We start from the raw sequence: 139228 nt of genomic DNA on the forward strand, positions 1-139228 counted from the left end.
TTGGAGCTGAGACAGTCCTGAGCAGGATGGACAGCTATCCCCCTTTTTGAGTTAGTCCATATTCTGTTACTGATGTGTATACAGTGTGGGTCAATTTAGCTCATGCTTCTGGAGCTCCAAGGTCAAAGATCATTTGAGCGGTAGATTATGGATAAAATAAAAGGTGTGAGTGTACATCCGTGTTTATAAAGCTTGTCTAACCGTAATCACTTCTTTAAACACTACATTCCCTTAACCTCTCAAATGGAGGTTACACTTCAACACTTAGAGTCCTGGGGTGTCACTCAAACCTTACGGTCTACCCCGATATTCACTTCTTATCCTTTCAGTTTAAATTCTACCTAAATTTTATTTTGTTTATTTTTCAAGCCCTTTTCTCGATACACTGAAAGATCAGTAGCATCTGGCGAGAGGAAACCCACAAAGGGGCAGCTTCTGATTCAAGGGTGACCTGGGAGCAAGAGCTGTCCCACAGCCATGCTTCCGCTGTCGAGCAGGGACAGTGGGCTCCCAGGCGCACTGTTGAGTTGTGATTGCTCTTGTCGCCATTTTCCTTATTTCCGACCTGCTTGCTGCCTGCAGAAAACCACTGTCCGCCCTGGGATTCCAGAAGCCTGGAGGAAGCGGATTGTCAGTGGGCATAGCATGAACTATCTTTGTATTTTAAGACATTTAAAAACATTTGTACTCCTCAGTTCCACCCCACTCCTGTGTGTGTGTAGACATATGTGTGTGGGTGGATTGCATGTATGTGGAGGCCAGAAGTCAACCTTGGGTGTCATTCTTTGGGATACTGTCCACCTTGTTTCTTTGAGAAAGGGTCTCTTATTAGCCTGGAATCCACCAATTCTACCAGACAGGCTGGCTAGTCAGCTCTGGAGACCCACCTGTCTCCCCAGTGCTGAGATTATGCACTAGCACACCTGGCTGCCTCCTCCTCTCCCTCTCCTCCTCCCCCTCTTCCTTTTCCTCCTCCTCTTTTTCTTAGCAGAGCCAATCTCAAGTTCAAATCGAGCGCTTTATCAACTGAGCTGTCTCTCCAGCTCTCATTAATGACATCATCGTTTCCTATCGGTTCCAGAGGGAGGACTTTCTGGCACTCAAGCCTCAGTGGATAATTTAGGACTTGTTTTGCTACATTGGGATTGAACGCAGGTTCCTGTGTATGCTGGACGTGTGCTTTGCTACTAACCCACAGCCCCAGATAGGCAAATTTTTAAATGTACACTTCTGGCCTTTATCTCCTCTGCGTTTGCCCATTAGAGTTGTGCCATTCAGACACATTCCCTGGAGTTGTTACTTAGCATGCTTGATCTGACACGCTCACCTTCCTGCACTCTTCCAAACCCAGCCCACTCTCAGAATCCATGTTCCTGGCAGATGTAATTCCACTTACTGCTTCTTTGGCTTTAGATCCCATGTCAGTTCCTTGGCGAGGCCTTCCTAAGCATGCCATCTCGCAAGACCCACTCAGTGTCTTTGCTTGGTGGATGGAAAGAATTGGCATCTTAATTTTGCATTGTCTTCCACTTCCACTGGGGGAACACATTTCATGAGGGCTAGAACTTCGCTTTGCTCTTCAGCAGTTAGCACAACCTTTAGCGCACAGTAGGTCCTTAGTAGGTAAATGTGGGTTTAATGACTAGATTATGAAACCCGCAAGGAGATCCCTATGAGGTTCACACACAGTCAGGTGTTTGGTCGATACTCATAAAAAGCATCTGGGTTTGGGGAGAGAGAGCTTTTGCCACTAATTCTATCTAATCCATCCCAAACATGATCACTGAATGAATACTTTTCCCAAACATTCATTTTTTTTTTCATTTTTGTTGCCTGATTAAAGTGTGACCTAGTGAACTCCTGGCCTCTGCGTGCTGACTTTGCATATCCTGATGTTCTCTGTATTCAGAACCTCTTAGATGTGGTCTTTCTGCTGGTCTGACGTCACCTCTTGTTCTCCTCCCATAAGACCCCCGTGTGCCCCATGGGAAGCTGAGAGAGGTTTTGAGACACAATCTGCTCTCTGTGCTGCTGCGGTCAGGCCTACCAACTCTCACTCTTCTCAGACTACCTTGTGCTTTCTCCTTGAAAAGCTAGGGTCCTATTCTGCCTTCCCCCTTGAGCTCCTAGAAGCCACCCATTCCCTTGCCAGCACATTGTGCTCCGTCCTTTCTGTGAATCTTAGCTGCCCGCATGGCTCCAGCTGCAGAGCTTGGCACTAGAACACACATTCGTTCCTACAGTGCTCTCATTGTCTGTTTCTTGTTATTTTGCCTCCTTTCCGCATATAGGACCGGACCTTTGTACTTTTCATGGTGTGAACCTATAGCAGGGGCCCAGCCAGTATTAATTGCATTGATTTCAAAGCCAGGGCTGGAACAGACTGCAAACTGACCTGTTAGACCCTCTTGGGAGGTTATTTTAGGCTTAGTGGCCTGTCCTTGGCTTACAGCCTTGGGATTGAAATTGCCCAAGAGCTGGCAGTTTGCCTTGGCTCCCTCAACTCTGGCCTCCTCACCTTTCACTTCCACCCCCAGCTTACTGTCCAGCGTCCAGTTCTCTGGATCGCTCTGGGGCGCCCTTCCAGCCTGCCTACAAGACACTGAACTCCAGTTCCTCGTGGTTTGAGTCAAACAGAGCCACCAGCGGCTAGAGCAGGCAGGCTGTTCTGGGACCACCACTCTGCTCAGGATCCCCTGGCCTCTGCTGTCAGCAGAGTTTGAATGGCAATAGGAGACTTTACAAGTCTGATTCAGGTCAGAAAACTTCCCTAAGCTTAAGCGGGAGTTAGGTGTAAGAGTATGGGATCTGGGTTGAGCAGACTTGGGCTCATTCAAGTCCCGCCTTTTCTGCTCACTGAAGTCTGACCTTGGACAAGTGACTGAGCTTCACTGACTTCTGTTTTCTTGTCTACAAAGTGAGAGTGAAGATAATGCCTATTAAGTGGAGTGTGGTGAGGGTTGAAAGAGCTGGAGGGCTTGCTCTAAGAAGCAATCTGTGCACTATTACTATCTAGCCATCTTGTCTCCTGAGGCAGGTTTGCAGGTCCCACAGCCCCATATCCAAGCCCAGCATACTTTCACTTCTTGGGTGACACTTAGGTAGCTTCCAGAGACATTTGTTGAAGCCATTCATATATCCAACACTGCCTTATGCATAGTTACAGGAAACAAGAGACAGACTGCTCTAGCTCTCCAGAAGTTCACAGTCCAGCAGAGGACAAGGACGTGCGCCCAAGTCCTGCGATGCACTGGACAGCACGATGCAGCAGTGCGTGTCAGGGAGACAAACAAATGGAGAATAGATTCCTTCAGTAATCAAAGAAGGCATAGGATGAGCGATCTCTGAGCAGCTTAGGTTGTCAAAGGCTGGACAGGCACTCATCCGGTGATGCTGGAGGGAGGGGGTAGAATTTGAGGCTGGGGGACACATGAAAGGGGGAAGGGTGGGGAAGTCTGGTGTAGTCAATGATCAGTCAAGAGCAGTTAGGCAAGAGTAGCTACGGCATAGAGAAAGGGCTTTGGAAATTCCAGGAACTGAGACAGAAATCGTGGGCAATACCAGATAAAGAACAGGTCATGCACAGAGTTACCTATGTGAGCCATGTGTCACACACAGGAAACGTGAGGTACTCTTAGCTCAGAAACACCATTTCCTTGGCTTCTGTGCTACATGTTCCCTGCTTTTCTCCAAGCCTGTAGCTCAAGGTTCCTTTCCATCCATTGTATCATCATTGTCAGAATCTCTCAGGGCTCAGTCTGGAGCCTCTCTTGATGATTGATTATGTTTATTTTGTGTGCATGGTTATTTTATCTGCTTTTGTGCCTCTGTACCATGTGCATACATGCCCACAGAGGCCAGTAGAAGGTTTCAGCCCCTGCCTGGAACCAGAGTCACAGATGGCTGTGAAGTACCAAGTGGGTGCTGGGAACCAAACCTGGGTTCTCTGCAAGAGCATTAAGTACTTGTAACTAGTGAAATGTCTCTCAAAATCAGATTGTTACATAGGACAACTGGTTTCAGGAAAAGGAAGTCACCCAGATGGACCAGATTTGTCAGGATTTGTCCCTCGGTGGGACCTGGTCTTCCTGAAGAAGAGAATCAAAGGCCAAGAGGATTCCAAGTGACACAGCGTCTCACTTCTAGCTCCCGAGATGGAGGGGCAGTATGGACCCAGCTAGCAGCTAGTAAGAAACTGGTTGTCTGTCTGTAGCCACATGAGCACAGCAGAGTTCATTCCAGAGGAGACTCAGCACAGCCCCTGGTGTCATCTCTGTGAGACCTGAGCTGCTATGGCCAGACTTGTGTCCCACAGGAGGGGGAGCCTTAAACACGTCAGATTTTGAAACTGCTGGGTCTGTGGCCATTTGCTGCGTGACAACAGAACAGAATCCAGGCAGAAAGATAGAGGAATAATCAATTCCAAGCCTGATGGAGACTGACCAGGAAAATGATCGGATGGCGAGAGCCTGGCTCACACTGGTCACTGACCAGGAAAAAGATCAGACGGAGAGCGCCTGGCTCACACTGGTCACTGACCAGGAAAAAGATCAGACGGAGAGCGCCTGGCTCACACTGGTCAAGTACTTCCTTGCGCCTAACACTCATTCTCTTGCATGTACTTCCTGTAGCTCCATCTTGGGGGATGTAGACATAGCTGCAATTCAATGTGAATTTGATTGGTTCACATCCATCCCCCAACCAGGTTGCCTATTGTTAGACTTAAGTCCACAAAATCTTTTCTTTTTCTTTCTTTCTTTTTTCTTTTTAAGGCAGTGTCTCCTGTAGCTCAGACTGGTCTTGAATTCTTTGCGTAGCTGAGGATGACTGCAAACTCCTGATTCCCTGGCTTTCACCTCCCAAATGCTGGGGTTGTATGTGTATTCTAGAATCCAGAAAAACTACATGCTAACCAGGCATTTAGTCATAATTTATTATGTCCCAAAGCAAGTCACTTTGACTTCTCTCTAAAAACACTTTTGCCCACACTTTCTTCCTTCTTCCCCAAATGACCACACTCTTTTCTTTCTTATTATGTGATGAATTCTTAGAATCTGACAGGAGCTGCTTCATCTCCTCGCCCTGAAATCAGTTACACCAGGATCCAAGTATCTACCCTTCTCTCGCTGACATGAAGGAAGTCTCTACACTGTATAACTCAGTCCTCTTTCTCCATTTTCTTTGTCCATTTTCTTGAGGTTTTGGAGTCCATGAATGAGTTAGGATGTTTTGGGCCAAAGTTAGGAAAACCCAATTAAATTGGGTTAGATGGTAAGAAAAATATATTAACTATGGATTCTAGGATTGTCTACTATAATAGTGTGACCATCTCAAGACTTTAGGCCCTTTCCTGTGTTCGTACCATCAGCTTACCACAGCCTAGCTCTCAACACCCCAACACAGAGCAATAATTTCAAACATCACACTCAAGATGACAATGTCCAATAAAAGAAGAGAGATTGTTCTATATCAGTAAGGAAGCCCTTCCTTGCTGTGGGACAATACTCTTGTACACTGAAAAGATTTGTCACTTGTATTGGTTTAATAAAACACTAACTGGCCAGTATCCAGGCAGGAAGTACAGATGGGGCAACCAGAATAGGAGAATTCTGGGAAGAAGAAAGGCAGAGATGCAGTCACCAGTCAGATGCAAAGGAAATAAGATGAGAATGCCTCACTGAGAAAAGGTACCAATCCAAGTGGCTAAACATAGACAAGAATTAGGGGTTAATTTTAGTTGTAAGAGCTAGTTAGTAATAAGCCTGAGCTAATAAGTCAAAGTTTATAATTAATATAAGCCTCTGTGTATTTCTTTGCAGCTTAATGGCTGAGGGACAGGGTGGGACAGAAACTTCTGTCTACACTTCCTACATGGGCTAAAAGTTGGAAGATGAGGCTCTCACACTGAGTATCAATAAACCAGGCTAAAAATCAAAATGGCTTTTACCTCACCTCTCCTATGGCTACACACTTGTTATTTTCTCCCTATTAGAATATTATGTCTTTGCATTAGCACATAGACACTCTAATAAAATCATCTGTGTGGCTAGGACATAGCCGAGGGCATGTGTTTGTGTGCTTATCACAAATGAAGCTCTGGACCTGATCTCTAGCACTGAAAAACAAGGAATAAACATATACATCTCTCAAAATCCAAACCCCTTATTTCCCAATCTTGTTTTTTCCCCCTGTCAATCATTGGCTATCAACCACGTAAGTATATTAGGATCACTGGGGTGCTTTGTTAAAGCTATTTTTAAAATTCTAAATGCTGTGCATGTGTCTGTGTTTGGGTATGTGCACACGAGCAAGATGCCTGAAGGGACCAGAAGAAGGTGTGGATCCCTTGAGCTAAAGTTACAAGTGGTTGTGAACCGCCTCTGCCCAGCATAGGTGCGGAGGGGGGGGGGGCTGAGCTCAGGGCCTCTGCAGGAGCTGTGTGAGCTCTTCTCTGCCAAACGTCTCTGTCTTCCTCCTCCTCCTTTCCCTTTAGACCCCTTCCTCTCACTCTATCGTTTCTGAGGAGTTTCTAAAACCCCTGAAGCTGGACCCAGACCCTTAAATCAGAAACATCTCTGGGAAGAGAATCTCTGACATCAGCAGCTTTTAAACCTTGGCTGGTGGTTTTAGCATGTGGCAAGGCTGGAAGGCCCTGCCCTTCGCATTGGAAAAATCCGGGGTTGTTTCATTTTCTCCCCCTTCCTTCTGTATTCTTGCCCTAGGGTAGTGGTTTTCAGCCCTGTCTTCCTTCATAAGCAGTCATCATCCCAGCTTTCCCCAGAGGAGCTGACTGAATATCTGGGTGATTTTAGCGTCATCCCAGCACCGTGAACCAATGCTAGGCTACTTCTTATTCCTCGCTCAGTGTTCGATATAGAAGTGTCTTCAGCCACAGCTGCTCCACTTCTGTGATGTCCAGTAAGGTCACCACTAGCTACCTGTGGCTATCAAACACTTGGAACGTGGCCAAATTAATTAGTTTTACTTATTTTGGTTTATATTAGGTAACCCCAAATACACGTGTAGTAACTGCTGGATGGGCAAACACTGTTCTATAAGCTAATAGGTACCTGTTGTGTTTCGGCTTTCTAACAGGCATTGTTGTGGTCTGCACGTGAAATGTCCCATGCAGGCTCATGTGCTTTAACACACCCTCAGATGGAGGAGGAGGACATCTGAGGGTGAAGGTTTTATAGTCTGCACCTGCTTGTCTGCTGTCTATTTCCTGACAGTGGAGGCTGTGTGGCTAGCTGCCTCATGCGCCTGCTGCCACGCCTTCCTCACCAGGATGGACAGCAGGTCTTCAATTCTAAGCCAGCCAGACCTGTTCAAGTTGTTTCTGTGCGGTATTTTCCTAATAACAGCAGAGAGGAAAGCAACCCAAGTGTATTTAGCTGAATACACAGCAGATGGGATTCTTTTTTCATAATTTATCTTATTTTTTATTATTTTATTTTTAATTAAAATAAAATGGCATTATTTAACCCCACCCCTCCTTCTCCTAGCCCCTTCCACGACTTCCTTGCTCCTTCTCAAATTCATGGCTGCTTTCTCTTTAATTATTATTGTTACATAGATAAATGAACACATATGTTAATAGAACCTGCTGGGTTGGCTTAGGGTTACTTGTGGGTACATGTTTTTATGGTTGACCACTTGGCAGTAGATAATCAATTATCTACCACAGTTATCCCTGGGGAAGATTTACTTCTCCCTCTCTTTACAGCCGTTATTGCCTGTAGCTGTTCCCTCATCCACACTGTGCATCAGTGGGGGTTTTCATTGTTTAGATCTCAGACAGCCACATTGTTGAGATTTCATGAGTGTAGCTTCCCTGCCCTTTCTAGAAGACACAATCTCCTAGCCGACTTCTTGGTTTTTTGGTTCTTACGCTCTTCCCACTCCCTGCTCTGCCTTAGGTATGGGAATTGTGTTGTCAATGTATCAGGTGGGACATGGAACCCCACTGTTCTCTGCATTCTGACCAGCTGGGGTGCTCTGTCATGGCCTCTGCTGTCAAGAAGAAGCTTCTCTGATGAAGGTCGAGAGCTCTACTTACCCGTGAGCGTAAGGATGAGTTATTTAGACTGCAGTTAGGAACTATACTGGCTTAGGAAAGTGGCCATAGTGGGTTCGCTAAGATCCGTGACCCCACTACCAGTGTGTCATTAGCTAGGTTTCCAGTACCGGGTGTGGTTTTCCTACTGTTAGTGGACTTTAAGTCCAATCGGACAGTTGTTGGTTACTGTCAAGATGTGTGCTTGTTGTGCCCTTAGGTCTTACATTACTGGTCATTGTTGTGCCCTTAGGTCTTACATTACTGGTCATTGTCGTGCCCTTAGGTCTTGCATTACTGGTCATTGTTGTGCCCTTAGGTCTTACATTACTGGTCATTGTTGTGCCCTTAGGTCTTACATTACTGGTCATTGTTGTGCTTCAGAGGCATCAGAGCCAGGTAGAATTGTTGATTGTTTTCCTCCCTTGGCACAGTGTCTTCTGATACTATGAAAGCTCATTCTCAGGGAGAGACTGTAGCCTCAGGTTCTGTTTGATTCCTCCAAGTCCTGTCACCGAAGGGCATGGTGCCTTCAGCAATAAGGACTTACCTTCGACCTCTGGGAGGCAGCCAAGAGTGATGACAGTAGCCCATATTAGTTTGGGAGCCGTTTAGACGCCCCTGACCAACAGCTTAGCAAGTTCTCAAGCCTGATGTTAGGGTTTTGGTGAGTCTATGGCTCACGCTTGGATGGGAGGGCATTATCTCCCCAGACACTGTAATTTCTGATTTTTTCCCCTTTGGAATGTGTTTTACTCATGCTCGTGCTGGGAGACAACCCGATTTTACACTCAACTGCTGGAAGCCAGACACGGGAGTCATCCCTTAGTCCCTCTTTCCTCACCTTGTCTCCAGCAGGTCCTGTCAAACTTGCTTCAAAGGAGGACTTTGGCTCTATTCCCTTTCCTCCCTGTCCTATGCTTGCAGTCTAGGTCAGTCAGCCACCACGGCCACACAGGTGGTCAGAGCTAGAGGCCATTGATCCCCAGTACATGCTTACTGAGATCTGGGTATATATTAACACATCAGCATTCATTCCCACAAAAATCTCTGCGAGAAGGGAAAACCAAGGAGCGAAAGGCTTAATCAAGGTGTCTGGACTATAGAGCTAGTAAGCCACCGAAGTGGACTTTAGACCAACTGATCCCAGTTCCATACTCTTCACGATTCTGTGCCCTGTGTTTCTGGCAGTTCATGAGGAACCCTGTCAGTGGCTCTTTAGCCTGAGTGCTATTAAAATCCCCCAAGAGCTTTACAAAATATCAGCACTTCCGTTCCGTACCAGACAAGTCATGCCTTGTGGTGTAAGGTAGAAGCATCAGAAAATCTGAAAATGTTCCCAGGATGCCTCCTGCCCACTCAAGAACCATTCCTCGATGTCCGTGTGACCTGCCCTGACTGCCTCTCTGACCTTTGCTTGCTCTGTTTCTGTCCCTCTTCCTACCCCAGAAGAACCCAAGCTCTTTCCTGCTACAGGACTTTTGGGCTGGTTCTTTTCCTGCCTGGAACAACTCCTTCTGGTGTTGTCTGATCCGTGAGTATTAATTTGGACCTCCTAACCCCTAATGGGATTAAGAGTCCTTCCTTCCCAGGTAAGTAAAGATAGAAAACAAGAGTAAAGTTGGGCCAGAGAGATAGTTCAGAGGTTAAGGGCACTGGACACCCTTCCAGGGACCTGAGTTCCATTCCCAGTACTGCCATGGAGGCTTACAACCTCCCATAACTTCAGTTCCAGGGATCCGGTGCCCTCTTCTGGCCTCCGCAGGCACTGGAAACACAAGTCATGCATAGAACTATATATGCAAGCAAAAAAAATGCACAAAAGAAGTTGGGTGCATGTGTGTAATTTAAACATATGTATAAGGAGAACCCTCCAGCATTCTAATTTTTTAAAAAGGTATCAGCTTATTGTCTGTTTTAAAATAATGAAAAGAAAAAATTTCAAATGGGATGCTCTCTCCCCCCCCGCCCCCTTTTTGTACCTAACTAAAATATGTGTTTAGCTGGTCCAGGGAATCCAACCCCAAGCTTGCCCCCTCTCATCCTCATCCTTCCTGAGGTGGCACCTCTCTCCCCTGAGAACTCCTGCTGTCTTGTGACACCACTTCTGTTTATAGTATTGAAACCTGTAAAGGGTAGTTTGGTTTCCAGTTTACTGTCCATTATTTGTGTTCTTGGCGGGGGTGGTGTGGTCCTCGTTTATTTTCTTTTTTTTTTTCTTGCTGATTTTTTTTTATTAATTAATTAATTTAATTATTAAAGATTTCTGCCTCTTCCCCGCCACCACCTCCCATTCCCTCCCCCTCCCCCAATCAAGTCTTCTTTCCTCCTCAGCCCAAAGAGCAAGCAGGTTTCTCTGCCCTGTGGGAGGTCCAAGGACCACCCACCTCCATCCAGGTCCAAACTACCTGGGCTCCCACAAAGCCATTACATGCAATAGGATCAAGAACCCATTGCCATTGTTCTTCAGTTCTCAGTAGTCCTCATTGTCCATTATGTTCAGCGAGACCGGTTTTGTCCCCCTGAATATTAACCTTCATCAGGCGATGAAAGAAGACAGAGACAGAGACCAACATTGGAGCACTGGACTGAAGTCTCACGATCCAAAGGAGGAGCAGAAGGAGAGTGAGCACGAGCAAGGAACTCAGGACGGCGAGGGGTGCACCCACACACTGAGGCAATGGGGATGATCTATCGGGAACTCACCAAGGCCAGCTGGCCGGGGACTGAAAAAGCATGGGACAAAACCGGCCTCGTTTATTTTCTTGGATGCCAGGTTCTTTCCATCTAGGTAAAGTCTGGGTCAATGTAAGGATTCAAGAAGTATTCACTAGAACACCAAGTAATGAATGCAGGCTCTTGCAAAACCGTAGCAGACAGGAGGTTTATCTCTAGGCAGATTGGCCAGCTTGGATCATATGTCCTTCACTGTCACCTTGACTGGACTTAGGGGGAGCACTCTGGGTGTTCCTGACTAAAGAAGAGAAAGTGCGCTAAGCACCAGCATTCCTCTCTTCTTTCCCGATCTTCCCAGACACATCTGTGCCCTCATTGACTCCATTCCATGAGCTGTGAGCCAAGACAAGTCTTCCCTTCTAGAAATTGCTTTTGTCAGGGAATTTTTGTCAACGGTGTCAAGAAAAGTAACTACTGGAGATTATTCTGCAAGAGGCTGTCCCCTTGAGCTGTGAAGAAAGAGGTCCCCAGCTGCCAAGAAGAAAAGTGGCAGGGAGCTGCAAATGTTGCATGGATTCTGGAGGGTCACAGAAGCTAATGCTTACTTTTAGGTTGTCACTCCCCTCCCCACGCATTTTCAGTAAAGTTTATTTAGCCTGAAAACTGAGTGTCTTGTTCTCTGGGGAATGGAGAAAGGACTCTGGCTCCTGCTTTGCTTGGGAGCTGAAGAGGCTGTGGTCAGTGTGGAGAAAAGGTTGTAGGAAAATTAGCAGAGCTTCAGGGACAACTAGGATGAGCTTGTGTGTGAATGAGCATCTAGCTCGTGTGTGAGCATCTAGCTTGTGTGTGAATGAGCATCTAGCTTGTGTGTGAATGAGCATCTAGCTCGTGTGTGAGCATCTAGCTTGTGTGTGAACATCTAGCTTGTGAATGAGCATCTAGCTTGTGTGTGAGCATCTAGCTTGTGTGTGAATGAGCATCTAGCTTGTGTGTGAGCATCTAGCTCGTGTGTGAGCATCTAGCTTGTGTGTGAACATCTAGCTTTGTGTGTGAGCATCTAGCTCGTGTGTGAGCATCTAGCTTGTGTGTGAGCATCTAGCTCGTGTGTGAGCAACTAGCTTGTGTGTGAACATCTAGCTTTGTGTGTGAGTATCTAGCTTTGTGTGTGAGCATCTAGCTTTGTGTGTGAGCATCTAGCTTTGTATGTGAGCATCTAGCTTGTGTGTGAGCATCTAACTTGTGTGTGAACATCTAGCTTTGTATGTGAGCATCCAGCTTTGTGTGTGATCATCTAGCTCGTGTGTAAGCATCTAGCTCGTGTGTGATCATTTAGCTCGTGTGTGAGCATCTAGCTTGTGTGTGAGCATCTAACTCGTGTGTGAGCATCTAGCTTTGCGTGTGAGCATCTAGCTTTGGGATTCTCAGGTTCACTGTTTCTGGGACGGCAGAAGTCAGAGGCTCTTGGACAGTGGAGGAAGTTAGTCACCTCACTTACAAAATTAAACTATTGGGTAATGACATGTGCAATGCCTGTGACCTGTGGGGTAGCAGTCTTTCTCTGAACAGTGACTGTGCCTGGCTGGCTTACCACTGTCTCTCTGGGTGCCTGGCACTGGGTGGGTGCTCAATAAATATTTGCTGAGTGATGAATGGTTCTGGATGTTTTCGTGTTTCTGGGTTAAAAGTCAGAAGGGTCTGCTGACAGGCAGTGGCCTGGAAGAAAAGTTCAGGTCTTGGAGATCGCGGACTCATTGAGTAAAGCAACTGTGTGTGCTTGGATGAACTGGAAGGATGATGCTCTAGGAACCTAGAATGTCATTAAGCTAGCACCCTGCCAAAGACCCACACAGAGAGCCTTGAAACACAGTGGACTGGACATGCAGAGGGGCTGTGGAGGACAGAGGCATTCTCTTAAGATGCCCGTTAATCTCTGGGGTGCTATGCCCAGCATAATGGGCTTAAATAAAACATCCTGGACCCCATTTTCTTGGGTATTGGACTTGGCTTGGCACTCACTGGTCAGGGACAGAGAGGGCCTCATGCTTCTGGAGTACATATTACAGTTGGTACCCTAGAGATGGGCAGCAGCTGACAAACCTGCTTACCATGGTTCCTGATTCTTTGGCGGGCAGACATAGAATACTCAAATCATTAATATAAGTGCTTGCCTCCTGAGCACCTATGTCCATTGGTCCATTGTACCTTCCTCCTCTACAGGTCCACCTGTGCCCTCTTTTCCTTCAGACCTGTTCCCCCTCACCCTGCAGGTCCACCTGTTCCCCCTCACCCTGCAGGTCCACCTGTGCCCCCTCACCCTGCAGGTCCACCTGTGCCCCCTCACCCTGCAGGTCCACCTGTGCCCCCTCACCCTGCAGGTCCACCTGTGCCCCCTCACCCTGCAGGTCCACCTGTGCCCCCTCACCCTGCAGGTCCACCTGTGCCCCCTCACCCTGCAGGTCCACCTGTGCCCCTCACCCTGCAGGTCCACCTGTGCCCCCTCACCCTGCAGGTCCACCTGTGCCCCCTCACCCTGCAGGTCCACCTGTTCCCCCTCACCCTGCAGGTCCACCTGTGCCCCTCACCCTGCAGGTCCAGCTGTGCCCCCTCACCCTGCAGGTCCACTTGTGCCCCTTCACCCTGCAGGTCCAGCTGTGCCCCCTCACCCTGCAGGTCCACATCTTTCCTCACTGCCAGGGTCCCCAATGCTGGTCTTCAGTGATTCAACCCTAGAACCCTATCCTGACCCCAGAAATATTTTAGTTTTTCGTGTTCCAGCAGCACCACTCTGAGTTCTGCTCTTCCTCTCTTGTGCCCTAGTGATATCTGCTGGACTATGAAGCTGGCATTTGACTCAAGGTCGAAACATCTGGAACTCCACTGGCAAAGGGTCAGCCCAGCCAGAACTTTCTCAGATTCCAATTCATTTACAAAATAATAGAAAATTTTTTTGAGATTCTAGTATAATCACACCATTTAACCTTCCCTTTCCTTTCTTCTAACCATCCCATGTACCTCACCCTAACTCTCTTAAAATTCATAACCTTTTTCTTTAATTGTTATGTTTATATATTTAGTTTCACACACACACACACACACACACAAGCATATGTTACTAAAAACATAAACACAACCTGCCAAGTTCACATACTACTTGCATGCATATTTTTAGGGCTGATCACTTGGAATTGGATAACCAATTAGTGTTTTCTTTCCTGGAAAAGACGTTTCTCCTGCTCTGAGCATTCCTTGGTTACCTGTAGTTCTTTCTCTAGGGTTGGGGCCCCACGAGTTTTCTGTGTCCACATTTGCATGCGTATGGGTGTTATCCTCATTCAGGTCATAGTTAGGCAGTCATGTTGGTGAGACTTCATGGGTATAACATCTGACATTTATAGGAGACATAATCTTGCAGCAAAGTCCCTATTTCTTTGACACCTACCCTCTTTCTGTCAGTTCTTCCATAAAGATCCCCAAGTCTTAGACAGAGGGAAATGGTTTCTTTTTTAACAGGAACAGGCAAAGGTGACATTGACTGCTGGCTGCTCTTCCAGAGGTCCTGAGTTCAATTCCCAGCAACTACATGGTGAATCACAACCATCTAAAATGAGATCTGGTGCCCTCCTCTGGCAAGTAGGCATACATGCAGACAGAACACTGTATACATAATAAATAATTTTTAAAAATCTTAACAGGAATTCTGAGTGGGACATGGTGGGTGTGTAAATTCATGCTTTATATTCCCTTTAAGTAACATTTTATTATTTTCATTCTTAAGAATATGTAGTAATTTTGTTTGTCTGAACACCTGCTAGTTGAAACATTAAAGCTGGCTACTTGGGGGACACATTGATCTTGAGAGGTGTACCTATCAGTCTTGAGGCTGACTTAGAAAAGTTAAAGGTTGAGCAATGGTAAGTACATGAATTTGAGATGTTTACAAAAGGGCTCACAAACAGAGCAGAACTGGCTTCTGACTGATCTGTGTGGGAAACTCTGCTGTCAGAGGTGAGAAGAACTGATAGAAACTATCAGAAAAGCTACCACAGATCCAGAAATCAGAGCTGAGTCTTGGGTTAGGATTTTGTCAAGCTCACAGGAAGTAGAGATGGCTGTGAAGGATGAATCTGGCCTAAATGTGGTTGCAGATGGCAGGGTTAGGGAGCTGCGTGGCATAGGCACTGAAAGGTGACTCCCGGGTGACACTGTGTGACTCTCGGGTGACCACTGTGATGTTGCTGGCTGGGACCTTTGTGGACTTGAACCTGGAGATGATGGAGTAAACTCAGGACAAAGTCCACACCAAATCCAACTCACTAATGGTGTGTTAGCCAAAACCAACACGATGACACGGGGAAGAGGCAAAGGTCTGTGCTTGCGTGTGCATCTGGGATCGTGTGTTTTAGGAACAGGGCATGCTCAAGATGGTGCAACCTGCCTTGATAGCATTTGACTTGAAACAGACAGAGTTGTTAATGTGCCTATCAGTACACCGTTGGTTCAGCAACTCCAGTGGGAAAAGCCTCCTGTAGCTGGCTACATCACTGGGGTGGTCTCCAGGACAAAGCCAGGCCAGCACACTCTCTTCTGCTGCTGAACACAAGGGAAACACTCCACTCAGCAAGCCACCCTTCGTCCAGGAGCCTGAGCCCCTTCCTGTGGGGGAATTTTATTCCATGGGTTATTTCTTTTCTTCTTCCTTCCTTCCTTCCTTCCTTCCTTCCTTCCTTCCTTCCTTCCTTCCTTCCTTCCTTCCTTCCCTCCCTCCCTCCCCCTCCCTCCCCCTCCCTCCCTCCCCCTCCCTCCCTCTCCCTCCCTCCCTCCCTCCCTCCCTCCCTCCCTCCCTCCCTCCCTCCTTCCTTCCTTCCTTCCTTCCTTCCTTCCTTCCATTCTTTCTTCTTTGGGCATGGTCTTACTCTGTAACCCACTAGCCTCAAAATCACCATGTAGCCCAGACTAGCCTCAAACTCACTGCAACCCCAACCCTGCCCGCTCAGCCTTCTAAATGTTGGAATTACAGGCATTAGTCACCATACCCGACTTCCCATGTTCTGTTTCCATCTAGGCTATTCTTGGATGCAGGCTTAGTTTCCTCCTGTAGTCAGTGCCTATCTTCAAGGAGAGATTGCTGAACAAACATCTGAGGTGAAATTTCAGCTGTCCGAGGAGAGAGTTCTGATGTATAATGGAGTTACCAGCTTCTCTCAGACTGAGGGGCTTTCTGGGCTATGGAACATTTAGAGCGTCACTCACACTAGGAGCCTCAGAACCCTGAAAATTCTCCCCCCACCAGGGTTTTCCTTTGGAGAGATCTCATGGGTGATTCTCTCTGACTGTAATTCACTGGGGTCTCACTGTCCATGTTGCAGGGGTTCCTGGTGGGCAAATGTGTTATAGGTCCAGCAAACTGAGCCCACTCCCCACAGCCATTCCTCTTCCCAGTTTCTCTGAGATATTACCACCCACAAATTAGCCTTTGTGACATTTCTTTCAGGTGGTGCCATCCGTGGGCAGGAGAAAGCCAGCTGAGGGAGCCGTGAAGAGCAAGTCAGTAGGCAGCACTCCTCCCCCTAGGCCTCTGCTTCAGATCCTGCCTCCAGGTTCCTCCTTAGACTCCTGTCCTGACTTCCCTCCTTCCCTCTGAAGACGGACTGTGGTCTGAAAGTGTAAGATGAAGTAAGTCCTTTCCTCCCCACATGACTCTCTGTCATTGATGTGGGATTCCCCCTCTGTATGCTGTGAATACCATTGGTTAATAAAGAAGCTGCTTTGGGCCTATTGACAAGGGCAGAACTTAGGTAGGCGGGGGAGACTAAAGGAGGTGAAGTCAGAGAGAAGCCATATAGCCCTGCTGGAGCCAGATGGAACTTTATCCGGTAAGCCACAGCCACGTGGCATCACACAGATGACTAGAAATGGGTTAAAGTGTAAGAGCTAGCCGATAAGTTAGAGCTAATAGGCCAAGCAGTGTTTTAAGTAATACAGTTTCTGTGTGTTTATTTTGGGGCCGAGCGGCCAGGAACAGACAAGCTGCCTCCTCCAACAGGTCATGATGTTTATCGCAGCAATAGAAACCATATTAGGACACCACCTGTCCTGGTTGGTGCAGCCACAAGGCTGTGAAAGTTGTCAGGTCACCACGTGGGGCAAGGGGTCCCTGCCCCTAGTGGGAGGGACCATCTTGCCTATTCCTTTATGTGAACTGCAAATAAACATTTGTCAGGTTAAGATGCTGCGACCTTGTGGGTAACTCACTGCTTTAGCATGTTATGGTCTCGCTCCTTGATGTTGGGCAAACTGGAGGAGGACGGCAGTGCCTCCCTCAGGGTCCAGCCTCACAGGATGTGGCAATGACCACACGAGGCACTGGGCTTACAATGGCCTGCTACACAGCTTGAACCTAGGACCTTCATTACCACCGGGGCACACTCTTGGCCATGTTCTGTTCTGTCACCCTGGGAAGATGTACAGCTGTTTCTTCCTGAAGTCCTTGATTGAAAGAACAGATAAAATCTGTAATGCTGAAAGCATACATGTGCACCCCAGAAGCTGGTGGGATGGGCTTCTCCCTACTGTTATCTCAGCTATTGATCTCATACCTGATATGGCTCAGTCTGTAGTTGACACCCAGACGCAGAGGAAACAAGATGAGAATCCTCACGCAGAGGAAACAAGATGAGAATCCTCACTGATAAAGGTACCAAGCCATGTGGCTAACATAGACAAGAATTATGGGTTACTGTAAGGTATAAGAATTAGTTAATAAGAATCCTGAACTACTAGGCCAACAAGTTTATAATTAATGTAGACCTCTGTGTGTTTCTTTGGAACTGAATGACTGTGGGACCAAGCAGGACAGAAGCCTCTGTCAACACCCCACCAGTTAACAGGACCTCAGAAGCAGTCACTAAAGTTATTAAAACAAATAAATCTAAAGAATAAAACCAGGCAGAGTCTCGCAACCCTGGGAATGTGGAGGCCCCAGGAAAAGAGAGGTCTCCTCTGCTGCCTCAGACATGCTGGTGGAAGGGAGTTCAGCCTCAGATCTTATTACATCAGCTTCTGTTCAGTCTTTCTCTTTTGATTCTGTCTGTATGATCCCTTCAAAACCATAAATCCAAACAATTGTCGCATTCACACTTGCTCCTCTGTCTTTCATGTCTTTAATTATTCCCACCCCTGACTCTGCTCTTTGCCTAGTCCTGTCCTGGAAGGCCAAATCTAAGGCCCTCCCTTCAGCCCTATTCCCAGGGTGTGGGGGAATTGTCTGTATTCTGTCAATCATGTTTTAAATAAACACTGATTGGCCAGGCAGAAAGTATAGGCAGGAAAACCAGACAGGAAGTAGAAATGATGCAATGAGAACATCCTCCCACTCCTGCCCAGACTCCAAAGAAGCAAGATGTGAGCTGCCCTGCTGAGAAAGGTACCAAACCATGTGACTAGCATAGATAAGAACAATGGGTTAATATAAGCTACAAGAGCTAATAAGTAGCCTGAGCTAATGGGCCAATCAGTTTTTATAACTTATAGAGATCTCTGTGTGATTTTCTTTGGGGCTTGCTGGCTATGGGGTACTGGGTGGGAAAGAAACCCCAATAAGCAGGCCCCATTTGTGTTACACCAGGGGGCCCTCTGTGGTGGCCTCTCTGGCCTCTGGTTCAGTCCAGTCTGGAAAAAATCTTGGATCATGCAAAGCAATTCTGGGGTGAAGGAGAACAGTCCTTGCCAGTCTCTCTTGGCGGGTGGGTCAGGTGGGAGTGTTTGTTTTGCTTCCTGCAATGACTGCAGGCCAGAGTACAACATCTGGAGGATGTATAGTCCTGGCCTGTTTCTCTTTATGTCATGAGGTCTGTGGGGTGACTTCCTCACAGTTCCCACTACAGAAGAGGAAGAAGGCTTCTGTGTGTATATCACAGTGTCTGATATTACCCAACTGGTGAGTGGCCACCCTGGTGGGACATGAACCCTACCTTCTTACCTCTTCCTCTCTCCTATCTTCTATCTCTCTACCCCGAGGTTTTAAGCTAGAGTCCTAAGTAATCAGTCCTGAGAGCAGAGCTTCTTGGAGTTGAGGGAGCTTCAGTATTTTCTGCCCTTAGCTGTATCTCACCATTCTCTAAAGAGCTCTTAAAACTTTGATAGTTCCAGGGGCTACAAGGATGACTCATAGTTCTTGCAGAGGGCTCAGCTTCATTCTCAGTGCCCATGTTGGGCAGCTCATACCTGCCTGTAACTCCAGCTCTGGGGGATCTGACACCTTCTTCTAGATACCCCTCAGATACCTGTGTTCATACATGAACACATCCCCTCACATGCCTATACATAACAAAATAAAAATACATCTTAAAAAAAACAAAAACATTGCTCACCTTCAAACTGTTGAATCTGGGAGTGAAGCCTAGTTGGCTTGTGTGTGAGCTTCAGTTCTTCCAGTAACTCTAATCGAGTAGCTTCAATGAGACCCAGCAGAAATCCAACTCCTTTAGTGGCATGATTAAACTAGCCCATAGAGAGGCTTGGTCAAGGCCTCTTCCTGTGCTGGTGATTGAACCAGGGTCCTTGTGCAAGCTAAGCACACGCTCTACCACTGCCCTGTTGTGTGATATTTGTACACTGTGTGATGATGTATTGTTTTGATTGGTGTAATAAAAATCAGAACAGCCAATAACTAGGTAGGAGAGATAGGTGGGACTTCCAGGCTGGGAAGAAAAAGGCTGGATCACCAGTCAGACACAGAGGAAGCAGGATGGGCAGTGCAGAGTAAAAGTAATCAAGCTGTTTAAAATAATGCAGATGAAAATATATGGGTTAATTTAAGTTTTAGGAACTAGTTAGGAACAAGCTAAACTAAGGCAGAACATTCATAATTAATAAGAAGTCTCTGTGTTGCCATTTGTGAGCTGGTGGTCCAAATAGAATTGTGTCTACATATAGTGCCCAATGTGGGGCTGGAATATCCAAACATAGGGTCTGAGAAAGCTCTTGCTGTCTCTCAGGTGGCTCACTCTATGTGAGTGGAGTCAACCACCAGTACCATGAGCTAAACTGAGCCATGTGGTGGTTGACATGGCAGGTTAATATTTGCCTCATGTGATCAGAGAATGTTGCAGATACTTAGTAAAGCAGGTCAAGACACAGAAAACCTCTAAACAGGTATAGTATGCTTAAAAAGTGCTTAGATGCTAAACAAAGAAAAGAAAACGAGTATAGACAGTCATAAAAAATAGTTTAAGATGAATAAAGTCTTTAAAGAAAGAACAAAGTAATAATGTAAAAAAACAAGCCACATACAGATGGGAAATACAGAGGGCATCTGATCTCGCATGGTGCTTGTTGATGTTGAATTTTTTAAATGCCAATGTACAAAAAGCAGCAGTTGATGAGAGACATCAGATTATGGAAACTGCTAAATTGTACCAACCTATATATTTTAAGAATGTCTTAATTTCAAAATTAAAGTCAGATAATATGTTGTGTTGGTAGAGAGATCATGCCTTTGTTTCTACAGGAAACAAAAAGTTATGGTTCTCTTCAGAATTATTGAAGATCAAATTTGACTGGGGAGACTTCCTGAGGATCTTGGCTGAAGACATGAGGGGAGAAAAGCCAATTAAGACTATAGGGCAGGTGACATGTATGCTGATCCCTCTGGGATCATACTCTGAGACTGTATGAGACACAATATGTCTTGTTGACTACAGAATCCTCATGACTTATTATTACATGCCATTCTTTCATATGACATGGATGGAGATTTACATTACAGTTTAGTTATACACTCTAAATGGACTTACAAAGTTGACAGATGCCTTTTACCTGCTCAAACATAAACCAGAGAATCATCTTTAGCTGACTAAACACTACCATACTTGTGTTGATGCAGATATATATGTTACCTTTAAAAGTTTTTGTGTTTTTGGAGAAATGGGACCAGACACCAATAAAGACAAGTACCCCAGGTGATCAAGTTTCCTCAAAATTCTGCATCCAGAACAACTTCAAATCTACTAGTGGAAATGGTCCAGCTCTACAGGCTCTCTAGCCAAGACTTCAGATAAGTCCTACACTTTCCCATCACACAGAGACTAAACAAAAAATAATACAGCTAGCTCTCCCAGGACTTGACCATTATCCCAATTTTTCTCAGGGTCCTCTAAAGATGCCAGAGACCCGCACAACAGGAAGCAGTCTATAGAACATGACACCCATATTCCCAAGAGGTAGGGTGGATGATGTTTGTCATTTGGTGGGTTATAAATGTGGGTCATTATTTAGGGGGCTTGGTTACAAGTTGTTATTGGTCATGGTCAGGGAAAAAGCTGAGCAAAGGAGTTAGATTCAGAGATCTCTTTCTGAAGAAACAAAGGATGGATATAGTATAGAAATGATGGGATAAAAGGGTGGATTGTTGAGTCCACTTTTGAACTAAAGAAGAACTACTAGTCTCAAATATTTTACATTAGTATAGATATTTATATATAGTGATATAAATTTAAGGTTATTTTTTTGTTATACTGTATATATGTTTCTACTGTAGTTTAAGGAATTGTATTTGTGCAGCTCATTTAACAATGTAATGTAAACTTCTAGTCCTTGAAAGCTATTATTATAAACTATTATAAACTAAGATAATTAAGAAATTCAGGTCAGTAGTTAGTCATCTATAACAATCAATCAAATAAACAAATCATGTTGGGTGTGTTTTCAAGATCAAACAAATATATTTTAAATATATAGATTGTCTTCAAACACTTCAATGATCTACAGATATGGCATTTAAAATGTTTTTAAAATGTAAGACTTTTCATGACAGTGAGACACATCTGCTCCTGACAGTACCAATTTATTTCAAAAAAAGGATGATGAGCATCAAAGACCCTCCATATGGGGTTTGCTTTCCATGTGACAAAGCTAGGCCTTTTAGACAAGAAACTACCATTGCTTTGACTGCTGACAGTATGTTGTCCAAATTGGACAGGCACGACACAAAAGAAGGTGACTGCCAAACTTTTCCAAGACAAGACAGGGAGTCTGTCAACTCTTTCTGCTTCAGAAAAAGTCTCTCAGATATTCTAGACCTGTAGGCTGAAGATGGATGCCTCAATGTTGCAGAAGAACTTTGAGTGACTGTCCAGGCAGCCAGATATCTCTGCCACTTCTATAGTTTTGGAAGTTTCTTGTTCTGCACTTCCTGTTTATTCAGGTAATATTATATCCTCGGGTCTTTGATGGGGTTAAAGACTAGATAGTTATAGTTACAGTTTTCCTAATAAGCAAATTCAGAAAAGAAACCCATAAAAGAGGTACAAATGTATAGGATTGAGAGACACAAAAGCTTAGTTGTTTATCTAAAATAAGGTTTTGAGGTCTAAAATTATAGGTTTGGGTTGATAATACAAGTTAGGATAAAATAAATTAGGTACAAAACTTTTGACTCACCAAGATAGGCTAGTTTATGGAATATTTTGACTGAATTTGCCAAATACAGAGAAACTGGACATTATAAATGTATGTAGCTTTTACCTGATAATTGTTATTACTGCATATAGTTTTACTGTATTAGGGTTAAACCTTACCATTGTTATTAGGACAAAAAAGGGAGAAATGTAGGATATTTGTTCACTGTGTGAAGATGTATCGCTGTGATTGCTATTAAAAAAAAAAAAAGCTGAATGGCCAATAGTCATTCAGGAGAGATGGGTGGTACTTCCGGGCAGAAGGAGATCTCTGGGAAGAAGAAAGGCAGGGTTGACAGCCAGATGCTGAAGAAGCAGGATGGGCGTTACAGAGTAAAGGTAACAAAGCCAAATTAAAGAACATACATTAAAAGATATGGGTTAGTTTAAGTTATAAGAACTAGATATTAACAAGTCTAAACTAAGGCCGAACTTTCATAATTAGTAATAAGCCTCTGTGTCATTATTTGTGAGCTGGTGGCCCAAAGAAAAATCGATCTACACTGCCGTACAGTCTAGCCCCAAGTTTTGCCATGTTTGAGTAGCGGGGCGGGAGCTAGGGCAAGGGCAAGTCTGTGCACAGACCGTGTGGAGCACAGTCACTGCAGAGAGTGCTGATTACGAGCCAGACAGTGCTGCTCCAGACAGGCCAGGGTACCCTGCTCCTTCCTCCCCAGACCCGGGACATCTACTTCCCATACTCAGCACTAACTGCTAGGCTGACAGTAGGAGCTCAAGCTTGTCTCTAGCAGACGTTCACAGACCATTTAGACTTAAGGCCCCATGGGCGGTTCTGCAGTATGGGGCGTAAATCTTCATATGCCTCTGTCCTATCTCATGCTACACCATCTTGTCCCTTCCCCAGCCACACCAAACTGCCCAAGTGGCTCTGGGCTGCACCTTCAGAAAGGTATCCAGCTCTCCTTCTGGGGCTGGGCAAACTTGGATGCCTTTTTGTTGTTGTTGTTGTTGTTTGATTTGTTTTGTTTCTGTTTTGAGACCTATTTCCCTGGATAGCCCTGGCTGTCCTGGAACTCACTTTGTACACCAGGCTGGCCTTGAATTAATAGAGATCAGCCTGCCTCTTCCTCTCAAGTTCTGGGATTAAAGGTGTGAGCCACCATTCACCTTGGTGTTTGAGATAGGGGTCTTTCACTGAAGCTGGAACTCTCTGATTTAGCTGGCCTGGCTAGCAACCCCTGAGGTTTCACCTCTTTCCTTATTTTCAGTGCTGGGATTACCACCAGTTCATGCTACCAGGTCTGACTTTTTTTTTTTTTTATTTAAGCACGGTTTCTTGGAATCCAACATGGGCCTTCATCTTTATTTATGTGGCAAGCACTTTTCTGACGGTGCCATCTCCTTAGCTCCTAAGGATGATGTTTGAACTACTGGATCTTGACAGGGTCTAGGAAACCCGAAGACCAGAGAATCAACAAGAATGAGGGAGGGTTCTCAGGGCCACCTGGCATGTCTGGGGCCCTTGGTAAGCCTGGTCTACAAGAGCTAGTTCCAGGACAGGCTCCAAAACCACAGAGAAACCCTGTCTCAAAAAACCAAAAAAAAAAAAAAAAAAAAAAAAAAAAAAAGAATGTGGGTGCTTGAACAAACAATAAAGGCTCCAATCACTGTCCACCAGCTGGGACCCCGTGATTGAAAATGGCCTCATTTTTTTGATGTGAGAAGTAAGGCCAGCCAAGTGCTACCCACAGTGCGGTGGAGATGCTGAATGGGTTAATGCAAAGCAAGGCCCTCGGTGGGGGGGGGGGCAGACAGGAAGTATTAATATGGTTGTTTTAGACTGGCATCCTGATTTCAGGCCCAGCTAGCGGTATGCATCAGCCTCAGAGTCCTGTCCTGTTACTGTTGGCTCCTACCAGAGTCTGCCTCTCATCTGTTCTTCACCAAATTACCAAATCTACCCATACACACTCCACCTGCCCTCTCTCTCTGGATAATAGGTGTGCAAGGCCACGCTAGGGTTAGTCACCTTGTAAAGTCTCGGAGTCATTGTTGGAGACCATCCTGCCTCACAGACAAGGAATCAGCTGTGACTCATCACACTGCGGTGGTGCCCAGATTTAGTCACCAGGGACCCTGTGCGCTGACACCCGAGTGTCAGATCCAGGATCGTACCTTTTAGTCCCCTTGTAGTCTTTCCGTCCCTCTCTTCCTTCCCTTGTGATAGCTCATGGAGCAGATTCTAGATGGCCCCTTCCTAGCCGCCTGCATGGTTTGAGCCCAGTAGATGGACAACGGGGGCATTGACCTCCAGGGTCACTGCTATACTCACCAGGGTCATTGCCTAGGGGGCCTGATGGGCAGGCAAATGAGACGACACCCTTGTCAATAGAGCGCCATTTTGGCAATCTGGTGTGGGCGTTTCACAAGAGAGCACCTGCTGCTGCCTGAAATGCAGAACATTCATGGTGACCTCGGGCCTGTCACCATGGCCTCTGAGGAGGCCATGATGAAGACCAGACCTGGGAGACTCGGGAAACTGAATGAATTATTTTGATGTCAACAGGAATCTACTATTCTACCAACCTCAAGCTCCTTCCTATAAGGTTCTGGGTGCTTGGAAAAAAATGAACAAAATGGAAAGGAACCCGTGTCTCCTCAGACACAGTACCCTAGTGGTGGACACAAAACAAATACGACCCATCAGGAACCCACATCTCCTTAGACATAGTATCCTAGTGGTGGACACAAAACAAATACGACCAATCAGGAAATCTGGGGGCTGAGGCTGCAGCTCAGTTAGCAGAATGCTTGCCTAGCATGTGTGAAACCCTGAACTTGATCCTAGCACCATATAAACCAGGAGTGTTCCTACATGTCTGTAATTTCAGCACAAGGAGGTAGAGCAGGAGAACCAAAAGTTAAAGACCATTGCCAGGTACAAATCCAGTTCAAGGTCAGATTAGGTTACACGAGACCTTGAGTAAATTAGGGAGGTGGTCAGAAGTTGACGTCGACAAAAAAAAAATGTTTTAAGAAGAAGAGTTAAAAACCAATGTAGCACAGGGCAAGTGAGGTTGGGAGCAGATGTGGATAGGAGAGTGGTTGTGGTTTTAAATACGGTGGTCAGATGAAGCCTTGGTTAGGATTCTGGATTGGAAGAGAGGCTTGAAAATGAAGGGAGACAGTTTTGTACATGTCCAAGGCACAAGTCTCCCAAACCGCTGGAGCATCTGGGGCAAAGGTTATGTCAGAGGATGACCTGGCATCTCGAGGGGAGGTTGTACCACCGATGTGAAGACAGGGACGGGAGAGAGTAGCAGTGGAGAGTCAGCTTAGGGGAGTTCTGACCACAGATGGCCTCTCAAATGGGCTCTGACCTTGAGAGGTGGGGAGCCTGGCAGGATTCAGCGTAGACCCCAAACCTCCTATGCGTGGCCTTGCCTGTGGGTCAGCCTGGGGCAATGTGGAACAGAGTGGCCCAGCCAAGAGGGCAGTGGGGGAGGGGTTCTGGTTACTTTGGACACTGAGCCAGCAGAACTCATGATTGGCAGTTGCTGGTATAGATGCAAAACAAATCAAAAGAAAAAACCCAACCCAGGATAACTTCACTAGCTTGAGCAGAAGTTCTGACTGCTCAGGCTCTAGGGCAGACAGTTGCTCTGAAGCAGGGACTGCCTGGCAGGGTCAGAGCAAAGGGCAGGCACAAAGGGGGCACTGAGGTGCTCAGGTCACATCCTGGCTGCCCTCTAACTCCAGTCAGACCCTCATGGGACTGTGGGCTCTGGTTTACACAATTAATCTCTGGATAATTCTGATGTCCTGAAGCCTGTGCCAGGTGACCTGAACTTCTGGGGGCACTTTGGAACAGCTGGTGTTCTTGAGGAGTTGGGCTACTCTTTGAGGGCTGCATAAACGTCTTCTAGAACGTTCCTGTGTGGGAAGCCTCTGCAGAGCAGCTGATGTTTGCCTCCTGCGAATCCAAACCTAGGACCTGCCCCAGCTTGCAAAGACTGAGACACCAACTGCTTATTTACCTGGGCTTCTGGGCTCAGAAAGGGAGGGGGGAATTTAAAGAGCCCACTCACAGTGAGGCCCATCCCACTTCCCCTCTTCTGGGATTGGGGCTCCCACGCCCAAGCTTTCCAGCCGACTGAGCTAATTATTATTGAGCTCTTTGTCACATCCTCTGGTGAAGGGGGAATTTTCGGAAGTCTGGACTTGGGGCATGGAAACAGACCAAGTGGTGGAAGTGTGACCCTTCTCTGCCGGAACTGATGGGGTTGCTGTGTGCTCCTGAGGTGCTGATGAAGGAAAGCTGTGTGTACTGACCCCACTGCAGAGTCAAAACCAGACTCCATCAGCATGCTGCTTATCTGTTTCCTAGCTGCAATGTTCCTCTGTTTGAGCTTGAGCAAAATTTGAAGCCTGGGATGGGCCCACAGAATGGTTTACAACTCTCCTGAGCATCTTGGACATATTCCTCGAGTGTAGAGGAAACCTTGGCACCCTGGATGGGGAGTCGCAGAGCCTGCTTATGGCTGGGGATGTAGCTCCGTCAGTGGCAGAGTGCTGGCCCAGTAAGTGAGAAGCCCCGAGTTCCATGCCCAGCATGGCGTCAATTGTGCATGGTGGTGTCCACCTGTAATCCCTGAACTTGGGAGGTGGAGGCAGGAGGATCAGAAAATCAAGGTCATCACTGGCTTTTCAATGACTTGAAGGCCAGCCTAGGTTGTATGAAACACTGTCTTAAAAACAAAAAATTCTCCTTCAAATTGTGACTTTGAGGAAAGAGTGTTGCAAAATAATGTCAGTGTCTTCAGGGTTAGGACAGGGACTATGACCTTCCAGGTTTGCTGAAATGCCCTCTGACCCAACCTGGAAGGGGAAGTGTCCTTGACCAGCTTTTCCTCCTGGTACTGTTTCTGCACCTGTATTAGTTGGGACCCATGAGACCCCACAAAGGAACTGTGTTCCCAGACCCGGTAGGTGCCATATGAAGTCTGTGTTGGCTTTCCCAGCCCAGCTCTGCCTTAGCCTTCTCCCACCTGTGGTCAGGTCTGTTTTCTGGCCCTGCAGGCTGGCATTCCTGCCCAGGAGGGTGGGGCTCAGGAGCAGCTGGGCCAGTGACTCACAGGCAGTTACCTGTCCTGGGGCTCTTTGCCAGCCCTGCTGAGGGAGCTTGAGGTCCTGGATGCAGGCTGCTCTGTTCAACTTCCTTGGGAGAACTCAGATTTGACCACTTCCTGCACTCTTTAAGGACCATTCCTCCCCCTCCCGCCCCCCCCCCCCCTTAAATTCCCCAGGAAGTCGGGATTTTCCACCTTTTCCCTTTCGGATAGGCCTGGTGCTTTCCAGGGTTCTGAATACTGTCCAACCCAGTGACATGCCCAAACCCTGACATAGTCTTAGGGCTGTTATGTGTCCCCAGCCTGGTTTTCTGTCCAGGGTGGGCTGGGACTTAAGAAGAAGCTGACACCTACTAGATTTGGGAAGGTACCAGATCCAGTACCTTCACTGCCCCAGGGACAACCCCCCCACCTCCCCACCTCTAAAGACCTTGCTACTGCTGTTTCCAGAATCTTCCAGTCCTCCAGACACCAAGAGCAGGCAGCCTCTAAGACCAACCCACTTGCCTAGTCCTGTCCTGAGGGTGGGGGGGCAGTGACGTCAGACAGGCGTGGCGGCTGCCAGATTCCTGAGGCCGCCCTGAGTAACTGGGGTTACACCCAGCCAGGGAGTCTCCAGAGGTGAGGCTGTTGTTTAAAACCTTGGAGCCAAGAGAGGGGACCCCCACATTCCCAGGCAGCTCTTCGAGAGGGATCTGGAGAAAGGCGGGGAGCATAGGAGCTCAGGGTGAGGTAGGTTGTCCACCTTACCTGTCCGGTGGGGGAGGACAAGAGGGGCTGTGTGTCCGGGGTCTGAGGCCTGGGTGCTGGGCCCACGCAGAGCTCTTCTTGGGAGCCACCTGAGTACACTCAGGTGAATGTGACTGTTTGAATTGCTTTTCACATCTGATAAGTATCTGGAGACTTAGAAGAAAGCGACTAAAATCCGGGCTTAGCACAAAGGCAAGGTGGGAGGAACCCATCAGGCTCAACTCAGCCTCCTTCTTGGTGGGTTTTCAGCAGGGCAGGAGGGCAGAGTTGTCAGACACTTGAGGCCGCATGCCCCAGCTCGGGCTCTTGACTGCCCTGGGAAAGACTGAGGAGAAGGCCGTGGCAGTGTTGGGATGTAAAGATGGCAGAAAGACCTCCTGGGTCCCCTCTGCCTGCCCACAATCCCATTATCCCTTCTCGGCGGCTTTGGGCAGACCTTGTGTGCTCTTCCAGGCAGAGCCAGAGCGGAGCATGCTGCTGAGGCATGCCTGCCTCCCATGCCGCTTCCAGCTGCCCTCAGCATCCCTGCCCGTAACTGGAGACATTTTGAGCTGCTCTTGGTGCAGAAAAAAGTCTTTTCTCGCTTTTCTTAAAACTGCCAGGCCCACATCTCCCCACAGCACCCCACCTCTCTTCTTAAGATCTCACATCTTCCCATAGCATCCGTGCAGCTGGGTTAGCCTGGAACTGTGGTCACCATAGCTTCAGCCTCCCTGGGGCCCTGTAATACTGGAGACCCTGTCAATTCAGGAAGAGACCTGCCTCATGACCCTCAGCACCTTCAGCTTATCTGCCTTTGTCATATTATAGGTTGACTTGGGTTGCAGCCCTGAGAAAGCCCAAGATCTCTCCCTTGAGGCAGGAATGGAGCCTTGGACCTCACTTTAGCTGTCCCCAGCAATGGACCCTGCCCTCTCTCCTCCTGCACAGTCCCTATGTTCCCACCCATTTTGGAAAAGGAAGCTGAAGCCTGGGATTTCCCCAGGACTCCCTATATGTCGCCGCTGTCCGGGACAGGGGTTTCGGGTTCTTGCCGTTGGCTACAAACTGTTCAGAAGTCTCTGTGAAGATGCAGGATGAAGCCTTGGTGAGGTCAGCAGTCTAGCACTAACCAGGGCTGGGTGAGGGGTGACTAGCCTGGATGCTTTGTTTTGTTCTAGGTGACCTCTCTGGGGACCTGCCCTGGGCCATGATGACAGCACTTCTTCTCCTGTGCTTTGGTAAGCGTCCCTTCCCCTCTTCCAGGCCACCCACAGAGAGAGCTGGCCAATGGTGTGATGCCGCCTGCCACCTACAGGCACTGGGGTTTCAAACCCTCGCCTAATGGGACAAGGGTGGGAGCCTCAGGGAGAAGAGGCTCTCGGCCTTTCTCAGAAGGCTCTCCATGTCTCCTAGCCTCACCCAAGGGTGACATGTGGCTTCCCGAGTGTGCCCCATCACTTACTCCCCATCTTCTCCACCCTCAAGCTGGCTGCAGAGCCACTATGGCTTGAGTCCCCTGTTTTCCAGGGAGTCAGGGCTGCTTGCTTTCAGGTGACGGCTACGTTGGCTGCCTGTGCAGACCGAATAGAAATAACAGGTATTTTCTCAGCATTCCACCAAGGGCTCAGCCAACAGCTGCCTCTGGGATGTGAACTGAGGACACTGGACAGGCAAACAGTTGTCACAGTGTCTACACGGCCCAGGGTCTGTCTCCAGATTGATTCTAAAGCCACATATAAATGGCACGGGTCATAGGTTAGGATTTCTGCTGGTTATCAGTTGATGAAATTCCTCCCCCCTTTTTCCCCCTTTAACTGAAAAAGTAGTTTGACAGTCTCATTCAAACCCAGTCTGGGTTTGGATTTCTTACGTAGCTGAGGATAACTTTGAATGCTTGATCCTGCTGGCTCCTAAATTCTGGGATTATAGGTGTATACCACCACACCTGGTTTATGCGGTCCTGGGGACTGAACCCAGGACTTCATACGGCTAGGCAAACACTCTATTAACTGTTACATTCCACAGCTCCCTCTCCTTTCCAAGTTTGAGTTGTAAGATACAGGATCAGTCCCTCAACCCCCCGAGTCAGGGCTGTAGTCATCACACTGAGGGCACCAGATTTCCTGACGTCAGCTCCACAGAGGGAATACTGGGGTCACCAGCTGGGATCTCATCCTTTGGGTCCACCCCAACATTACCCTGTGGTTTCAGCCTTGCCTGGCCTGCTGTGTGCCCAGCAAGCCTGCTCCCGAGGGGCCTGTTATCCACCCGTCGGGGACTTGCTCATTGGAAGGACTCAGCTGCTCCGAGCCTCGTCTACCTGTGGACTGACCAAGCCGGAGACCTACTGCACCCAGTATGGAGAGGTAAGGCCTCTTTCCAAGGCCTCCAGGACCGGAGGAAAGTGGGATAGAATGGGGTCCCTGAATAAGGTATAGGAGGCCTAGGCTAAGGGCCATGCTCTGGGAGAGGTCAGAGGGGTGTAAGTCTGGATCCCTGCTTCTGAGGAATTTAAAAGTAGAAAGAATTAACAGGGCTTTGCCTAACACACGAGGACCTGTATTAAAGGGTGGCAGCATTAGGAAGGATGAGAACCAGTAGGCAGAAGTAGCATTAAGAGAGTTGAGAACCAGTGAGCAGAAGCAGCATGAGGAGGGTTGAGAACCAGGGGGCAGAAGCAGCATTAGGAAAGTTGGGAACCAATGAGCAGAATCAGCATTAGGAAGGCTGAGACCCAGTGAGCAGAAGTAGCATTGGGAAGGATGAGACCCAGTAAGCAGAAGTTAGCATTAGGAAGGCTGAGAACGAATGAGCAGAAGCAGCATGAGGAGGGTTGAGAACCAGTGGGCAGAAGCAGCATTAGGAAGGTTGGGAACTAGTGAGCAGAAGTAGCATTGGGAGGGTTGAGACTGAATGAACAGAAGAAGCATTAGGAGGGCTGAGAATCAGTGAGCAAAAGTAGCATAGGAAGGCTGAGAACCAATGAACAGAAGTAGCATTAGGAAGGCTGAGAACCAGTGAGCAGAAGTAGCACTGGGAAGGTTGAGACTGAATGAGCAGAAGTAGCTAGTTGAGGGCCTGGCGAGCCAGCAGGCCGCACAAGTCCTTCCGTTCCTCTCTGCTCTTGACTGTGGGTGTCATGTGACTAGCTGCATGAGTTTCTGCCTTGGCATCCCTGAACTGAACTGAACTGAACTGATGAACCTGCAACTGAAGGCCAAATAAGTCCTTTCCTCTCCTACAGTGCTGTTTGGTGGGTATTTTTTTTAATCACAGCAACACAAGTGGAAGCAGGGACGTAGGAATGCATAATAGACTTTGATCTCGTTCACTCCCTCCAGCAATCTTTCTTTTCAATTTTTATTGTTTTAGCATTCCATACAGGTATATACTGCACCTTGAGTGTGTTCCCTGTGGCCCCTTCCTCTACATGACCCCTTTTCTTGGCCCTCCTCTCTCACATTTGCCCCTATTCTTCCTTTAGACAATTTCACTTCTATCATCATTTAGTATATACACAGGAGCCAAAAATGAGAGAAAATATCTGATATTGATCCTTCCAAGACTGGCTTAATTCATTTAATATATTATCTCTATTTGCAGCCATTTCCCCTCATATGATGTAATTTTATTCTTTTATGGTTAGAAGTGCCACAGTTTCCTTATACATCCCTCTGTTGCTGGACACCCAGTCAGTTCCACAACTTAGCCACTGTGAATAGCACTGTAGTAAACTCTGATGGGTAGGTATCTCTGTGATGGATTAGTGTCCTTTGGGCAAATGCCCAGGAGTAGTATGGCTGAGTCGTAAGAAAGATCTACTGTTGGGTTTCTGAGAAGCCTCCATACTGACCTCAGTAGTGCTGGAGAGCAGTGTGCTGGGGTTCTGGGCTGTCCAGATCCTCACCAGCATTATTGTTGGAATTCACTTGTTGAGAACTTCATACAATACATTTTGATCAAATTCTTTACCCTTCAGATCCCACCTCTTTCCCTACCTACCCAACTTCATATTCTTTATCTCCTTAGAAAAACCTAAAACCTAAACAAAAAAGAACAAAAAAAAATTACAAAAACATAGAGTTAAATTTAGGTTGGCCAGTTACTCCCTAGTGTAAGATTTGCCTGGCAGTTTGGTTGATATACCCAATGTCACATTGTTGAAGAAAGCTATTTTTTCCTCTCCCAGCAGCTATCAGTTGCAATAGAGTCTCAGTTAGGGTGGGACTCTGCGCATTTCCCCTTCTCTCCACTGGAACTTTCTCTAGCTCGAATGTATGCAGGTTCGCATACTGTCATAATCTCTGAGAGTTCACAGATGCCTTTTGTATCTAGAAAAACGCCATTTCCTTGAAGCTCTTCATCACCTCTGGCTCTTACAATCTTTCTGCCTCCTCTTCTGCATAGATTCCCGAGTCTGGAGGGGAACAGTGTGGTAGAGGGATCTCATGCAGGGCTAAGCGCTCCAAAGCCCCTTGTTCTCTGCATATGGTTCAGGTATGGGCTCCATGTTAATTACCATCTACTGCAGGAAGAGGTTCTCTGGTAAGGGTGGAGCTATGCACTGATCTGCATATCATCAGGAGTCATTCTACTGCTCTTTCCTTTAGCAGAATAATAGTCTTCCTGTAAGGGTCATGACCTATCTGATCTCAGGTCTTGGCCATGTTAGTGGTGTCATGTATGGGCCCTATCTCATGGAGTGAGCCTCAAATCAAATGACAAAGTGGTTGGTTACTCTCATAATAACATGCCCTATTGCATTGATGGGCATATCTTGCAGTTAGGTCACTCATAATAACTCACAAGGTTTGTAGCTGGATGAGATTGTTATTTTTCTTCTCTGGTAACATGAACCATGCATATCAGTAGAGATGAAGCTCCCAATTGAGTACTGGCTCAATTCCTCCATGTTTGATAGCATGAATATGTGTATCTTCAGCAATTAGGGTCTTACTGTCAGGTTGTGAGGGGCAGCCAGTAGCATTGTTAGTAGCCTGGAACATTTGAGGGAAAGTCTATAGATGCCTTAGGAGGCCAACAACACAAAAACATATAGCTCATTCCTTCACTGAGGGTCTTTTTGGTAGCATATGATGTATAGAAAGGACTCTACATTCTACTACAGAGACACTCACTCATCCATGTTCATTGCTGGTCTATTTATAAGAGTCAGATTGGAAGCAACCTAGATTCCATCGAATGACAAATGGATAATGAAAATGTTCATTTATACAATGAAATATTATTCACCTGTTGAGAAAAATGAAGGCTGAATGAAAATGGATGGAGCTAGAAGCAGTCATCCTGAGTGAGGTAATCAAGACCCAGAAAGAACATTACATGCTATCTCTTATATGTGGATGCTAGCTTTAAGCTTTAAACATGTGTGCTTTGTTTAGATTATCCACAGAGATTAGGTAGGTCATAAGGGACAGAGAAGAGAAGAGAACTCTTCCAAGGAAGGAGAAATAGAATACAATGTTACAAAGAGATAGAGAAGAAACTAGAATATGAGGATTCAATGAGGGGATTTGGAAAAGCCATATGGAAACCGTAGAAGCTTCCTGAAATATATACGTGTAAAAAGGAGTTTAATGAAGTTATATATAATGGAGTAGACAGCACCCCAGCAGATACCTTACATTGTTTGTTTTTTTAGTGACCGCCGTTCTCCCGGGGCAGATGTCATTGGAAGGTGTCTTTGATTTGCATGTCTCTGATGGCTAATGAGACTGAACACCTTTTTGTGTTTATTTGCTATTTATGTCCCAACCTTTGAGAATGGTCTATTTTATCAGCCCAATTATTGATATTATTGTTTGAATTTTTGTTGTCCAGTTGAGTTCTTGATATGTTCTAGTTATTAACCACTGTTGGGTGTATAACTAGCAATGATTTTCTTGTCACATAGTCATTTCTTCTCTGTTCAGGAGCTTTTTAATTTCTTAAGGTTTTATTTCTTGATTGTTGGCCATATTTCTTTAGCAACTGGGGCCCTATTCAGAGAGTCCTTGCTTGTGCCCACACTTTCAAGTGTTTTCCCTTAAGTTCCAGGTCTTGTATCAAAGTCTTTGATTGACATGGAGTTGATTTTTGTTATGGGTGAGAGATGCGGGTCTAGATTCATTCTCACACATGTGGACAGCCAGTTTTCTCAGCTCCATTTGCTAAAGATGCAGTCTCTTTTTGACGAATTTCTCCAAAGTCAGGTGACTGTAGCTGTGTGGGTTTATATCTGCATATTGTGTTCCATTGATCTATGTGTCTGTTTTTGTACTAATGCCATGCTGTTTTTGTTACTGCAGCTCTGTAATATACTTGGGATCAGGAATCATGGCACCTCCAGCACTATTCTTTCTGTATAGGACTGGTTTGGCTCACTGAGGTCTTTTGTATTTCCGTATGAATTTAATGTTGATTTTTCTATTTCCATGACATCAGAGTTTCAATGGGGACCGTGTTGAATCTGTAGGTTGTTTTTGGTAAGACGGTGACTCTCACAGCATTGATTCTTCTGGTCCTTGACCATGAGGGGTCAGTTTAAAGTGTTTGTTATACAGAACTCTTGCTTCCTTGGTTAGGTTTATTGCAAGGTTTTGAAGCAGTTGGCCTTTATAAGGGTTGTGCTATTCTCCCGCAATGCCTCTGAACCTTTCCTTTAGGAGGTTTTGATTTTTTTCCCCTCTTCCCTCAACAAGTTGGGGTCCTTTTTTGGCTCCTTGGGTTTATATGTATTTAAATCTTTGTCTCCTTGTCTCCCAGTTATCTGACTGGCCAGTTTTGATTTTTGGTGTCAAGGACTAAACTTCATACAAGCTAAGCAAACACTCTTCTACTGAGCTGCATCCTTTGCTCTACTTTGACTCTTTGTGTTTGTTTTTTGAGACAAGGTCTCACTGTGTAACTTTGACTATCCTGGAACTGGCTCTGTAGTCCAGACCGGTCTCAACCTCACAGAGATCAGCAGCTTCTGACTCCCCAGTGCTGGGGTTAAAAGTGGGAGCCAGCACCCATAGCTTTACTTTAACTCTTTATACAAGGTTGAGCCTTTCCAAGTTGTCCAGACTGGCCTTGAACATGCAACGCTTTGGTCTCAGCCTCATGAGTACCCAGGGTCCTTAGCCACTTTGGTTCCTTCAAAATGGGTGTGTACAAAAGAGTGACAGGGAGAGACTTGCCAGGAGTGTCTGCAGCCTTTATGGGAAAAGAGATGGGGGTGGGGTGGGGAGTGGGTAATTGTCTTTGACCCTGATGAAGGAGCAAGGGCTTTGTGCATACATCTTACCCATCCTCAGGACCTGAAGGAGGGTGTTTGGAATGCTCTTGCCTCACTGTCCTTCCAGTCCTGACATTCTTGTGGCTGTTTTTAATCGTAGAAGGTACCAGGTGGGGACTTTTGAGATGCCGCGTGAAGATGGATGTGGCATTTGCACGTCACCTGCTTCGCTAGGGGAATCCTACCCAGTCAGGGTGGGTAATAGACTGTTCCTGTGGATCAGACAGCAGGGCTGGGTCAAGCTTTCTAGGCAGTAGAGAGAGCTCCGATGCTCACCCACAGACTCCCCAAATCATGTGCCTCTAAGCCCAGGCCTGATTTCCCGGCAGACGTCTGCCCTCTTCCTGGGACTGACTTGCCTCAGAAGGTGGAGCAGGGAGTGATCAGGATGCCATGGTGGAAGATATCCTCCCACCCAGGCTTTGAGAAGAGCCTCTCTTCCACTTGGCCTGGGTGTTTGGCTTCTCCCTGGCCTGGCCTCTGCCTCTTTCAGCTGCCCCCCAGGAACTGGCCTCCTCTGCTGTTTCTAAGCAGCCTCCTGAGAGCAAAGTGGGGGATGCTTGCAAAAGAGAAGTCTAGACTGTTGCAATCCTGGGAATGGATAAATATTAGCTATTTTCTGCTGTGAAAGCTAAGACGCATTGGCTCATTTCCCTTTTTCTAAGGGAGCAATAAACACAGGAAGGGTTTTGGAGAGTGGAGAATGGAACACCTTGTGGGGAATATAGAGGGGCAGTTCTGCTAACTGCAGGATAACCTTGAGCGAGAACTCTGTCTCACTCTCTCTTCCATGAGCCAGTGTGGGACAGAGTGGTCTGCCGGGTCCCTTCTGGCTTCTACATTCTTGGTAATGAGCTGGGTGCAGACAGCACCATCTTTCCTGTGCCTCCTGCTGTCTGCCTCTTTTCTCTTTTCTCCTTCTCCCTCCTGGGCCTTCTCAAACCTTGTGGTTTTCAATGATGAAGCCACCACACAAACACACACACACACACACACGAACGCACACACATGCGCACACACGCGTGCATTGAATATTCAGAGCCCCCTTCTCAGTCCCATGTTGGGTGCATTCAAGCCCTCCCCTGGGGAATACATTGAAGGTATCATACTAAGAATCTTTTATAAATACGTCATTTAATTGTCACAGCACCTTAAAAAACAGCTCTCATCATTCCCATGAACTATGAGGATGCTTGAACTCCAGATAGGAGCAAGAAAACTCTGTTCCCTGAGTGGTTCTGCGGGGAGGGGTCCTAGGTAGTTAGCTTCTTCTCCCCCTTCCCTGCAGATCTCTGGGGCCAAGGCTTCTCTTCTGTCTATATATGGATGGCAGTGGTGGCCTGCTGAGGTGGCAGGAAGGAAGGTTAGAGGGACTTGTGACCTCAGGCATCTCAGTCTCACTTCATTCTGTCCCTCCCCAGCTGGATGGAGTGGGTGGGAGGGAGTTGCAGGCATGCTGGGACTCCGTCCAGTTCTAAAAATGTCGCTCCCAGCTCCTGGCCTCTTGCTCCTGGCCTCCAGAAACGACTCCTTTGCAAGCCAGTCTTTGCCTGTCTGCACGTTCCTCCCCTCGTCTACCTCTGTGGTTGGCTGAGTCCCATGGGCCTCCAGTGTTGGCTTCTTCGGGTTTCAGCTGCATGTTGCAACGCTTGTAATGGACATTGGACATAGTTATCTTTGTCCGGTGGCACTTCCCCCAACTTTGTCCTTCTGGGTCAGGCTGCCTTCTTGACCCGTTAATAGTCTGCCCTGTGTGGGGGCTACACTCAGAACAGACTGCACTGAAGTTCCTAGTTCTAGCCAGCCTGCTCCATTCCTTCGTCGCTTTAGCTCCTGGGGTCTTCTGGGTAGGCTCATCATATAGATAACGCTTAGTCTCAGGGCCTGCATGGCCATCTCATCCTGACACGCCTTTGCACTACCTCTGAGCCCAGGTGAGAGGGAACGGTGACAGCATCATTTTAAGGGACCATTGTGAGGACTACCGAGCAGAATGTCCACAATGAATATAGAGCCTGCAGAGGTCATGCTCCCTCCAGTCACTTCCCCCTCCCTCCCATGCCCCTTTCCCACTCTCTTCCTCTCTGCCTCCCTCTTTCTTTCCTCCCCATTTCCCTGTTTCCCTCCATTCTTGTCTCCTGGGGACTGTTTCTGCTCACAGATTTCCTGAATATATCTTCCTTGTCAGGTCACTCAATCCCCACCCCCACCACGGAAGTCCAACCATCCTGGTCCCCTGCCTTCTCTACTTCCTAACGTCATGGGGGACTGCTAGAGAAGCCACAGTCAACCAACTCTGACTGGGGTTGTGGCCTTGGTTCTGGCTCTCAGAGTAGAGCTGTGACTTTGGGAAAGGTCTGACTCCTCTCAGGATCTCCATTTCTCTTCTCAGAGATCCCCTGGGTACTGTGTGGTGTTATGGGACCACTGTACAGGGTTGCCTCTGCACAAGGCTTTGCAAGGCCCGTGGTGATTCCTGGATGTTTCCAGCCTTGCTTCTGCTCCCAGCGATGTTGACAACATGTCTGCTCCGTTTCTCAAATGCTGTGCTTACCCCCATTCCCTCCCTTTCTGGGGGAAACTTAACCATTCTGTTGGCTTAATGACAGCTTTGCACAGCACATTCCTGGGCTGATTACCTGTGTAAACCGAACAGCTGCTGTTTAATCTCTTGCAAAGGAGAGAGCGGCAGCCAGTTGTTGGTCCCTTTCTCCTCAGCACGTAAGCCCACAAGAACCCACATGCCCACCTGTGCACACACCAGCCCCTGCCCATCTTTGCCTGGAAATCATCTATTTTATGACTTTCTGAAAGGCTAGTGTGTAAGGCAGAGGTTGTGCATGTGGGTTGTATGCATATGCGTGTGCATATGTGTGTGTATACGCTCACATTGTTAGCCGCTTTTCTGTTACCATGATAAAATACTATAACCAAAAGTAACTCAAGGAAGAAAAGGTTTATTTTAACTTCTGTCCAGAGGAAAAGAGTCCATAATGGCAAGGAAGGCACAGCAGTAGGACCAGAAAGCAAGGAGACCATATTTCACCCATACACAAAAAGTAGAAAGTGAGAACAGGAAATGGGGAAAGCCTATAAACTCTCAAAGCCTGCTCTCCAGTGACATATTTATTCCAGCAAGGGGCCAGCTACTAAAGGTTCCATAACCTCACAAACAGGACCAACTGAGTGCTGAGCGGTTTAAATACATGAGTTTGTGGAGGACATTTCTCATTTAGACCACAATAGACACACACACACACACACACACACACACACACACCACAAATACTGTCCTCTCTCCTGAGTGTTATTAAGCTTGTCTCTCTCTAAAACAATGGCTTTCCTGTTCCCAGAAGCTCCGAGAAGGTCTCAGGCTTCCTTGCTGCTGTAGTTTTACTCTTCTGCGTGAACACTGCAGACGTCCTTATGTCAATGTAGTCTCCCTCAGGAAAGGCCAGCCATTCAGACCTCTCTCAGGTTTGTATATCAGAGACAGAGCTGAAATTTCACAAAAGGTCTCGCGAGAGTAAGGGGTGTCACCTTGGAGGGGATGGATTAGATGAAAAGGGTTTGGAGTGGGGTAGTCACTGTCAGAGGGGAGCAAGACTCAGGTGAGGCTGTGAGATCATGGCTGTTATGGGCAAGGAAATGGGGCTCGTGGAGCTGACAGGAGGGAGAAGAGGAGAAAGGCCTAAAGATGCAGTCAACAGCCTCACAATCATAGTTCACAACCTGACTCTCACCACACCGTTCCTGAGCACGGCTCTGGCTTCAAGGGAATCAGAGGGATTTTATTCTGGGTCATATGAGTTCCTATTGTCCAGGAACACAGATTCAGGTCATTCCAAGCCACGGTTACTGTAGAAGTGGGTACATGGGACAAACTAGACCTACAGATCAGAGTATTTACAGAACACTTCCTTGAGAACAGTAGACGGGCTGCTTACAGCAAAGAGGGCCAATCTCAGTGGCAGGATTCAGATGCTGTCTGTTGACACTCAGCTCTTGGGCGGGTGGAAGCTCACTGTCTGCTAAGATTATACATTCAGTAAGTTTTCTCCGATAGTCAAAGGATGTTGACATGATACACAGATAGATGGGGATGACTGATGATTGTCCACCACCCTTCTGTCTCAGAATCCTCTCTCTCCACAGCCACGAAGTTCTAACCATCTTTAGATCTTCAACATGGATCTGGGATTCCTAGGAAATTCCCCTCATGCCATGGAAGCCTCAAGTAATGTCTGGCAGGCCCATCTTTGCCAGCTAAGTCCTCTGTGGTCATGGTGTGGACTTAGAAAGCTGTTGTCGTGGGTAGAATTGCCTCCCCACACTCAGGACTAGGGGGTATCTTTGTTCTAGAGCAGTGGTTCCCAACCTTCCCAATGTTTTGACCCTTTAATACAGCCACACATGTTGGTGGTGACCCCCAAACATAAAATGATTTTCATTGCTACTTCATAACTGTAATTTTGCTACTGTTATGAATCTTAATGTAAATATCTGGCATGCAGGATATCTGATATGTGACCTTGACCTACAAGTTGAGAACCGTCTTTTTTAGAGGGATCTGCTCTCTTTGGGTGAGGAGTAGAGGAGATCAATGTCTAGAAAATCTATTTAGTCTCTGCTGTGTGTAGCGGCCACGTGACCTCTGTAATGCCTTGACTGAGTGACAGGCCAGTATGGAATCAGATGCCTGGTACACGAATCCCTCCTCATCCCCATGGCATTCCTGACCAGTAGGCTGGGGATATCCGCTGTGTGAAACTTGGTATACCTGCCTCAGAGGTCTTGGAAGGGTGAGCCACGGGCACGCCTGTAGTGCTCAGGAGAGAGACTGCTGTGTAATGTAGTTTTGGGGTGTGTAGTGCTCAGGAGGGAGACTGCCATGTAATGTAATTTTGGGGTGTGTGGTGAACCTGGGCTCTATAATCAGCCTTGGGAAATCATCTTTTTCAATTTAGCTGTCTACCCAGTCTGAGCTAAGTGGGAGGGGAGGTGAAGCTGAAAATGGCTGAGCTTTGGAGCCTCTTCCCACCCAGCACCTACAGGCTGGCCTAGACCTTTTACTGGTTGTAGGGAGGCTACCCCTGGGAGCTGAGGAACCCCCTGATGAGGAAGGACTGCAGAGTGTCTTCTCTGCCTTCCACAGTTCTTTCTCTTCTAGGACCCAGGTTTCCCAGCATGCCCCTGGTCAGTGTCTTCTTGCCCTCTTGATTCTCATGTTGTGCTGGACATCCATGGTTCTGTGGTTTTGGGATGACAAGCCCCATCCAGGGAGTTCCAGCCCATGTTAGGACAGGGTCAACTTGTTATCACACCCACCCTGTGCTTTTCTAAGGAGGAAGCTGACATAGAGACTTGCATTTTTTCTTTCTTCTTTTGTTTTTTTTATTTTTTGTAGAAATTGCTTTTCTTTTTTTAAACTGTTTTTATTGTGCTATACATTTTCTCTACTCCCCTGCCTTCCTCCCCCCTCCCCTTCTGCCCTCTTCCATTTTGTTTATTCCCTCACATTCCCAATTTATTCAGGAGATCTTGTCTTTTTCTTCCTCCTATTTAGATCCATGTATGTCTCTCTTTGTTGTCTAGGTTCTCTGGGGTTGTGGACTGTAGGCTGTTTTTTTTTTCTTTGCTTTATGTCTGGAAGTCACTTATGAGTGAGTACATGTTTTATTTGTCTTTGGTCTAGGTCACCTCACTCAATATGTTTTTTTCTAGATCCATTCATTTGCTGCAAATTTCAGAAACTGCTTTTCTTAATGACAGCAGGACTTTTTGTTTTACTTTGTCCCTGGTTTCCTCCTTTGGGCCCTGGCTAGTGTCCTTGACCCCGGACATTGCTTTAAAGGACACAGGAAGCTCCCTGAATTGCCCTGAAGGGAGCTGCATCTGGCTAAGCAGAACTTGCTTTCCTGTCCTCCCCTTCTGTTCTTCAGAGCCTTCCCGTGCAAGCTCCTTCCTTTTCCACTGATGCAGGCCCCATAAGCTCCTGTTTATTCCTCTGCCCCACTTAAGCTGTCTGGAAGGGGCTGTCTTTCTGTCAGATTTCTGAGATTCTAGAAGGCTCCAGGAGAAAGCCCAGCCTCTCCAGCTGGAGAGCAAACAGGAGCCAAACTGGCTGAAGGTCTGGCAGGCTGGACTGATAAGAATGCTTCTTGTAAAGCTCAGGGAGCATGGTGGCTAAATGACCCAAGGGAGAGAGGCAGCAGCCACCGAGAGCAGCCTTGGCTGTGGAGAAAGGGAGACATAGGACCTGTGAGGAGAGCCCCCCATGCGCTAACACACACACACACACACACACACACACACACACACACACACACTAAATAGAGAAAGAAGCAGGCCCAGCGGGAGAGCACACAGCATATCTTCAGCTGGGCTTCTATTGTAGCTGTTCTATTTCAGGTCCGTCATCCTGCTGGCGAGTTGACAGCAGGGCTACTTAAAATACCTGTCTGAAGCTGGGGCTTAGGCTCCCTTTGAGCTCGAAGCCAATCCCCTCCTCAGCTGTGTTCCCAGGCATGTAGCACGAAGCACGTAGTACCTGAGGCCATGAGGCCATCCCGTCTACATCAATGCCTGTGCATGTGGAAGGACTGTGGAGATGGCTTGAGGGCCCCGTGCTGTCTGTGTGACTGCTGGCGGCTTGGAGCAGTGAGCCCACACGGACACTGAGTATCTTTAGCTTATTTTGTTTCCTAATTCTATCTATTTTCCTACATTTAAAAGTAACATTCAATATATAAAAGTTTAAACATATAAAAAAATAACTGACAGGGAAAAGCCACCTAAATATTCTGTTACAGAGATATTAGGTTGAGCTATATGTAGCTACCATGCTTATAAGTCAAAATAGGTGAATATCAGCAATTTCATGTTTTTCCTACTATTTTGGCATATTTCCTTCCTTTCCTTAAAATATATTTGATATTAAATTGTATATTCAAGCTTCAGCCTAATTCTCCCCCCCATAAATTATACTATTACATTATACTCTAAGTCCTTCCCCATGCAATTAGAAAGTTTCTCTAAACTCTTTTTAATGATTACATAATATTCTGTTATTTGGGAGTACCAAGACCATTTCCACCAGCTCTGGCTCCTTGTCCAATGTCCTAAGCTAAGAAAGAAAGCGCCTGTGTTCAACGCTGCCCTGGCCAGGCAAGGGCTGGGCTCAGTTCCCAAGCAGAGTCTGGGGTAGGGAGCTACGGTGACAGCGTCTGCCAGAAGGCGGCCGGTCTTGCCTCTCCTCTGGACATGTGCTGAGTGCAGACAGAATGAGGCTGGGCAGAACATGGGGAAGGGCACAGTTCCTTGCCAAGCACCAAAATAGGGTCTGGAGAGGCATCCTGCGCTAGCCTTCTCTTGCCCAGAAAAGATGACGACTGATGCGCAGGCATTTTGGCTGGTGGCATACCTCCGGTCTCCATGGCAGCTGAGCCAAGTGAACTGGAGAAGTTGGATCCTTCTCACAGTGCTCTCTGTGCTGTGGGCTCCCTGAAGGTCAGTTTCTGGGGCAGCATGGGTCCTGCGTGGTGCTCTCTGGATGAGACAGAGATGGTAAACTTGAGTATGCTCCAAGTGAGGTCTGTCACTCTGCAGCTTCCTTGGGGGAAAACAGAGAAATACTAGGGCTGCTAGTGCTGGGCTCACTTGAGTACACCTTTGGATGACGTTGAACCTCTGGCCTTCCTGCCTCCACCTCCTCAGACCTGGGTTTACAAGCATGGATCAGCATGCCCAGTTTAATGCCATAGTAGGGATGAGACCTCAGAGCTTTGTATATACTAGTCAGGTGTTCTACCACCAAGATCACATTCTCAACCCCTTAAATATGTTCTGATATTGAATTATCTAATACAGTTCTTGGTACCCGGCCATAACACCATTACTTAATTTTATTTTTCTCAGGAGGTAAGTCTCTTTATGTTGCCCAGTCTGACACCAAACTTGAGTTTGAGCTACGCTCTTGCCCCAGCCTCCTGAGGTGCTGGCAGCATGGGCACACTGTTTAATGTTACCACTTGGTTCCTTCCATCCTCCCCATGCCTCTCAAGCATGCTGAGTCCAGGAGAGAAATAGCTGTCGATCATGTGGTTGAGAAGAGTTGACGCAGGTTGAGCATTGCCATTCATTGCTCATTTAATTCATTTATGCAGCAAGTGCATAGCTAGAGCCAGCGGTGTCTAGGCACTCTCTCTACACGGGGAGACTGCAGGGAAGGAAGGCAAGCCTCTGTCCTCATGGGGAATGCACTGTAGAAGGGGAAGGTTGACAGTTGACAGAGATCAGTGGTAAGGATACATCGTGACAAGTGGAGATGCTGTGGTAAGAGAAATCCATCTGGGGAGGGGGTGTGTGGCCAGGATGGAGATGGTGCTGGTGAGTGATGGTACAGCCTAGTTGGGGTTCAGTGACTAGTGCTTATTAAGGCATTTTTGGTTGTGATAAGGTGATAAGGAAGGGTGACCATGCTGTTTCTTCTCTGACTAGGGTTAGGAGCTGGGAAGCAGGGAGGATAGCAGAGGCCCTGCAGCAGGACACTCAGCTCCCCTTTTCTGGGTCAGCTGTATGCACACAGAGGAAACACAGTGTTGGGCAAGGAGTGTCCACAGCCCACGAGCAGGTCCAGCATGGTCACAGGGCCTCTACACCTGAGCAGAGTCCCCATGCCTATGACACTGACTCAGGTAGCATATGGCCTTCCCTGCACACAGCCAGGACTGAGCAGCTACAAAGCTGTGGAGGAGAAGCAGTTGATAGAAGCAGAGGCCTGGGGGTGTGTGGAGAGCTGGCAGGGCCCAGTGGCCTCACCCAAGCCTTGCTTCTGCTTGTGAGTGAAACTTTAGCCATCTGGGCTGTGCAGGATTTGGGGCTATGTGGAACCCGAGGAAGCGGGACAGGGCCTTGCTGTGCGCATACGCTGATAGGCACAGCTCCGAGATAAATCACTTCTGGGATCAGCTTCATTCCTCCGTTGTCTCTGCCGTGACCTGGAGCCCATCCATGCAGCTCTGTCTTTAAGTCCCTTGTCCCCCTCAGAAAGGTACAGGACACGGAAGATGTGGGTGTTGTTTGCTAGGCTTGTTTGATGCTTAGTGTTATCGACTTGATGGGCTCCAGAATAAGTCCATCATTTTGGGCCTGCCCATGGCGGATTACCATGAGCCTGTCACCTGGTGGGTGTGGCTGGGACCCTGGACTATAGAAATGTGCTGAGTAGCAGCAAGCATTCATCCTGTTTTGCTCTTTGACTGTGGATCTGATGCGACCAGCTGCCCCAAGCTCTTGCAGCTTTGACTTTCCCGGTATGGTGGACCGCTTCCCTCTATTGGCTAAGGGTTCACTGAGATTGGGAAGATGGTGTGCTGGGGAGGACCACCTTAATTTCATTCTGCTTCGTCTCTGTGGGTGGGTGTCTGGAAGGACTTGGACACTGGGGACAGGCCTTGGTGACATACAGGTTGAAACCCTCTGCAGCAGCAGAGGCAGCAGTGGTGGTCGGAGGAAATCTGACAAGGGCAGAGTGTATCTTGAATAAACCATTAGGTTGTTTTTGTCAGAGATTCTATTATGGCGACAGAAACTAAGAGAGCTAGATTTTCTCCTGTGGACAGGATATCTTGGAACTGGTGATGACCAAATATGGGCTTCCTTAGGGAGGACTCTAGCCTGTAGAGCGCAGTACTATGCCTGGCACATATGACATGCTCAACAAATACACGTGGGTGATTCTAACTTAACCCTCATATAATTTATTGAAGAAAAGTCCTGGGTCTGGGAAATAGAATAATGGAGCTAGCCCCAGAACCTCCACTTTCCCTGTTCTCTTTTAGTTTTCCCTAACACAGTAGTAGGTGCTAAGTCAATGTGGGTTTCTCCTCCTTTCTTCTCCCTGCCCATTTCACACCTCTGCATTTTCTCTTTAAGGGAACGACATGAGCCGAGATTATTTTCCACTTCTGTGTGTTCCTTCTCCAACCTCAACACAGATACATATTGCTGTAGGAATTAAACTCAGAGATGACCAGTAGCTCTGCGTTAAGAAATTCATCTTTCTTAGCGTGTTGGTGACATTGGCTGGTCCCTTGAGGGTAGGATTCCAGATGAAGGCATGGGCTGGTATCCCAGGATCTAGGAGAGAGCCCCACGGGGCTCCCCGCAGGGCCCCACTCTGAGCTCTCTCTTCTCCCTCCCCACAGTGGCAGATGAAATGCTGTAAGTGCGATTCCAGGCTCCCTCACAATTACAACAGTCACCGAGTGGAGAATGTCGCATCGTCCTCAGGCCCCACGCGCTGGTGGCAGTCACAGAATGGTGAGGACCTGCTACCTCCTTGCAGGAGCGCACTATTATAGAGGCTTTACAGGCATGTGGAAGTGGAGGTGTGGGGGACGGGCAGGCCGAACCTGCCAGCTTTGTTTAGGCATACGTTGGGTGCTATAGGCAAAGGGTTCACTTGGGTTGAGGGGGAGGTGTGATGGGGGAGGACCCCACCTGTTTCATCTTGCCTTGTCTCTGTGGGTGGGTGCATGTAGGACTTGGACCTTGGGAACAGATCTTTTCTGACAGACAGGCTGGGACCCTCTGAGTATCAGAGGTCGCCTCTGAATAGATAACACAAGCAGGAGTATACCAGTCCCCTGCTTTCCTAGAAGTGGCTCAGAGTCAAGGCTGAAGGTGTTCTGACTGCCCAGAACTGGTGTTAGCGAGGCTTTCTTTGGGAGTATACAGGAAAGCATCTTGTCTAACATTTCTGCTTCTTGTCCTTCGAGATGTGAACCCTGTTTCTCTGCAGTTGGACCTAGACAAGAGAATGCAGCTTCATGACATCATGATGGATTTTAAGGTTTGCTCTTGGGGATCTCTGGGGATGGGAGAGGGATTTGGGCTGAGAGGAGAGCAGTGTTTTGTCTCCTTAAGCTGGGATGATGGCACCATATGCCAGAGGTCCTCTTTCAGAATAGGGACAGCGTCTATGACTTTACATCATGGTGACAACAGACAGCTGGCTTCCAGGAGAAGAGGGCTCCTTCCCAAACCCCATCCTTGCCATGCTGCAGCTGCAGGCCCTGGTCCTCTCTGCAGACATCTTTAACCCATCTGATAGACCCTACTCTGGCACGTACCACTTCTACTGGACTTGGCTACTTTTAATGATTTTGGTATGAAATAGCCCGGAAATAGCTCACGTGCTAATGGCTTGGTCCTCAGTGGGTAGCTCTGGTCTTCAAGAGGTAATTGGATTATGAGACCTATGATGTAATCCCTGAATCAATCCATTGATGGACTGATGATCTGAGGTATGATTCAAAGTGATGGAAACTGGAGCCTGGTTGGAAGAAGTAGGGCACTGGGGGCGTACCCTTTGGGGCCCTGTCTGTTCTGGGCATTCCCTTTGTCTGTTTTCTCCCTCTCCTCTCTCCTTGTCTTTACATCCATCATTAGCAATCTATTCTATTCCACCCCACAGTGTGTAGCTATAATTCCAGCACCAGGGAAAGAGGACAGTGGCAGATGGATCCCTGGAGCTAATTGGCCAGCAAGTCTAGTTGAGTCAGTGAGCTCCAGATTCAACACTAATGCCTGTCTCAAAAAGCAAGGTGAAGAACTGTTGAAGAAGACATTGACCTCTGGCCTCCATTGGCTCATATGTGCACACTCCTCCACATGTGTGCACATACAACATGTATATAAAGACACAAAAATTAATAGAACATACAAGGACCACAGATCTCTGTGTTAGTCAGATTTCGTGACTAAGACAAAAACCTCCAAGAAATCAGTTTGAGGGGAAAGGATTTTATTTTGGCTGGAGGTGTCAGAGGTTTCAACCCACAGTGGCTTATAGATGGAAGTTTCTGTCCCGCCTGGTCCCGCAGTCCTTCAGTCCTTCAGTCCCAAAGGAACACGCAGAGGCTTATATGAATTATAAACTGGTTGGCCTATTACTCTAAATACTAACTACCTCTTACCAATGAAATTAACCCATAAGTCTTACCTATGTTTATCCACGTGGCTTGGTGCTTTTTTTTAGTAAGGCATTTTCATCTTGCTTCCTCTCATTCCAGCTGACGACTGCGTCTCTGCCTTTCCTCTTCCCAGAATTCTCCTAGTCTGGTTGCCCCACCTACACTTCCTGCCTGGCTACTGGCCAACCAGCGTTTTATTAAACCAATACGCGTGACAAATCTCTACAGTGTAAAAGAGCACTGTCCCACAGCAGTGGCTACTCCCTTGACTGGGATGAGGCTGGACATCATAGCAGGGAGCCTGGAGAGGAGTAGAGCGGACCACTAATGATGGAGAGAGAAACTGGGCTGAGATCTGAGCCTCAGGCCCTCAGCTTACACAGCAAGCTCAGCTGTGTCCTCTCACTGGCCCCTAGTGTGATCTACTGCACAATTTTGAAGATGAGATCAGTTTAACTAGTGGTCAAGAACTTGTCTGCCCACAGGAAGGACTTGCTGCGGCACACCTCGCTTGGTAAAAAGCCCGTCCTGTCAACACTATGGCCTCTCACATCTCCGCTCCTGTCTTAGACGCAAAGGTTTCATTCATTTGTGACAGGTCATTGTGTCCCTCCACCCAGAGGATTTAACTGCATTCTTTCCATGGAAATAGTCAAGTATGGAAAGATAAAGTTTGACTAATAAGATGAGAGGAACACGAAACCTGTGAGTGTTTTAAGAGTTGAGAGGCGTGTGGGGCGAAACACAACAGGACTTGGTTTCTTATCTGACTGAGAAAGTTGGCTCTGAGAGCCCTGTCCTACAAAAGGTCGAAGTATTTTGAGAAATGCCAGCAGTGTTTGAACAGATGCCCAGTCCCTCAAGGAGACAGTTCTGAAAGGCAGTGTTAATTCGGACACTGCTAAATGCTTTCTGCTGTCTTCTGTCAGTGTGTCAGATTCAGCCACACACATACCAAATACTGGTGGTGTGGTATAACTGGCATCTGTTGATAGGGACAGAAAGGTGTGTAAAAATGAAGTCACAATGAAGCTGCTCTCACTAAATGTACCAGAGAAGACTGAGTGAGTGGCAGTGGTGTCGGTATTGATGAGCCTAGGAGGGGCATCTAGCTTGGCTAGCTCTGGTTGTGGTGTCAGAGAATCCACCATATAGCCATGAAGGGCAATGTTCACTCCAGGGAAAGACTCTTTCAAAGCTTCAAAGCTAACGTGAGGAGTGAGGAACAGGGAAGCCCATAGTAGGCAGGGGGACAAGAGAATCCAGAGGGGTCTAGAGGGTGAGAAGGCTGTAAGTCACCGCCCACTCAACAGTGTGTACTCGGTGCCTACTGTGCAGTAGGAGCTGGGAAGAACTGGGCACCAAGCAGGCAAGGAAGAGAGGGTGGTTCAGGGTACTGTTTCTCAACCTAGTCTATATCTGCGCTCCCCCTTCCCTAGGGACATATGACAATTTCTGGGGACATTTTGGTTGTCACAATTGTGGGTATGGCAATGACATCAGGTAAGCTGAGGTCGGGGATGCTGGTCAGTATCCTGCAATTCACAGGGCAACCTGATGGTTCCTTTGTCCAACTCCAAATAGGAACTGGGTTGAAGCTGAGAAATCCTGCCTAGAAAGCAGGGAACTGGCTGTTAGATAATTAGAACGGTGCTGCTATTTCTAAGGGAAGCCAGATGGTAGACTAGGAGACAGCGCCATGGGCTGGGCAGGAGAATGCAAGTTAGGTAGGTATAAAAAAATCTCCATGAAGCCGGGTAGTGGTGGCGCACGCCTTTAATCCCAGCACTTGGGAGGCAGAGGCAGGTGGATCTCTGTGAATTCGAGACCAGCTTGGTCTACAAGAGCTAGTTCCAGGACAGGCTCCAAAACCACAGAGAAACCCTGTCTCGAAAAACCAAAAAAAAAAAAAAAATCTCCACGAAAAAGTAACATTTAGACTTCTAACAAAAGACGAGAAGGAACCCACAGGGGAGAAATGTTCCAGGAAGGAGACAGGTAGGAGGGCTGAGATGGCGGTGGGTGAGGGCCAAGCAAGGAACATAGAGCCTTTGCACACAAGGTCAGGTTAGATTTTAAGAAGTGCAGGCAGGTTGGTTAGCATTCTGTCACTGTGACAGACACCCCGAGATGGAAGAACTTGACAGTAGAAAGGTGATGTTTGGCTCACGGGTTCAGAGGTTTCGGTTCATGCTTACTTGGTCTTGTTGCTTTGGGGTGTATGGAGAAGCTAAGCATCATAGCAGGGGGTGTGGCAGATCACAGCTTCTCATTTCATGGTGGTTGGGGAGGGGGTTGGGTGCTGATTACTGCTTGGAAAGTAGGACTTGTCCCTGTCTTCTCCACAGTCCTTGCCATTCCTGGCCCATCTCTCCCTCCTCTCTGTAGGAGACCCTGTCTGCAACTGTGTCTCCCACAGGTCACTCAACCCTACTCCGCCTCCCCACCCTGTGTCTCCCCAGAGCCCCATGCCAGCTGGCATGCTGATCGAGCGCTCTTCTGACTTTGGCAAGACCTGGAGGGTGTACCAGTACCTAGCTACAGACTGTGCCAGCACCTTTCCCCAGGTCCACCGGGGCCAGCCCAACAACTGGCAGGACGTTCGGTGTCAGCCCCTGCCCCAGAAGCCTAATGGGCATCTAGCTGGGGGAAAGGTAGGTCTAGGGAACCTGAACCAGCAGGGGAGGGAGGAAGCCCATGTCTCCTAGTTAAGAAATGAGAACACACCAGTGTAGTGGGAGCTGCGGGCTGTGTTCCTGCCGCCCCAGCTCCTGCTCGCCTGGCTAGCTTATGCCCCGGAATGACAACACACAAACTGTATTCTTTTAAACACTGCTTGGCCCATTATATCTAGCCTCTTCTCGGCTAACTCTCGCACCTGGACTAGCCCATTTCTAATAATGTGTGTAGCACCCCAAGGTGCGCTTACCGGGAAGATTCTAGCCTACGTCATCCTGGGTCGGAGCTTCATCACATCTGCCCCAGAGAGGAGAGCTATCGAGTCAGAGCTCACTTCCTCTTCCTCCCAGCATTCTGTTCTGTTTACTCCACCCACCTATGTTCTAACCTATGAGGGCCAAGCATTTTCTTTATTTTTTAACCAATGATCTTCCTCCATCATGCCAGATCAGATCATTTTGCTGGGACCTTCCAGAAACATCTAGAGGCTTCTATTGCATCATCCGCCCTGACTTTCTCCAATTTCCTCCTATTGGGCTCATGACTGCATCCCTCTGGGGACTTTTTTGTAAGGACTTCTGGATGGCTACTTTACACATAAACAAGCAAAGAACACATGTAATTTGACTTTCATAGGATTTACCACAAAAATTCATTTTTTGGTTCATCTGTCATGCCAGACCTAGTTCATGGTGGGAGATTCCAGAATAACTCAGATCTCTGAAGTTATCAGCAATGAAAATGACAACCTGCCTCTAGAAACACCCGGAATTTTTTCTCAGAATCTTTCCTGTGTGGTCATACTCTTCTCCAAAGTATTTCCCACTCCTCCACATGGAGGAAGTGGTAGCTCCCCTTCCCTTGGAGAAGCAGCTCCAGGCCCAGGCAGGCCGAGTGCTGCCCCCATGTGGCCACGGATCCCCTTGCGTCCACTATTTGATTAAATCTCTACTGAGCCTGGGTGTCCACTTGTTCCTAGCCCTGAGCAGAGCCCATGGCTTCTTCCTTTATTGTAAGGCATCAGGATGAAAACTTGGTGGGATATGCTGGAATGTCACACATAGTGAGAGGTTTGTAGAATAAACAAAAGCCTACTTAGAACCGATGGTGGTCAGGGTGGCCAGCTCTGAGCGTTCACTTAATCCACATCTGTACCAATCTTGCCATCTTGCATGCATGAAAATGCCAGATAAAACCCATCCTCGTGTATACTATATATATATATATATTTATATATTGCATACTATATAATATTATATATAAAACAATAGGGTTGGTGAGATGGTCTAGCAATTAAACTGCTTGCCATACAAGCCTGATGACAGGATCTCCAGAACTCATGGAAAGGTAGAAGGAGAAAACCAGTGTCACAAAGCTGTCCTCTGACCTCCAACACACATTCCATGGAACCTCGTGTGCTCCTCCCACCATAATCATACATTAATACTAAAAAAAAATGAAAGCTAATAATAAAAAAGTTAGATCATCAAAGTCCTTCTTTGTAATAGATGACATAGCAGGTAGACCTGTATTTTCCAACACACACATGCATGCACACACACACATATGCACACACACACATGCACACACACACACACACATGCACACACACACGTACACACATACACACACACACCTGTGGATGCTCCTTTAGGATCCAGCGGTCATCTATCCCAGCACAGGTGGCAGCCTCATGGCCACGGTCTGTCTCAGACTGGTGAGAAGGGGGTGTAAGGAGAATGAGGGCAGAGGGATGGAAGGCGTCTGAGCTTGGTGCACACTTCTGTCCTCTGTAGTTCTGACCTCCCTTCTCTCTGAGCAGGTCCAGCTTAACCTTATGGATTTGGCATCAGGTATCCCTGCATCCCAAAGCAGAAAGATTCAAGGTTGGTTTAACTCCTCTTCCCCTTCCCTACGGGGCTGTTAGTAGAAAGGCTGAAGGCTGGGATGTCTGTGCTTTAATGGGAAGGTAGAAAAGAGAGGGAGACTCCATTGACTTTTAACTTACTGTCTTTGCTTCCCCGCCCCCTCCTTGCCGGTGCCACTCTCAGAATTAGGGGACATCACAAACCTAAGAGTCAACTTCACCAAGCTGGCCCCTGTGCCGCAGAGGGGCTCCTATCCACCCAGCGCCTACTTCGCAGTGTCAAAACTACGTCTACAGGGGAGTTGCTTCTGTCACGGACATGCCGACCGCTGTGCCCCCAGTCGTGGAGGCCCTACAGGTCCCACCACCGCTGTGCAGGTGACAGTCCAGGGGGGAATGGCAGAGCGGGAGGAGTGGGGCCGGACCAGAGCAGACCCATCCACAAAGCAGGGCAGCTGCTCAACTTCTGTGGACATTGCTGGTGACCTAACTCAATGGTAGAGCACTTTTCTAGCGAGTGAAAGGGAGACAGGTTGGGGGCAGAGGCTGGGTGAGGTGGAGCATGCCTAATAAGCCTGGTACATGTAGAAGGTAGAAGCTGAAGGAATAGGAGTTCAAGGTCATTTCCAGCTACATCGTTGAGTTTGCTGGGCTGTGCACCATCCTATTCTTAAAAAATCCGCAAAGAAGCAAACAATAAAGACAGAACAAAACAAAAAAAATGTAGATATTTGGTAAGTCACTGTTTCAGAAACCCAAATTGTAGGCTTCAGGTCTGCCTTCTCCCTGTAGATGGTCTCAGCTTCGGCTGCATGTAGACCTGTGGGTACAGGGGAAACCAAGGCAACACCTCTCAACCTGGATCTTACAGCATTATTGTAACATGGAAGTTGCTGTGTACCTAAGAAAATATTATCATGAATTATAAGACTTGAGAGTCGGAATAAGCTGTCTGAACCTTTGCGCTCAGAACTTCTGATTTCGTGACTGATGTTTGAAGCTCCAAGCTGTTGGAATGTCCTGTGGGGTTGAGAGCCACTGGCCTTGGGGTTTAGTCATCTGGTAGTAAGGTGTGGGGCCAGGTAAGAGGTCAGTGCTTAGAATGAAAACAAAGTCCACTCTGGACACCAGCCAGTATGGGTGCAGTAGGGATGGGTAGAGAAAATCCAGTTTAGCAAGCTCTTGGGGATCACTGTGAGTCTGAGCAGGGGGACTCTGGGAAGAGGAGAGAGAGGCTGCACCAGGACATTTCATTTGCCTTTCCCAGGGTGTTAGCTTCTCTGCCAACCTAAGGGTGTGTGGTGCTCAGCCTGGTGACAGAAAGGCAGGGGGAGTCACAGCAGGAAATGGAGGAGGGAGGTAATGGAGAGAGCTGCTCAGTCTCCGCTCTGCCCGCTTCTGGGGCAACTCCTGCTGGAGGCTGCGAGGAGCCCAGAGGGAATAGGAGCGCTTAGGGCATAGGAGCTAGATCAGAGGAACCCGTGGCCTAGTGGGAGGAATGCAGGGATGTGTGGAGGAGCTCACAGGATGGCTCCGATGCCTCAGCCTTGCCCTTAGGGTCAAGGTTCAGGTAGAACTTGGTCAGGGCTCTGGTGTTTGTAAACACCTGCCCAGGTGACTACGTGAGCAACCAGCCATGGTGTTTAATGGAGTTAAAGGGACCTGGGCAGGCCTGAGAAAAGGGAATAAACCTTTTACTCCACTTGGCTGGTGAATGTAGAAATTAATTACAACAGGCAGAAAAACATCAGAACTGGCCAATGGGAAAATGCCAGCTTGTATGGGGAGTGGCTAGAGGGTCAGCTGTGGCAGAAAGGGAAGGGCAACTCAGAGTGAACAGGTCCCTGAATGCCAGGCTGTGGAGGTGGGGATTAACTGGGGAAGCAATTAACATACAACCGTGGTTCTATTTTTATATCTTAATGAGTCTAGTAACAACTCACCATGCAGTGTTCCACCAGCCAAACAGCTTAGTCACGGATTGCCATAGTGAAGCTGCTGAGAGCCCGCCAGACTCTAGAGTCCCACAGCTCATTAGCACAATGTCCACTACCTGCCACCGTGTCCTGGTCCATACATCACAGGTGCCAAACCTGTGGAACCCTTGCTAGTCTGCTTGACAAACGCATGCTCACACGCATGCACTACTCACATGCTCACGCTGCCCTCCCGTGGGCATACAGCATGAGTACTCACATAAAGACCAGGGCCCCCACAGTGTTACAAGAACTGAGAGAAAGCTGAAGCATTTGTATGTGGTGTCCGGGAAGGGCGTGTGTCCAGGCAGGGTCTTGAGGGGCAGGCAGGTTGGTTTGCAGGGAGTGGGCTTTCCTGAATAAATCCTTGCTGGTAATCACCGACTCGCCCCCCAGGTCCAGGATGTCTGTGTCTGCCAACACAACACCGCTGGCCCCAACTGTGAGCGTTGTGCTCCCTTCTACAACAACCGGCCGTGGAGACCTGCAGAGGGCCAGGATGCCCATGAGTGCCAAAGTAGGAGCCTGGGATCGGTCCCTGATGATAGCAGCGGGGATGGGAACCGACTTATCTGTTTCTCACCTGGAACATGGGGCATCTGGTTTTGTTGCTTATAACTGCAGCCCTGCCTTCAGATCCCTGGTTTGCAGTAGATCTGGGAATCCCCTCACTACCTCCATCCGTTTCTGTTAGCCCTGAAAGAGCCAGGGTTTGGTCCCTGCTGAAACCATGTGCTCCCAGAGCCCCTGTGGCCCCTGCAGGCTCCTTGCTCTGTGCCAGACATCTCTGGCTTCCAGTGATCACATCCCTATACCCAATGTTCCTTGGATACAGGACCTTCATCTGTGCGGATCCCAAAGTGTCAGGGACCCATCTGTGACTGTGCTGGGGGCCAGAGTGCTTGTTCATTCAGCCCTTCCCCAGTCTTCTTTGACACTGGGCCCCACTTCCCCGCTCTGCATGTCACAGAGCCAATAGTGCTACTTGGGCACCTGCCACGGTGGTCTGCTTTTGCCCCACGGAGTCAACCTCGGATCTCCCCATCTAGGGTGTGACTGTAACGGGCACTCAGAGACCTGCCACTTCGACCCAGCTGTGTTTGCTGCCAGCCAGGGGACACACGGAGGTGTGTGTGACAACTGCCGGGACCACACTGAGGGCAAGAACTGTGAGCGCTGTCAGCTACACTATTTCTTGAATAGAAGACCTGGCGCTCCCATTCAAGAGACCTGCATCCGTGAGTAGTGGCTTCGGGGACAGGCTACCGTCCACTCGTCCTCCCCAGTTTGTTCCTGGGGACGTGGAGGACATGGAGAAGCAAGGAAGCCTTGGTCCCAAGGAAGGGCTTGGGGGGTTGTTTTAACTGGGCTCTACTGAGTAAGTTAGTTATCCTCTCTGTGCTCTGGACCAATCTAGCAATAAGCTTGCTGGTCAACCTATAGCCTTTTCCAGAGGCACACAGCGAAGAAAGCAGGAAGTCCAGCTCCTGCCTTTGGAGCACACACACACCGTGAAACCGAGGGGCACAAGTATGGTGTCTGTGATGCTGCCGGGGGTGTCATGGGCAGCACTTTTGTTTTTCTGTCTCTCCAGTGTGAGAACTCCTCCGTCCTTCATGAAGACATTATATCGTTCTCCAGTCTTGAGAATTCTTCCCTCCTCCATCAAGAAATTATACCTTTTTTTTTTCTTGATTTTGGTTTTTCCAGACAGGATTTCTTTATGTAGCCTTGGCTGTCCTAGAACTTGTTCTGTAGACCAGGCTGGCCTTGAGCTCATAAGGATCTGCCTGCCTCTGCCTCCTGAGTACAGGGATTAAAGGCGTGTGTCACCACTGCCTAGCTATGAGATTTTATCCTCTGGCCCCCACACAATGACTGGCATATCACTATAACTGAGTGTTTGTTGACTTAATAAATGAGTGGAATGGCTTAACACGTCCACCAGGCCACCAGATTAACCTAAGACAGTGGTTCTCAACCTTCCTAATGCTGTGACCCTTTAATACAGTTCCTTATGCTGTGGTGACTACCGACCACAAAATTATTTTCGTTGCTACTTTATAACTATGATTTTGCTACTGTTATGAATTTATGTGATCCCCGTGAAAGAGTCTTAGACTCTTTCGACCCAAAGAGGTTGTGACCCGTAGGTTGAGAACCACTGACCTAAGAGAAGAGAACAGGATAGAACAAGCACTTGAGACCAAGTTGATCAGGAAAAACCTTCAGGACAAAGGATCCTTGAGTTCTGAAAGGCGTGAAGGAGTCAGGAGTAGGCAGCTTCTTGCTGACATTTGTGTCTGGAGAGTAGGACACACGTGAGTCTGACCCTGCTTCCCCGCTCCCAGTTCAGTCTCTGGAATGTTGACCTCTTCAAGCACTGGTTCCCTCATCTGTATGGCAACTCCTGCCTGCTGATGTTGTCATGAGGACTGGGCAGGACAGCCTGTGAAGGCGCCTGCTCGGCGTTTGCAACATTGTAGCCCTCAAGAAGTGATGACCACAGAAGCAAGAGTATGGTGCTTAACAGGAGTCAGCGCTGCCCTGCCTGCTCCGTGCTCGTCCTTTATGACTCGGAAGCAATTTCTTTTTCTCGTGTGGCAGATGCTGGAAGCCCGCAGTAGAATGGGGGTTTGGAGTGGACCCGCCTGGCACCTCCTCTGAGCTCTGACATTGTTTCTGCTTCTCAGCCTGCGAGTGTGATCCAGATGGGGCGGTGCCAGGAGCTCCTTGTGACCCACTGACCGGCCAGTGTGTGTGCAAAGAGCATGTGCAAGGAGAGCGTTGTGACCTCTGCAAGCCTGGCTTCACGGGACTCACCTTTGCCAACCCCCAGGGCTGTCACCGTGAGTAGAGGGCCAGGGAGGCTGTGGTGGGGCATGAGGCAGCCTGTACGGGTCCTTGGAGTGTCCTCAGAGAAAGGCCCACTCCAGGCACTGTGTGCTGCACCACCGTCCTCCAGCAAGTGGCAGCACAGGCCTGGTTTGGAAGGTGGGTTTGAGTCAGTTCCTGCCAGGGTGGGCGGGCCAAACTGCCAGGTGTCTGGGAAGGCACAGCGGCCCTATGAGTCAGCCAAGTTATGCACAAGGACAGGCCCTGTGACTTCAGGCTGATCTCATAGCAGAGCTCAACGTCTGGGGGATGCACCAGCCCTGCACAGTTTAGCCCTGGATTCTATCTACAGAGAGTCTGGGACACAGTCCCCAGAAGCAGGGCCAGACAGAGCCTGGTAGGAAGGGTCCCTGAGGGTATGTTCTCAAGTAAGTCACAGGACAGTTGCTTTTCCAGGGCTGGACCCCTCTGGTGCATGTTTTCTGGGGCTAGCCTCTCTATGGGAGCCTGTCTATGCTCATCAGCCCTCCCTCCCACAGGCTGTGACTGCAGCATCCTAGGTGCCCGGCGAGATATGCCTTGCGAGGAGGAAAGTGGGCGCTGCTTGTGTCTGCCCAATGTGGTAGGCCCCAAATGTGACCAGTGTGCCCCTTCCTTCTGGAAGCTAGCCAGTGGCAGGGGCTGTGAACCCTGTAACTGTGACCCGCGCAATTCTCTCAGCCCACAGTGCAACCAGGTATGAGTAACATTGGCCCATGGGCTCTTCATTCACAGAGGGGTCCTGCCTACGAATGTCTCCGTCTCTCCTGCACTGCTCTCTGGCCTTCCTACAGTCAGGCAAGGCTACATCTGTCCCCTTTCCCCTTGGGGGAGGCCACCAGATGTCCCTCCCTCTGTGGTTCTCAGCCTTGGGCCAGGCTTGTCCCCCGTGCCGTCTGCAGCTCAGTGCTGGGACTTGACTTTGGGTTGTCTTTCAGTAGGAGTCCTAGTTTTGGGGAACACCCAGATCTGCAGAGTGAGAATCTTGGGCACAGTACCTAGTAGGAAGGCCAGGAAGGGACTGGAAGGGTCCCCCATGGCATTTTCTCTTTTCAGTTTACAGGGCAGTGTCCTTGTCGGGAAGGGTTTGGTGGCCTGACATGCAACTCTGCAGCTATCCGTCAATGTTCTGACCGGACCCACGGAGATGTAGCTACAGGGTGCCGAGGTGGGTGCTTATTGCATGGTCAGGTAGCAGGCAGGTAGGGGGCAGGATAAAGGGTGCTTGGTGAAGGGCACTGATATGATTGGACCTTCTGTACCGATGACCAGGGCAACTCTGTTGAGCATCTTCCCTTGAAGACTGTCTGGCCTCCCAGTACCTGGATCAGGTTAACTAAAGTGGTCCTCACACTCCAGGATAGAGGGAAAGGGTCCTTGCTCCCACTCCCTGAGAGCCTTGGCCAGCAGCAGTGAAGAAAATAGATCATGAGGAGGACTGGAGTGATATGGTATTCCCCTCTGTATGCTGTTATTACCATTAATGAATAAAGAAACTGCTTTGGACCTATAGCAGGGCAGAACTTAGCTAGGTGGGGAAAACGAAATTGAATGCTGGGAGGAAGAAGGCAGAGTCAGAGAGAAGTCATGGAGCCGCTGCCAGAGACGGAAACGCCGGAACGTGACCTGTAGGCCACGAGCCTCATGGTAAAATATAAAATAATGGAAATGGGTTAAATTAAGATGTAAAAGTTAACCAATAAGAAGTCAGAGATAAATAGGCCAAGCAGTGATTTAATTAATAGTTTCTGTGTGATTATTTCCGGGGCTGAGCAGCCGGGAACCAGCAAGCGGCCTCCCACTACACTGGAGTGTTTTCCTGGAGGGCTTATATATCAGTTATGGTGTGGGATTACAGTCTAAGGACCAGCATTGGTCTCAGCTCCGCCTTGCAGGGGCTGAGCAAGGTGACCCCCTTTCACACTCTTCCTCTTAAGGAGGAGATACGATGTACAGAGACCTTGCATGCCTTGGTTGCCTCCTAAACAGAAGCAGGAAGTCAGAGTGCGAATACACAGTGGTGTGCTGGTCCGATGGGTTCACACGCATGTGGATGCGTGACCGAGAACATGCCTGGCCTGCCATGGGTGCTGATGACAAGCTTTCCGTCAGTCACTGTCACGGCTTCATACTCACCAGGCTCCTTCCTCTCCCTGACCTCAGCCTCTAAGTGTCAATTCTCCCGCCCTAGCCTGTGACTGCGACTTCAGAGGAACCGAGGGTCCTGGCTGTGACAAATCCTCAGGCCGCTGCCTCTGCCGTCCTGGCATAACTGGGCCCCGTTGTGACCAGTGCCAGAGAGGCTACTGTGACCGCTACCCAGTATGTGTGGCCTGCCACTCCTGCTTCCAGACATATGACGTGGACCTCCAGGAGCAGGCTCGGCGCCTCAGTGGTCTCCATAATGCCACCGAAGGCCTGTGGACAGGGACAGGTCGGGAAGACCAAGGCCTGGCCTCTCGGTTGCTAGATGCCAAGAGCAAGATCGAGCAGATCAGACAGATCCTGGGGGGCACCTCTGTCACAGAGCAGGACGTGGCTCAGGTGGCAAACGCCATCTTGTCTATCAGGTAGGTCCTTTTCCCCGACAAGCTGCTGGAGGGATCATGCCAGTGGATTTGGGTGAGGGCTACACTGGGCCATTCTGGTCCACGGGGCATTTTTATGCATCCCTTCTCTTAGCTGCCAGGGCAGGTCTGTGGATGTGGAGTGTGGTGTTGATTCCATTCTACAGATGTGGAGACGTGATGAGCTGTACAGACACAGACCCAGAGCCTGAGTCCAGCGTTCTTCCTGAGCCTGGACTGCCAGTGGGATCATTAGCCCTGGCTTAGTCACCTTGGCAGAGGGCACCCAAGAGGCAGGGCCACTAAAAATATCTCTGAATTTGCCTTTAGAATGAAAGCAGTCCCACCCATACCCCCTCCTACCAGCAGAGGCGCCTTCTTTGGGAACTGAAGTTCTGAAGCTTCTATAATTAGCTTGTATTCCCTGAGCATTGGTGGAGGGATGGTACCAAGACCCAAAAGAATAAAAGGCTCTGTTACCCATGGGGAGGTGTTAGGACATCCCTGGCAGTGTGGGGGTTGGGGGAGTCTATGGATGAGCTACAACTTGTTGGAACTTGCTCATTTCATTCATCCCACATTTGGGTGCAGCTGCACCCGTGTGCAGAGGCCAGAGCAGAATATTGGGTTCTCCTGCTGTCACTGTGTGACTGACTGACTGCCTTGAGACGGGGTCTCCCACTGACTCAGAAGTTCCCTGCTTTTACTGAGGTCTAGCTTTTAATGTGTGTACTGGAGATTTGAACTCAGGCCTTTATTCTTGTAGAACAGACATTTTTATTCACTGGACCATCTCCCCAGTCCTTCCAAATAGACTTTTGAGTACCCAATAGGATCCAAGTATTGCACAAGGGTTATTAAAATATCAAGACATGGTCTTCACACACCAAGGGCTAAGGTATTGTCCTATAAGCAGGAACATGCCACACGGGGTATGTTAGCTAAGATTCTCATAGCGGAGGCCATGGTAGCCTGCACAGGGGAAGGGCTATATGACCTAAGTCTCAGAATTAGATGGCCAGTCCACAGGTGATCAACAAAGGAATGCGTTGTGTCTTGGCAGGCCCTGAAGGGTATGCTGTGCCCAGACAAGGTCGTGTGGTAGAGATGTGCAGGATGGGGTGGGGGCAGCATGGTGGTGTAGCAGAGGGCAGGCAGCATGAAGACAGTGACTCTCAAACTTAGGACTCAGGGCCTAGAGTGACACCCGAAGCCTCTGTCAGATGGGAATGTCCAGTGAGTGTGCAATGAGGTTGGAGCTCCATGGGGAAGGTTGGGCTACAGAGGAGAGACTGGGAACCAGCCCAAACATAAGGTAAAAACTGAAATCAGCCTGGGGAGCCAGGGGAGCCAGCAGGGTGGCTCTCTTCAGGGAAGCCAGGAACATCCGGGAAATGGAGGTGGATCCCAATGTTAGACTGACAGAAGCAAAGGGGGAGAGAGAGAGAGAGAGAAAGAGAGAGAGAGAGAGAGAGAGAGAGAGAGAGAGAGAGAGAACATTTAAAGTCACCTGCAGAGAGATGGGGTCAGCTATGCCAGGACTCCAGCTTGTTGGAGCCTCTACTGGGCAGAATTCTCAGTAGCATGTGGATTGTCCCCTCTTATACCCTGGTGGAAAGTCCTTCCCCATGCAGTCTGCTCCTCCTGGCTCAGTTACAGCATCTCCCTATATTTCAGCAAATATCCTTCTGTCTCAGGCGGACTCTCCAGGGCCTGCCTCTGGACCTTCCCTTAGAGGGGGAGATGGAGTCCTTCTCGGGAGACCTGGGGAATCTGGACAGAAGCTTCAATCGCCTCCTCATGATATACCAGAGCAAGAAGGAGCAATTTGAGAAGCTAAGCAGTGCAGACCCTTCAGGTGAGGACAGGGGCATGGGCTACTTTTCCCTAGGGAGAAAGGCCCCTACCCAAGGCCTCCAGCCCCTCTCTTTTTTCCTCAGGAGCCTTACGTATGCTGACCACCGCTTACGAGCAGTCCTCCCGGGCTGCGCAGCAGGTGTCCGACAGTTCCAGCCTGCTGAGCCAGCTGAGGGACAGTCGCAGGGAGGTAGAAGGGTTGGAGATTCAGGCTGGGGGAGGAGGAGCTGGAGGAGCCCAACTCGTGGCCCTGCGTCTGGAGATGGCTTCGTTGCCGGATTTGACATTCACTGCCAACAAGGTGACTGGGAATGAGAGCCCCATGTCCTAATCTGTCCCCTTCAGAAGCTACCCCACTTCTCCTGACCCCATGTCTGTGCTGTGCACTAAGGGGTTGCCAAGGAAACGTGATCCTGGTTGCCATGGAGATGTGTGGCTGTTTCGTGTGGGATGGGAGTGGTTATGGAGGGGCTTCTTTGACACCCTCATCTCTCTACAGCTGTGTGGCAGCTCTAGGCAGACACCGTGCACCCCGGGATCGTGCCCTGGAGAGCTGTGCCCCCATGACAATGGCACAGCCTGTGGTTCTCGCTGCATGGGAGCCTTGCCCAGAGCCAGAGGGGCCTTCCACATGGCAGGGCAGGTAGCTGAGCAGCTACGGGGCTTTAACTCCCAGCTCCAGCAGACCAGGCAGATGGTAGGTACCACAAAGGATGGGAGCAAGAGGCAGAGGGTGTGGAGTCCCTTGGGCAATTCAGAATTCACACTTGACAGTCAGGAGAACAAAGCCCAGATATCTTAAAGAGATTTGTCTATTCCCCCCAGCAACTGTAAGGTAGAATTTGGAGCTACTCTCTTGAGCTTTCTCTTAAAGTCCTTCATAAATATCATTTGCAAACTGGGCTGGTTGCAGGTCCCAAGGGAGAGGATGCCCCATAGATTCCTTGGGAGCTGCCAAGAGGATCCTTGGGGTTGTCTTTTTTCTGACCCACATCGTGTTTCAACAGATTAGGGCAGCTGAGGAGGCAGCGTCCAAGGTCCAATCAGATGCCCAGCGCCTCGAGACCCAGGTGAGCACCAGCCGTATGCAGATGGAAGAGGACGTGCAGCGCACGCGGCTTCTCATCCAGCAGGTCCGGGGCTTCCTCACAGGTGAGCTGACTTTCACCTCTGTGAGTATTCTGACTCCCATCAGCCCCTCCTGCCCATGTCTAGCTCATTAGTCCACCACCTCCTTCCCACCATGCCTGCTGTCCACTGGCCAGACCATATCTTTGCCTGGTTTTTGGCTATTGATTTTATTCCCTTCCACCCCTTCCCCAACTTCCCCACTTTGCTCTTAGATGAACACAGGCTCTTTTCCTGACCTCTGTCCATCTCTTCTACCGGATGCCACTTTGACTTTGTCAGCCCTTGCCCACTGGAGGGTCTGTAACTGATCCTTGCTGGCCTGGGATGAACGGCTCCAAGGTTACAGCTTTAAATGTCACCTCCCCAGAGAGGCCTTCTGTAGTCTCTGTCTGTGTATCCTTCCACTCAGGAATGGTACAGTTCATTCGGAGTGTGCCTCTGGGACAGCAAGGATGGATGCCTGCTTGGTTCATGGGTCTTCTGGCACATATATAAGATTGGTGGATTGAATGAGTGAATGAATAAAGAAAGGAATGGATGGGACAGATCCTTTCTTCAGTGGCCTAGGGGATGAGCTAGGACTCAGGGAACTCGACTCCGGGCAAGCCGTTTCTCTTGACCTTAACTTTCCCTTGAAAATGGAGTCGGTAGTATTCTACAAGATTTCCCCCAAGAACTGAGTAACTGCTGTAAAATGTGCTTTGACAGATGAAAGGCGCCTCTGGAGTGTGAGTTGTATTATTAGCTCTTAGGTCCCTGCCAGAACTTTGCTTGGCTGGAAGCCTGGTTGATATGAGCTAAGGGCTGGGCACAGCAGTGGTGGCTCATGGTACTACTGCAGTGGTTTTATCCCAAATAGGCCAAAGCTGTCTCCTGAGTGCAGACAGCCCGCCATGCAGGAGCTGTGGGTGGTGCAAGCCTGACTCAAGCCGGGGAGGGGACCCGTGACTTAAGCAGGAGGAACCACTGCGAAGTGTGTTATGGGAGTGCAGGGCTAAGGTTCCTGGCACAGAAGGACAAAAGGGTAACCAAGATTTGGGGCTTGAGCAGGCCCTGGTCAGGCTGGGAGGGGCTGACTTCTCTGTGTAGCTTGGGCTCTGCTCCTGGGAGCAGGTGGGAGCTTCCAGGCTCCTCCCCTTTCTCAGCCAGGCTGCACCTCAGGTTAGGGCCTGTGACAAGTTCAGGGGTAGAGGGTCATAGGTCTGAGAGAGGTTTGGCTGTGGGTGGGACCCCAGAGAGTTCTCATAACCACCACTCGGTGGATTCTAGTCTGCAGACCCATGGTAGAGGGTGCCAATCCCAGCTGCTGCTGCCGCAGGAGAAAGTGGGAGGCTTGAGGATGAAGGAGGAGTGTTGCCTTTGTTAGCCCTTCAGGTGGAATTGAGGAAGTTCTCAGGCGGGATTTATGGAGCAGTTCCTAAGTACAAGCAGTGTTCGAGGGACTTTGTATCACATCCCTTAGCCCGGGTCACCCTAGCTAAGTACTGCTATTACCTCCAATTCCCGTGTGAGGGATGCACAGAGAAATGACCTGCTAGAAGGTATCCAGCTGTAGGTGGTGCACACACAAGCACATGCGGGCACACACATACACACACGCACACACACACACACACTCGTGGTGGACATGCACATACACACACAAAAGTGCCTCCTTACTTTTGATGTTTTCCCCCTCTCTGTATTCTCTCCCTTCCATCGCCTCTTCTGACCTAATTTCTCCTCTAAGATGCCTCTCAGGTTTCCCAACCCTCCAGGAAGCCTCCCTGGTCCTGAAGGAGGTGCTTCCCCATTGCTGGCCCAGTGCACACCCTGTAGGTCACACAGGATTATGATTCATCTTTTATATGTCCCTCATTCCCACTACATTTTGAGTCCCACAAGGGCCGGGGCAGAGTCTGATGGGATCTTCGCCCTCACTGCCAGGCTGTGCATGTCGATGTTTACTGCTATGATTGAGTGGATTGTACACCCAGTCATGCATGCTGCTGCCGCCATCGTGAAAAGCACAGGAAGCACCTACGCTGAATGGGGCTATGATCTTGGCAGGAGGCTTTCTGGGAAAGGTGTCCATTCAGCCCCATTTGGAGAACAGGACTGGGCTCCAGGAAGGGGCAGCATGTCTAGAGTAGATCCCCATGGAGCTGGGTGTGAGGTGGGAAGGCTTAGTTAAACGACCAGGGCTGCATTATGAGCTCCCAGCCCCTTGAGTGTCTTGTTGCATAACCTGGAGCATCTCATCTCCTTTCTCTCAAGAAGGTCCTTCCACCTGGTATGAGGAAGGGCAGGGAAAGGATAGGACCTATGTCACCTGCTGCCTGTGAAGAGAAGCTAGTCCCAGAACCCTAGAGGAGTTCAGGCCAGGCTAAACTATCTGGTCGAGTGGACACATCTTTCCAGAGTGATATCTGCAGAAGCAGCCGAGAGATGAGGTGTCATTTTTGTACTTGTATCTTGGGTCTCTCTCTGAGACTCTTTGTAAAAATTCTGGCTAACTGATGGTGACATGTCACAGCCCAGGGTGTGTGTGTGTTTTGTGTGTGTGTGTGTGTGTGTGTGTGTAGGTCATTCAAGGCATGTCACAGGTCAGGAGACTGAACTCAAGAGGCAGGAACAGTGAAGAGCAAGTGCCTTTTCGGTTACTCCTCAAATGCAAAGGTTCTTCGAAGGCCTGAGCTGGGGATCTGGGGACATGAATGGCCAAAACCCAGTCTCTGTCCTCAGGGGTTCACACTGCAGCAGGAGAAGAGAGTCAAACCAGGATCAGGGGTTTCACTGCAGCAGGAGAAGAGAGCCAAACCAGGAAGACAAGCATTTCCATGGGGGTGGGGTCACATGCCACAGGCGAGGGCGAAGGGCAAGGTGAGGGGTTAGGAATGCTGGTTCTGGATTACATGGCTAGGATCACGGAAAAAATGGTAATCCCTTTCTGCTTTTGTGAATATGAGTACTTGGGCCTGAAGAGGGGGGCAGGGAAGGGGAGGGGTCTTATTGCCAAGGAAGCAGCTCCAATTCCTGGCCGCTCCCTCCCAATTTGAAGCTGATTATGAATGTGCTGCTAGCATTGTTCAGTACCAGCTGCTTGGCACCGCCTCCTCCTCCAAGCCCACAGCTTCCTGTGGCACCAGACACTTAGCTGCCACAGCTGTGCCCACATCCCTCCTCCCCTCGGCAGTACACAGGACAGGAATCCTAGAGCGTCCTGAAAACACCCTGACACCAGCAGCAGCAGCAGCACCAGAGAAAGGTGCCTGGGTTTTTCCAGGAGCAGGACTATAGCAGACATCCCCCAGGGGTGCTACCCAGCCTGGAGGGGCCTCTAATCTGATGGCTTGGTTGGCTGTTTTCCAGACCCCGACATAGACGCAGCCACCATCCAAGAGGTCAGTGAAGCAGTCCTGGCGCTCTGGCTGCCCACAGACTCAGCCACAGTGCTGCGCAAGATGAAAGAGATCCAGGCCATTGCTGCCAGGCTCCCCAATGTGGATCTGGTGCTGTCCCAGACCAAGCAGGACATCGCACGGGCCCGCAGGCTCCAGGCTGAGGCTGAGAAGGCCAGGTATGGCCACTGGTCCCAGTGCCTTCCTAATGGAACTGGATTCATGTTTACTCCCCAACCTTGTGGCTGGGAGAGGGGTACAGGGGCTGTAACATGGGGAGGGGGCTTACCATGCCATGGAAGCTAGGCTATCTGCAGGGTCCAGGGTACATTTCATTCACTTGACTTAGTACTTCACACAGGGAGCTCATGTCCCAAGAGTGCTGTGGGAATCACTCTCATACTCAGCTGCCTCTGGGTGGGTCCTGTGGGGAGAGAGCCAGTGCTTTCCCTTGTCTGCCTAAGAGCCATGTTCTCCGGGACTGGTGTGAACTAAGATTGTACTCGCTCATTTGCTGCCCACTCATTCCCCTTCCCCTTCCTTTACTCAGAAGTCGAGCCCAAGCTGTGGAAGGCCAGGTTGATGATGTGGTTGGGAACCTTCGGCAGGGGACCATGGCTCTGCAGGAAGCTCAGGACACTATGCAGGGCACTGGCCGCTCTCTTCGGCTCATCCAGGAAAGGGTTGCTGAGGTAAGACTTTAGAGGTAATGAACCAGTTAGGTACAAGAAGGTGCTAGAATGTGACCTGGTTAGATCCCACCTCGTTAGATACACTTGCTGGGCTTCGAGCTGCAGATTTGTCTCACCTGACCAGGATGCCAAAGCAGGGATAGACTCTGAGCTGCATTGGGGATGAAGTCAGTGGAGCTGGAAAAGGGGAAAACCTGAGTATCACTGGACAGGGTAGTTTGGAGTCAAAGCATCCTGGTCAGGAAGACTCGGCTCCCTGAAGAGCGAGAGACAAGCTAGGAAAACGAGGTCCCATGATGGTTGTGAGGCCCAACACTAACCCTTATTCCTCTATCTTTCCCTGAAGGTCCAGCAGGTCCTAGTGCCAGCTGAAAGGCTGGTGAGGGGCATGAAGGAGCAGATGAGTGGATTTTGGGCACGGATGGAGAAGCTCCGCCACCAGGCCCAGCAGGAGCAGGCACAGGCAATGCGGGCCCAGAAGCTTGCAGAGGGTGCCAGCAATCAGGCACTGAGTGCCCAGGAGGTACAAAGAGGGCAGAGTCGTCCCAGGGATGGGGAACCAGAGCTGGACTCCTGAGCAGGAAGGTTACTGCACCTTTGATAAAACCACACAGGACAGAGCCGGAATGGTTCAGCATGGACCCCAAACACAGCTTGAGTCTGAATTCTACTCCTGCTCCTCTGGGTAGCTGGGCGGGACATGATAAGCATCCCAGACACATTTACAAATGAGACGGTGGCTTGTGCCCAGCTCCAAGTTCATCTATAAAGTAGTCCTCTCGATATCCACTCTGGAGCCTGTATCCCAAGTCTCCACCATGGTCAGACGTCCATGGCTTAGACAGACACCCTGGCCTCCATGCTAGTTAGAATCAGGACAAAGATGATCGAAGAGTCATTTTGGGGTATCAGGTGTACCACTTGCTTTACCCAGGGCAGGAACACGGACATTTGCAATCCTGGTCTAGTGACCAAGTTGTCAACGTACTTTGGTATTAACCTGCCATGTTGTGCCTGGCAAGTATGGTGGGTTGTGGCACAATGGAAGGAAAAGACAAAGTGTAAAGACATCCCTTGGGGCTCAGAGGTAGAGCATGACAGGCAAACCCAACCCTTGGGGGATATCAGGAGGCTGTGAGCTGATTTGGGCAATGCCAGTTAGCCACTGGCAGTCAGCATTTTGGAATGACCTACCTTTCCAGGGCTTCGGGAGACTCAAGCAAAGGTATACAGAGCTGAAGGACCGGCTGGGGCAGAGTCCCATGCTGGGTGAGCAAGGCAGTCGAATCCTGAGCATCAAGACAGAGGCAGAGGAGTTGTTTGGGGAGACCATGGAGATGATGGACAAAATGGAAGGTGAGCACGACTCAGGGACTTTTTAAATTATAGTTTACATGTGTACAGTTGTGGGAGTCCACACGTGCCATAGCGTGCCTGTGGAGGTTCAAAGGGCAGCTTGCAGACGTTGCTTGTCAAGTTCAGATTGTCAGGCTTGGTGGTGGTCGCCTTTACCCACTAAGCCATCTCAGTGGCCCATCCCATCTGTCTCCCAAAACTCATTCCATTGGAACCAAGCCAGCAACACTAAGGAAATGTGACCAGTTAGGACTCTCTGAGCAGCTAGTACAGCTACAAGACTGCAGGAATGCAGCAAGGTGCCGGTTACTTGGCCCGGCCCAGAGAAACTCACAGTACAGCTGGGGTCTTTGCTCCTCAAAACACAGGCTTTGCTATACAGTGACACACGGGTCAGTGATGAGGACACAGATCTCTAGGGGCTCAGAGGACAATCAGTGCCAGAGAGAGATGTTCAGAGAGGTAAGACCTGAGGAAGGAGGCTCAGGCCTGGGAGAAGATAGGGAACAATGAAGGACCTCAGGAGGATGGCCGTGAGAAGGAAGAGGAGCATTCTGAGCATGTGACGGTCACCCTGAAGGAGAGGGACGTAGGTGAAGAATCTGAAGGGGGCAGTAGCATGGCTCCTTGCTGCCCCGATGATGAGGGCAGACACTGACTCAGCAGTGAACCATCTAAGGCCATTGGAGGGTTTGGAATGTGGAGACATAACGATAATAGCCTCAGAAAGGGGACATTCCTAGGAACCTGACAATCTGTAGATATGGTGGTGGGACCCACTGGTGTGTCCAGGAAGTGTCATACACGTTATTCCTCTGGATTTCAATAAAAACGGTTGGCAAAAAATCTCATTTATAACCAGATGAACAGTATAGAAAAGATTAGTTTGGTGAGTTTATGGGGAATTGCTGAGAGGCGTGGCCACAAACCCCAAAGGAAAGCTGGAGGTTGGTTCAGCACTTGTCCTGGCCTTGTCTCGCAATACTGTGTCCACAGATAATAATTTGTTTATCATATCTGAAGATGGCTGATAATAGACCAGGAAACAGAATTACCACCCAGATCTAAAATGGTGGGTGGGCTGGAAATAACCTAAGAAGGAAGTTATGTAAGCAGGCCCACTGTTTGGGCCTCTATCACTAAACCACGGCTTCCGTGAAGCTCCTCTATGCGTGGCTTACGTCACCGGAAGTACTTTGTAACTGGTAAGTGGTAGCAAGCGCAAGCTGTTCCTCACCTGAAAGAGACTCAAGAGTTCTGAGTCACCGTGAGTTGTTCTAAGTCAGCAATGTCTTGCTCACTGCCGAAGACTGAACAAACATCAGGCATCCGAACCAACCGAGGCAACAGCTCAAGGGTGACAGTGGAATGACTTAACCCCTGGTGTGGCCTGGTCAGCTCAGCACACAGCATGGGAGCAGGACTTTACCTACTTAGGATTCACCTTCATGGGATCCTCTGGGACTGGGGTGCGGGGAGCAAGGAACAGAACAGTGGCTGTTTAACCTTATCGGTGTTTCCATTGTCTATCAGCCTACAATTCCACGTGGAGGTCCACTGGCTGCATATCAGCCCAGGGCCAATGCTGCTGCCCCCATTGGGGATGGTGAGGGCTACCCCATCTTCAGTAAGATACTGACAGACCAATAGATGTGATGGTGGGACCGCTGTGTCCAGGAAATGCCATACACATGATTCCTCTACACAGGCAGAAGCAAGAAGTGGTCAGATTTGGGCTTTGTGAGAAGGTGACTTCTGACATAGCCGATGCTGCTCAATGCTACCCTGTGAGGCAGGCCACACTCCCTCTCTACCCCCGGCAAAGCCCAGGGTATCACAGCAGAGTAGCGGGGACTCCAGTGTGAGGCCGGGCTGCCTGGGTCACTTGAGAGAACTTCGGTGTGCCTTACCTGGGGATGGTACATGAACGCCCTGGGGATGGGGAGCAGAACATTTTCCTGGAGTGATACTATAGGGCGAAAAAGCAAAGAAAGACCCAAGTCGCCTGGCCAGCTTTTTCCAGCATCCATGGGTAGGATTGAGGACTGCTTGCCCTACTTGGGTTGCTAATCTTGGGGGCAATACAGTCTTTCATCACCTTGGAATAACCAGGAGCCTGGATGGAGGAGAGGGTCAGACAAAGGGAAGACGGAGAGAAGGCCTGGTCCTGCCAGGTTTTGCATGGGATGGGGCTGGAGGAGCAGGTCGTAATTGAGAACGGTCTGCTTCAGTGTTGATGGCGCTTAGCAGAGACTCTTGTCCTTGCTGCCTCCTGGTGGAAGGACAGACTGGGAGTCCTTTAGTGTCTCACCTTCTGATTCTTCCCCATGGCTGTTCCATCTGCCTCAGACATGGAGTCAGAGCTGCTTCGCGGGAGTCAGGCCATCATGCTACGCTCCGCAGACCTGTCGGGGCTAGAGAAGCGCGTGGAGCAGATCCGCAGTTACATCAATGGGCGTGTGCTCTACTATGCCACCTGCAAATGACCTGAAGCCCCAGCTTCAGACACATTCCCCTCTGCCTTGGAAGGGCACGCTGGGCGGGGGAGTGTTTCCTAGTCCTCGGACACTTTGATACCATTGATAGCGTCATCTGGTCACCCTGGGTGTGCTGCTGCTGGGTATCTGACTGCCATTGAGCCGGTGCTTACAGGACCACATTTAAAGGAGAGATGGTGTGAGTGTAGGGGGGTGCTATCACAGCTGAAGTTACAGCTCGGCTGTACAGTGTGCCCCCCACACTTACTCTTGCCCTCCACTGTGGTAAGAATTGGAATCAACACAAAAACTACACAGAGTGATACAAATACAAAGCCCAATAAAAAAATCTTTGAACAAGAGCCTGGAAACTCAAGAAGAAAATGATCTGTCTGTATTAAGTAACCTCTGTCACCTTTTCTGCCTCCTGTTGAGGTTCCTTTCAGTCCTGAGGCTTGCCCTGATTACCCAGTCTATCTCAGTTGGCCTCTGGACTCAGGCAGATTGAGCTCGTCTGTCTCGGGACTGGTGTCCATCTGTTTCCACTACCTCAATGTCCTCTGCTCTACCCAGGCAGCATAGGAGAGGGAGACTCTAGGAGGCAGTCTGTGTCTTGTGATTGCCCAAGGCTGGGGGTCGTACAGCAGACCCGGAGACTCTCAGCTTCCAGAGCTGAGAGCCAGGTTTTTGAAGTCGGTCATGTAGATTCAGACGCTCAAGCTGGTGGTATGTTTTCTCTTGGTTTTAATCACCAGCAGCCAGGGCACCCGGCAGCTTGTACATGCCATAGCTTTCATTGCACCCCGTGTCCCTTAAGGCTTGGCAGCTCCCTGGAACTCTTCAGCCATCAGGACACACAGTTTCTTATCCTTGGCTCCTGGAAACCTTTTTCAGCTTTGGCTTCCTGTCTGCTCTCGCTTCGCTGGTGCGACCACTTTTTGATGCCTCTACCCCTTTTATGTAGGGAGGCTGCTGCCTCTCTCCTGCTGCGGTCTTCCTTGGTGCTTTTGCCTTCTCTTCCTCGTGTTACCACCTCAGGTCACTCTATGACCACAGGGGCTGTTTCCCCGTTAACGGGGTGAACAGTTTGTAAGAGATGCAGTGTTAATGCATAGGCCTCCACATTTGCATGAAGGACTGTGTCTTGGTCAGTGTTTGATTGCTGAGAAGACAAGCTATGAACAAGACAACTCTATTGAAGAAAAGTGTTTAATTGGGGTTTGCTTACACTTTCACAGAGGTTTAGTCCATTATTGCCCTGGTGCGTTGCATGGTGGCACACAAACAGAAGGGGTAGCTGAGAGTTCTACATCCAGATCCAAAGGCAGCAGGAAGAGAGAGAGAAACACTGGGCCTGGCTTGAGCTTTTGAAACTTCAAAGTGCACCCTCAGTGATTCATTTCCTCCAGTCAGGCCACACCTACTCCAACAAGGCCACACCTCCTAATCCTTTCAAATAGTGCCTCTTTCCAAGCACTCAAATATATCTGCTTATTGGGGCCATTCTTATTCAAGCCACCACAGACTGTGTTTGTACTAATCACAGAGCCTTGTGCTGGGCCAAGTGCTCCTTCTCTGGCCCAGGTGGAAATGACTTATGAAGCTCACTGAGGCTTGTGATGGTAGAATGCTTGCTTTAAGTGGTTTAAAAGAGCAGTACCTGGAATGTTGCCTCCTGAAGCAGAGCTGTGCTTCTGCAACAAGCAGCTGTGCTGTAGTGTGGCTTCCTCGAGGCACTCCTGGAGGTTTAAAACAGCCAGGCGGCAATGAGGACATCCACGCAGCTCTCAGGGAAAAGATGCTCACCTGGAAATCCTCTGTTCAAGATAACTGGACGCCAAGGAAGGGGGTCTAACAACTATCAGCCAAGGAATCAAATCCCTACCCTACCATCCTCCCCTCTCAACATTAATTATTTAAAAGGAAAATAGATATTAAAAGGGCTGCTGCTTATAATAATGGTCTGTGCCTAACATTAACATTTGGTTAACAGAATTTAGTCTTCTGCACTCAGTCAGATATCCCCGGGGCAGAACTAAGTCATTTTGCTTGCCCGAGTCAGGGCAAAGGCCAGAAACTGTGTTAAAAATGACTGTGTATGTTGATATGAAATGTCACTAACATTTGTGTGCTAGCCATGGTCCAGGCGCTAAGCTAGGCACTTTCTTTCCCTCCCACCCTTTCCTTCCCACCTCATTTCTTCTTTCCCTCCTTTTCCTTTTCTTTTATCTTTTCCTCCCCTTTCTTTGAGATAAGGTCACACTGCCGGCAGCAAAGGCTGGCCTTGAACTCACAGTCCTCCGGCCCAACCTCCCAAGTGCTGAGATTATAGGTACATGCCCTCAGGCCTGGCTTAGATTAACTTCTTGATCATTATTAATCATTTAAGTTTTGGGGGGGCATTGTGTCTGGCATGCCACACATACGGTTCATGATGTAAGTGGCACTCCATTAGATAAGTGAGGGAAACAAGGGACAGTCACCCGTGGTCTCAGTGTGCACAATTATCACCCATGGTCTTAGCGTGCACAGTCACCTGTGGTCTCAGTGTGAACAGTCACCTGTGGTCTCAGTGTGCACAGTCACCTGTGGTCTCAGTGTGCACAATCATCACCCATGGTCTTAGCGTGCACAGTCACCCGTGGTCTCAGTGTGCACAGTCACCTGTGGTCTCAGTGTGTACAGTCACCCATGGTCTCAGTGTGCACAGTCACCCGTGGTCTCAGTGTGAACAGTCACCCGTGGTCTCAGTGTGCACAGTCACCCGTGGTCTCAGTGTGCACAGTCACCCGTGGTCTCAGTGTGCACAGTCACCTGTGGTCTCAGTGTATACAGTCACCCTTGGTCTCAGTGTGCACAGTCACCCGTGGTCTCAGTGTGCATAGTCACCCATGGTCTCAGTGTGCACAGTCACCTGTGGTCTCAGTGTGCATAGTCACCCGAGGCCTCAGTGTGCACAGTCACCCGTGGCCTCAGTGTGAGGGCAGAGTTAGTCTCATCAACAGAGCGGGAACCACGGCATTCATGGAACCTGATCTAGGGGGTTGAAATGAGTTGGGTGATTCATGTATCCAGGCACTTAACTCCCAATATATGTTGGGCACACCAACTTCTAGCTATCCAGGATGGCCCAGCAGTCCATGAGCTCCTTCTGACTTGGATGGAATGAGTGAAGCCTCATAGAGAAAAATATGTACATTTTATTTGAGCACAACACAGAGCATAAAGCTTGAGGGTGTGACGGCAAGAAACACAGACAGACAGAACGATGCATCTGACTTTCAGGGGAGAAGAGGAAGCCAAGACAGGTGACCTGGCAGACATGAAAACAGTTCCCCTAATTCTTCCTTAGTGGTGTGTGAGGTGTGCGGCTGGGAGAGAAGAGCTCACAGTCCATGGTCTTGGCTTTCTCTCCTCCACAGTGGAGGATGGGCACTGCCGTGCTTCAGAGGCAGGGAGAACTCTGAAGCGTTCTGAGTCTCTGCGCAGTGGGAAGCTAGTCCTGGACGGAAGGCCTAGAGTGGTGAGTGCCCCCAGGCCTCTGGGAGCAGCCTGGCATTCATGCGAAGAGGCAGGTACTATGGTAATGAGCCCAGTCTGGCTGCACTGCCAGAGGGGCAGGAGTGAGGATGCAGAGCAGGGAGTCGGAGTCAGACTCCTTATGGCTTTGCTCGGAGGAAGTGGCACAGCCTGGCCAGCCCATAAGCTTTTCACAACAAACAACACAGACCCAGATGAGCGCTATCTAGGGACACTGCACAGGGCCACTGCACGCAGGATGAGGGGATGTGGGATGGGAAGGCTGGGAGACCTGGAGGTTGGGATGCCACCATCCTGCCCCTGGTCTCAGGGAATGTCCATGCCTTGGGGCTCCTCTGTGACTTCCTCTGAGAGTCTGCCCCAGGCAGCATCAGGCTACTGTTTCAAACCAGACGCTGCTCCCGCCATCCTGGCTCCACTGCTCTCCGTCCTCCTCCGGGCAGATGCCAGCTTAGAAAGGCAGGGGAGAGTCAGACAAGACTCCTGAAAAGGGGAGCACTCTGGGTGAGGGGGAGCCCCTCCTTTAATCCTTCTAGACCTCAGTTCCCCTGTTCCCCAGCTTGGCCTGCCAGCCCCAGACCTTACCTAAAAACCTCATGGTCTCCTGGGATCACATGATGAGACACACCCCCGTTTGCCCCGCCCGGCAGTGGGAGTTGCCACCCGCTTTCACTGGTACCATGACCTCCGACTTGAAGTTCCTAGAAAGGAGACACAGTAGAGTCTTTGAATTATCTGAGGCAAGAAGAAAGACAGTCGGGGTTCTTCACACCCACGACATCTGCCTTGCCATCCTTCTCTGAAGTTCTGGCGGCACAGGCCCTACTATGAAGACCTCCACGGCTCCCTTCTTCCTTCCTGCCCCAAAGAGAGAAGCGCTGGCAGCTCAGAGCATCTAACACCAGCACTTCCCACTTGCACATCTGCCTTTTCCTTTGTTCAGTACTCGGGATTAAATGTAAGTCCTCTACTATAGGGCCGAAGCCCAGCCTGTCTCGCCGCTAGACCGCAACAATACCTCTGTGACGTGTTTTATAGATGAGCAAACTTCAAGCCAGAGATGAGACCTAAGTGGTGTCTCTGGCTGCTAGCAGAAGCTCCCTTGCCTGGGCCCGGAGTTCCTTCCACCCTATAACTGCTATTAGCCGGCCTGATTTTTGTGTTCACGTTCTTCAGCAAATTGTTCCTGCCCCTCCTGAGCAGATGAGCAGGGTGAGGCTAACTGGCCATGAGACTACGTACTGTTTTTTGTTGGCCTTTCTGAAGAGGGTGGGCTCGGAGCAGTAGGAGGACTTCCCCTTGTTCCCGATATTTAGACAGCTGGAGCAGCAGCCGCAGGGCCCAGTGGCTAGGGGGCCCTGCTGCATGGGCACCAGGCTACTGCTGATGCGTAGGGAGCCATTGACCAGGCAGTTGAGTGAGCGGCCACCAGGAGCTGAAGGCCGGGAGCTGTGCAGGCAGGGCAGTCGGGTCAGTGCAGGAAGGGGTGTGCTTGGGTCCAGGATGGGGGCCTCTGTGATGGTACTGTCATGGGAGCTTGTTCTGGAGACTTCAGGAGCTGGGGATACAGGCGGCCTGTTCTCCACCTCTGGGCGGACACTGGGGCCGTGCAGGTTCATGTGCAGTTTCCTCATGTGGTGTACCACTGCGGCCGCGTTGAAGGCTTGCTGAGGAGGCAGGGAGTGTCTGGTTCTGCTCTTCCAGCAGCTCCTGGGTTCCAGCTGCTCCCCGGGGCCTCTGGAAACCAACCTGCCCACGACCCAGCTCACAAAGGGCACAGGGCACTGTTGTTGCCTGGGAGAGGGATGCCCTAAGAAACCCGTCCACCAACCCCAGGTGGTCCAGCTTCCCGGGGACCCAGAAAACGCACAGCACGCTCAGCCTCTGAGCACAGCTCACCCTCCATTTGCTCTTGGCAAAGTTCTTCTGAATCTGGAGGCTGACAGATGGGTAGATGTCCCGGTGCAGGGCCGTGTTCCCGTCAATCCTGGCATGGAGGAGGGGACTTAACTACCAGGTGGCCCTGACACGCAAGTCAGAAGTTGGACAGGGCTCTGAGCATGCAGGACCAGGCTCAACTGGTCGGATATCCCTGGAAGAGAGTGATTCCAGCAGGAAAGGGCTCCTATATCTCCCTGGGCAGGCCTTAGGGGGCTTGTGCTTTGGCAAAACAAAAGACTCTGAGAACAGTGCGGACAAACTGTGGTCTTGGGGGCTGTGTGGCCTTAGGGGGCTTGTGCTTTGGCAAAACAAAAGACTCTGAGAACAGTGTGGACAAACTGTGGTCTTGGGGGCTGTGTGCTTGTCACCTGCCATTTGCAAGTGAGGGCTCACAGCTGTGAGCACTGGCAGGCATTCTGTGTGATCCTCAGCAAGGCTGAGTAGGTGCTGTTCATAGCAAAACCTCAACTGTCGGTCACCGGTCCCTTTACATCACAGAGTGACCTGTCACTGCTCCTCTTGGCTCAGTCCGTGTGGGGATACCCTCTGCAAGACCACCTTAAGCAGGCCGTGCCTTGCTCTTCTCTTTGGCTTCTTAGTCACCTGTCTCTAAGTGTTCCTCAGGCACGTGACATGTGCACGATACTGGTACAACCATCAGGGGACCAGAAATAAGTGAGAGAGATGGGGACGTGGTTGCCAGGAGCCTCTACTCTAGCTGTGTTGTGTCTCATGCCATGGGCCAGATAAATTCATGGCGAGCCAGGTAATTAAAAGGAAAAATGGAAGGTCTGCGTGGACTGAGAAGTCGGGGCTTCGGTGCAGGGATCTGGATCCCACAGGAGGCATGGAAGTCAAGAGTGTTGGGGAACTGTGAACCCCCAGATCCTGAATTTCTGGCAAACAACTTGTTTTCCTCTGCTCTGAGACAGCCTGCAGCTGCTCTGAGCACGAGACCCTCAGGAGTTCCCGATGGCAGGAGAGTGTTTTCTGGTGGGTTTGGCTGGGGTATGGCTATCAGTTAGGGATCCCTATATAAGCTGCTCCTGGACACAATAAAGGGGGCATTCCTGTTTCAAGGATGACCCATGTCTCTGTCTGTGTGTCTTTGTGTGTTTCAATCTCCAGCCCCTTGCCTGGTTCACGAACTGTATAGTAGTTCATGGAGCGCAGACGGCCGTGGTGCACTATGAAGAGGAGGGATATTTTCTGTGGTGATCAAAGGTGAGGTAAAGAACAAGCCTGGAGTGAGGGTGTGGGGAGGCAGGAAGAGAGGTCTAGCTCTGAGGTCTCTCTGGATCAGAGATGGTTGGCTAGAATCGTGGACAATGGAGAAAGAAGCCTGGATAAGATCAGAGAATGCCTGGAGAGGCAAAGGACCTTGTCCTTGCTGTGGGAAGAGGTGGGGACAAGTGTCAGGCCTTGAGCAGAGGACCAGGGGTGATATGAAAAAAAGTGCCTCAAGATTTACTTATCACATCACGTGCACACACATGCACATACACACTACGATCTACAGAATTAGGGATTGACCTAGGCATGCCCTCTACCAGAAACATGCCCCTTAGGACAGGTTGCCTTTGTGGTAACTACCAGTCAGCATTGTACCATGTGGGAGCTGACACCTAACCTGAAGACTGAACCCTTGACCTTGGCCTCTGGAAGTGATTAGAGCAGGTCATTGGGCCCTACAGGTCAGTCTGCTGGCCCCTTGGGCCTGATGAACATGTGTGTGTTTCCTGGGTGCCTCAGCCCTGGCCTTGATGTCTGGGAGATCTTGGGAGTTGTTGGGAACCAGGAGAAAGGAGACGGAGCCCACCCCACGTCTCACTCACCAGGGGTGCCTTAGGGCCTTCTCGCAGGTGTACCGTTCATTTGGGTCCTTCTCCAGCAGATGGCAAATGAAATCCTTGGCTAAGGGGAATATCAGAGGCTCAGTTAAGGACCAGATTTCATGACTGATAGAAATTCACTGCCAGGCTGGTGGGTGGCAGTGAATGCATCTTTAGCTAATCTTGTAAAGAGGCGGTTTTAAGTCTTAAAGCAAGGAGAGGAAAAAATCCAAACCACCTAACAGCCCACCACAAGCCACCGAGAAGAGAGCTCCAGGCAGCCTCACCCACACATACAGGGGAACCTTGCCAGTCACGTCACACCAGTGTGCCTGCACACTGTGTGCCTGCAATTGCCGGTAAACACGTGGGCTAACACGTGAGTGCTAGCTTTTCCACCTCCGACTACCACTTACCAGGCCCTACAAGCATGCATGCCCCATTTCTCACATACAGGATGCATGCTGCCTTCTCCATCAAATAGCATGCGTGCTCCCTTCTTACATACAACATGCACACCGCCTTCTCTCCCAGCATGCGTGCCCTGCCCTCTCTCCTGCCAGCATGCATGCTGCCTTCTTTCACACGAGGGTCTGTTCTGTCCTGTTACCTAACACCAGGTTGTGTTCCCTGCCTATAACCCTCCTCTCTGCCAGACTTTCCACTCTTGGCCTCTCACCTGACCCACACTCCTCCTCACCCTCTCCCTAGACACTGTGCCTCCTTCTGGGAAAGCAAGAGCAGGGGTCCTAGCTTCAAATGCTTCACCTTTGAACCAGTTAAAGACTTCTCTACTCTCTCTGGCAGCTTCTTCTGAACCCCAGGGACCATCAACTCCATTAAGATATTTTTCTCTTGTAGCCTCTGCCTTCACCTCACCTGACTCAGAAATGTCATCCCAGAACGGAGACTCAAACTCATAGTAGCCTTCTTTGATCTTCTCAAAAAGTTTTGATTCCGTTTCTTCATAGAAAGGAGGATACCCACACAACCTGCAGGAAGACAGGAAGGAGGGAGTCAGCTAGACATTCCCTCTTCCCTGGACCAACTTGCAGCCTCCCACTGTACACATTCATAGTCAACGAGGCTCTCAGACCAGCAGTGTGACTAGGAGCTTCATCATTCAGAACGGGAAGGTCCCATAGAGTACATGCAGAGCTAAGGCCTGAAGAGGAGTCTCTGGAAGGACCCTGTGCAGGACATTTGCCCACCGAGCCCTTTCTTCCTCTGGCTCCTGGGTGATTTCTACAGAGCACCCTTAAGTAGGATGGGGAACATTACAAGGATGTTTTGGTCTATTTTTTTGAGACAAGGGTCTCATGTAGCCCAAGTTAATTTCAAACTTTTATATAGCTAAAGATTACCTTGAACTTCTGCTTCTCCTGCCTCTATATCCCCAGTACTAAGACTACATTTGTGTGCTACCATAACCAGGTTTTATTTTCCAAAAGGATGCTTTATTTTATATGCTTATCTGTGTCTGTGTGTCACACGTACACAGGTATGCGCAGAGGCCAGAAGAGGACATCAGATACCCCTGGAGCTAGAGTTACTACGATGTGGGTTTTCTGGAAAAGCACAAGTGTTCTTAACTTCCGAGATTTCTCTCTCCAGCCCCTTTCTTACCACTCAGTTTTATACTGTGCTGTGATTGAACTCAGGGCTTCATGCACATTAGACCAGGCCTTTACCAACTGAGCTCCATCCCCAGGTCCCAAGGGGACAACTCAGGCAGATGTTATTTAGGTAAATGAGTTAGAGCATTATTTAACGGAATCCTCACTAAGAGGCAAGGGTTATTCCCCAAGAACAAAGCTGGTGGCTATGGTGGGGGAATGCTGGGTGTGTGTGGGGGTGGGGGCGGGAGCCTTGGGAAGGCCAGGAAAGGGAGTGCCTGATGGTGTGTGGAGAAAAGGACGTGCCTGGGAAACTCGTTCACGATGTTGCCTTTGGCTGGTGTCACTGTTGGGTGTGGGGAGCCGAGATGATTCAGCCTACCTTGTTTCTAAGCCTTGACCTCTCATTTTCTGCTGGTTCTACAGAGTGGCTGGAACTCAGTAGAGTCCCACAGAGGGTGGTACTACAGAGCCCGAATGAGGGTGGTCCAGAGGGCCGAAGAGTTGAGTGCATGCTGGCTTCTGTTCATGGCTTAGAGTTTAGAGGACGTGTGTGTGTGAGCTTGTACATAAGTGAGCTTGTGTGTCTGTGTGTGTATCTTTGTGTGTATATACATAAGTGAGCTTGTGTGTGTACATGAGTGAACATGTGTGTGTACAAGAGTGAGCATGTGTGTACATAAGGAAGAGTATGTCTGTACATAAGTGAGTGTATGTGTACACAAATGAGCTTGTGTATGTACACGAGTGAACATGTGTAGGTACATAGTGAGCTTGTATGTGTACATGAGTGAACGTGTGTGTACATAAGTGAGCATGTGTGTACATAAGTAGGAGTATGTCTGTACATAGTGAGCTTGTGTGTACATAAGTGAGCGTGTGTGTGTACATAAGTAGGAGTGTGTGTGTACACAAGTGAGCTTGTGTGCCTGTGTTTACACATGCATATACAGATCCTGAGGGAAGAAGAGGTGGCAGACCCTGAGACCCACACGGACGGCAGCTTTTACTCACAGTATGTACGTGATGACACCGATGGACCAGCAGTCCACAGCCTTACTGTAGGGCTTCTGAGCCAGCACTTCTGGAGCTGTAGGAAATCAATGGTAGGTTCAGGGCTAGGGACAAGAGAAGAGGCCAGAGACACGAGTAGAGGACAGGAAAAGGGATGGGAGTAGGGGTGGGAGAGTAAGGTAGGGAGCATCTGTGAGACTGGAAACTCCCCAAAGGCAGGGACTATATCTCCCCACGCAGACTCAGAGAGGAGAGACCTGTTCCTCCATCAGTCCGGGAGTTTCCATAAGCTGTGTATGACTCCAGCCTTGTCGCTCCCATCAGACTAAGAACTCTCTGAGAGGGTCTGTCTCTGCTCACATGGGTGACCCTCTGAGAGCAACACCTGTCCATGCTCACGTGGGGGACTCTCTGAGAGCAACACCTGTCTTTGCTCACATGGGGGACCCTCAGGATAAGGACCAGTCTCTGCCTTTGGAGCAGGGATCTGCAGGGTGGTGTGGGTCTCTCCTCGACTGCAACAAGAGTCCTGTGAAGCAGAGGCTCTGTATTCTGGTCACCTCTGGAAACTTCCAGAAAGTGGTAGAAACTTGCTCACCTATCTCTGGGCACCTACCAAGGGCAGGAACTTGAGGGCTTAGTAAGGCCATTGGCCATGCCTCCCTCAGATTGGGAGAGCCAGGCAGACAGAGCTGCCTTCTGAGGGCACCCCAGTATTGAGTTTAGTATCCATAGACTCGCCGGGCGGTGGTGGCGCACGCCTTTAATCCCAGCACTCGGGAGGCAGAGGCAGGCGGATCTCTGTGAGTTCGAGACCAGCCTGGTCTACAAGAGCTAGTTCCAGGACAGGCTCCAAAACCACAGAGAAACCCTGTCTCAAAAAACCAAAAAAATAAAAAAAAAAAAAATAAAAAAATAAAAAATAAAAAATAGTATCCATAGACTCCCACACCTTTAGGTGAGTGACTAACTGCCTATGAGGGAGAACAAGTTCTTTCTGGGTATCTGGGCTCCGACTTTCCCAAGTCCATCAGGCGGTTGTTGCCTAAATAGAGAATATTCTCTTTCCTCCTCCTCCTCTCAGGTCCAAAGACTGCGATCATCAAGTGCCCGGTTGGTTCTTCTCTTTTCAGGAGTTCTGGGGGCTGGAAGGGCACAGTGCCCAGATTCTGCCACTCCTGTGTGCTTCCCAGAGTTACATGAGGTGCCCACACCCCTTGGGTCCAAACTCATCATCATGCGGAAACAGACTCCTAGCAGTTGGGTCTTCTAGTGTAGGGGAAAGGGGTGAGTGCTCCACCCCTTAGCTCTCTGCCAATCTCAGGTTGTGGTGGTGGCAGCATATGCCTGGAGGTACTATTGGAAGGGCTCAGGGCAGGTTCTGCAGAGAGCAGGATTAGAGAGGCAAATGGACTGGCCAAGTGCTCAGTAGACAGTCCCCGGGGATGAACATGTCCACACATAGTCACTTTTCTCTGTGAGTTATATCACAGTTGTGCTGGTTGACTTAACACAAGCTAGAGCTATTTAGGGAGAGGGCACATCAGTTGAGGAGCTGCCTCCAGCAGATTGGCCTCTGGGTAGGGTGTGTGGGGCACTCTATTGATTTAGGGTTGATGTGAGATGAGGAACCCAATCCATTATGGTTGGTGCCACCAACCGCTGGGCAAGTGATCCTGTGTGGTATAAAAAGCAGGCTGAGCAAGCCAGTCAGAAGCACTCTTCCGTGGCCTCTGCTTCAGTTCCTGCCTCCAGGTTCCTGCCTGGAGCACCTGCCCTGACTTCTCTGGATGAACTGTGTCGGGATGTGTAAGCCAAATGAAACTTTTCCTGTCTTAGGTTTGTTTCTGTCAGTGTTTTATCATAGCTGTAGAGAAGGATAGAAATTGCTGCCAGAAAAAGTGGGGGTATTACTGAGACAGAACTGATCATGGGGTAGATTGTGGAGGGCTTCAGGACATTGGGCTCAAAAAGACCATCGAATGCCCAGAGATTAATTAGCTATTATGGGATTTTAAAAGACAGGACTGTCAAGAGGTATACAAACGATGGAGGCCCGACTTGTGAAATTTCAGGGAAGTAAATGCTATCAGGGCTGTGTGAGAGATATTTTGAATTAAGAATCCATGGCATATGGTCAACTGGAGCTGAAAAATTATCTGAGATTAGCAAGAGACCAGCACTATTGAGCTTAAATTTCCTGGGAACTGTTTCTTCAGGGTCAGCACACAGAAGCGGTAGTCTGGGTACATCGGACTGCACATCGAGCTGGTGGCAGAACTTGGCAAATAATGTAGAAGAGTCTGCCACACGTGACTGGTTTTGAAAGCATGAATGGATCACGGAGAGCAGCTCAGGATTGGCACTGCATGTTGGTGTTGGAGGCCAGGAGAGGCTGAAAGTGCAGCTTCATTGCAGTAGAGACCTCAGGATAACACAGACTCCAGGAGTGTGGGATGGCCACCAAGGATGGTAACAGCTATGGAGTACAGTTGGCTTGAGTCTATGGGACAAACTGTTTGTGATGTGCATAGCAGAGCCAGGGAAATGAGCTGTCCAAGCCCATTGGAGCTAAGAAAGCAATGAACCCCAAATGTCAACACTGATCTATTTACTTTGTTAGATTCTGGTTTTGCTTTGATTTGATTGAAACTGTATTCTGATTCTCTCTTGGAGTAAGAAAGTATTCAACTTGCTTTGTATTTTACAGGAAGCTCAGTTAAGAGACTAGAAATTTTTTAAAAAGATGCTGAACTTTTAAAGTGTTGGAAATTTTAAAGGCTGTGTTTAATGTGTTCTTAATATGTTATCTTGAAAACAAGAAAGTAAAGGTTACGGTTTAACAGTTCCGTAGCTGTGTTTTAAACTGACATGGTATCAATGGTGCTGGGGAGTTTATATCAACTTGACACAAGCTAGAGCTATCTGGGAAGAAGGAACCTCAGTTAAGGAACTGTTGCCATCAGATTGGCCTGTGAGCAAGTCTTTGGTATATTTTTCATACTTAATAATTGATTTGGGAGGACCCAGTCCTCTGTGGGCGGTGTCATCTCTGAGCAAGTGATCTGGGCTGTATAGGAAAGGGAGCTGAGCAAGCCATGGGGAGTAAGCCAGTAAGCAGCATTCCTCCATGGCCTCTTCTTCACTTCCTGTTTCCTATTCCTGAGTTTCCGCTTTGACTTTACCTACACGCTATAAGATATAAGATGGAATAACCCCTGTCCTCTTCCGGTCATGATGTTTACCACACACAGCCACAAAAAGCAAGCTAGAACACTCGTGGTTGAACAAACACACGGCCAGCTTCTGCAACTCCTGGACTCACCCACGTAGCCTGGGGTCCCACAGGCTGTGGACATGACTCCATTCTGCTCCATCTTAGATAGTCCGAAGTCAGTGATCATGATCTTGGAGTTCTCCTCAGGGGTGAGGTACAGCAGGTTCTCGGGCTACAGAAGATACACAGCATATAAAGGAACCACCTGAATGGTGTTCGGGTCCTTCTTGATATGGAGTTTCCTGGAATGCTAAGCCCTGGGCTCCCAATTCAGAGGCCACAACCCCTTTATCCATTTTTTCCACCTTCTTCTTATCTGTACCTTTTCTCAGCATCCAAGAACTCTGTATCTTGCTTATGGTCCTGGCTTTGCTCACCTCTCCCCACTCCCAACCACTCTAAGATGCATTTTGCAGGACCAAACCCTTGGCTAATTGTCTCTTATCTCCCAAAGCCTACTGTGGTGCCTGCTATGGTTTAGACCCTTAGAGAGTGTTTGTTATGCTTGAATTTGACTGGCTGTGAGGTATTTTGACATCTTAATGGGGCGAGCATTCAAAGGCTCTTAAAAAGGCTAAGGCATAGCTGAACAATGACCATCTATGATCAGCATAAAAAATCTTAGAGCAGAAGCAGCCTTTTGAGTCCAACCAGGCCAACATTCCCTGAGAGTTTTACTGCCCAGTCTGATGCAGTACCATGAGGCTCACTCGGCTTTCCTGACATGCATTTCCCACCCAGCACTCCTGCCCTGTCACCTTGAGGTCTCTGTGGACGATGCCATTCTCATGGAGGTATTTCACTGCCGACAAGACCTGCTGGATGACCAGGCTGGCATCTTTCTCTGTGTAGACACCACGCTCCAGGATCCGGTCAAAAAGCTCACCCCCAGAAACACTGTAGATACAAGAATCTGATTCTGTATCAGGTCAAATGGCAAGCACTTCTCTGTAGTCATGGGCTGTAAGCACGGGCAGACACCCGGAATTGAGATTTGAGGGTGCAGGAAGGCACTCTTCCGCCTCAGAATATTCCCTCTAGGTGTTTAGGATGATCGCTAGGGACCATTTCTTTGGTTTAAGTGTCGGTTGTTCTCTTTCTGGAAGCTTTAGTATAATTCAAATGGCCTTGGTTAGAGTACCTGGAAAAGCTAGGGATTCCTTCCTATGGATACCAACTGTCCTTGCTTTCTTGGGACACAAGAAACCATTATAACACAGAGAGGTGATTCAAAATTGGACAAAGTATGAAAATGAGATTAATTATGCATACCTTTGTAACAGAACTTCCTTCCCCTTTAGGGAAACTGGGCAACCTATGGCTGCAGCTTCAGATAGGGACAAAGGAGTATTTTGAAACTTGAATGGTATGGGAAATGAAGACTTTGGAGCTTAAAAATCAAGCCTGACCCTCCATTATCTTTGATATCATCTATACTATGTTTCTAGAAGTTTCTGGCCAGTTCTCAATGCCAGGGCCAGAGAAGTCGCTGTCTCCAGGGAAAGACTGTGCTTTCCTCGAGTATATTCTTAATATTTCTAGGTATCATGTTGAAACCCGACCCTTTGTAGTTCCAACAGGTCCACCCCTACGACCCCACAAAGCAGGTGCAACTCTCACTTCCATGTGGTGGTGACAGACACAGAGACCATTCTACAGTTGTACAAAAGAATATACCACATAGCCTGTATGGAATGTAAGTAGGTCTCTCCCGAGAGATTTGTTCTTTATGTTGAACTGAAATCATCTACCTAAGCTTTCCGCTGTTTAAAATCACGTTATCCTAGAGTGATGCTGATATGTTTACTACTGAGTCCATAGACATAGACTCATTAAGGTGGTGCCAGAGAAGGGTTCTGGTGGCTTACATCATGCCTGGCATTTGCCTCTTCAGTGGCCGAGTGATTGGGAAGTCCGAGAAGATTTGCGGGTAGCAAAGAGCATGCACAGCTATTGTCTGCTCCTAGGAAATATCCCATCTGCAAGCCTGTGCTGGTATGAACCAGCTCAATCAGCCCAGGGTAGCCCTTTAGCGCAGCACCAGAAGCACACTGACCCAGAAGGACAGCAGTTCAGAGCCCTTGGAGCTTTCTTAACTTTATCCCTTGACCTTCCTCCCCAAGGGCTCTTTAGGGATGAGGATCACCTTCACTTACAGCTGCATGACCAGGTAGTAGTGGGTGGTGCTCTCGTAGATGTCCTCCAGGGTCACGATGTTCTCGTGCTTGATCCTGGAAAAGATTAGAATCCTGTGATGGGGATGTGGTTCAGGTGGTCCAGACAAAGACAGTAGACTTATACGCAATTTCTATCAGATGCTTTGGATGGATGTGTAAGAGGTCTGAGAAGCCTTCCTGATGAGGTCAGCACAAAGCAGCTGTGGATGAAAGACCTCTCTGTCTGTGGGCAGCACCATTCCAGGGGCTGGGAGTCCAGGATGACTGAAACAGAGGAAGTGAGCTGAGCACCAGCAATCCTCTCTCTGCTTCCTGCTGTGGGTGTGATGCGCACGGCCGCCTGGTGTTCCTGCCTCTTCTTTTCCATAATGGACTAGATCCTTTAAACTGAGTCAAACAAACCCTTCCTTCTTTACATTTTAGACTGAAAAGTACATCTCTGTCATAGAGTTGTATCAGGATTAAAAGAGGAAAATGCAGGTGGCGCAGTGATTAAGGTGCTTGCTGCAGAAGTCTGCTGACGTGAGTCTAACCCCTGGGACCAGCGTGAGGTTCCTTAAACCTCCACTGCCCACCATGGCATGTGTGCTCACACATCATGTACACGGTGGCGCACGCCTTTAATCCCAGCACTTGGGAGGCAGAAGCAGGTGGATCTCTGTGAGTTCGAGACCAGCCTGGTCTACAAGAGCTAGTTCCACAGAGAAACCCTGTCTTGAAAAACCAAAAAAAAAAAAAAAAAAAAAGCACATTGTAAAAAATTTTAAAAATGAAAATGCGCAAAATGCATAGTATAGTGCTTGATGCTTGGGAAAGATGTAACCAGTGGTAAATATCTAATTTAAAGTATCTTTATACCCCAGAGTTGGTACTATGGTCCCTAGAAGGACTCTACCACCTTTATAGGCTGGTAATGCTCATATTGACTTCCTTATGATTCATGCATTGAACTTATGTGTACTGAATATCAAGGCTGTTACACAGTGCAGTAAGAAAGATCACCAGAGTGCACTTCCCCCCACCCTCCAGCCCAGGCTTTTCCCTGCAGAGATAAGTGGCCGTCTCCAGTACATATGTTCCAACGGATTTCTTCTTGCTTCCTTGAAGTTTATGCTTTTTGTTCTTTATTCCAAGCAATAGTTTCACTTTCTACTTAGTGGGCACTTGGCTTAGTTTCAGGGTCATTTAAATGCTCTGCTCTGTGGCACTCTCGCTGGTTAACCCCTAACTCTCTCCTCACAATCCTGCCACTCATGCCTTCTACCCTGTGTAAACTGATGTGAAAGGTTTTATAACGGGTCTCCCATCCTCAGGGCTGGTTTCCTTACCCCACCTTCTTGCACGTCTAAGAGGGATGATTATTCATCTGATTCTGTCTCCTTGTTTGAAATCCACCCATCAGTCCTCTTTGTTCATATGATAAAGCCAGCATCCTTGATCCTCTGCAAACCTTGTTCCAGTCCACACTCCATTCACACTGCCTGTCCTTGATGCTACCCACGCAAAGTGTGGGAGTTCTGGTCCATCCTCCGTCCTCACACTTCCATGATTCTGCACAAATTCTTGCAAAGCTCCTGACTTTCCTTTCTGTGCTACCTCCTTGCACACAAAATTCCACTCGCTCATCAAAGTCTTTCTTCTTGGAAAATGTACCAAATCATTCACATTCATGGGGCATGTGGGCCAGCAAAAAAATGAACCCGTCATCTCCGTACCATACTCTCTGCTGGATTATAGCCGGTCAGGTGGGAGACAAAGTAATTATGGGTGCTTCTCCCCAGCTGGGCAGTGTGGGCTCCTGGGCGATACCTGTCTCATCCAACGGTTCTGATCGTGTGTCAGTGCACCTGCCATGGCTTTCAGCGTGCCGCAGGCGTCCCACAGGCTCAAGGTAAGAGCCTCACAGTGATACGTCAGTACAGCCTCAGGCAGTTTCCAGGACGCCTGTGGGTTCTCTCTGGATCAAACCAAGGCTAATTCTCAAGACCCCACTGCCTCTGCAGTCATCGATTCTTCCTGCTGTCAGTCATTAAGCAGGCTGTCGGTTCTCTGAGCTACGCACTCTCTGGCCTACATGTATGAGCGAGTGAGTCCACCAGTCCATTTGCTGGGCAAACAATTCCTCTGGCTGAGCTGCCTGTCTAACCTGACAACAATTCAGAAGGCGCGAGGCCCACAGGTGTGGGAACCCCGAGGGAAGGGCAGTCAGAATCCCACAGCTGCACCTGCCTCCCCGTCCCCGCTGCCGGCTCTGGCAACTACTCACCTTTTCAACACAGCAATCTCGTTCTCTAGGCTACTGTCCCGGAAGGCCGGTGACTTCTTGATGCACTTCAGGGCAAAAAGTTTCCCAGTCACTCTCTGCTTCACCAGGAACACCTCTGAGAAGGCTCCTCTGTGGGGAAGAGGCCAAGACAGAGAATGTGGCTCTGGTTGACAGAGAACGTGCCTGAAGCCAAGGGGAAGGACAAAGAGGAACGTGTGGGTGACAAGTTCCCTTCGTCACCATGAACTCAAATGAGCCGCATGCCCGTGACCTATCGTCTGACATGCCAGTGTGCTCTTCGCTTTGTAGATGGCATGGGATCGATGAGGGGACTAGGTGGCTGCTTTTCCCTGTGTCCTCCCCACAGACTGCTTCAGCTGTGGACATTTTTCCCTATGGCAAACACCATTGAAGCTTGGCAAAACCGATTCACTTCCAATCAAGATGGTGCAGTATGGCCAGTGGTGGTTGTGGGAGGCCAGACTCACATGCAGTGAGAGAAGAAAGACTCGTGGATAAGCTTAATTGGTTTTTATTTATGAATTATTTAATTTAACTTTATGGGGTCTTACTACCTTTAAGACAGCTCTCAAACTCCTGGGATCATGTGATCCTCTTGCCTCCACTTCCCTAATAGCTGGGTCTAGAGGTGCATTTTATGAATGTACTGTTGGTAATCACCCCAGTTCTGTCCTCAGAAGACAAGGAGGGTGACTACCCACAACTTCCTCCTAGGAGTCTCTACAGATGCTGCGGCACAATGGTTGGAACCCAGTAGGATTTGACAGCCTTCAGGGGTGAAGGGCCCCTGAGATCAGCCATCAGAACCTGAGGTAACAGGTAAGCTAGGGTCAGAAGCTGGGGCTTGACGGTTCATGTTAGAATCTTAGCCTTTGAGGTGCGTGCTGTGCCAATCACAGCTGTGCTGTCCTTGCCGTTGGGGAATGAGGGCAGGAGAAACCTGGACATGTCCAGGACAGACCCATTTCTTCTGCTGTGTTTGACTTTCTGATGGCTGAATCTGCAGGTGTGGGGCTGGAGGACACAGGGATGACGAGCAGTGACCCGCTAACAGTTGGATCTACGTGGAAGGGTTTATTTGAGTCAATTCCATCTTTTCCTTATGTCTAAACTTCCTTGAAAGCCAGATCCATAGCTCTGAAACGGCTCCTGCTTCCTTCTAGGTTTGCACAGGGCTGCAGTGGGGGGGCCTCTCTGATCACCAGAAGGAAGGACATATCTGCCTCTGGGATGTCTCCTAGGAGACAGAGTCACATCAGCTCTCCTCAAGCTGTGCTTCTTGCTCTCCACTTCTTGAGTTTATGGCTGGTTAGCAAATCATTTTGATTCACGTGTGAGCCTTGTCTCTCTTCCACCAGCCGCCACTTTCCAGCCACCCCCCATGTTGGCAGGGTCCTTGAAGGAAGGTCAGGGCTCTGATAAGCAGCACTGCCTCTGTGTCCCCCTGTGCATGCACAGTCGGGTACCTCCCTGTGTAGGGACGGCCTGAGTCTCTTCCCAGTGGTGCCTGGTGCCTGTCTGTCTACAGAAAGAATGGGCATCTCTCACAGTATGAGGTCATGGTCTTCTGGCCAGGACAGGGTGAAGCGACGCTTAGGCAACACTGGCTAGGAAGCTTGCTAGAGGGGGCAGCCTGCGGACTCCGCGCTTTACTGGGCCCAATTATCCCTGTCTCATTAGCTGGCCAGCTGGGATTCTGAAGAGGCGAACACTGGTGGCTGGAGCTGCTGGCTGGTCTGCATCAGAACCTCTGACCTCCTGGGGACAGGCAGGACTGAGTGGCCAGTCTCCTCCAGACAAGCAGCCTCATATGGAGTCAGCCAACCATGTGATTGCTGTCTAGGGGGCCAGCCTAGGCACCGTGGGCTCCAGCATTTGTAAAGCACTGGAATAAGGAGAAGAGGGGGCAAAGGGGAAGTGATGGGGTGAGGAACCCACCTGCTCTCTGGGAGTCTGTTAGGAGCCTCTGGGTGGCTTAGGAGAGAGAATCCGGGGAGGGGTTGGCATCTCCTGAGGGCTCTGGGTCATTAAAGTAACAGGTACCTCTTCTGCCACTCTCACCCCGGTGCTATAACATTCTGTCCAAGTCTCTCAGTGCAAACTGGGAGCGAGTTCCAGGGTCTAACCTCCCCCAGCAGGCAGCCCAGCCCCGGGACTTACGATCCCAGCACTTCCATGAATATGAAGGTTTTCCTGATATTGGTGGTCTGTTTCTTCCAGGAACCACAGTCGTCGTCCTCCTCCTCCTCCTTTCGCCCCATCCCCTCCAGAGTTGAAGCTGCTTGGGAAGCTTCGTGGGAGGCAGGAAAGCAAGACAGGGTCTGGTCAAAGTGTTTCTCAAATAAGACAGAACAGGTTGCAAGAGAATCTAAAACACCCAAATCATGACGTAATGGCCAAAGGAGAGACTGGGAGCAGAACCTGGGAAATGGCAAAAATAAGAGCATTCTCACATTGGCCTTCTAAAATGCTAGCACAACTCCGGTGAATGGCGGCTTTGCATCTGCTCGCTAGACGCAGGAGGGTGTAGACTGAGGGTAGAGACCCGACGTCAATCTGCGCGTTAGTCAAGGTGCATGCGTTAGTGAAGGTGCACAGTGTTAGTGAAGGTGCACAGCGTTAGTGAAGGTGCTCAGAGTTAGTGAAGGTGCTCAGAGTTAGTGAAGGTGCACGCATAGTGAAGGTGCTCAGCATTAGTGAAGGTGTACAGCGTTAGTGAAGGTGCACAGCATTAGTGAAGGTGCACAGCGTTAGTGAAAGTGCTCAGAGTTAGTGAGGTGCACAGTGTTAGTGAAAGTGCTCAGAGTGAGTGAAGGTGCTCAGCGTTAGTGAAGGTGCTCAGAGTTAGTGAAGGTGTACAGCGTTAGTGAAGGTGCACAGCGTTAGTGAAGGTGAACAGCGTTAGTGAAGGTGCTCAGCGTTAGTGAAGGTGCACAGCGTTAGTGAAGGTGCACAGCGTTAGTGAAGGTGCACAGCGTTAGTGAAGGTGCACAGCGTTAGTGAAGGTGCACACGTTAGTGAAGGTGCACAGCATTAGTGAAGGTGCACAGCATTAGTGAAGGTGCACAGCGTTATGAAGGTGCATGCGTTAGTGAAGGTGCACAGCGTTAGTGAAGATGCACACGTTAGTGAAGGTGCACAGCACATAGACTGACATGGTGCACCTAGTCCTTGGGCATCTGAGCTAAGCTGGGGAACTTCCTGTTTATTCAGTCTCTGGAGTCAGCCTGGCTCCTTCCCTCATCTTGCTCCTACTTGGAGCAGCTTCTGTGAAGGAGCCGTGTGTTTCCCCTGCCATCCCCACAGCCTGCTCATGGAGCTGGGTGGATTTTCGTTAGCATCTGAACGGAAGCCTGCCTCAATGTAGATAGGTAATAGTGGACAAGCTGGACCACGGCCCTCCTTCCTGGGGCAGCCAGGTGATGCGTCAGTCAGTGACACCCATGACGATGGCTAAGTGACACGAGACTTGGGTAACGGGGACAAAGAAGGGGTCTTCAGATAAGGACAGGGGAGGCATTGTAAGCAGCTGAGACCTGAAGCCGGCAAAGGAGTCAAACAAGTGAAAACCTGCACAGAGCTGCTATCCTACAGAAAAATAGAGGTTGGGGTTCCCAAGGCAGCGAAGCCAGGACAGTGGAGTATATGGCTACTGAGTGTCAGTGATAAGAGGGACACCACTTCAGCCAACACCCTCTACCCTTGAACCTGACAGAGAAGTAGGGAAATATGTCCGGTGGTTACTCCTTTTAGGCAGTGGCACTGATCCCACTTTAAAACAAAAACACATGCCTGTAAAAATCCCTGAGGCCATTTAGAAGGCTGTGGAGATAGCGCAGCCAATAAAGTGCTCATTTGAAAGTCAGAGGACGTGAGTTTGAGCTCTAGGAATAGTTGAACATAGTAACACATGTGTGTAACTCTAGCGTGTGCGGGAGGGGAGGTGGAGACAGGTGGATCTCCTGGGCTTACTGCTGGGCCAGCCTGTTCTCCTCAGTGAGGTCACAAAAACACCACCACCACCACCACCACAACAACAACACAACACCAGCAGCAGCATCTGAGGCCTTACACAGACACACATTCATGTGTACTCACACATGCTTACATATGCACAACATGCATTTGCTTCTGCAACTTTATGTTAGGTAAACAGCACTGGTTTGAATCCTAGGTTCGAATCCCCTCTCTCTATTAACGTCTTGGCCTGGGTGGGACAGGTGCCCTGAGGATGATGGATAGTGTGCAGCCTGAGCTTGATGCCTTTGCATATTACAAACCCCAAACCTCTCAGGAGTCTTGGGTTGGGGGGGATGCCTGGACCCCACCTACCGGGCAGCCAGGAAAGGAAGGGGACAGTTGTATTTGAGCTGTGCATGGCAGTATGTCAGGCTTATGGCTGGGCTGGCTAGTACCCAGAGATAGCGTCCTATTGGATATCACCCTTGGTGGGCCGTCTTGAAGAAGGAGCAGCCAGGGTAAAGGGGTGCATGTTTAAATGAGCAGGATAGACAAGGTTGGTTTGTGCACCTCCCGTTGGGTTTCTCCCCTCCACAGAACAACGGGACTGGAGCTCGCTCTGGGTGAGGAGCTAAAGAAGAACGGGAGCCTGGGGACCTTGCCTGTGCACGCCACTCCCCCTTCAGGACCCGTGGAGAATGGCTGCCTGCTCTGCAGGAGGCTCCCAGGCCTCATTAGCTGATCTGTGCTCAATGTTCCTTCCTTCCCATTGCTCCAAAATAGCCTTAAAAACATAGTATTCTTAGCCGAGGAGAAGCCGTAGAAAACATCTTTCCCGCCCACCCCTCCTCCCATACAACAAGTCCTAACAATTTAGCTTCATCATCTGTGTGAAACACTCGGTGAAGATCTGGACCCCACACCTTCTAAAGCTGGTCTCCCACAATCCATCATACCCCAGAGACCTCCTGGGGAGGAGGCCCAGGTAGGGTTATCACAGGTAGGGGGAGAGGGGCTCACTCACCCTGCTACTTTCTGCTCTGGGCTCTCCCGCCTCTTCTCCCCTGACTTCAGAGACACCCTGAGATCTGATATTCTCTTTGCTTCCTAGGCATTCTGCTTCACACAGTTTCTCTTATCAACCTCCACTGGAGCTTCTTCCTTAGAGCTTAGGAGCAATTCCCACAGACTCCTCTGGAGCTTATGACCAATTCCACCTCTTTAGAGACATTCAAGGGGCATCCCCCATGTTGGCATGTGTGCCTGGTTTATGCCCCTCACTCCTCAACAAAGTGAGATCTTGCGAGGATTCTATACCAAAGACTCCTATACCAAAGACTCCTGGCAAAGAAAAATAACCGTGTTCATATAAAACCATCTCTGAATCACGAGGTAAACACCCTTTCATTCAGTGAGCATTTATTAAGTACTTCCTGTATACATACCCAGCACTGAATACAAGTATTTCTGTGACACAAGCCTGGGCCTGTAGGCACTTGCAATCTAGCCGGAAAGAATGGATACAGGTCTGTATCTATGTAACTATAGGCAGTGTGCCCAAGAACAAGCATTCCCAGCATGCGGTTCTCATGACTGAGCCTGGTGCACACAGGAGGTCTAGCTAGCCTGAGCCCCTGGAAAGTGGGCTGGTTCAGGTAGGAGCTGGGCTTAACATGGGCATGAATGGTAGATGTGTATACTTTTGCCCTGCAGAGCGTGGCACTCCACTACAGCCCTTGATATGAAGTACTGTCTGAAGCACAGAGAGGGAGGCAAAATGGTGGCAAAAAGCCAGATTTCCCTGCATCTTGTCGTTGCCCTGGCATCAGAAGGATGGGATCTGAATCCAGTCCCGAGTCTCTGAGACACTATCTAAGTCAGGTCAGTTCTTTTCCAGTTCTCTCCTGCAAGGTATTTGGTGTTTGGCCACCCTGTTTTAGGCAATCATCCTCTTTAGAAATAACCCCAAAGAGATGAAGGCTTAGTCTTGCTGCAGTCTTGGTCTTTCTTAGCCTCTTGGTGTCCTTTAAGTGTCTATCAAGGGAGGAGTCAGAGGGGACACTTCTTCCCAGAGGACATGCAGGACAATCTCAGTCATGGCATGTATGAGCCCTTCCCGTGCTTCTGGGACAGGCGCTCTAACCTGTGTTGGCAGCCAGCCTGGCCGTTGATGAGATGTGGCTGAGAGATGCTGGGCACGAGCCCAGCAGGCAACAGGCCTGACCATGGTGTCCCATGGGGCTCGCTCTCCTCTCCTTCCCAGTTCCACTGGGTCTGAGCTCCACCAAAATCAGAAAGAACTCTGGAAGATGAGGTACATCTGCAAGGTTCTCCCCACTGCTATCACTAAGCCCACATTTGCTAGGCCACATCATGACCCATACTTTCTGACTCTTTACTCCCTTGTTCAATGTGGCTATTTAGGACCATTTATGGAGTCAGTGTTGCTCTGTTAGCATCCTGGAATCATTGTACTAGAACCTGTTCTTCCCACCTCACGCATACAATGCAGGGATGTCATGGTACGTCTAAGCTCTCCTGCACACACCAGAAGGGCAGAGTCAGAGGATCTTTAGTGTGCCGCCTCTGTGGTTCTGAATCCGTGGATAATGGCTCTCGGTTCTGCCCACAGAGGATCCACTGCTGTACTTCCAACACGCCGCCTGCAGCTTCTTGGCAAGGCGTTACCTTGCTAGCTCTCGCCGACCCTAAATGAATCAAGGCACTCCGAGATTTGTTTTTCTTTTCTGGTGCTGGGGATCAAGTCCTTCCAGAGCCTCCCCCACTAAGCAAGCTCTGTACCCTAGAACTCTGCCCTCAGTTACCTAAGATTTCTTTGTTCTTCCCTCCTGGACTGCTGGAAGCATGGCCTTGTGGGCCCGTGGGTGCTGGGAGGGAGGTTATCAGTTGGGTCATCTTTAGTGAGAAAGTGTGCCCTGCCTCCAAGCAGAGCCAGAGACAGAGCGGACTACTCCGGTCCAGAGGGTGAAAGCTGGAGGTTTTCCTAACCTGGTACCACCATTTCCCAAAATTCTGACCTGCACCAGACTTTACTGTCCTCTGCAATACAGAGTCTGGGTTCAGAGCACACTGGGAGCTCCCGTCGTGGTTTGGTGCTCCCTGAGAAAAGATGGCTTTGCTGTGCTGTGGCTGCCTCTAGAGCCTCCGTCCACACCAGCTCCCAGAAGGCTCCGAGGACAACTACAGACACTAACTGTGGACTCTGCTAGCTGTCCCCACATTTCCTTGATGATGCTTTCTTAGTGCCCATCAGCAACAGGGACCTGGGGATGCTCACGAGGAGCCTTGGCTCACGCAGGTGGGGCCACCTCGAATACTATTTTTACTTTATCTTTTTGTGGAATATATGAAATTCCCAGCATCCCATTGCCAGCCATCACAGTCCTGCCCATTCTGGGGGTGTCACAAGCACATGGTGACCTCCGTAAAGCAGACACAAACTGTGTCTAGTCCATAGGTTACAGGACCCCAGAGCCCCGCTTCTGGGGAGGAACACCCAGGCCCACTCTGCTTGTTCTCAGCCTGTGACCACATGCCAATTTCTGCTCACAAAACAGCTGAAGAAGGTGTTCAGTTGGCCTGCAGTTTATTTCCATGGAAAACCCACATTTCCACATTTCAGCTCAACCAAATCATCTTATTGCTTGACAAGTTGGCTTAAGGTTAGGAGTGCACATCTCAGAGCAGAAGCAAGAGTCCTCTCTGTGGCTTGCCCTAGTGACCAAGAGGTTGGGATACAGTGACAGCCAGAAGACTGGAGTAGCTGCCTAGCCTTAACAACACTGGCCTTCTCAGTTTCATCTTCAGAATGGAACTAGCTCAATCTGGTCTATTACTCAGGATGTCTATGAGGTCAGAGGCATCGGAAGGCACGTGCATCCGCTCCAGCACACATGACATACCCACAGTACATGAGCTGAACACCGAGCGTGGGGGAAGAGCAGGGGCTGTAGGTGATGTTTTACCTACTGGTAAACATCCCGGTGGGGGTGGGCAGGACAGGAGATGTGGAGCTACTGCCCCTGAGCCACCATTGCTCCCCCAGTCCTCTCAGAATGTGAGCATCCATCTCCCTGGGGTTCTGGAAGCCTAGGAGACAGACCACTTCCATACCGTACAGCCCCACGTATGAACTCCGTATTCCACCTGGTCTTCAGCTGAGAAACTAGGCATCTACCTCAACGGGAGGGAAACAAGCCTGGGTATGTCTCTCCACACGCCATGTGCGGCTGTCCTTAAGAGTTAATGAGCATCATTTGTGTGTCTTGTGCCACACATTGATGGCTACGATGCCTAACATGCACGTATGAGGTACTTCTGCTGTGCAGGCCTGGGACTTGTTACAATTAAATATCACAACCAGGTACTTCGTTGTAGCTCTCAGAAAGGGACAGCAAGGATTCATACAGAAGAAGTCAGAGGACAGACAGGCTGGACTCAGGAAGCTGCACTGAGACGCTTGGAGTGACAAACCTTCCCCCTGGGGTCACAGCTTTGATCCTCACAGACAGGCTGAGCAACCCTTCCCCCATGGCTACTTTCTGTCTGGCAGCTGCTTTGCCCCAGCCCAGTTGCCCTTGACCATGGCGGCCTGCCTGCAATTGTAGAGGCAGCCACTGTCTTTCCCCAGACGCCACTGCTCCTCCTCTCATTCATGCTCCAGCTCATTCACTCCCGGGCTCTGGCATGCGGCAGCGGCTGGGTGCCATCTCTTGTCACTCACACACTCCGTGTGGCAGTTTATTTCTGGCTGTGTGTGCGTGTGTGCGTGCACGTGTGTGTTTGGGGGAGAAGAGCCCTCCTTTCAGAGAGAGACGTTTTCTTTTCCTTGTAGCCAGACTTTCTCTCAGGCCTTGTGGAATAAGGGGGCAAGGACTGAGCCCCTGGACAGAGCAGTGCTAAGCATTTTGCAGACATGATCCCTCTTGTGGTTTCCCTGCCACTTTTCAAAGTGACACCGTTTTATAGCTGAGATACTGGTCGAGAATGGTGTTCCAGGAAAAAATGCCATGCCCTGAATCAAGCAGTGTGAGACCGTGTCGGTCTGGGAGCCCAGTTCTAAGGTTTTGACCAGTCCAGTGTCCTTGTCAGTATACCACGGGACCTGTTGCCTCTTCTCTGGAGGTGGCTGCTGGGATGTCACTCATTTCCACCTTCTTCCTTATGATACTGTCATGCTGCAAAGCACCTGACTTATTCCTGGGAGACACATGGCTTCAGTGATCTGGGTTCAAATGCTACCAGCACAAAAGGGATGCCAGCGGTAGCTGACGTTATAGCAGGGATCCTTTTGTCCCCCTGAGAACCAGTGGCCCCGTCTACATGCTAAGTGGGGAACCATCTATCCCACCTCTGGATAAATTAAAAGCCCATTGCCAACTATGAAGTGCAGCGGTATCGGCTATTACTAAGCACTTTGTACTCCGGTCTGTTTCAGATATGGGTCTCATCTTTGTCCCCGGTTTAGCTCAGGTGCATAGGAATGATGGCTCCATTCTGCCTGTGGTCTGTGGTCCGTGATCCGGAAAAAATTCTCTCCTTACCCGAGATGGAACCTGCTGGACCCTCTTGACCCGACTCAGAGATTTTTCTCATGATCAATTCTCTGTCTCCAGAGCAGGAGACCGGCCAGGCTCACACTGCAGCCGGTCCTGCAGCCACCTCCACTATCCTCAGGGTTAATGTTGTGCGTCAAACTTACGTGGAGAGAGGGTGGGTGGTGAATTCAGACCTACTCTGAGCACCCCACAGAGCCACGCTAGGGAAGTTTAAAGATTCCAGGAGCAGACGGCCCCTGGGGAAGGTGAAGGAGCTGGGTTATGACTGACAGATTTAGCAGTTGAGCCGTGTCCTGCATCCTGATGCGGCAGCCTTGGCCCTGGGGTGGGAAGCCGAGTCCTGCAGGAACCCTGCTGCTGCAGGGCCTGAGGCCATCTTTTCCCTGGAGTAGGAAGAAGAATAGCCACAGGCTATGCACCCCAAGCAAGGATGCTGGTGTGGGCGGGGTATGCCTTCTCTTTGATAGATGGGTAGGTCCCAGAGGTGAGGGAATAAAAGGGGAGCTGGGAAAGGGGTGCCAAGGAGCTGTCAGTCCCGATGCCCCCTATCCAACCCCACCAGCCAGGAGCTCACTGAACTGGGCACAAAGCTCTCCTATTCCTCTCCCTGCTGGTAAGTAGAGAAGGTTCCCCTGGGTCAGCCCTGGAGGAATGATCCGATGTCTCCCCAAGGAAGCCCCTACCAGGCCCCCATTCAGACTTCTCTTTCCGGAGGCTACAACTTACCCTTAAGACCACATGAGCCAGGAGAGATTGGCAGGGGCTGAAAGAAAGTGAGTCTTTAAGCCCACTCTCCCTCCCAAGCCCCACGTTTCTTGTTAGACAAGATAACCTCCCCAAATCCCAGAGAAGAAAGAGATCGTCTTACCCAGGGACTCAGAATGAGGGTGCTCCAGACGTGGTCTTGGTCAGCAAGCCTGCTCCTACAGGTCTGTGAGGATTAGCTGCCCGGAGCTTTAACAATAAACCCAGTTAAAGGGGAGGAATGCAGGGGTTTTCTTTCCCAGGACCGTAACCAGGCAGCCTTAAAGGGGAGTAAAAGTAGCTAGAGTGGCTTGTATCTCTCCTTGCTTTCCTGGGCTCTGCTCTCCCTCCCTCCCAGGGAACTGTATCAGAAAAAAAAAAAAAAAAAAAAAAAAAAAAAAAAGAACCCTTTGATGCCCGAGTGGCTGTTTACACACTGTGCAATTGTGGTTTGTGGTACAGTCGTGTTAAATTTTGTCTGCATTGATGTATGTAAGAGCAGAAAACAGAAATACGAGACCGAGGTGTGGGTCACCCCTGAAGCATAAACAGAAAAGCAGAGAAGCTCTCTGGGACTACCTGACTCAGTTTCCACTTTACACAGCAGTTGCTGGGTTGGTGGCCTAAAAGCCCCTGCCCCAACCCCACAATGGTGTCTGTGTTGACTGACAAGCAGTGATCATCATTTTGCCTGTTATTTTGTCTCTTATGGAGCAGGAAGAGAAGCCTTGGGCTTGGCTAGTTCTATCCTGTTTTCTGATGTCACTCTTCTCCTCTAGACCTTCAACCCTCATTCTGTCCCCAGTCTTAACCTTTGGGACCTGGAGATGCTCTGTTCCCTCAGGTCCTTCTTCCTAGAGCCCTCTCAGCCCTGCCCCTTGACCAGTGGTTTTTTTTTTATTTGTTTGTTTATTTATTTATTTATTTTACAGGTGCCTTAGGCCTCTGACTTCTGCATCTGACTTTCTCTTTCTCTGATCTCTCAAGCTACCTCCTCATGGGTTCTGTAACCACCTCCGTGAGGACCCTCACCTAAGTGTGGCCATGTTCTAGCTACCTTCAACCTCACTTTTCTCCTGGAGTTTCCCCAGGGAAGTTAATGGCTACTATCTTCCCAAGGCTCTTCAGAAGTCCTTCTTGTCTTAGGCCCTAGCTTTCATGTGTTTGAAATCATCCCTTCCATTCTGTGTCAGAGTGCGGTCTTGGAAAAAACATTTCCATGGGTCATATCAAAGGCATCATCCCTTGGTCCTTGGGTCTGACCTTGCTGTCTAGTGGCGGCCACTTTCGTTGGTTCTTGTGCATGCCTGTGGTGGGTGTTTGCTCTCACGGATGCAAACAAATAGAATACGTGCGTGTCTCCTTGTTATGTCTCCTTTTTATCTCCTTCTGATGTCTCCTGTTCTCGTATGTTTTCTGTATCTGTGGTACAGGCCGTGACCAAAAGCAACCTGGGGTGCGGGGTGGCCTATTTGGACGGCACAGTCCTGATTACAGTACATCACTGAGGAACTTGAACAGGACCTGAAGCAGAGACCTGAGGGATGCTGCTGACTGGTTTGCTTCACTTGGTTTCCTCAGCTTGCTTTCTTATATAGCCCAGGACCACCCAGGGGCCAACCCAGAGGTGGCTCCACCCTCGGTAGGCTGAGCCTCCAGCATTTATCATTAATCAAGAAAACACTTTCCAGACATGTCCATGGGACAACTCTTTAACTGAGATCCCCTCTTCCTAAGCAACTCCAGTGTGGGTCAAATTGATGAAAGCTAGCCAGCATCTATCTATGCAATATTATCGCAGACTGTCCTGTTCCGCGTCTTGCTTTCTTCTCTGTCCTGAATGTTTTGGGGATAGAGGCAGGACAGGCCCTCCATACGTGCTGGCTGAGAAGTTGCGGGAGTCAGGAGATGTGTGGGCCAGCTTTCAAAGTCTTGCAAGGACTGGATGTGTGGCCTTGGCCAAGTGAATCTCTTCTGCCTTACTTTTCCTCTCTGTCCTGTGAGACAATCACTGGCCTTGCTTCCTACAATGGTGGGGTGAAGGGAAACAGAAGCCCCTAACCAGTACCTGGTCAGCTCTCAGCAATGCCAGCTGTGATCAGTACCTGGTCACCTCACAGGACAGCAATGCTAGCTGCGATTACTGTCTCTGGGCTCCAGTCTGAACACTTATGCCCCCTGAAACCTAATCCTCAGTGTGAGGATGTTCAGGGCATCTGAGTAGTGGCTAGATCATGGGGGTGGAGTCCTCATGAATGGATTAGTGTCCTTCTCAAGGCTGCTCAGAGAAGACCACTTCTATGAATCAAAAGTCTGGGTCTGCGGGCGTCTTATCTTAATTTTGGACTCCCAACCTCTGGATTCAAGAAATACATTTCTCTTGTTTATAAGCCACACAGTTTATAGTATTTTGTCACAGCAGCCTTCATAGAATAAACCACTTTCCCCATCCAGCTTCCCTTCTTAGAATTCTCTCAATAATAGGTACCACTTCTGCCTCAAAATTTGCCTAGATGATGAAATCTGTGCATATTGGGCAGTACTGAAGACATTCTGAGCTCCAGCACAAACTAGCTACGGTGGAATGTTCTCTTCTCACCCATCTGATGCTCCAGCCACACCCCAGACACTGGGTCCTGGCATTCCACTTAACGTACACGTTTAGGCTTTGCTTGCCTTGGTTTCTTCGCATAGACTCCCTGCCGCCACCACCAGTTTCTGCCTGTGGGTATCTCCATATTAGAAGGTTCACAGTACTTTCCCTGATAAAATACCCAGTAAAAGTCATGTAAGAGAGAAAGTTTACTTTGGCTTATAGTTTGAGAGTGTACACCATCATGGTGGGGAAACCACAGGCAGCAGAAAGGTCACATTCATCTACAGTTAAGATAGACAGTGATGAACACTTGTTATCAATCCACTTCCTCCCTTTTATGCAGGATCTCAGTCCAGGGAATGGTGCCACCCGCAGTGGACGGGTCTTCCCACCTTAGCATAATAAAGATATTCCCCCACATGCATGCAGAGAGGCCCACCAGGATAATGGTGATTCTAGACTTTATCGAGTTGACAGTAGAGATTGCCCAACAATGGTGTTGATGAAAAGCTGAATGTATGCTTTTTGATTTTCAGCCGTAGCAGAAAAAAACACAAGCCATCACACACAAGAAACAGCACCTCATCCAGAAGACTGCAGCCTCCTTCCCTGAACACATTTCTCAAACTGTTAGCCATTCCCCAAACTGTCTACCACACCCTTTAACCCACCCTTTCTTCTGTCTAGACAGCTTCATTCCCACTCCTATTCCCCATTTTGAACTCAGTGCTTGATGAGGGCAGAGACTTGGCCTGGATTTTCTGTTCTCTTCCCAGATATCTCACCATACCTGGCTCTGGGAATGTTTCTGGGACCCACAATTACTTGTCTGTGGCTGTGCTAAACCATCATAACCGACCATGATGTATGAGAGAAGGGATTTATTTGGGCTTACAGTTTCAGATGGATGAGTCCACCATAGCAGGGGAGCAAGGCACAGGCATGGCAACTGGATCGGGAAGCTGAGAACCCATCGACTCAGCCACAAGTACAAAGCAGAAAGAATGAGCTAGAAGTAGGGGAGACTATAAGGTCTCAGAGCCCAGCTCCCGGGCCACACTTCCTCCAGCCCTCCTAAACCTCCTCAAACAGAGCCAACAGCCCAGAACCAAAGGCTCAAATACCTGTACCTATGGGGTACATTCTCATTCAAGTAACTAGAGCTTCTGGGTAGTTAAGGAAGTAAGATATATTCGAAGGTCAACTGTGAATTTGTTGCCAAGGACCACAGCTGTCACTGATGGTGATTAGGTGTCCCACACAGCACCTAACTCTCTAAATGGGGTACCTGACAAACAAACCCGTTGGAGCCTCTGGAGCTGGGGAGAACTGAGCAGTACCTGTGGGCATTGACATGTCACGGAGTTTGTCTCCACGGGAGCCGAAGCGGCCCCTCTGAAGTCTTCCCCAGGACATACACATAAACTCATCCCATAAAACATTCACTACGTGCTGACTATGAATTGACACTGAGGATATGAAACTGGACTCGGTCCCATCCTCACAGAATTCCTATCGCCCTAGCATGCGGAAGAGTCTGGACTAAGGGGGCAGTAGAGGAAAAGAGGAAAAGGCTGAACCTTACGGAAGGATGGTGAACACCAAGGAACTCCCCTGCATCAAAGCAATGGCAGGTCTGAGCTGTTTGGCTCTCAATGGACACAGGCAGGGCTAGACGTTGCCCTGTGGAACTGGCTTCCTCTCTACAGCTCCATCTCTTTGCGCTCATCTTTCAAGTGTACCGACTAAGGGACCTCGTACAGTTTTCTCTGAGGAAGGGGAACGGGAGGCAAGACAGTGAAGGGCGCGATGACCTGCCAAGGAGGAAAGGGGAAATGGCAGTGACCCAGAAGAATCAGCTGCATGTAAAGTCAGAAAAACAAAGCCATAGCACACGCCAAGGTCTCAGGGTGGGAAGGAGCGTGCACAGGAAGGGTAGACGGGAGAGCAGTGTAACAGAGAGGATGTGGAGATGGAGACATTCCTAACCTGAGGCAGGAGGATGGAGAATAACATGTCTGATCAGGGAGAAACGGAAATGACAGGACAGGGAGGACAGGCAGGCACACAGGAGTAAATCAATACAGACAAGCCACTTTGGTATTGATCTGTCTTAAACAATAAAACTTCTTTATGGGGACTTGCAATGGGATTTTCACACAATGTCCATGTCCACGCTGATCCTCCCCTAAATACCCTGCCTACAACAGGCATGAGAGAGACCCTCTGATGGGGGCCCTCTGATGGGGGCTCTGGCCTCTCTGTATCAGCAGAGATGCCACTGATCTAACGCATCAGGGTGTCCCCTTGCCCAACAGAGCTCTGAAGGGTAGGAACTGTGTTTCTATGGCCTGGATACCATCACTGCACAGGAGAAAGAATTTCCACATGATCCTAGGGAAAGCCGAGAATGAAAGCTTTCCGGAGTGTTCTTTATTTGACCCTGCGAAGGAGGAGGGATGCATGGCCATGCTGGGGCTGCCTATGACACTGCCCAGGAAAACACACTCATCCTTCTTGCCAGCCTCCCAGATTACTCCAAGTCTGCAGAGAACCGAGCAGCCAGTGGGGCCATTGATGCAGCTCGAGTCATGCTTTCCTCTTTCCTCCCCATGGCTTCTTCATCTAACTTCCTCCTCCACCATCCCCAACTTCCGCCAGGGTTCATAGATCACGTGCCACACTCGGTGAGCTGATGGCCTTCAGCCAGAGGAGCACCCACAAGGTGGAGGGCACCCAGAGGAGCACCCACAAGGTGGAGGGGAGGACACCCCTCCATTCTCACTTGTCTTTGCCACATGGCCCTGCTCTAGAGGAATCTGCTGCCTCTGTGGCCTGAGTGTAATTCCCAACACCCCTGGCTTTAGTAGATGGTGTGTCCAGGAACAGATGTGTGCGTGTGGGAGGGGCATAAAGTCCATCACTCTGGGTTTCTAAACTTTGCTCTGATCTGGCTCGTCCCTGTGTGAGGACCTGCTCCTGGTCCTTGTTAGGTCTGAGGGGATAGCTAGCAGTTCTGATGTCCATGTTTACTGGACACTCTGAAGGGTGGGTGCTGGAAGAAGGAGCAATGGCTCTCTGGTGAGTGACCTTGAAACACCAGGTGCGTGTGTGAGTGTGTGTGTGCGTGTGTGTGTGTGCATGTGTGCATGTGTGTGCTTGCGTGTGTGTGTGCATGTGCGTGTGTGCGCGTGCGTGTGTGCGTGTGTGTGTGTGTGTGTGGTGCTGGTGGAAGTAGTGAGCATGGAGAGGATGGGAGGGGGTTGGGCTGGCAGCTGGGGGGCCGTGGAGCTAACTTTGCTCATAGAGATTTTATCACAGCTGCTCACAGAGTCTGATCCAGCCACCGAGCTTCCAGCTCTTTTCGGTTTTTCCCTAATTCTCTTGGGAATGGACAGACAGCAAGGGGAATATCTGGGGGAGGGGAGGAGAACGACAGTAGTAGACTTAGCATCAACCTTGTAGACAGCTGTGGGTTCAACCTGGGCTTGGTTCTGGAGGCTCCAAGCATCTGCCCCCTGAGCAACGTTCTTAGCTGCGCTGCCTGGAACAAATCTAAACCTCACGAGCCTTCCTTTCCTTGTATGTGAACCTGGGCAGCAGTCCTCAACCTGCCCCAGCAGTGTGTTGTCAGGGTCATGTTAGACAGGTTATGTGCAATGGAACCTGCTGCTCCAGGAGAACTGGCTTCTCTTTCCAACGAGCTGCACTGCCCTCTAGTGGTACTGGAGAGGCATATCATCTTCTTGGTAGGGCTGTTTCTGGCCTTCTTTCGAGGTCGCCATATTTCTGAGCTGGGACGTGACAGCAGCTCCCTTCCTTTGCTTGGCAGGTCAGTGATGTGTGTCGGTGTCTTCTAGGGGTGTGACAATGTGACACGCACAGGTTTCCCTGCCCCACCTTCTGTGAGCCTCACCGCTCGCATCAGGGGAAATCTAAGCTTGTCACTGCTAGGGCTTATCTACCTTCTGGAAACTCCAAGAGACTGAGCCTAAGCCCCCGCCCCCTTCACCCTCCCCCCCACACATAAAAGGAACCCAGCAGGACCACAGGGACTTCCTGGTATCTTCTATGTCTCCTACAGTACCCACAGCGAGTAGATAGTCTGGGAAGTTTGGCGAGTTAATAACCAGCCTTTGTGAGTACCTTCTCTAGATAGACCCCAGATGAAAACCACTACAGTGAAGACATTAAGAATCACAGAGAGAGCCGGGCGATGGTGGCACACGCCTTTAATCCCAGCACTCGGGAGGCAGAGGCAGGAGGATCTCTGTGAGTTCGAGACCAGCCTGGTCTACAGAGCTAGTTCCAGGACAGGCTCCAAAGCCACAGAGAAACCCTGTCTCGAAAAACCAAAAAAAAAAAAAAAGAATCACAGAGAGGCTGACTTTGGACTGCTTTGTTATGGCAAGGAGACCATCAGTGTTTCTCTTTAAGAAACTTGTATCATTTAAGACGATGTGGATGTGTCTCTGTGTAGGTATATACTTGTGAGTGCAGATGCCAACAGAGGCCAGAAGGGGGCATCAGACTTCCAGGAGCTGGAGTTACCCAACATGAGTACTGGGAACAAAATTTGGGTCCCCTGGAAGAGCAATGTGTGTTCTTCAGTGCTGAGGAATTTCTTGAGCCACTCAGTGAGTGTCTTGGTGTTTTTTGGACATAAAATCTATATAAGGGACATTTTCTTCAACAAGATGGTCCTAGCCATTTAATGAGATTAAAAAGTATGAAACGCTGGGGCATGAAAGGCACAGAGGAAGAGGACATTTGTGGGCAAGGAGCAGTGTGAAACACTCCAGGATCCACCACACAGCTAGCCAAGTGGCCTAAGAGAGTGGATGAACTATAGAAAGCGAAGAAGAGGTGTGTACAGGTCTGAAGGCCGGGGCTCATGACAGCAAGGCCTCGGCACATGACTCTCTGATGTAGGGTGATGGGCAGTCTCCCATCCTGGGGTGGCTGTTGTGAGAAGGACCCCCATAGGCTCGTAGATTTGAATGCTTAGTCATCAGGGAACGGAACTACTTGAGAGGGATTAGTAGGCATGGCCTTATTAGAGGAGGTGTGTCACTGGGAGTGAGCTTAGAGGTTTCCAAGTTCCATGCCAGGCCCAGAGTTTCTCTCCCTCTCTGTGGATCAGGAATGTAGCTCTCAGCTACTACTTCCATGCCTGCCTGCATGCCACCATGGCCTAAACCTCTGAAACTGTAAGCAAGCTCCCAGTTAAAAGATTTCTCTTGTAATAGTTGCCATGGTCACAGTGTCTCTTCACAGCAACAGAACAGTGACTTAGGCAGCCATTTTCTTCAAGATAGAGAAATCTCGAGTTCTGAACCCTCTGATGTTCCAGGAAGTCTAAGTCATGCCCTGTTCAGTTCAGAGGCAGAGCAGCAGACAGAGGACTAGAACCTGAATCTCCTAGGTAGTCATTTGGGAAGGTGACAAGACTCTTGAACAGTCCTGATTCCTGGAAGCCAGCCAGCCTTCTAGGGACACTTGCCCCACCAGGTGGCTCTGGGGAAAGACACAATATAGCACACAATACAAGACACAAAAACATAACCCCCATCCCAATTGTCTTCTGCCTAGACTCCTTACAGAGAGGTGACCCCCATTTGCTTACTCTACCCCTCCTTCCCATCCTCATTTCTAGCTCCCAGGAGACACCAGGTTCTGCGGCCACCAGAGCCTTCCTAGCTAACTGTCTGCTGGCCAGTGCTCCTTAGATAGACATTTACATAACAGAACAGAGGGTGAGTGGGAAACCAAAGAAACAATGTAGGAAGAAACAATTGCTTGATTTAGACACCGGACCTCTGTTCTCAGCTCTTTGGTTCAAATATGACCTTCAGAGATGAATTGAAAGAGCCCAGAGGAGGGGGAGAGGGACAGGTATGCTGCATCAGATCTATAGACAGAGAACAATGGCTTTGTTCCTTCATGCATGGAAACCAGGCACTGTGGGCACTCCAAATCCGAGGTGTTCTTGCACGTCACTCTCCAGCCGAGGCTGGGCCACAGCAGCGCGGGGACAGCGGACGTCACTACCCCTTCTCACAGACTATTTTGATCTGAGCTCCTAGAATCACCCCCACCCCTAACAGGTGGGAGGAAAGAGAAAGAATGTTCTGTACAGCTTTGTAAAACCTTGGAGGAGAAACAACAGCACAGAAAGGATCGTAAAGGACGGGTTATAGGCTCCCCGGAGGAGCAAGGTCAGTGTTGAACAACACCAGGAAACCATCCACTGATGTCAGGGCCTGAAACACTCCCGGCTTAGCTGTTGACTCACTGCTGTGTTCAAGCAGCAGGTCTGCAAGAGGGACTGGTCAGGAGAGAGAGGGGGATGGGGACACTTCTGCTTTGTTTTGGACGAGGCCACACGAAAACACCAAACATGTGCCATGGTGTTTTCCAGAGGACTCCTGGTTCTGTATCAAGGACAGTTCAGGCCTTATTCTGAAAACCTTCATAACAGAATTATCTACTTTCTCTGCACCCTAGGCAATGTTTGACATTGTTTTCATATTCAAAACTTTTATTAGAATCTGAGCCCCCAGAGTATATACAATATATGTCTTTAAGTGCCTAGCATATAAAAACTAATTCTTTATTATCTCTCTGAACAAAGGAATATTAAAAGTCAAGTAAGGGTCAGGCCTGTAGCTTGAGGGTGTGGTGTGGTGGGAGAATTTGGGCTGAGGACTGTCGAGGCAATATTCAACACATGCCAGAGGTGAGGCAGTGTCCTTATCTTCCCCCTGTTGAGAACAGGGTAAGAGTTCTAATACCAGGACCATGACCCAGGGACTGTGTTGGGAATGAGACATCTGGTTGTAGGGATGCTGCGAAGATCAAGAACAGAGTTGGGGTCGAGAGGAACCTAATGCTCAGTCATGGGTACCTAACTAAAGGGGTTTCTAGATTTCTTGGTGGAGAATTGTTCTGGTGAGCAGGCTTGGGACCTTAGTGCAACTGGAGGACTGAAAGTACATGAGCCCACGTTAGTCAGCCAGACCTCCAATTGCTGTTTTCCCCTCACTGAGTGACCGCACCTAAACCTACTGCCATTTTACCTGATATTTGCAGCCCTGTGACCCCGCAGTCAGCACCCTGCCCCTTAGACTACAGCCTGATGGGATTTCCAGGCTTTCTGGCACTAAATCTGTGGATGATGCCAAATATATTTCTTAATTAAGTCCCTATCATTCTATTTATCAATAAAGACTTATGAATTGGATGTTGGGGTGAAAACCTGCTAGCTCAGACCAAGAAGGACCAGCTGACCTTCCTTTTTGGCCAGAGACCCAGCAAGAGAGTGTCATCCCAAACCAAAAATACCTCTAAGTCCCTCCAAGTCCCTCCCTATTCCTCCCAGAGTGTTTCTCTATCTGTCTTCCTGGCTCCTCCACATTTCCCTGTGACCGATTCCTATCAACTAGTTGCTAGCTCTGCCCCCGATCCAAGGTTGATCTTACTGACACAGTCGCGGGTTTCACAGTGAGACCAAGTATCACACGAAACCCAACATCATCTCTTCAGAGTGAACTCATAGAGATATATTCTCTGAGTGTCTAAGGATGGCTCTGAACTTCTGATCTTTCTGCCTGTTGATAGCACTTCTGGGTTGTTAATCGGATGGTACCTACAACCACCTGGGAGAGGAGTCTCTGTGCTCTGTGGGGATCACCTTGTTTAGGTGGAGGTAGAAAGACATGGCCATTGTGGGCTGAGATCTTGGACTGTATAAAGAAGGAGGAAGTGCATGCATGCATTCTTCTCTTCTTTCTGATTGTGAATGTGACATGTCCCGCTACTTCTAGCTCCTGCCTGACTGCCTTGCCCTCATGGATTGCAACCTTGAATTATGAGCTGTACCAGACTTCTTCTCTCTTAAGTTGCTTTTGTCTGTTTTATCGCAGCAATGAGAAAAGGCTTGTACCCCCTCCTCCTGTGTGCAGGGCTTACGGACATGTGCCACCACACCTAGCCCTGTGCAGTGCCTGGGGTAGACCCCATATCTTCATTATGAATAGTCACCCCATCAGCAAAGTCACGCCTCCAGTCTCCATGCCCAGCTTTCACTGTCAATTTTTTTTTAACAACAGGGACCGCTGTGGTATGTCCTTCTGTATATGTGCTGCTCTTATTGGTTGATGAATAAAGCTATTTCAACCAATGGTTTAGCAGAGTAAAGCCAGGCAGGAAATCTGAACAGAGATAGGAAGAGAGAATAGGCGAAGTCAGAGGAGCTGCCATGCAGCCACTGAAGGAGTAACATGCTGCACTGATAAGCCACAACCTCATGGTAATACACAGATTAATAAAAATGGGTTAATTTAATAGTTAGAGCTAGCCAGTAAGAAGCCTAAGACAATGGCCAAACAGTTGTAACTGATAAGCCTCAGAGTGGTTATTTCATGAGTGGTTTCAGGAACAGGTGGGCGGAGAAAAACTGGTCTAGCGAAACCAGCGGAATGAACACTTCTGGCTACATCTGGTGCCCAAGGTGGGGCTCAAACACAAGGCTATTGCCTGAATGAATTCCCATAACAAGGGACTTCAGTACGCTCACCTTTGTTGCCTTTATCCTCAGAATGTGATTGTAACTAAGTAGATGCTTGGCACATAGTAAATATTAGAAAGATCCCAATATATCTAACTCTCCTGTGAAGCTGGTGAAGAGAACCTGCAGGAAACTCTGAGCAGAACCTGGGAAAGAACCTCAGTGAGTGCTCACTCTTAGGTTTGGATAAAACCATCAGTTCCCTACGGTAAGCTGGAGAGATCCTACCGACATGCAAGGCAGCCAAACAGCTTTCTTGGAGAAGTCCTCTGAGGTACAGTCATCTTAATTCTGGAGAAGATATTCCTGGTATGAGGGGACCTTGTTTAGAAGCAGGGCCATGGAAGAGGTAGTGAATTGAATTCAGATGACATCACCCTGGAGAATGGTTGGTATTTGGATGTGTTCATACACAGAGGAGGAAGTTGCTTGTGCAGATAATAGAGACGCTGGTGCTGCTTCTGCGAGCCAAAGACACCAAAGACTGCAAACAAACCCACCAGAAACTAGAGGAGAAAGCAGAGCAAATTCTCTCTTAAATTGCCTGAGGGATGCAACTCTGCTAGCTGCTTGATCTCAATCTGTGGTGCTTGATCATGGCAGCTCTAGCCTCCCTCCACCCTGTAGGAGGATAAGACTGAGCTTGGGTGGGTGTAGCAAGGAAACAGGGTGAGCAGGCAGCCCTGGAAGGGAATCACGGGCGACCTTGCTCCTGCCCGTGTTGCCTTCTCCTACTAGGGGATGCTGGAAGTATGGAATCCTCACTCCTCTTGTTTTGTTCTCCCTCTGGAGCCTTCTCTCACCCCCGCCATGAGCTGCACGCAGCAAGCAGTGTGTCAGAATTTGCCAGGAGGCCAGCTGTTACTATATGTTTTGCACAATTCCCACTTCGGGTCCGACTGACAGGCCTACTTGCAGAAAGGAAAGATTTGTTCTGTGCTTTTAACCGCCTAGAGACATGTTCATAAGCACTCCATAGGACGATGCTTTCAGGAATGCCAACCACGCTCCTAAGCTGTCTGGAGACCCTTCACGGTCCAGACCTTCTACAGAGAGTGACTGGCTAGAGCCTGCAATTAACTCCCAGACATTTCTCTCAGCAGAATCCCTAGTGGTAGAGGTGGCTGTGGGTTCTCGACAGAAAATGTGAGTGGAATGTGATGGTGAGGGTGGGGCCTGACTATGTATCTTTGATGGCTGTTTAAATACAATAGCAAGCACAAATTTCCATGTGTCTTAGTTAGGGTTTCTATTGCTGTGACCCAAAGCAACTTGGAAGGAACAGCTTATTTCAGCTTGTAGTTCCACATCACTGTACATCACAGTCCACCACGGAGAAAGTCGGGGCAGGAACCTGGAGGCAGGAGTGATATTTACTGACTTGTTCCTCCTGATTTCTATAGTCCCAGGACCACCAGCCCAGGAATGACACCACCCACAGTGAGCTGGACCCTTCCACATCAATCACCAATCAAGAAATTGCCTAACAGATCAATCTTTTTTTAGAATGTTTTTATTGAGCTATACATTTTTCTCTGCTACCCTTCCTTCCTCCCCTCTCCTCTTCTACCCTCTCCCATGACCCACATGCTCCCAATTTACTTAGAAGATCTTGTCTTTTTCATCTTCCTGTGTAGATTAGATCTATGCATGTCTCTTAGAGTCCTCTGTGTTGTCTAGGTTCTCTGAGGTTGCGTACTGTTGGCTGGTTTTTCTTTGCTTTATGTTTAAAAGCCACTTATGAGTGAGCGAGCACATATTATATTTATCTTTCTGGGCCTGGGTTACCTCACTCAATATGATTGTTTCTAGATCCATCTATTTTCCTGCAAATTTCAAGATGTCATTATTTTTTTACCATTGTGTAGTACTCCATTGAATAATGTACCACATTTTCTTTATCCATTCTTCAGTTGAGGGTTATCTAGGTTATTTCCAGGTTCTGGCTTTTATGAATAATGCTACTATGAACATAGTTGAGCACATGTCCTTGTGGTATAATTGAGTATCCTTTGGGTATATACCCAAAAGTGGTATTGCTGGGTCTTGAGGTAGTTTGTTTCCTAATTTTCTGAGAAACCACCATACTCGTTTCCAAAGCAACTGTACAAGTTTGCATTCCCACCAGGAGCAGGGGAGTGTTCCCCTTACCACACATTCTCTCCAGCATAAACTGTTATAAGTGTTTTTGATATTGGATATTCTGACAGGTGTGAGGTGGAATCTCAGAGTTGTTTTGATTTGCATTTCTCTAATGTCTAAAAATGTTGAGCATTTCCTTACGTGTCTCTAAGTTATTTGGATTCATCTGTTGAGGGTTCTCTGTTTAAGTCTGTGCCCCATTTTTTTTTTAAACAGGTCAATCTTATGGAGGCATTTGAGGTCAGTTGAGATCCCCTCTTTTTAGATAACCCTAGCTTGTGTCAAATTGACAAAATCAAACAAACAGACATTCTACTGGAACAAATGAAAACTAGTTTGTGAAAAGACTATGGTCTTTCAGCAGATAACCAGGAAATGGAAAGGCTGAAGCCTGGGGGTGGGGGGAGCTTGATATTCGGAAGCCGGTGGCTCACCCGCTGAGGTGTTCAAACAAGGACCATGAGGACCCCTCATGATGAGATGAGAGGCCCTCAGAGATCTCAGTGGGGAGGGAACAAGGCTGAGCTGTGGTTTAGGTTTGCAGTGGGGGGCCAGAGCCCCCTGCTGGCCATCTAGGGCTCAGTCAGAACTCTGCCTGTAACTTCACCATTCCACCATTGAGGACAAAGTTCACCTAATCCAGGGGCCAGGAGCGTTTGTCTCCCACCCCTCATTTATGTTTCCCAGTTCCATTATTCAGGGTCTTTGGTGGGGTTGAGTCATTGGTAAGACAGACCAGAGGAGCTGGGTTTTTGTTTGCATTTTCATTGTCGTTACAGAAGGTGGATACGGTCAGGAAGGGTCCCCCTCCTGTGTCTCTGTCTGTCTCTGTGTCTGTCTGTCTCTCTCTGGCTCTGTGTATGCATGTAGTCATAATGCCATCCTTATGGTGATGTGTGAAGTACCCCACCCATCTCTCAAGGGCAGAGTGAAAGAGATCCTGGGATGGAAACCTCCCCAGCGAGAGTCTCCAGGGAAGAGAAGAGGAGAAGAAGGAGCAGGCGGAGAGTGAGAAGGACCACTTAGGTGACCTGTGTGATCAGGGAGGCCACTCTCTGGGAGCATCCATCAGTGTTTCGTGCTCAGCTCTTTCTGGCTGGGAACGTTATATGTTTTGTGGGGAGGTTCTCACACTACCTGGCGAGGCTTTGGCATCAGTAAGGGCCCTTGGAGACCATCTGTTGGAACTGAGTCTCACATTAAACAGTTTGACGTAGACCACCTCTGCGTTTCCATAGCTAACTGTGCACAGACAGTTTCTCTGTGAACCTGTTGGTAATTACGCTGCTTGGCTTGAATCGTTAGCTTACCTAGAAAGCAGGCCTGCCTCCTTTGCAAAATTAAAATTTACTTCACAGGGACGAAGCCAAACAGTGGCTAAAAACATGGGAGCTCTCCACTACCAGACTGGTCGGGTTTCAATCCCTCTCTCACTCACCAGCTCTGTGATCTAGGCAAGCGACACACTTGTGCTGTGCCTCAGTTTCCCCATGCCTAAACTGTGGGTGTAGGGGTCAGCAACATGGCTCACTAGACAAAGGTGTTGGCAGTGCAAGCTGGGCAAGCTGAACCCAATTCCTGAGACCCATGTGGAGGTGCAGGAGAGGGAGGATTCCATGGTTGTCCTCTGCCACCCACGCGCCTTTCCTACCACAATACAATAATAGTAATAACATAAGAAGATTAAAGCAGGGATGTAAACGGCACTCACCATAAAAGGTTGTTCTGTGCCTTAAAAAATACGACACCCAGTTATTAGAAAAGAATAAGCAATAGTTTCTCCCTATAACTATCACCAAAATCACCAAAGTAACCACTGTCCCCACCGTCACCACGGTCGTCACCACCATCACCACCATGGACAGTACTGTGCTCCTCACTGCGGTGCACTAAGACATTCAATGTCCAGGCTGAAGTTCTAATTCCTCTCACATGATCGCTGGAAGCTGCCCTGGTAAGGACGCAGGACATCTGCTGCCCTGGTCCTCCCGCGTCTGCGTGAAGCAAGGTCACTGTTGAGGTGGGGTCAGGGTTGCAAAATGTAATTTTAATGTGGGTCACTTCTGTTTATGCTGCATTTGCTGTGATTCTTTATCTAAAACACCTGACTGTCCTAATAAAGAGATGATCAGCCAATAGCGAAGCAGGAGCGAGGATGGGCAGGACTGACAGACAGAATAAACAGAAGAAATCAAGACAAGAAGGGAGGAGCAAGCAAGAGAACATGGTGAGGGGGACATCAGGGCCAGTAGCCCAACCAGTCGTGGAATAAGAGTGAAAGGCAGTGGTACATGCCTTTAATCCCAGCACTCGGGTGTCAGAAGCAGATGGAACTCTGTGAGTTCTAGGCCAGCATGATCTACAGAGCGAATTCCAGGACAGTCAGAGCTGCTACACAGAGAAACCCTGTTTTGAAACTGCCTTCCCCCTCAAAAAAGAAAGAAAGATATAGAGAAGTAAAAAAAAAAGGAGAAGTCTCAGAGGAAAAGATATTAGGGATAATTTAATTTAAGAAAAGATGGCAAGAAATAAGCCAAGCTAAGGCCAGGCATAAATAACAACAAGCCTCCGAGAGAATGATTTATTTGGGAGCTGGATGGTGGGCCCCCCAAAAGCCAAAAGAGTAAAAATCATCACACAACAATTCAGCAATCAAATTTCCCTCCCCCCCCACAATTACCTCAAGTTTGAGAATAAAAGAGAAATGCAGACTGGAAGGGAGAAATCTCCTCTTGGCTTCCATGTGAACAGAGCCCTGCACACAGGCCAGTGCTGTTGAAGACAACTGTGCATTCTTCTGTGTGCCTTCCCATTGGTAGACTCAAGTATCAGTGTGCTTGGACTGTTTAATAACCGTTTCCTGAAAGTGAACGCACCACCTGGAAATGTGACCAGTTACTGCTTTAAAAAATGAATCATGTAACTGAGAGAGATGGCTCAGTGAATGAGTGTGTGTGTGTGTGTCTGTGAGAGTGTGTGTGAGTGTGTGACTGTGTTTGCGAGTGTATGTGAGTGTGTGATTTTCTGTGAGTGTGTGTGTATGATTGTCTGTGAGTATGTGATTGTCTGTGTGTGTGATTGCCAGTGAGTGTGTGTGATTGTCTGTGTGTGTGATTGCCTGTGAGTGTGTGTGAGTGTGTGTGGTGCCACTCAAGGAAAAAGCTGAGCAAGGCCCTCTGTGTGCTTGTAACCCTGAGACAGGAGGATTAGTCTGGCTCACTGGCCACCAGCCTAAGTAACAAATAAAACAAAAACCCCCACCCAGACAACAAAAGCAACAAACAAAGCACAAGCTCTCAATTCAGTGAGAGACCCTGTCTCAAAGGAATAAGGCAGCGAACGGGAGGGTAGGACACACACATTGTCCTCTGGCTGTAGTGTGTGTACGAGTGCATGCGCGTGCATGTGTGTGCACACACATATGTAGAAGGGGGATGTTTCTAGCTGTTGCTGTGTTTGGTGTGTCTGAGCCATTGGTTTTACACATGCACACACACATACATGAGGGGGATGCTTCTAGTTGCTGGTGTGTTTGGTGTGTCAGAGCCATTGGTTTTACACACATACTCACACACACATGAGGGGGATGCTTCTAGTTGCTGCTGTGTTTGAGTCATTGGTTTTACACACACATACACACACACACACGAGGGGGATCCTTCTAGTTGCTGGTGTGTTTGCATCTGAGCCATTGGTTCTTTGCACGTCAGTTCACTCCTTGCTTTGTCACATCTCAACCCCGAGGAAAGAACATCCCTATTCCACAAAGGCAGCCTGGCGCTCTGCTCCACACACATTCCCCAGGTCCAGGTCTGTGCTTCCCCAGCAGAGACTACAGCTGCAAAGACCCTGGCTGCCTGGCACGCTGTCTGGGCTCTGCTGGATCTCAGACCGGTGCCCTTTGCTGTGTCCATAGGGTCGCAGCAAATTTGAGCAAACCTTGAGAACAAAGCAGGGCCACAGGGAGACAGAAAGTGCAGGGCTGGGTGAAAGCAAGTTAACTCGAGCCTTTTCCTAGGCAGAGACGGTCCAGGGACGTGAGAACCTGCGGTCAGCAGAGGGCAGTGTTGCCTCAGCAAATATTTTAACAACCTCTTGGCCAGGCTCTGGCTGGCTCTCCAGAGCTTTGGCAGGATTGCTGGAATGGACAGAGGCCAGCCGTTCTGTCCATTTGAACAAAAGCAATAAAGAAGATGGACACCTGTGTATTTACCGTCTACATCCCATATTTCCTGTATAAAGCTAGGGTTTTTCTGTCTACATCAGCCCAGCTGCTGGGGAGCCCACCCACCTGGGGTCAGACCTACGGCCACTGTAAGCGATGACATCCTTGTTCTGTAAGCGTCTCTTTCATATTTGTGCTGTTTTGATTTTAGCTTTTGAGTCGGGTTCTTGCTTTGTAGCCAAGGCTGGCCAGGAACTTGTGGCCCTCCTGCTTTTTCATCAAATACTGGGATCATGGGATACCTCATTGCCTGGCAGCATCTTTCTAGATGTCCATTATATTCTTGCGGTGTCCCTATATCTCCTGGCCCTTTCCTTCCTGGCTCCCCTTCTTCTCCCTTCTACTTAATTCTCTATTCTGCTTCCATATCTGGTTTGCCTCTGTTGGTCGAGAGTGGGGGTGTCTGGCTTGTGAGTTGGCAGAACCAAGTAGAAGACAAGGGTATTTTTGAGAGACAGAAAAGATTGGTCCCATAAGATTTTCCCATCTGGGGTGGGGACAGACTCACAGTAGCAGCCCCCAGAGGAGCAGGGCAGTAGAGCCTTGAATACACTCTCCAGCCAGAGGGTGAAGGTAGCTTGAGTCACAGACTCAAAGCCTGGCAAAAGCTCTGCATTCTCCAAGGTTTCCTTAGAACTTTCTAGAAAACATCTCCTCCCCATGTCCAACATCCTTCAAGTATTTCCAAAGGTCACTTTCTTGGTTTCTCCGCGTGATGCTCCTTGGGCCTTCCAAGATATATCCATGATGTTGAATGAAGTCCTCCACCTGGGGACACCAAGGCTTTGGGACTTCAGGATGAGGTCGGGGACTAACCCAATGGAGGGCTCAGTCGGGCTCTCACTTTGGCCCCCTTGCAGGAAAGAGGCCATTTCCCACTGCGGGGTTTCTAGGAGCCAGCACGTAGGTGTGGAAGACGAGAGGACTGTTGCCAGCTTCGCCGTGCTGGCACTGGGAGATTAATGAGGCTGTTTGGATGAGGAATGTCTCTTCAGCTGAATGCTGGCAATTAGTCAGAACGGAGCCTGTGTGTTCTGGTCTGTCAGCTGGGTCCTGGAGAGGAACACCTCAGCCATGAGCTGGCACGGAAGGGAGGGAACCAGAGCTCAGTCCTCGCCTCAAGGCAGCAGCTACTCTCTGCAGTGGCCTTGACTAAGGCTTCTCAGAACCACGAATCCGACTTCCTGGCTTAGAGAAAAACCAGAGGCCATATTGTTGACCTCCTGCCTCTACTTGGGGCCACAGTAAGGCTTCTAGAAGGTTCCTGTGCCTGCAGATCACTTTGAGACTTTGCTCCCAGACCTCCCAGAAGATTCATGGTTGACGCTGTTGATGCAGGGACTATTTTGAATAGCAAGGACTCTAGTGGGGAGAGGGGAGAGGGAGGAAGATGGAAGAGAGAAGGTAGTATCATTGTGAGTGCATTGTTAGTGTGTATGTGTTTATGAGAGTGTGTATGTGTGTGTATGTATATATGAATGTGAGTGTATGAGTGTGTTTGCATATGTATATGTGTGTATGAGCATGTGTGTGTGTGTGTGTGTGTGTGTGTGAGTGAGTGTGTGTTGGATGATCCATGTCAGGGGTCCTACTTAAGTACTTCCAGTTCCCTGCTTCTAACCCTATCCAGCCTCCTTCCTCATTTCCAGGACAGAAAAGGGCAGTTTCTCTATAATCCTCCCTGCAGGAAGGGACACCCTGGAGGTAAGGAGCGTCCCTTCAGCTCTGCCTGTGTGCCAGCATCTTTCCTTTCCCAAGCCGGGCCTTCTTTCTCTGTAGAATAGGGATTTCCACTTTTCCTTCTGTCTGACACGGGATGGAAAGATGATAAGGACAGGGTGGGTGACATCAGCAAAGGGTGAACACCCGAGAACCTAGGGCAGGACAGCTTCCTAGATCCTGGGCTAGAGCGAAGATGATCTAATGTTGTCCCAAATAGCAGCTGTGGGGAAGCGCTGTTGCAGGAAGGTCATGGAACCTGATGTTCACAGTGCTCCTTCCCTGGTGCTCAAAGCTGGGCCGGACTGGCTCCTTCCTGTATTTGCTGCCCTTACAAGCCTGTCCGCACTTCCTTTTGCCATCTTTTTTCTGCTACTCCTGTGTCTATCATGGTCAGAGGTTGTATTTCCGAAACAGAAACTGGAACATTCCCAACCATGTGTAGATGGTTTGAGGGCCCTCAGGACATGTGAACTTTTTCTGCATGCCTGTCCACAGGCAGATTTCTGGTCCTTAGTCTGTTTTTAGGCTGTAGTTCTGTGGCCGTGATGTTGAGCATCCGGATGGAGGACTTAATGTCTGCAGTTGTTTGTTCTGGGTTCCTGTGGACACGCTTTAGTGAAAACGAAACACATATAAATAAAGCCTGTGTGAGTTACTGAGCGTATTTTTTTTTTTTTTTGCCTGCTCCCTCTGGAGGTTTTTCCACAGAAACAATACCATGGCATGGTTTTCTTGAGTCGGTGTCTGTGTCATAGTGAGCAGAGTCTGTCGTCCCAATCCCCTTCACATCTGTTCAGCCACACACCTACCCACCCTCCCTCCTCCCTTCATCCCCTCCTCTTCCTTCCCTCCCTCCATCCTTTCCTCCCCTCCCAGCTTCTCTCGCTCCTCATCTCTCTTTCCCTCCATTCTCCGGTCTCCTAACTCCCATGTACCCTGTATTATGTGACCCTTGTCTTTGACTCCTGTGACATAGCTGGGCAAGGCAAACACCTGACTGTAAAACTGTTGCCGTATAGACCATGCTCATTTCTGTTTCTTCTGAGAGCTGTATAGACCACGTTTATGTGTTTTTTTTTTTTTTTTTTTTTTCTGGAATCATCTCTGGAAAGTCTCACTTTCTCTTCCTGGCTTCTTATTCCCTCCCCTGCCTTCCCGGGGTAGAATTGGTGCCTCCTGGGGCTTGGGGATCACCAGGAAAGGTCATTCCTACAAGTGGATCTCCTTGTCAAACTAAGGTTTGAGTCTGGAAAAGGAGAGCTTTGTACACAGGCACTGGTGGGTGCCCTTTCCTAAGGTTCTGGAATCTTCTAAATGAGTGTCTCTTTCCAGATCACTATCCCTCCCCACAGCCTGGGAGACCAGCCATGCCCACGTGAGATGGGGTGGTGTACCTCTGTCCTCAGGAACCCTTCCTTGGCATTCCACCCAAGGTGGCAGCAGATGGGCAGAGAGGCAGGACTGTTGGTTTAATTCTTTTCCAGCCGTCATCCCTCCTGGTGGGAGAAGGCAGCCTTGAGAAGGGCTGTGGCTTTTGGAGCTTAATTAAACGTATTTACAAAATCCAGGCCCAGTTAGCCAGTGAGGGACGGAGAGACAGAAGCCGGCACTGTACTGTAAGATTAATAAACCAATTAAATAAAGACTTCGGTGGCTCGGTGGCCCCACAGGAGCAGGAGGCAGCTTTGACAGCTGCTCCTTCCTGATGATTGCCACACGTGTCAGAGGCACAGACAGCCTGGTCTTTCCTCATTCAGGGAGAGAATACCCCAGGCTCTTGTCCTGTCTAATCTCTCACATGGCTAGTGAAGTTGTTTGCTGAGCCTGAGAGTTGGATGTCATGTTTAGTCAACTGGAAAGAAAAGAAAACAAAAGCAATTTCTTCCCCCGTCTCATCTAAAACAAAAACAACAAAATAAGAAAGCACCCACGTGAGTCGGTTTATCTTTTTGGGGTACTCCATTCCCACAGCTGTGGAGGAGGTAAGGCAGGGAATTCTAGGAGCTCAGAAAACTGCACAAGGGCCTCCGTGGAATACCCACTTTCTAGAGATTGACAAGTTGCTGGTGCCTCTTGTTCTCCTTTCATCAAGGCTAATGCCCACTCTGCTTCTCCTGGAACGGAATTCCTTCTTCCTGTTGGTGTTACTGTGATGATGTACTCTGTAGAGCTGAGAATATACCATCCCTGACCACCGTCTTTGCCGACTCCCCTTAGAGGTTCCTCCACGGAAAGAACATCATGGCAGAGCTTTCAGGAGACAAAATGTCCGTGTCATAGTGAGTGGAGTCCGTGATCAGCTCACTGTTTGCATGTTTGTCCCTCCTGGTTGGTTGTTTAGGGCATAGTTAGTGGATTCTGTCACCGATCTCACTAAAACCACAACACAAGCTCAGGCAGCGGCAGAGGGGAGTGAGACCCTTTCTGCTCAGAACCAAGAGTGACACAGTAGAAAGACACCCACAGTTCTCTGCAGGAACCCCACTCCCTGAGACATCAGTGTGTGCTAGTTAGAGCTTCCTGTAGTTTGGACTCCAACTGTCCCCCAAAAGTTTGTATGTGAAGGCTTAGTCCCTGGAGGTGCTATTGAGAAGTGGTGGAAATTTCCAGAGGAAGTAGGTCATGGGTCACACCCTTGAGGGTCTATTGGAATTCATTCCTCTCCTGTTTCCTGGACACTGTTGGGCTCGGCCTCATTGCAGGCCCCAAACACCAGGGTCCAGTGAACATGGGCTGATGGTTGTCACGTCATGAGCCGAATTTATCATCCCCCCTGTGCTGTTATTTTGGCATTTTGTTTCATTGACAGAAAGTTAACCGGCATGTCCTCCTTACCCTCACTCAGCGTGTTGAGCCCCAGGATCTCAGGATGCTGGGGTTGTATCATCGACCCTGTCTTGGTCTGAGAAGCGGTCAGATTGCTTCCATATGGATGTTGATGAATACCCAGGGGCCTGCCAACTTCACGTAGAGGTTCTGGAGATCTTTTCTCATTTGGAGAAAAAGACAAAGCAACAGAGGAGATAGTAATAAAGTCACTTATGCTTCATAAACTTGTCAGAGAATCAATGGGAATGATATTACATGGAGAGTTTTAGATAAACGTACATGTAGGAGTTGTGAGACAAATGCCCTACTTCCTGTCTGGAAGAAGAGAGAACGGATGGGTCAGACTACAATGGTTCTATAGGTGCTGATCTTGGCAACTTGTAGCAAGTATTAGGAGCTCTACAGTGGGCAGGGCAGCACTTGAGTTCAGAAGTCTTCAGTGTTCTGTAAACTTGGTCCCCTCCCAGCTATTGAAACCTGAACATATTTTGTGCTTTATTTCTTCTCGTCTATAAAGCTCGGATGATATGATGCCCACCTCACAAGACTGCTAAGACATGAACAGCTCATGTAAAGTCCTTGCTGGCCTGCAGCAAGCTAGTGGCAGTGGCTGTGGTATCTTCAGCCTTTCAACGGCATGGGTATTAGTCCTACACATGGCAGCTGGTCTCCTCTGCCTCTTCTTCCCACAGAATCCAATCAGTCTGTATGTGTTGACAGAGGTTTCTGTCCTGTCCAGTCCCACAGCCATTTAGTCCCCAATAAACACACAGAGGTCTGCATTAATCATAAACTGATCAGCCTAGTAGATCAGGCTTTTATTATAAATTAATCCTTACATCTTAAACTAGCCCATTATTCTTGTCTATGTTAGCCATGTGGCTTGGTACCTTTTTTGGGAAGGCATTCACATCTGGCTTCTTCTGCAGCTGGGTCACAACTGTGGACTACAGTCCCCTTCCCAGAATTCTCCTGTTCTCATTACCCCACCTCTACTTCCTGCCTGGTTGCCCCGCCTATACTTCCTGCCTGGCTATTGGTCAATTAGCATTTATTTAAAATATAACTGTCAGGGTACAGACCACTGTCCCACAGCATGTATGTAAAATCCAAGCTTGTCTGCTTATGTGGGGTGGGCAGAGCCTGTGAAGACCACAGGGCTTGAGGATGCTGCTCCATGGGGTCACTGCTTTCCAAGAGAAAATTATACAATGTGGAGTAAGGTTCCAAGTTCAGGAGGCCCTGGGTGATCTCTGGGCCAGGCACAGGCAACTCACCATCCCTGCTCACACACCCATCCATCCCTGTTCACACACTCATCCATCCCTGCTCACACACCCATCCATCCCTGCTCACACACCCATCCCTGCTCACACATCTATCCCTGCTCACACACCCATCCATCCCTGCTCACACACCCATCCCTGCTCACACACCCCTGGACATCCTACAATCCCTCACCATGTCAGACATCTCAGGGACTTGAAGCCATCCCAGAGAGAACATCTTCAGGGTTCTACAACCATGGACTCCTGAGGATGGAGCCGTGGTCTCTCATTAGAGAGTGTTCTATCGATCTGCAGCGTACACCATCACCTACACCAGACTCCATGAGCAGAGAGTTTCTTTAACACTGGGGAATTTCAGCTGTCCCAGCACCCAGGACATTACGGCAGGAGGATCACCACAAGTCTGAAACTCTCCTGGGCTACAAAGTGAATTCTGGGCCAGCCTGGGCTCCAGAGTATGATCCTATCTAAAAAAAAAAAAATTATTATTTTATTTTCTAACCTTCCAAGCTTGTCTTTGTATTCTATCTCCATGTTTTCATGTTTGATTACGTTTTACTGACCAACCAATGTGTTTCTCCTAAATAACATTATGTATGTTAACTAGAAATTCTTTTAAAGATTTATGTATTTTATGAGTATAGGTAATTTGCATGCCATATATGTCTGTGCACTGTGTACATGCAGTATCCATGGAGGACAGAAGAGGACACTGGATCCCATGGAACTGAGATTACAGATGGTTATAATGTGGGTGCTGGGAATTGAATTCATGTCTTCTGCAAGAGCAACCAGTGCTCTTAAGTGCTGAGTCATCTCTTCATTTCTAGACAATTTTTAAAAATTATTTTGGCAAACAAATAAAGCTGCATAAAATTACTTTTAGTAACAAACATAGAAGCTGACATTTTGGCATTGGTGAGCCATTGTTGTATATAATCAGGCACTTTAATAACATATGGTTTCCTAAGGTTCTAAATGCTGAACTTACATCTTGAATGAGTGATCGTGTCAACAATAATCAATGTGCAAATTATCAAAATAACATTTAGTATGAATTTTGCCAGTTCTAGGTTAAACACTAAAATTGTATTTGGGACTGTCACTCTCATGTTATTTTTCTCATTGCTGTGACCAAACTCCTGGCAAAGTGGCTTGAGGGAAGAAGAGTTCGTTTGGGCTTGTGGTTTGAGATAATACAGCCCATCATGGTGGGAGGGTGAACAGCTGAGACTCCCATTTCTTCACATCTTAGTGGAACTAGAAGCAGGGTTGGGTTATAAAACATCAAAGCCCACGCCACAGAGGTCCACTTCCCCCGGTGAGGCCCCACCTCCTAATAAAAATTCCACAACCTCCCCAAAGAGCGCCACCAGCTGGGAGCAGGTGTCCAGATGTGAGCCTGTGATGGATATTTCACAATCCACAATAGCTTTAAATGACATTACTACTATCCCCTTAGTTAGTGTTTCTTATTGCTAAAATGTTAGTGCGTGCAGACTTCCAAACTCTATTCTTAATCAAATTTTATTTTATTTTTTTACAGATGTGCCTACTCACAAAGCTTACATAACGAGCTAATAGGAGCAGGATATTTTATTACGGGGACTAATCATTTACTTCATTTCTCAGTTTAAGTGCCCATGCCACACAATAACCTGCCGTTGAAGGTTTCTTTCTTCTTCAATTTTGTTAAAAGAGAAAAGGCTTCCTAAGGGACGTGTTGCCCATAATTAGAACCACTCATTCTCTTGATTTCTGGGATATACAAAAAAACATTTCCAAAATGTATTCAGAAGTTATTAATTACACCACTTAGAAGCCATGTGTCTCATTCAATTCGTTAAGAAAAGATTGGGGAATTAGAATATTGTAAATTTCAATCCACTTTACTCAATGCATTTTTTTAAAATGCAAATGCATTTATTTTATTGCACACTTTAAGTGTCAAAACCTCCAAGCTCAGATTTAGCTCATCGGATTTGTGGGAAATGCCATGCACACAGCCATCCCTTCAGCAGAACTTGTCTTCTTTCTAAGCCAGTCTGAGATCTGCCTTATTTTTAGTGACAGAAAGCCCGACTTAAGTTTTTAAATCAAGCCAACATTACAATATATGTTTTCAGGACTATTATAAAAACTGTTGTAAGAGGGATTACTTCTAATCTTGTGAAAAAATATTAGTGAAAGTGAAGTCCAAAATCAGGTATGACATGATGAAAATAGTTCATTTTAATATCAATTATACAAACAAGGGGAAGTTTATAGCCTTTTCTCATGACGCAGGCAGCCACAGTTAAATGGCCCATTCAGCTGCAATGGTGGCTATTTACAATAAACAAATCATAACCGAAAATGCGCACTTTTTCAAAGCAATGCAGGTGTACCTGTGCTCTGAACTTCAGAGTTAGCTTCTGGGAACAAGAGTCATTTGTAAAAAGAAACAGAAATCATTTCTTTAATTTGATTAGACATTGAGATAAACTCTTCAACTAATTTAATGAAACAGAAAGGTATACATTGCTAGGAATGAGTGTATCCAGACACAAGCATTTAATTTTACCATTTGATTAATAAGAAGTGTATAAAGACACATTTAAAACATTTTATAAGATTAAGTGTCTCAGGATTCATTGCAATCGGAGAACATGCCTTATTATTTGATAAAATAGATTTTAATTACTTATTGAATAATGCACAGAGCATTTGAGAGAAATCATATAAATTTTTTATCTCGGTCTTAGTATAACTTGTGGACCAGTGTTCCTGCAAGCCCCTGTGCCTACGAGAATTCGTGTTCTGAAAAAAAACAGTGCGATTCTGGCTGCTCAAAATTCCTTCCTAATTTTCCTCCCTCCCTCCCTCCCTCCCTCCCTCCCTCCCTCCCTCCCTCCCTCCCTCCCTCCCTCCCTCCCTCCCTCCCTCCCTAGCACAGCTGTAGTCCCTTTCGGAGTATAGCTTCAGATATACTCTGTGACCTGGAACAAACAGCAACCTCTCTGGGCCTCCCCCCAAGCTCTGCAAGGTGTGTAGTACACACACGAGTCTATTACTGAGCATTAGTGTGGGACTGGGGGTTGGGGAGCCCTGTGTATATGTGTGTGTGTGTGTGTGTGTGTGTGTGTGTGTGTGTGTGCAGTGGGTTTGAGTGGAAGCATGTCTGAATGTGCAGATGTATATTGAGCGTGGTTTAAGTGGAGTGTGTTGCACGTAGACACCGTGAGTGGGAGGATGGATCAGAAACAGAATCCATAAGAATTTAACTAGCTCCCGTACTTCTCAGACTTCTATGGGACCAGGAGACTGCTTTTCTTGTCTCAATAGATCTGGAACACACAATGCACTGGCTGCTGGGCTCAACATTTGGCTTTCTTAGGACATGAGGCAAATGTATTTCTTTCCTTTGTGGAGCTAACAGTCTGGAGTTCCACTAATGACATGGACTTCTATAATCCAGGAGAGGCTTTGTGATCCAGGGAACTGTGGTCTGGATGGTGGTACTCACACTATTCACACACTAAAGGTTTCATCCATCAGGTAATGGCATCAGAAAGGTGGAGCCTTCATGAGGCAATTAGATAATAAGGCTAGACCCATCGTTAATGAGACATACTCCCATGAAAGAAGGCTGAGGGCGCCCTTTGCCCTGCCTACCATGTGAGGATACAGCAGAACTGGCAGTCTGCGAGCTGGGAAGTTAGAATTCCTACTGCTGTGGTGAATGACCAAAAAGCTATCTGCATGGTCTAGGATGGAGCTGCCTGCATGGTCTAGGATGGGGCTGTCCTCATGGCCTAGGATGGAGCTGTCTGCATGGTCTAGGGTGGGGCTGCCTGCCTGGCCTAGGATGGGGCTGTCCTCATGGTCTAGGATGGAGCTGGCTGCTGTCAGCGTGGGTGGAGAGACAAGGACAGGGAAGATGGAGGTACTTCTTCAGACATCCAGAAGATTCTCAACCAGGAACCCTCCAGGACAGAGTTATTTGCCTCTAAAGCTTATGGAACCCTGGTAGAAGGGCAGGAAGGAAGCTATTCTGTCTGGACACTCACCCTCAGAAGCTCTGAAGAGCAAAAGCCCAAGGAGGGGCTGTGCTTTATGGGTCTCTCTTGAGCGACAGGAGTTTGTCAAAGTGTTAGTGTGCCTTGGTGGGCAGTCATACCATCCTTGTGCCTGTCTGGGTGCCGTCCTGATGGTAGCCTTGGAGGCTGTGGCCTGTTAAATTTCTGGCTTGCGGGTTTACATTCTGCAGAGGCTGGTTGGCACTTTAGCAGATATATGTGCGATGGGAAGGTGCCTGTCACCCTAGAGCCTTTCTGCTGCCCACTCCCAGCTTTGTGGTCTGGCACCCTCTGGCCTTCAGTTCGCCAGAGTTTCAAACTCAGACATGAATGGGCAACAGTGTTGCTCCATCTTCCAACCCCTTCCTTTAGTTGATCTTGTTCACTTTTCCACTTTGGATTCTTCGCTTAGGGTATGAAATAAAGTGAGTTTCCTCGCCGCCCTCAGAGTCTCCTCAGATGTCACACTGGCAGAAGCCTATCACTGCCTAACAGGGTGTCAAGGCTCTCCCTACCTGGTCCTCCTCTTTCTCAGTGTCTGTCAGCCTTTACGGGTCTTCAAGCCTGCACTCCTGCCCAGTCACCTGCTGTTGGCTCAGGCTGATGTCTGCCTGCTGCCTGCTTCCTGTTTTCTCTCTCTCTGCATCACCCATGAGTTTCTCACAGCCTAGGTAAAACTGCCACTTTCTTCCTGAATTATTCTCCTACCCCTCCCTGCAGTGAGTCCCAGGCTCTTTAGTCTTTTAATGAACCTCTGCCCCAGCTCTAAACAGTCTGGTGTTTCGAGTTCTTACTGATAGGGGTAGCTTCCCCTCTGTGTTATTGAAGGTTTCATTGGCTTAGTGTTTTGCCACCTGGGGATAGACAGTAAGTAGGAATCGTGGAGCCTTTGGGATTGAGGGTATCCTCATTTTGTATGGGGATCAGGAGCTCATGGCTGCCTGGGACAGGAGTAAAGTTGGAGGGTGTGGTTTCTCCGTGACAGAACTTCAGAAGACATTAACTCTCTGGAGAGTTCTGACCCTGTGCTGACTTGACAGCAAGTGTTCCCAGGGCATCCCATATGCCTAGTCTGGGGCACCCCTCCACTAGTAGAAACAAGCAATTGGAAATGAATCTACCCTGGGAACTTACAGGACCAATGGAGTGCTCTTTCACACTAAACATGGATGGATTTTTGGATAAGCCTTGCATGTGCAAACCTCCCCAGCATGATTCCAGGACCCTAAACACCAGGAGGGCTGGGCATTCTGAAATGGCTGGTTTGGGATGTTCTGCAGACAGACAAAAGGCTAACCCTCACATGATTTCTTTGTAAGGATGCATGCAGGACAGTACCATGCTAGCTGAGGTCCAGAAGCCAGCAACAGTCTTAGGATGTTCAGTTAGTGGAAGTATGGATACAAGCAGGGTGCGGCTGCAGACCACAATGGCACTGGTCCTATGGGGACCTGGGGTACAAAGGTAACTAACTGGAACTTCTGCAAGAGGTCACATCTCCATAGGTGGCCTCATGGGATAGGAAGAATAGAAATGGCTATTAACCAACGTTACCAAATCCAGGGACATTATATACTGTGTCTGATAACCTCATAGGTAGTTGCATAGAATCTGATACTCATCTATGAGACCCTGGAGAATGCCTCAGAGGGCATGAAATGCTCCTTCCTGGTTCATACAAAGAAGAAGGGAAGAAGGCTATAGCAGAGGCTATTTAAGCATGGCTGGGGCATATCAGTTGGGTTTGGGGATGGGGTAGTGTTGAGCTTTAACCCACAGGCTAGACTTTCAGACTCCATAAGTGATGTCATCCACCAGGTCATGCACTGGCTGAGTCACAAAACCCAGGGGATTTGCTAAGAATGACTTAGTGGGGAGTCTGGCTTAGCAGGTCTAAAGTCATCTTCAATCAGCTCCCATAGTGTCCTGCAGTCTGGCATGGGGGCCACTGTCTGAGGGAAGAGTTAAAGGAGGGTAGAAGAATGACAGCTCACTTGGACTTCATGTCATTTTGTGTTTTAGACCTCACTGAAGGCATGCGAGGCTCAGTACAAAGTGTCACTGACATGCAGGCAGAAGCCAAAGGGAAAATTTCCAGACCCACAAATGTTCCCGGCGCCAAGGCTTCCATTTCCTCTGTCACCCCTGTGGCATGCTATGTAGTTCAGGGTCATAGTCACACTTCAGCTAGTAGCTTTCCAACTTCTTCATGCACATTAGGCCTAGAGAGTGATCACTTGTCACTGAACACACACTGCTGAATCCCATCCAGAGTCAGAGTCAGGGTCTGGGCTGGGGTACGACCAGATCATCTTTAATTTCCTGCTTCTCAGGTAAAGATGCCTCAAGCACAGGGACCTCACTGTGAGAACCATGGACAAAAGAATCTGCATGTGTTCAGAAACCAGGAAGAAGAGAAAGGAGAGAGAACAAGAATGAATATCTGGATCCAGCATAGCCCAGAACTTTCTAAAATTAATGTCAGATACCAAATCCCAGATCTAGAAAGCTCAGAGAATACCAGGTTGTATAAATCCCCCCAAAGTGTATATATATTGAATCAGATTAAAAATGCTGAGGACCAAAGATAAGAAAATTTTCAAAGATGCCAAAGGAGAAGGTTTACTTATTTAGCAAAGAGCAAAGGTAGAAGTTGTGGCAGGGTCATTGTGGAAGCCATGGGAACCGAGGAGAGAAGGGTCAAGTATTTACAGTGTTGAGAAGGTAACCACCAGCTAAGAATGTGTAGTAGAGAATGATCCCACAGAAGAGGAGAGAGACTGTCTCAGGCAGACATGGGGTAAGGGGAGCCCATTGCTCTTGACAGAATGCTGGAAATTCTTCAGGGAGAAGAAAATGACAGCTCTGGAACTCAGCTCTGCATAACGAGAGGAGGAGTGCCAGGCAGGTATCATTGGAGGCAGCACAAAGCTCTCTATTTTCTTATTCTTAATTGATCTCACAGACAAGTGTTCGAAGGGCACAGGAATGGGGGTAGAGGTGCAGCTCCATGGCAGAGTTCTCACCTACTCCTGGTATGTGTGATGCCAGGGTTAGGCAGAAGGATGTAGTTCAAATTGTAGAATGCTTGCCTAGCAGGTACAAAGCCCCTGGCACCTAGCCCAAATACACTCAGCATGGTGGCATATACTTTTTTAATCCCTGTGGTGAGGAAGGGGAGGCAGAAGGATCAGCTTTGATCAGCTATATAGAAAGTTTGAGGCCATCCTGGGATACATGAGACCTCCTGTCTTAAACTAAGTAACTACATAAATGATAACAATATTAATGGCAACAATGTATTTTTGTTATGATAGATCACACCGCTACAGTGTGTGAAGAAGTGAAAGAGAGGACAGAGGATGTCAGACTAGATTAAAATGTGTTGAAACATACCCTCTTAGAGGCTCATGCGTAGCACGGGAAAGTCACGTGACTTACCAGGGCCCTTTCCCGGCCATTTCTGTGCAGCAACTGCCTCCAAGTCACACAGGGAACTGCAGGTACTTAGCTTCCAACCAATGGGGATGGGCGTTTTGCTGATGCAGCTGTTTGAGTGAACATGCTCCTGTGAGTAACCCTAATAAGATCATGGGTTCATCAGTCTACACCGTGACAGAATTGTTCTTAGATCTGTGTTTGATGCCTTATCTGGGATAAGCTGACAACTGATTATGTCTCCACGAAGCAACAATTGGTTACAAACCTACACGTTATATCCGCCGATGAGCTGAGAGTACAGGCGAGGAAGGGCACTCTGACACAATCATCTTGCAAAGAAAGTAGCAGCTATTGATACTTTCATGAATGCATCAGTGTTTCTCTTGGCAGGTTAGCTTTTCATTCAGTGAAAGCACTTGACCAGTGTTAGCAGGATTTTTAGTGGGGAAGGCCCTCTCTGATGGCTGTGCTCCAGCGTGGTCTCAGGTGTGTTGGACTGCAGACTCACTACAGGAGATGATAAAAGCTGCTGGGCTTCCATGTCCAAGAGCCTCTTCTACCGACTAAAGCGTGTATACTTCGGCTTTTGTTTTTGTTCCTAGGAGCCTTCCGGGAGAGCTAGAGGAGATATAATGGAGCACAGGACATGGACGTGGGTGTGGCAGAAGAGACAGGCGACAGGGAGTGGCAGGCAGCTGGACAGTACACACTCACCAGGGCCTTGAGGAGTGTGGGTGACTCTGTGCACGGTTCCTGTGCCTTTATCTTTCTTGAGCACCAACAACTAAACAGAAAGCACAATTGCTGTGTCACCCATGATGTTAAACACAAGATTGATGGTTTGGACTGAACGGTTCAGGTGCTGGCACTCTGAAGTTTCAATAAGTGGAGGCTTATGAGTTTATGTCAGATGTGCTGAGAAACGCCCTGAAGAATATGGTTTCATGGGGTGTGAAAATGTTTTCTTCTGTGTCTGTGCGTCAACATTCATGTGCTGTGGCCCGTGGGGGAATGTGGGCCTTGAAGCACCAGGCTAGAAATGGGTGGGAGCATCCTTCTCAGCTAGGGGTCATTAATAAGGGTGTTGCTGACAGAAAAGATGGAAACTATACAGTGTTTGCAACGTTTGGCAAATTTATTTGGATGGGGGATTTGAGAAAACACACTCATGTAAGGACACACACATACGAAATGACATTAGAACATTGTTGGTTTTTTAAGTCAGCTCAGGTATCACCCAATTATCCCATGGCTCCTATGGCTTGGGGACACTAGAACTGGCAGATGTGTCCTTGTGTTCCCCCAGAGGTCAAGCCAGGAACTGTATCTTGTTTATTTAACCTTGGTACATAGACGATTCCAGCTGGGAGCCAGCTAGAGTGTAAACTGGAGGCTCTGGACTTTGGAGCTTCTTCTCAGGGTCCCCTGAGTGAAGGCAACTTTTCTAGCCTTCTCCTTCTTCCCAAAACTCCAGCCCAGGGCTTAGGTTTATATGACTTCTGTTGTGGAATGTCGTCCTCCATGTGTGGCCTGGTTCTTCCCTCTTGGGTGCTCAGCCCCTGTGATTACACAAAGGAAACCCACTAACTTTCCATCATGGAGCAGAGGAAGGGCTCCAGAGGCCCCTCCGTTCCCAAGGGATTGATAGGCAGTTAACAGCTTCAGGGAAAGAGTATTTCCTTCATGGTGCAGCACCCATGAGTCGATGATGCCCCTCTAAGCAACCCTAACTCAGCTCATTGGTTCACCAAGTTAGACATGAGTGGAATCCTTTCTTTGGGCGCTGACTGGTACCCTATCTCAGCCCAGGAGACATTTGTTTACATTTCCCCAGGAAAAATCATGTGATATCTTTCTAAGATGTATGTCCCGACTGAAGAAAAGAGAAGTTTTAGCCAGGCGGTGGTGGCATATGCCTTTAATGCCAGCACTTGGGAAGCAGGGGCAGGAGAAGCTCTATAAGTTCAAGGGCATCCTGGTCTACAGAGTTAGTTCTAGAACAGCCAAAAGTACACAGAAAGGGGGTGGGAAGTCCAAGTTTGAAGAGAACTTGTGAGTGGCTGAGGGCGTGGCTAGGATGGTCTTCCAGGAGGAAGTGTGGTCAGCCCAGAGGGTTTCTGGTGGTGATGAGGTGTGTGTGTGTGTGTGTGTGTGTAGGGGAGGGGGCGCCTGCATCCCAAGTAGGCCTGGGCCAGAGGTCAACTCTGAACTGGAGGGTCTCATCTCTCTCTGCAGGAGTACAGAAGGCCAGTATCTCCCCTGAAGTCCTGTAGAAGCATGGCCATGAGGCTCAAGCTGCTATCAGAGCCCAAGGTGGGACTTTAATGAATGTTAGCTCTCTTTCTTCTCTCAACTGGGATCTCTCAGTTGCAGCCCCAGAGGGAACAATTAGGTTGTTTATCCAAACCTCAGCCACTTTGCTATGTAATTGATTTTTCATTGAGTGTATTTAGGAGAGGTTATTTACATGAATACAGACCCACCAGGGACAGCAGCATCCTTGTAGCAGAAGGGAGAAGCCTAGATCAAAGGGCAGGAGAGGAGGGAGCAGGATGGGTGAGCTTCTAGGCTTCTATAACCAGGCTGAGATTCTGGGCAAATCTTTAACCCTTCAAACCCTGGTCTCATTTTAAAGGTGAGTAGTGTTCCCTTTAAACAGTGCTGGGAAGGTGCTGGCCACTGAGCCAGGTGCACCACGGAGTTGCCAGACCTTTGATTTCATGACTGTTATCACGGCCAGGACTCTCCACACTGGGGGAGCTTTTCTGTCCTCAGCTTACCTGCTGCTCTCCAAGGCTCTCCCTTACTCTAAGGCCCACCTCTTTCCCAAAGTCGCCTCTAAAAGTTCCAGTCACTGTCACCTTCTCAGAACAACCTTGAGGATTATCTTCAGCACCAGACCTTCAAACTTTTCCTAAAGTAAAACATGATTGCATTTCCTCCCTCTGACCCTTCTCACTCACGGCCTCGTTTTCTTTAGTTATTGTTACATATATATGCCTAAATATACAAACACAACCCTCTGAGTCTGCTTAGCGTTGCTTACATGTCTATGATTTCAAGATGACCCTTCAGGATATGATAACCAATTAGGGGACTAGGCGCTGGGGAGGATTAATTCTCCCTCTCTCAGCAATCAGTTGCCTGTAGCTCTTTGTCTGGGGTTCACCATGATGTTTTCCCTTTCCATGTTAGTCTGTTGGTGCTGTAAGCAGCCATACCTTGAGGGTTTAACTTCCCTGTCATGTCTAAGAGACACCATCTCAGCGCATTTCCAGGTCATCTTGGCTCTTGCACTCTTCCCACACCCTCTTCCGCTACGTTCCCTGGATTTTAGAAGCAAGAGTTGTATTCTAGCCCTGTCCACTGGGGCAGGGTACCACATAGTCTGTTCTCTGAATTTTGACCAGTTGTAGTTTTATGTAATGATCTCCATCTGCTGCAAAGCGAAGCCTCTCTGATGAACGGAGAGAGTAGTGCTGTGTTTTAACCCTTAGTTGTAAGCCTCCGAGTTCTAGTCTTCTTTATTCCCCTTGTAGATCAGGCATCAGCCAACTACATACTGCCCATGGGTTAAACCTGGCCCACTGCTATTTATATAGTCTGTAAGTTAAGAATCACTTTGATAGTTTTAAATGGTTGAGAAAACTCAAAAGAATATTTTGTGATATATTGTAACTACTAGGTTGAAAAGTGGCCCCCACAAATGGCAGTGTGCTGACAATGTCCTAAGGACGGTGGTCTGAGCCTGACCCAGGCTGGATTCTGACCCAGGCTGGATTCTTTCCGTGTAAACAGGAGGAATCTTATCGGGTAGACAGAACCCTAAATTCAGTGTTCCTCAGAAACCTTCTAAGAAGGCCTCTGTCAGGAAAGCCACGACTTCCCTTCTCTCCCTATGATCAATTACCTCAGGTAAAGGGAACCACTTCCCAATTAACCCAAACAGCCTACAACAGGTCAAAGTCCCCACTCTAACTCCCAGGCTGTTGGAGCCTACAAGCATATCATGGTTTTGCCTGCCCCATAAAACTGAATCTGCTCTTCCAGAGCAATAAACTACTGCAGCCCCAATAAACTATTTATCTACCCATGGAGTGGTCTGCTTTGGTGGCTTCACTTACGTGAAATCCAAACTCCGGTGTCCACACTACCTAGTGGACTGCAGGTGTAGCCTCCATTTCCTGTTCTCTGCAGCTTCCTGATGCTTCAGTGTGGAATGGCAGGGACAGATTATATGGCCTCCAAGGCAAAGGTAGTTAGTATCCTGACCTTTACAGCGAAGTGCGCTGGTCCTGAGTCTGCCCTTCCAGGCAGGTGCTGTGTGCCCTTCTCGTCAGAATTTCCACAGCACTCAGAGAGCTTGCAATCTAGCAGAGAACTTAATCTGTTTTGTGCTGCTGGACCTGGGTTGATCGGATGAGGACCTTACGGAGTAAGAGGTTCATCTGGTTTCTAGTTCTGGTGACTGGGGTCCCCAAGTGACTTGGCACCAGCTTGTTAGTTAGTAAGGCCCCTTGGCTGCATCACAGCATGGTGGGAGCTGGTTGTGTGTGGAGAGGCCAGGAAGTGCTGGGGCCTCACCCCACACCAATCCACTCTCGTAAGAACTAAGTCCTGTGAGACCCAGCCCACTCCAGGACACAGCCACCGTCCACGGAGCTCCACCTCTGAAAGGTTCCACCACAGTTTCCAGCCCCTGAATGTGTGGGACAAATTCACTCAAGTCCTGCTGACCGCAGCTCAACCTCAAGTGGGTGATCGCTGATGCTCAGTCTCACCACTAGAGGGCTCTTGTCTGTGGTCCTTTCCTGGTTTCCAGGTCAGTGAAGGACTCTGCCAGTCACAGGGTCTCAAGGATGAGAACTAGAGAAGAAGAAGAGGGGAACGAGGAGGCACCAAGCTCTATTCTATGTCAGCTTCATCTCACATCGCAGTGGTTTGCTTGTTCAGGTGTTGTCAGTACAAGCCTTGCACCTGACCTGTGCTCTGCTTTGGAAATGAATGCAGTAGTGAGCTAAGCAAGCAGAAGCTCCTCTGCCACCTGTGAGCTCCCTGTCTGTTGGAGGTGGGGCAGGCATTCCAAAATCTGCAGTAAGCACAGAATAGTAAAATAAATTGTATTTAAATAGGACCAAATGTTACAAAAAAAAGGGATAAGAAACATTACATGCCAGGTTCCTTGGGTGTTTGGGAATTTGAGACCTTGAATTGGTATGCTAGAAGCTTCTCTAAAGTTACTTGAGCAAAGTCTGAGAGTGTGTGGCATATGAGTTGTGTTTGAAGAATAAAGAATTTAATGAGATCAGAGACAACAAGAGCAAAGGCCCTGTGGGCTGTGATGAGCTGGGGGAGTCCTGGGAAGAGAGAGGGATGGAAGGAGTGGGGTAGGAGGTGGGGGTGTGGTGGGGAGGGGAGAGGGATGGAGGCTGTGATGATGGGGGTGGGGGTGTGGTGGGGAGGGGAGAGGGATGGAGGCTGTGATGATGGGGGTGGGAGTGTGGTGGGGAGGGGGAGAGGGATGGACTTCACAGCTAGATCTCATCTCAAACATTCAAACAAACAAACAAACAAACAAAACAAACAAGCAAAAACCGGGCTGGTGATCTAGCCTGCTGGTAGAAAGTTGGCTTGTCTGTGGGAAATGTCAAGGTCCATCCCTAGCACTGCACTAGCCTGTCCCGTTAGTGTGTACCTGTAACCCAGCAGGCAGAAGCAAGAGAATCAGTAGTTCAGGGTCATCCTTGTGTTTGAAAGAAAGCCAGCCAAAGCAAAGCAGAGAACTGTCAGAGAGGCTGGTGTCTCAGGGCTGTGTGTGTGGCGTGAGCAGAGGAGGGATGATGCATCTGAGTCTTGACAAGGTTCCCCATCACCTGCCTTCTTGGCCTTCCTGGCAGACATCACAGGAGCACAGAGCCTCAGCAATTTTCCACTAAGTGAATCCAAAGTAACTTCAGGGGCTTGGCTGGGGGAGGGAGCCACCCAGCCCACCAGCCCATCTGTTCTGCTCTGCCTTGGTGCTGAGGACAGTGAGCGGGACCATCCAGGCCTGGGCAGCAGGCCCTTCTGTTTCCCTTACCCTTGGACCCTCGTGTAGCAGCCTGAGCGACAGACATTAATTAAAGTGCGAGGGAATGACTTCATTAGCTTCTAATGGTCACATGCTGCCAATTAAACACCTTGATGACTAGCTTCCTCGGGAGCTTAATTAGCTATTTCTCAATAATTCCAGCTCCATGCCACCACCTGTCAGGTTAGGAGCCAAGACTTTTCTTGGATGTGCCCCCTGTTCCTTGGGAGCCGGTAGCTTCAGGAGGCGTCAGGTTGAAATTGGCACATCCCTAGACCATTCTGTGGTCCTGCCGAGTAGTTGAAGCTTGGCGGAAATTCCCTGGTGGGTAATATTTAACTTGCTGAATGTGTGTCGTTCATACGTTGGTAACAGGATCCTTTAGCTAAGATGCCTGTCAGGGAGGAAGACCTAAATGCACACTGTGGCCTCTCCCTCCTGCAGGTTACCCGACAGCCCATTCTTTAGTCGCCCTTGGTAACTGCAGAGCTGACTTTGTTAGGGATGAAGGACCTCGGAGGACCAGCTTTGGGTCCTGCAAACTCAGCATGAGTGGACAGAATGGAGAGGCTGCTGCAGACACTGGACCTTAGGGTTGATGAGTAGACACTGATGGACGGATTGCTGTGACAGTGCCCAGAGCTCATGCAGCCCTTCCTAGGATACACAGAGGGACAGACATTGCCCAGGGATACTGGCCAGCTTGAGGAGGATACCTAGAAAAGAGAGTGGTAAAGGAAAGGGCTGCTGGGAAATTACGAGTTCTTTCTGGGGCCTGGGTATGTCTTGGAGTGGTGCTTAGGAGCCATTGTCTTCATTCAAGCTGCTCCAAGATTGCACATGAGGGTACGGGCTACATAGTGCTGTGCAAGGCATTGCAGGGCCTGGGGCTCTGACTCACACTGCTGAGTATGGCTCTTTGTGGAGGGAGGGCCCATCAGTGAGGTCTGCAGTTCTAAGCATTTCTTTTACCCTTGTGGCTCATTTCATCCCAACTCCCAGGTCACCATGCTCTTTTGATTTTATTTATTTATTTATTTATTTATTTATTTATTTATTTATTTATTTTCAGGAAGGGTCTCATTCTGTAACCCATGCCCTGCCCCAAACTTGTGATCCTCCTGCCTCAGCCTCCTCCATGCTGAGATTACAGGCGTGTACCACCACACGGCTCCATGGTGTCTTGTATCCCTCCTGTTGTATGTGCCCTGTAGCTACTTCACCATTAGATGGCAGGGGAAGTAACAGTGTTCCGCCATCCACTCTGGGTCTGAAGAAGCCAGCAGCTGCCACTTCTATCTGGGGGTGCCCTCTGGAAACCCAACCACCACACCGTGGGCAGCAAGCGGCCATGGGGGCACTGACAGCTCCAGCTGAGTCCCAGACAGCTGCCAGCGGCAACTGCCAGACACACGGGCCTTCAGTCGTCAGCTCAGAGCGAGATGGGCTTCCCCCACTGACTCTGGCCACATCGCACTAAGATAAACAAAGTCGATGCTGGCTGCTGACTCCAGACCTGCTTTGTGTGGTTAGCCAGACACTGAAGCTCAGCCCAAGGCAGGCTCTCAGGCCTCAGAATACATCCTAACTCCAGGGTGTCACTCTGCAGTGGCAGCCAGGAAGCAAGGCCTCGACTCACTTCCCAGAGCACAGGGCAACTCGGGGTGTTTGGGGATGAATGAGTGCAGATTCCAATCAGGACAGTAAGAATTCTGCCTTTGTCCTGAGAGCCCATCTTCCTTCGATACCTTACTCCAGTGTTTTTATAAAGTTTGATTTTGTTAACAATAGTGTCCATTTTTCTAGTACGATTAGGAATTTCGAAATCTGTGAAAGAATTCCAAGTGGAGTGAGTGCAGAGGGAGCTGAGAATGCCCAGTGATGGCGACACAGCTCCTTCACCATATCACAGAAGTCCTGAAGGACTTGTTTCCTGTGGAAGTGTGTGTGTGTGTGTGTGTATGTGTGTGTGTGGGGATGCACATGGTTCATACCTGTCTGCTGACCCTTAGCTGAACATGGCTTTTGCTCTTGAGTTTTGTGTTTTACCCCCCTCCCGAAATATCTGACAAAAGAAAGGGGGGCTTCATTGTGGTTCACAGTTTGAAGATACATGTAGCAGGCTGTTTTGGACCTCCAGTCCCCAAATCACAACACAGCTTGGTTTGTTTCTAACTAGCTCTTATAACTTAAATTAACACATTTCTATTCTACACACTGCTACGTGGCTTGTAGCTTTTACCTCTCCTTCTGCCTGTTTGCTCCCTCTGTGTCCGGTTGGCGACTCTGCCTTTCTTCTTCACTGAGACTTCTCTGAACCCTAAAGTCCTGCCTAACCTCTTCCTGCCTAGCTATTGGTCATTCTGCTCTTTATTCAAGCAACCACAGTGACACATCTTCACACAGCATAAAGGAATATTATACACAAAGCAACAGATACAGCCCATTATGGTGGGGAAGTCAAATTGGCAGGCACATGAGGCTACCGGCCACACTGTTGTCCATGGTCAGGAAGCAGAAAGGGATGATGCTATCACCCAGATCTTCCCACCTCAGTCAAAGCAACCTACACACTCCCTCACAGGCATGGCCAGAGCCCAAACTCTTCGTTTTATTCTTGAACCTGTCAATTATTAACCATCACAAGTTAGACTTGTGCCTTGGCTGTGAACTGCCCCCCATGGTCCCATGTATTTGAGCACTTGATCCTCAGCTGGTAGTGTTGTGAGGAGGTTATAGGACTTCAGGAGGTTGGGCCCTGCTGTAGGAAGTGGACGTCTGGGTGTAGCCTCCAGGGTTATCACAGAGCCCTGATTCAGCCTGAGCTCTATCTGCTTCCTGAGCCACAGAATGTGAAGAATTTGCACACCGAGCTTCAATTTCCAAGACTGCTGGCTGATCTCACGACCATGGCTTCCTGTTGTATGGACTACACTGTGCATTGAAAAGAACCCTTCTGCCTCTAAGTTGTTTTAGTTCGGTATTTGACATAGCAATGAGAAAAGTAAGAAAAGAAAACACATTCCCTTATCTCCTGTAGGCAGCAGGAGATTCCTGGGGTTAGAGGAATGGGTTCCTTTTGGAGAGAGGATAGTAAGAGCTGGTTGTGGTCTTCCTTGCCACTGTAAGAGTACACTTAGCAGAGGGTCCTGAGTCCCGGCATCTGGTGGAAGAAAGGTCTAGGAGCTGTCACCTGCAAGGAAGGCTGTGCTGCCCAGGTTGGGAGGAGTCAGATGGCAAACAGCAATTCCAGGGTGATTGATGTGTGAGGTCTGGAGAGGCAGCAGGGTCCAGGTCACTTTACTGGAACCCACAGGAAGTGACTAAGGTTGGGAGTTGCCTTGGAACTGGCACAGGCTTGAGACGGAGTTGCAGAGCTTGTGGGGGTGTTGGTCAGAGGCTCAGGACAGGATGAGTGTGGTGGGCTAGATGTGAAGACAGGCGGGGGTCTGTGTGAGGACCTGGGAACAGGATGACAGAGTCCAAGGAATGTGTTGGTGAATCTAGACTTCCAGGAGGCTCTAAGAACTTTGTAGGCTCCTTTACAGCTTCAGGAGGGTCTGCAGCCCAGGCCTCAAGGTTGCAGCTTCTTTTGAGAGTTGGTGGATATGGTAGGAGCCACTTGGTTCAAGAGCAAGAGGCTTGACCTCCTGTTTAATTTGGCTGCTGGCAGCCATCACAGTCTTTTGAGCCTTCCTGCTCATCCCCTTGTCTGTGTTGACCACTATGGACGTGTCCCTTTGGGTGCTAGAAATGGCATGGTTCAGAGCACACTGCAGGCTGAGAAAGCCAGGCCTCAGGAGGTATACTCCACAGGGGGAGGGACATACCTTTGCCTTGGCCCATTCTGCCCTTTGGAGTGTGAAGAGGTGTGGACCCAGGTCTGACTCCTCCAGGGACATCACTCACACTGGCTCAGCAGCAGAAGTGCCAAATCCATCTTTGTGTCTTGGAGTATTTGTTTCTTGGAGTATTGATTTTCATTATAGAAAAATTAGAAAATCGAAAAGGAAATGATGCATGAGGTCAGCAGCCGTGATTTGGCTTCTGTGTGCCGCTGCCTTTCCTAGCTACACAGCACCATGTTAGACGAGACTGAGCTGTGTTGTTCTCCCCCCGATGATGCATCGAGCTCCCCCCTTTCTGATGAGTAAGGGTCAACGTCATCATCATTAATGGCTTCATGATAATCTCATC

At 48.9% G+C, this 139228-nt stretch overlaps 2 protein-coding genes across 9 annotated transcripts; one reads left to right on the forward strand and one right to left on the reverse strand.

The window, feature by feature from the left end:
• The first annotated feature begins 18122 nt into the window (after positions 1 to 18122).
• Positions 18123 to 70485, forward strand: Lamb3 (laminin subunit beta 3). Of its 6 annotated transcripts, XM_057770958.1 has the most exons (24): positions 18127 to 18155; positions 20880 to 20952; positions 29189 to 29248; positions 30222 to 30376; positions 45498 to 45612; positions 46071 to 46144; positions 49730 to 49921; positions 51769 to 51832; positions 51998 to 52191; positions 54186 to 54306; positions 54839 to 55027; positions 56483 to 56638; positions 57164 to 57360; positions 57720 to 57831; positions 58855 to 59233; positions 60928 to 61088; positions 61171 to 61388; positions 61587 to 61784; positions 62095 to 62239; positions 65570 to 65777; positions 66149 to 66290; positions 66637 to 66813; positions 67493 to 67646; positions 69996 to 70485. In XM_057770958.1, the coding sequence occupies exons 2-24, from the start codon at positions 20931 to 20933 to the stop codon at positions 70130 to 70132; spliced, it is 3570 nt and encodes a 1189-aa protein (XP_057626941.1). In that variant the 5' UTR covers positions 18127 to 18155; positions 20880 to 20930; the 3' UTR covers positions 70133 to 70485. The 6 variants fall into 6 exon arrangements, with proteins under 6 accessions (XP_057626943.1, XP_057626941.1, XP_057626945.1 ...); XM_057770960.1 differs by lacking the exon at positions 20880 to 20952 and having other exon boundaries at positions 18123 to 18155; XM_057770962.1 differs by lacking the exons at positions 18127 to 18155; positions 20880 to 20952 and adding an exon at positions 27863 to 27899.
• A 2850-nt stretch (positions 70486 to 73335) lies between these two features.
• Camk1g (calcium/calmodulin dependent protein kinase IG) lies at positions 73336 to 98389 on the reverse strand. 3 transcript variants are annotated; one of them, XM_057770669.1, is made up of 14 exons: positions 98215 to 98389; positions 98073 to 98109; positions 89968 to 90097; positions 87787 to 87915; positions 85500 to 85574; positions 84102 to 84240; positions 83392 to 83515; positions 80067 to 80142; positions 78316 to 78428; positions 77440 to 77518; positions 75563 to 75650; positions 74906 to 75330; positions 74249 to 74364; positions 73336 to 74113 (listed from the first exon to the last, which is right to left on the reverse strand). In XM_057770669.1, the coding sequence occupies exons 3-13, from the start codon at positions 90066 to 90068 to the stop codon at positions 74274 to 74276; spliced, it is 1440 nt and encodes a 479-aa protein (XP_057626652.1). In that variant the 5' UTR covers positions 90069 to 90097; positions 98073 to 98109; positions 98215 to 98389; the 3' UTR covers positions 73336 to 74113; positions 74249 to 74273. The 3 variants fall into 3 exon arrangements, with proteins under 3 accessions (XP_057626652.1, XP_057626649.1, XP_057626651.1); XM_057770666.1 differs by having other exon boundaries at positions 73336 to 74146; XM_057770668.1 differs by lacking the exon at positions 98073 to 98109 and having other exon boundaries at positions 73336 to 74146.
• Between the last annotated feature and the right edge of the window lie 40839 nt (positions 98390 to 139228).

This window comes from Chionomys nivalis, chromosome 5 (assembly GCF_950005125.1).
Source record: "Chionomys nivalis chromosome 5, mChiNiv1.1, whole genome shotgun sequence".
NCBI classification, from domain to species: Eukaryota; Metazoa; Chordata; class Mammalia; order Rodentia; family Cricetidae; genus Chionomys; species Chionomys nivalis.

Excerpts from the sequence above, each read along its gene's own strand:
- Lamb3 (XM_057770958.1), top strand. The coding sequence starts at position 20,931 with ATGACACCCATATTCCCAAGAG. Across the intron at positions 30,377-45,497 it reads ACTGCACCCAGTATGGAGAG|TGGCAGATGAAATGCTGTAA; the intron begins GTAAGGCCTCTT and ends CCCTCCCCACAG. Across the intron at positions 66,814-67,492 it reads AGGCACTGAGTGCCCAGGAG|GGCTTCGGGAGACTCAAGCA; the intron begins GTACAAAGAGGG and ends CTACCTTTCCAG.
- Camk1g (XM_057770668.1), bottom strand. The coding sequence starts at position 90,068 with ATGGGGCGAAAGGAGGAGGAGGAGGACGACGACTGTGGTTCCTGGAAG. Across the intron at positions 80,143-83,391 it reads TGGGACCCCAGGCTACGTGG|CTCCAGAAGTGCTGGCTCAG; the intron begins GTGAGTCCAGGA and ends GATTTCCTACAG. Across the intron at positions 75,651-77,439 it reads AAGGCCCTAAGGCACCCCTG|GATTGACGGGAACACGGCCC; the intron begins GTGAGTGAGACG and ends CCTCCATGCCAG.